Source organism: Fundulus heteroclitus, chromosome 1 (assembly GCF_011125445.2).
Source record: "Fundulus heteroclitus isolate FHET01 chromosome 1, MU-UCD_Fhet_4.1, whole genome shotgun sequence".
In the NCBI taxonomy this organism is placed as follows: Eukaryota; Metazoa; Chordata; class Actinopteri; order Cyprinodontiformes; family Fundulidae; genus Fundulus; species Fundulus heteroclitus.
In genome coordinates, this window is record NC_046361.1 from 12081859 (window position 1) to 12191651 (window position 109793).

The following is a 109793-nucleotide window of genomic DNA, read 5'->3' on the forward strand; positions in this document are numbered from 1 at the left end:
AAAATATCCAAATTGGTCTACATCTAGATAATCCTCACATTCTTTCAATACCTGTATATACGCTGAACTAAACACAGTTCAAATTTATAAAAACACTGTACGAAACAAATGTCATTCACAGTTAAACGTCAGCTCGTGTAAAGGTTTAACTTGTTCTTAAATGAGATGACCTGAAACAATTTCTACAGGTGCGTTTTACCCAGGTACAGAAATACCTATTTTAAAAAAGTTTGTTTACTCTTCTAGTCTCTTAGATGGAGATCTTTCATCATTTCAAATTAAAATCAAGCCAATATGCAGGAAGATATTTTTAAACGGCTTTCAAATCTGATGTTGCTTGATATATTTTAAGATCCCCAGCTCCACACGATCCCCGATGAAACGAAAAAAAGAGATCATTTTACCTTTTGATGTAATATTATCCTAACAGACTCCCTCTCCTACTTGTATCGCTCTGGGTTTTATCCCGCTGTACATCCAGCACCACTTCATCCGTTTCCACCATCTTCCTTTCACTCCTTCCCTCGGCCCTTCCACCCCATTCATCTCTCGCCCTGCTTTGCCCTGTCCTCTCGCCCTGTTCTTATCTTTACAAACCCGTCCTTTACAGTAGGTGCGTGTATCCCATTGCTCAAACAAAGCCCTTTGTTGGCTGCTAGTCAGTGTTTGAAAGAGGGCAGGGAGAAGAGAAAAAGAAAGAGGGCAAGATTTTTATGAGAAGAGAGAGTGGTACATGTAGGGCTGCCTTGAGTAAGATAACTGGACTGGGAAAAACAAGAAAGATGCCCTACTATCTCTTGGAAGATACATATCACTGTTGTTCTTAAAGAAATAGTCCCAAAAACCTCAGAACAACATGGAACAAACAAACGTCTTGATGTGTAAACAACTCTAAACATATGGTGCCCTTCGAAAGTATTCCTAGCGCTGGAACTTTACACCTTTGATCACATTTAAAGCACAAACTTATTTTCTATTTTTTTGGGATTCCATGTGAGAGACAAACACAAGTAGAGCACAACTGTGAAACAGAAGGAACCAGACACATAAGTTGTCGGTACATGAATTTAACATTCTGCGCCACATGCAAAATGCTAAGTTTGTAGAAAAACAAACCATACACATGGTGTGTAGGACTGGTCAACCACCACCATGGTTAAACATGGTGGTGGTTGTGTCATGCCGTGCTATTCTTCAGCCGGGACAGGGAAGCTGGTCAGCGTTGATGCAGCCCCGGTGGCGTGGGTGGGCAATGAGTCGCCGTGCCCACCCTGGACAGGACTCTGTGTTTTTTACCTCAGAGTGGTCAACTTTCTGTTATTACTATCTCGATTTGTCTATCATGCGATTCAACCAATTAAATCAATGACATCCATGGCAGCCAATTACAGCTAGGGAGGGGCAGGTCACTGAGTCATACATTTTAGCTGGATGGCTGTGGTCACTGTGGCTGGTGCGGCGTGGATGCCAGATAGATGTAGTTCCGCCACACGGCTCCAAATATACATCTGGGATTGCTCCTTTGGAGATGTATTTCAGAAAGAGGGGCCTTATCAAAAATCCTTACATATGATTGGATAAACCACTTGTCTGTCATCTTTACTGACGTGCTGCAAGCTCTTGCCAAACCCAGTCTGGAGAAGGGCGAACACATCGTTTCCACCAACAAAAGCCTTCAAAGCCGTTCTCTGGCGTTCTTAATATGAATATTAATTCTATATATAATATAGAATTAATATTCGGTAGATTGGACAACACTGCTTCGAGCTGCCATTGTTGTCTGAATCAAAACAGTCACTTCTCTGATACATCACATCGTATAAAATGGACGATCCTGATTGGCTCGTCTATTTTCTGTGGTACTGAAATCCCTCCCAATGACAGCGATTCCAGATGGATGTGTTGACGCCGTGTGGAGCTCAGCGGAACTACATGCATCTGGTGAGAGTCAGGTTTGTGGACATTCAGACTTATTTCCAAACAAATACCAGAAGTAACAACGAGCAGGAAGCAGTGCCATTAATTTCTGTTGAAACGTAAGCACTTATGTGAACACTGGAGCACTTGCTTATTTCAAATGCGGTTTTTCACTAAAGTAACAGTAAACCTCTTTGAACAAATGAAAAACATGAAAAATTGTAAATGCAAAGGTAACAAAGAAATAAAATTTACCTCATGTTCAGCCTGTTAGATCTGCCTTCATCCAAAAATGATTTACTCTGAACAGAAACGTTAAAGTCTATTAAGGTAAAATAATTAGCAAAAGTTCTGCAGACTTTGAGGCTCTTTGGTCTTAATTGGCTCCTCCTAATGAATTTTCTTCAGGAAAACAAAAGTTGTCGTGACCACATTGTTCAGTGTCCTCTGTCAGACATTTATGATGTGTTTAGGGACCGTCGTCAAACAAACAGGACCAAAAATAATTCTTATTCTAAGAGCTCTTTATAGAATGAGTCCTAGTTCTGTATTACACTCCCCATGCTGCATTTCATTCATTGTACTGTATTTGTTTCCTCCTTTTTTAATCCCACTTAAAATCTATTGTCTTTCTTCATTTTCCTCCTTGATAGGTAAAACAGAGTTATCTTGTGTGGAAGTATATATGCACCATTGTTGATAAAAAATTTGTTTAATGTATTTTTACAGGTTTTTACTTTATCCACGTTACCTATTGCAACTGTTTTTAAAACAGTAATATTGAGAAGTTATTTTAGAAATAAATATTTGTTACAACTGTTTTCAAATCATTAATATACTGTATGTTGGAAATATAGAGAAACACACTGACAAATCCTGTATTATTGTTCATTTTCCACATGGGGGACAGGACACAGCATTTGTGCTCAGGGCCCCTAAATGGCTAGCACCCCCCTGATCTTAGTGAGCCATTTGTGTAGGTTCCCTGCCGGATGCATTAATGCCAGCTGAGTCTGACCTCCGTTTTCTTGTGTATATAAGGACTGTTCAGAGTTAGCGTTCAACTCTGCTCCAGTTCAGGTCATCTTTGAGCCTTTTTGGAACCACGTAAACATCACCATCATAGAAAAAAGTCCTGGTACGCTGACGGGATAACATTCTGAAGTGCTAGTACTGCGTACTGGTCCATACCGGCCCACTTAAAGCACTGCACGTAAAGGCAATGTGCATGCACGTTCCTCGTCGTCAGTTTCCGCTTAGTGGCTGCGCATGCGTACTTCTAGTGTTTATATGTATCCGTTAGCTTAGTGGCTAGGTTAGCAGTTAGCTTTGGTGTTAGCGGTTCATTGTAGCTCCGCTGCTCTCACCTTATACTAAACATGGCTGAGAGTCACAAGAAGCAAACCATGTTTATGAGAAGAAGAGGAAGAAATAAGAGCAGAGTGGATTTCAGAAATTTTTTTCACGCTATCCCCTTGAAGAGTGGAAGAGCATGGCAAGATGACCTTGTGCATGCTCAATTATGTAAAAAGGGACTTGGGGAACTTCCGGAAAAATTGTCGACCCTAGCTTTAATAAAAAAATCCTTTCTCTCACGGTATAGATCAATAGCATTTCTCTATTGCATACGGTCATGAAACATTTTAAGTAGATAAGTAGAACTCAACCCCATTTGGCTTAACCAATACAGTTTTATAGTGACACTTGATTAACCAGAGACTATTCATTGATGATGTCAGGTTCGACAGATGCTACACATTTCAAAATAAATTAACTAATGAAATGAGTGCAAGGATGTGGCATTTTATTAAAATGTGGCATTTTATTAAAATGTGGAAGTTTTTAGCCACATTCATTCTTATTCTTATTGTTATTCATTCTTTCTAAAAAAAAAAAAAACTGCCAAATGTTGTGAAAAATCCAGGTTTTTCCAATCTGCCCATAAGCTATTTTTTCCAACTCAATGTGCTCAAAATAAGCCTAACTGGGTTAATCTGGCAACACTGACCACACTATTGCTTTTTTTTTTTTTTTTTTTTTTCCTAAATTTGGGGATTTTATTGAGATAATTTCTTTTCTCAGCACTGTAGGACTGGTCACAGAGCCACTGTTAAGTCTGGAGCATAAAGAAGCTCTTTCAAAAAAATGGAATGATCAGAACTATTGTGGAAATAGTTGAACATATGTGTTCGCAGATGCTCTCCTTCCCATCTGACGGAGCTTGAGTTGTTTTACGAAGACAAAATGGGCAAACGTTTCCATTTCTATATGTACAACACCAGTAGACATACCACTAAAAACTTACAGCTATAACTGCAACGGAAAGTGGATCTGAATGCATATAAAAACCGCACTTTTCAGATTATTTCTAAAACATTGAGAAAAAAACATGTCATTCTAATTCAAAATGACATACTAGCTTGTGTTGGTCAATCACATAAAACTCTAATAAGTTAAAGTTTGTGATTGTAATGTGACAAGACATGACAACGGTAAAGGGTTGTGACTACTTTTGCAAGGCATGGCGCTGTGTCATTATTGTCATTGTACAAAATCTAGAACAAATATCGACTTAAAAACTTCTCAGCAAAAATAACCTATTTATTATTTTAAAATGGGTGAACTTCCCCAAGACTCTCAGTGTGGAAAAAGAACATTAATACTTAAACATTCTGCTGTCTTACCTATTTTAATGAGACGTGTAAACACTAATAATAAAACTGGTCATGCTTGGTTCCAACACTGTCAATCTGTGCATATTATCACCACATAAAGGGCACATAATGACTCCTGATTGGTATAACAAATTACCTGGGGACAAATGAAATGAAAATCAAGATCAAGAAGTTCAGAAGACAGCAAGGGTGGACAAAAAAAGACAGAAGTCTTCAAAAAACTTGTGGAAGGATGTAAGAATATGCATTCAAAGAGTGCAATTGAGCAAATTACACAGAGAGTGACACACAAAATGAAAAAGACACAGAGGAAAATGAGGGCGAACCAATGCATGTACTTCTGCAGAAAGAAAGGGGGAGTGAGAAGGATTGATGTGAGCAGGCAGTGAGGCAGAGCCGCTCAGAGGAGGGAGGCAGAGCGTTTGTGAGAACCAGAGAGAGAGAGAGAGAGATGGGCGGGTGGTGAGAAAACACGCTCTGCACGTGATTTAATCTGTTCACATGGCCTCTCATTATGCTGGTATGATAGTTAATGTGAAAAAGCAGCATGCTACAAAAACAATCATCTTTTTTTATTTAGAATGAGTTTGAAATACGGGTGCCAGGTAATAGAAAAAAAAAGAAAAACACAACAGAGATGAGGGACTGCATTATTGTGAATCCTCTTAACTAAAACAATGCACCCAGTAACATATTGGTGCATGTACAGTTCGGTGTAGTTTATCGGCAGATAGCTGATGCTGTCTTCTGCTGTGCAAGAGCCTGTGTTATATAATGATGGAAAGGCACCAACATCTCTGTCATCCCTTCTTATAGGCAAATGAATCAAACCTATGTGTCCTATAGACAATTTGCACACACTGACACTGGTGCTTGTAGAACCAGTGCAGCCTCATTTCTGCAAGATTCCTGCAGAACTCCAACCTGATTGGGTCTCTGTACAGCTTGTCTGCAAACACATATGAATGAGGAAGGGAGAAGGGATATTCCAGTATTACGGCATTTGTGCAAAAGCATGTTAAATGTGTTTGTTTTCTTTCAGGTGTAATCCCTTGGAGAAACATCCCTGGGTTTCTGAATGTGTCAATTGAAGTCACTCATGACATTTTACATCCAAGTTTATTTGCAATTCTACATCAAAGGTTCTTCTGAAATAATTCATCACAAATACAGACTTTTGCAAATTTTTGTCACTATTTATATTTAAGGTACACATGGAGTGGGGAGTAATTTGTTTAAAACCGCTGCATTAAGTATAGTTTACACTTTAAATTGTATATGATATTATGCCTGAGGAAAACTATTATCATTCAATGTAATGAAACCATTATAAATTTGTGCACCCAGAGCACACAGGTGATCTACCTTACCAATTCCCACATCACACAAGACTAGCAGTTGACGTCCCAAGTACTGGTTAGCATTATCTAAAGTGTAGTCTAAGTAGTTCGATGAATATTTGCATCAGAAAGAATCGATTAGGATCTGTTGAAAAAAAGAGGCTAAGATCCCCTGAGCCCCCTACTCTCAATTCCCAGGTCTTACAAAATAATATTAATATTTTAAAATAGATGTTAGAGCTTATGTTTGAGCTCACATTTGCACATTTCAGTTTAGTTTAGGGTGGTGTTTGCTCACCAGAAAACCACATACTTTACTACGTTTGAGGCCAGTTGAAAATGATGTTGTAGCTGACGGGTGTATAGGGTGCAATATAAACCTTTAGCTGTAGGTGGGAGCAAGAGACTGAAAGACTAAGCGTTGCATGACATATGGTTTATGTTCCACAGCCTCTAATGCTTTGGCCTGAAACTGTTTTTTTTATGGCCCATTTATAGCCTAATTCAGATGTGACTATGCAATTTGCACCAGGGATAAGTGAAATATTGGCATGCAGTTTTCTAAGATCATTACACATTCTAGTTGTACTGACAGCAACAATAACATGTAACACATCAAGATGTCCCACAAATGTGCACATCAAAAATGGATTGCTAAAGATTCTGTGATCAGCCTGGAGGCTTGGTTTTAAAATGGTACACATGGTTCACAATACCATAGTGCAGCAGATTACAAACAGGTATGGTATGGTATATGGTTATCCATCATCTCTTTGGTCTGACTTTATATCATTCTAAGTCAATGAAGATTTTCATTTCTATATGGTACCCAACTCTGCACATCAAAGCTATGCCTACATAACCAAAAAAAAGCCCTTGAATACACACACACACACACACACACACACACACACATTCATACTAAACCTCTCATCCATGCGGAAACACGTGAGGGTATAGAGGCGCTTCGAGCATGCAGCTGCATCCCATCTCCAACATAAGAAATGGAGCCCTGTCACTTTAATTAATGACATGGTTAAACAATCAAGCTTTTTAAATGACCCATAAAAATAAGCATTTATAATGCCACCCTTTAGAGATAACTGCCAGCGCAACGCACTACTACGCCAATCAGACGCCGAGCCAAGGAGGGAGGAAATACTATTATAGCAGCACATGACAGCGCGGAATCAAATCATTTCAATCTGTAACCAACCAGCACCCGTGCAGGCTCTCTGCTAACCAACATGGTGTTGTAAGCCAGCATCACATGCGGAATTAACCCCATTCTGTGGAGGGGAAAAAAGGCGTGCTGAAATAAACAATTGTGACTCAGAAGTGCCGCTAGTAGCGTTTCAGCACAGCGGACAGCGCTCTGGTACTTCATTTCAGTCCTCTCCCGGTAATAACGCAGCATTCTCTCTTTTTCTAAATCTTGTCCCCTGCACGAGGGGCGATCGTCTACGTAACATCCCGTTAATCCCATGGCTGTAAAATATGAATCAAATTACGCGAGTTCGCTTGTTTTCCATCGAACATCAACGTGTTGGAGAAAATGTTACACACTGAGCCACCCTGCTCTCCAACCACACTAAGCAACGCCAACCCCGCTGTCTCTACCCCTTGCCATCCCCATGCCAGGGCCTCCCACTCCCATTCCTCCCCCGGCAGCTGCCCCCGTTGACGGCTTCATATGCTGCCCTTGCCCGCTCCTGTTCCGGGTCCACCGGGCATAACCGACCCATCATCCCGGCGGCTCCTGGCTCCCCGCGCCCTCCATGCTCGCTTCGTTCCCCATTCGGTCCGAGCTCAGGAGATGGGAGGAGGAAGAAGAAGGCAGGCTGGGGCAAACAGGCAGCGTTCGGGTTTTCTTTTCTTTTATTTTTTTATGACGCTATAATCTCTAAATTAAGGAATGGGGGGAAAATGTCAATAGGAAAAAAGGGGGAAGAGAAACAGCGACTAAACTCAGCGCTGCTCCTCCATCACCGCCATCGTCGTCCGCATCCTCATTCTCGTCAGCTTCAGCACCGGGCTCCCACTGACGAAGACACGGGAGCGTGCGGCACGGCCACGGCGGCACGAAGGCGAGAAACGGCGAGATCACATCTGAGTAAATCCTACTAGAATAATAATTTTAAAAAAGATAGATTCGTTCGGCGAAATCCGAGAAGTAGTTCACTGGAGATTAATTAAGATAATTGGTGATCATCAAGTATACTCCAAATCCTTGAACTATTTAATTAGAAACTGTTGCGAACTGTACGTCCCTAACAAGTACAAGTTCGGCAAAACACCAAAAAATGCAACTATTAACATGCCACCGCAGGCCCTTGTCAAAATAAACTCTGGGAATTGGGATACTACTATCGAGGACGCGATTTCTTTTATTTTTTTTATTTTTTGCTGCGCGTTCTTGTGAGTCTTTTCCCAGAGAAGGACACGAGGAGTGACGTGAACGCGCAGAGGCGTCAACTGCACCGGAGCGTCACGTGGTCGGAGAGAGTACATGGTGTTACACACCTGCCCGGTGGTTTTTATTTATCCTGATATCAGCCTTTATCCGAGTCAGGCAGCATTGGGAGGGTTTACTACTGCTGCTGGTGGCCGGAAGTGTTGTAGAAATGGGTTTAAGCAGCACAAAATCCTTCACTGAACATAAATGAGTATTTTAATCATAAAAGAGGAAAACTATTTATTATTTCCGAAATAATGCAGGTCTGCAGTAAACACCACTTTAGATCTATTGAAGCTCTGCTGTTTCTTAATGCATTTTTTTATCCATTTATGTATTTATTTATTATTCCAGGGAGATTTTAAAGCCACTTTTATGTCTTAAACCTTTAAACATTCTCCCCTGCATGTTCTTTAAACAAAAAAAAGTCACATATGACTGTTTCTTGCTTGTCTGCCTCTTAGAATGGATTAGTGACCACAAGAAAAAACGAAAGAAGCAGCCTGGAAGCCAAGATGAAAACCAAACCAATAATTTGTTTGGTGATTTTGGGTTTTATCCGTCAGACGTAGAGCAACGCACTGGGCTTGAATCCGTCAGCTAACTTCCTCTCTTTCCACTGTTTTTTCTTTTGGGTTTTCTTTTGGGGGGGTGGGGGGTTGTTTTAGTTCCAAACACTTTGATTAGCTTTCAGGTACTGAAAAACATGCCTTCAGGATGTATTTGACCAGACACTTCCCAACATCAGTGTCAGACAGAACTGCAGCTCATGCAAAACGTAATAGAGACACACACACTGCAAATACCACTTACATTGCTGTAAGATACACAATTGAGAGCTTTGAGGAGAACAAAAAAAAAACAAGATGTGATTAAAAGGTGTATTTTAATCAATTCAGCTACGAAACTATCACCTAAGATTAACAGCCAGGCAGCATCTCACAGCCAGAGTCGATGTATAGAAGAATCTGCTCTTTGTTGCCTCTGCCAAGTGTCTTCCTCTGTGGGGAGAATTGATACCGCTGAACAAACCCAGCCAGCTACAGCTTTTATACGGTAGCAGCTTTTCTTCATTGTAAAAAATAGAATAAGTTTAAAAGAAACCATCATCTTAGCTCCAAAGCTAATTTTGCCACGTAAAAATTAATGGTATCGCAATAGCTGTGAATATGTTGTGTCAAGTTGTATTCTCAAACTGTATGACAGGTTTTGCAGCAAGGAAAATGAGCAAAGCGCACAATCACTCAAAAAAGGTTAAGACAGAAACATTAGCATCAAGTTAGTCAACATAAGGTATAGGGTATGTGATTTAGATTTATTAGACTCAGTGTGTGCATATATGAATACCCTGGTCCTCAATTTGTTTGTAATTGTGTCAAAAATCAGGACAAACCACCTCCCATCCCTAAAGAGAGTACAGCACCAGCCCCAAATGTTGCAAAGTACTAACTCCAAGATAAAAACATTTTCAGTTTTAGAGCAGAATTGGCACATTTTCAATTAATAAAATGACCAAATATTGATCATTATTTAATGCTTTCTGTTCCAAGTACAGCTGAATTATTCAGAATGCTTATATTAATTCACTTTGGAGCCTAATATAATCCAGACTTCTTTTTTAGATTTTTTTTTTTTGTTTTTTGCCTTGCATGAAACCAGGATTTGTTTTATTGACGGACAAGCAGAAAGTCAGTATTTACCCAGACTGAAAAATATCTCCATTTTTATTTAGGACAAGGGTAGATAGAGAGTTAAACTTTGTGAATGAATAGTACTTGTACAAGTGCTTTCACACTACAGTCAGTCATTCACCCATACACACACAGATGATGGTGAACTATGAGTAACCTATGGTAACTCTTGAGAATCTGCAGAGAACTGCAGCTCAGGTGGGAGAATATGTCAATTACAAATAGTGCAGTAAACTCCACAAATCTGCAGCATAAAGAAAGCGTTGTGCAATGGGATAGTTTCTTTGAGCAGTGACAGGGGAAGCAGGAGTTTTTAGAAAGACAATCGGAACAAAACAGAAAACAGCTGTCTATACTTATAAACGTTCTCTTAAGTTTATATATTTATATTTGAAGTATGTCTGCTGTGAGCAGATCAAGAACAAAGTCAAAATTTCTTCTCTGTGCACACAACATTGGCAAATATAGCAGATTGTATATTTATACATGGCAAACCTAGAAGAAAACCTGCTGGAATCAGCAACGTCTTAAGACTTGAGGCGGAGGTTTACCTTCCAGTTCGCACAACAATCCTAAACACTCAACCAATTGAGAATATGTGGTCAGACTCGAAAACGGATGTTTACAGATAAACTTTTTTTTTTTTTTGTAAAAGCTTTTGAGAACCCATTTAGCATATTCTTTCCACAATAGACACTGCATTGTGTTGGTTCCTCCATAATTTCCCAATGAAAATATTCTGGATTCTTGGTATAACTTTACAATACGTGAAAAGGTTGTAGGGGTGTCAATACTGTCAGAACATTTCTTATTCCTCCAGCAGCGGACTCTGTGGGCAGCAGTCCAAGCGGCCTTTTTTTTAATTTGCCATCATGGAGTGTCAAATGAATTACTGAAACCAACAAACCGTCTCTAAGCCAATGTAGGGTTTCCTGCTCCAGCAGAGTCCTGGCTACTCAGGGAAATTTGCAACTTCAGAACTGATCGCTTTGACAGACTGGCTCGTTGACGTGACTGTGGAAGCAAATGCTTAGAGAAGATTAAAAGGAGCAATGTGCCAGCCACTCCACTTCCCTCCAAGCAACGGCCCGGGGCAGGGAACCCTATTGGTCAGCTGTGAATTGATGATTGAATGAGTGATGGGCAGAGCGGACCTAAATCAGCGCTTTCACTGACCGGCTCCAGAGGAGAGGCCCTCGTGTCATTTGTCTCCTCCCAGCATTTCTTCCACACTTTGCTTACAGCGAGGTAAGGACGCACCAACACAGCTTCCTTCCAACTTTTTCTGAGGTAAAGAGACCATTTCTGCCAAAGTATAAGATTTGTTTTTTTCAGGTACTTTTTTTGAAGTATTTAACAACCAACCAGTTTTTAAACAAACCCTAATTCTCTTAAATACTTTGCTTCTATGGTGCCAGACCTTTTTTATGTATTTAAATTCCTTAATCAAAAGGGCTTCCTGGCTTCTTAAGCTTTTATGAAATTCTATATTGTCTTAAATACTTTTTATGTTTGAAGAAGGCAAAGGCAAACAAGGAACGCTGGACATCTTGCTTGCTACAAAGGCTTTCAAAAGTCTGCCAGCAAGAGACTGTGGGAGTCCCAGTAATACGCATGCAGGTGAACAGGGGTAGGTAGTAAAGCTAACGGGCTGCTGCCAGAGGATCACAGGTGAAGCAGAACACGATGGTTAGAGTGGGGGATCAGACGGCCTGGCCCAAACCACTACAGAACCCAGTATACTGGCTCAAACCATGTTATGTCAAATCAATCCCAGGTATGGGATTGGTCCATTTTTGAGTTACATTAGAAAAAATGACCAAAATTGGATCCAATTTAGCCCTACAGACTTTGGTGTCTATGTTCAAGTTGGCCACAACACTTTTCATCCCTTGAGGTAAGGAGCCTTCGTCCTTAAGCCTGAATTATTCATGAGCCGCAACATTCCCTAAAAAATACGTTCAGGAGAAGAACTGAAAATGAAAGGAGAAACGGCTTAAAAGTCAAAGAAAAACTCTGAATACCTCGGAAGCCTGGAGAAATATTGATCAGTGCCGCTTTGAAGGATTACAGATAATTCTCCTCACTTTGATGAGAATATGAAGAAGAATGGAGATGATTGAAAGCTATACACACACACTGCTATGTAAGGCAAATAACACACACACACACACGGGTGGGCTGATATTAAGTGTATCTTTATTTAGCACACAAAGACACTGGAAGACACGAGACTGTAAATAACAAACACTGCAGGAAACATGATCCGAGAAAGAAAAAGTATTTATACTCAGGAAAGGAAAATGACTGATTTAAAGTTGATGGGGTTTTTCATGGCAACAACTAACCATGTATGGAGTTGATGCAGCTAGTGCTCCTCTTTTTTCCAAATTACAGCTGTTGAATATTTTTGAAATTAATATTTATCAAACGTGTACCTTTTGTTTTTATGATAAACAAGGTCAGTCTCCTGATACTTTCAAGAATTATTTTGTTAAGAACTGCCAAGTGCATTCTATAATACTAGACAAGCTTGTCTTTTCATTTACCGTTAAGTATTAAAACTCAAGTGCAATTTTCTTTTCGGCATCGTGGTGCAAAATTTATGGAATGAATATGGAAAATATTTGGAATCTTCAGAAATAAATGGTAGAAAGTCTTTGAAAAAAATACTGTTATCCAAAAAGACAGTGATGTATGATTTTACAAATATTGACTCCCTGAAATCTGAAAGCTAAAATGTAAAAATAATGTTACTGTACATGTCTATTCTGTTTTCTCTCTTGAATGAAAGGACTTTCATAATGTGAGCTGCCTGATGTTTGTTGGTTAGGGGTGTGGCCTTTGGTATAAGCCCTAAAGGGGTTTCTGTCACACTCCATCACATTTTTTATTTTTTATTCTATTGATGTATTCTGAGTTTCTATTTGATCTGTGAAAATAAATACATAACATAACATAACATAACATAACATAACATAACATAACATAACCTGAACAGGAAATTTTAATTATTTTATTGTTGTCGCTTTTTAAAAAAAAAAAAAAAGATCATCACTTTAGTCGTTTGGAGCAATACGGAGATGATAAGAATATTATTGATGATATTTGCTGAAGGTGAGGTTTTTTTTATTTGGTAAATGCGGTGAAAACGTACACAGCTCCTAACTCCTGTTGTGCAGGTTGTGCTTAGTGTCACAACAGAACATTCAGTGGTGTTTACCTTACGGAAAACCCACACTGGGTTTAAAATCAAGCTGTTGGGATCAGGTCTGTTTGTTCTTCAGAGGGCACAAAGTTTTATTGGGTTCTGTGAAACAACAGTGAAAGCTTTTTTTGGGGGGGGGGGATCTTCTTGCAATCACACCTTCCTGCATCTCTGTTCTCTAGAGAGGAGAGATGTTACAAATAAATGGACTTGTAAACAGGAACATTGTTGGAGGAAAGAGAGGAGGCTATGTGTTGCCTCTTCCCTTTCTCTAATTTATTCACCTTTTTGTGGTTTTGTGAACCATAGAAGCCGTCACAGAGAGAATTTTCCTCATCCAATGAAATTAATTTTTTTCCTTTATTTTTGGTAACATTATAGATTATAGACGTGAACCCTACAGAATTTGCTCATTTGCATGTTAAGGACTGAGTGTAATAAGCCATTTCATCAGTTCTGTAACTTCATGCTTCTCCCTATAACTCACAAAAGAGCTGCACTCCCCTTTTCATCCTCTGAATGCAGAGTTAATTACTGTAATGTGCGTGACGGGAAAAGATTTCGCTCCTCGTCAGCAATTCTGCTCGGGCACCGACCCATCACGTCCCGCGGCAGAGCTGAAAGAGGGAACCAAATAATAGGAGAGCTAAAATTGGAAAATAAAAGTCTTTTTATGAACATGGTTATTAAATTTGCTTTGAAATTGAACCAGAATCAAGGTTTAACATCTTTTAGAGTCGGAAAGCAATTATAAACCGGTCACAGTGACATAAATGGGGCTCGTGCCACACTAATATGTTGTTGAAACACCTTTTTGGTTCAGCTCCACAATTCAGGTCCTCCAGACAATCTGATTAACTGTAAAGACATTTCGGCTCTTCCCTGACATTTGATCATTTGCACCCTAAAGCTAAACCCACAGTTTGCAGAGAGATTACTAAGGATCAAAGGGATCTTACTGAACAAAGGTATCAGATAGGATCAGATATCGGTCAGTAGAACAAACAAATCTGCGGCTAAGAGCCTGACAGCAACCATGAAGGAACTGCAGGTAGTTCTGGTTGGTACTGGTTGTGTTCTACATATGACAACCTCCTGTGTCCTCCATGTCTGGACCGAGGACAAGAGTTAAAAGACAGAACTCCCAGACCTGGGTAAACACCTTGTGGAAGAAAGCTCAGAGCTGTGGTTGAGAGAGGTCCTCCTCCCTATATGATAGTTTTAGAAAGCTTGACAAGGGAAGTGGACACATATTGTCACGTCAGTTTGTAACATGCTGACAGACTCCTATCATAGAAGGCTGAAATTAAATGGCAAATGACCCTAGAGACAACCTGGGGTTCAACAATGTATTAAGCTGGAGGGCGTGCATAATCCTAAGGGTTGTGGCAGATCTTTATAATTTTTTATATATATTGCTTCAAACACAGTTGTTGTTATTTTCAGTATGATTTAAAAGGAAATATACTTCATTAATGTGGGGAAAAAATGAAAAGACAAAATCAAGGTCTGATTTATACAGTATATTAAAAAGACGGGCAGGCTGCCAAGGGTGTGTACAGAAACTTGAGACCGCTATATATTTTTGCTTTTCTGTCTGCTTTTCTTTTTTTATTGCAGAAGTGAAGAAAATAAACTCAGTTACCCACCACAAGAACATCACTTACCAGCTGCTTTTTTAAAGCTTTCATTGTTAGTGAGCCAATGGGGGGGGATACTGTGCATAACGCTATGTTTAAAGAAAAGGAAAACATAATTTCTTCTACATATAAATGAAGCAGTGTGCAAGTATATTCTAATGAATTTTCGGGGTAAAATGACTGCCTAACAGCTCTTAAGTTACTACTTGATCTTGGATTCATTATAAGAAGCCTCAAAAAGACTGTTTTTCTATGAAGCAACATATGGCAGAGCTGATAAGTGATGAATCAAATAACAAGAGAGTTCTCCCTCTGCTGCACTCACGCACGCACGCATGCACACACGCACGCGCACACACACACACGCACACACACACACAAATACATCCTCATCTTGCTATATGTAGTGAGGACCATATGTTGCATTCCATTGATTTTCTGTCATTTTCACCCCTTTTTATACCCTAAACCTAACCATAGCCAGTGCATACCTAACCCTAACCTAAACTCAATTCACACCCTAGTCTTAAATCTTACTGTTAGCAACAAAAAAAATAAAATAAAAACAGTGAAACAGTGAAGACCAGCAAAATTTCCTCACTTTGGTTCAAACGGTCCTTATTTGATGGTGAAATTGGAAATTGCTCCTCCCCTCTGATGCCTAAATGGGAGCACACACACACGCACACACACACACACACACACACACACACACACACACACACACACACACACACACACACACACACACACAGCTGGGGAAGACTGAGAATTTAATCAATATTCACATAATTGAACCTTTTCATCCTTTAGAGCAGGGGTTTCTCAACCTTTTGCAAGCTGGGCCCCCCCAAAGCTGGTTTGTTGCAGTTGGGGCCCCAGTGCCCCCGCCCAGATCCCCCATCCCCCCGCCCCGCCCCGCTCTACCTTGCATAGATAGATAGATAGATAGATAGATAGATAGATAGATAGATAGATAGATAGCCCTAGGCTATTATTTTTAGGCCCACATTATTATTATTACCATCATCAGTAGCGGTAGGTAGGCCTATTATCATTTCTAGGCTATTGTTATAATTGGCAGTAGCACCAGACTTCTAATGTGAGCTTGCAGGCATTATTATTATTATTACTATTATTATTATTATTATTATTATTATTATTATTATTATTATTATTATTATTATTATGAGTAGTATATGCCTATCATTATTACAAGGCTATTGCTATATAATTATGAGGTTACATGCTTTATTGTTGTTGTTATTATTATTATCATTATTATTATCATCAGTTGGCCTATTATCATTACTAGTCTAACTCTTGGACTGAACGTATTTTTTGCCAGATGCATTCAAATAGTCACCAGAGTAAAGAAATGTATATTATATGTGAATTATGTGCGCCGTTTGGAAGTAATTTTGATAAAACTTGCTGTATAAGCGAAAGAGCACGAACGTTCTGCATTCGGGTTGTTCCGGAATGCGACGTCACAAACAGAACTAGTACTGTGCATCAGCCTGCAAATACTACGTCTTTTGCTACCGATTTGTTCAATTTTATTAATAACTCTTACTCTATGTACAAAAAAAAAAAAAAAAAATGTCTGATACATCTTCAAACTCCCCCTCAAGCATCGGCGACTCAGATAAGGAATATATATACGAAGAAACGGAGTTTGAACAAGGTGAACCTGAGGAGACTATATCCAACGCTGGCCAACACATAGAGCCCCATGCTCCATTGTAAGTACCCCCTCAAAATCCTCGCTCGTGAAGTGTGAATTGCATAAAACACTTTTGTCACTGCCGGCAATCCAGTCCTTTTGCGTTTCTTTTACGAATGTATCCCATTTCTTTCGGACCTTTTAATAATTCGGCCAAGTATGTAGCGCTACTTTCTGGCCTGCACTAGACTGCGGTGAAGTTGGCTTGACATGGACATTCAAGCTCCGCGGCGTCAGCGGAGCACTCTTGAGAAACAAAAATCAAATCAGATTTATTGACGGTCCCACCGCGTATGGGAGACGGGAGCAGCTGAGACACGCTAGCCGAAATCGGAGTCCTTCAACCGGATCAACCGTGAGCTAGATCCCGCTGACTCCGCGGAGGTTGAATGTCCAATGTCAGCTAACTTCACCGCGGTCTGCACTACAGCTGCTAACTACGGCGATTTTTTTTTATATACATACATGTACAATGTATGCAAACCCTCTGGCATGAGTCTGTGAAAAGGATTAATAGGACAAAAACACCGAAATAATCCTTAGTGAACAATGTTTGTGTAAACCTACCGGGCGGCTCGTCCTCTTTGCTGAAGCGCTGTGTGTCTGCTGTGTGTCCGCTTTCTGATGTTAAACAAACATGTCTGAACGTCCATCCATCCATTTTCTGACCCGCTTAATCCCTGATGGGGTCGCGGGGGTTGCTGGTGTCTATGTCCCGATATAAAATAATTCTTAGCCGTCCAGTGGGTTCATGGTTCCATGCTCTCTCATGTGTATTGCCTGCCGTGTTTATAAGGCAGCTAAGCTACTAGCTATGTCGCCGTACAAGCCTTGGCCAGCATTTCACAGACTCGCTCCGTCCCTTCAGGCTTTTGCTGTATAAATCTGGCAATATGATACCATCAACCATCAACTTACTCTTAAAACGATCTTGTGATACGTTATCTAAAGAAGAAAAATATGCCGAGAACTCGTCAGCTTCCTTCCAGTCCGGCGCGCATGCGCGAAAAACCCGGATGAAAACCGCTTATCACCTGCATTTGCGCTCACTATCGACAAAACAATCAAATTTGTTCAAAACTTTTTTTTTTTTTAAATCAGTCCAAACACATTTTAATTCTTATTCAGGAGTTATGTATATACAAAACTTGAACTTTTTATGAAAGTAGTTTAGTGATAAAAAAAAGTGCAATTTTTTTTTTTTCCAGTTTTTTTCCACTCCCATCCTGTAGCCTACTCGCGCCCCCCCCGGGAGAGTGTCGGCGCCCCCCCGGGGGGGCGCGCCCCACCTGTTGAGAACCACTGCTTTAGAGAAACTGGTGTAGTGGAAAACCCACATTTAGAGCAGTTTATAAGCCCAAGGAAAATCCTTGTTCATAACCAGATATAATTCTGGGATGCTGAAACTGAAGAACTAAAAAAATTTACCCATTGTCAATCCATTCAGTCTGTATTATGATTTAATTTACACTACACCTACTTTTCTTCCTGGTCTTAATCAGAAGGCAGGACAACCTTTGTTCTTAGTTACAAAAGAAGCTCCTGATGTTAAAGTGTGGCTCAGCTGCAACTTATCATCCACCTACATCATAAATACCTGCTGAATACCTGGTTGCTGCATCCACGCACCTGCCACCACCTGCTGTCTGTCATGTCAAACCATCTCAAATCACCTTCTACAGGAGAGTCAACCAGGCTGTTTATTCTGAGGTCCAGCTGGAGGCCATTAAACAATATCTCAATATTTTACCGCCACCATTTTTAAGCCTTCTGACAAGATGGAGGATAGATTGCAAGCTGTGAACTTCATTATCCGTATTTCATGCTCATACTGAAACATCTTTGCATCTTCAAACAGTAATCCATAATGTCCTACTGTGTTAAATGGAAGTGTGTTTAGATTAGAGCAAGTTTTGAAAAGAAATGTAATTTTTTATTGATAAGGTAAATTTTTATTTGTGCTTTCAAATCGTCATAAAACTGAATCTATCTTAGAAGCTGGATCATTAATTTCAAATTCTCATTATAAAAACTGAAACTGTTCCCTGCAGAAAGGAATATTTACCTTTGTCTTTTTGTTTGGCCACATCGCCCAGGTCTACGGCTGCATGCATGGATTTGTCTATAAAAACCTCGGGGTGGTTTGTTCAACACTGATGGTGCGTTAAGGCTGCAGGGAAGTTAAAAGTTAACCAAACTTTGGTTAAAAAACTGTGATCCAGTGTGTGAAACTAGAAGGCACTTCATCGTTCACAACAATTCACCATTTTGAAATGAACAACAACCTGATCAGACTTTACCAAACCCTTTCCAGTGGATAAAAGAAACAAGGTAAAACAGTAAAATGATTGTGGATAATACCATGAACTCTCAGAGGGTTGTTGATGACTCTGGTTCACAGTAGAGGACAACTTGGTTCAACAATGCTAACATTAGCCTTTTATAGTTGCTAAGTACTTAGAACATGTTAGCATAGATATATTCAACATTTACACAAAATTCAATTGTTTACCTGGACAATCTGATATTGCGTTTTGTCAGATCGTTTTTATACAGAATTTGACTTTAAAAAATGTATATTATTCATCCATCCACTTCTGGGTGGAGTTTGTATGTTCTGCCCGTTCTGGCTTCCTAATATAGTCCAAAAACATGCCTGTCAGGTTAAAAGGCTTCCCTTAGATGTGTGTATGGTCATGCAGCTGCTTGTCTCTGTGTTGGATCGGTGACCTATCCACGGTGCATCCTGCCTCTTGCATATTGAATATTGGAGATAGGCACTGGCCTTTACACGTTTCTGCAAGGATAAAGCAGACACAGAAAATTGATAGATTGACAGATAAAAATCCTTAACCAAAATACAGAACTTGTTAAGGGATCCGGGTAATGAGTTGTTCTCAAGAGCTGCCGATATTTGACCCTGAGCTGGCATAGCAAAGTTACCTAAAGAGTCTTAAACTTAATCCATCATCTCTTAAAGTGAAACAAAAGCACTTACTTTGTGGTAATAAACTCACTAAAACCATCTTTGAGCACATTTACAGTCGAATTCAGTCTATTATGAAATATTATGCAGGCTTGTTGTAGATTTGGCTGCCTAGAAACCCAAACTTGGGAATGGTATTGATGAAAACCTTAGCAACTCTCAGACACTTTAAAAATACAAGATGTTTTCCCTTTATATTTATCATTAGTAGAGACCTAAATTCTGGAGATTTGAAGAAAAGGCTTTTTTTTCTTCTGGATGTTCATGAAAAACAAGAATAAAGAACAAAAGGAAATAGTCTGCATGGTTAAAACATAAACCATAAGCTATTATGACCTGTATGTATCAATTGTGTGTTAATTAGGTTTGTTCTCCACAGACCCACTTCCCAAGATCAACACCTGGAAACTTCAAACTCTTCCGACTTCTATCACCTTTTTTCAACTCTATTTCAACAGGATTATACTTTAAATATTCAATTTGTAAATAAACATTTCAAATATGAGAGGGATTTTACTGCAATAGCAAGTATTCTTGTTGAGATAAAGTATGTATGTTGTTGGACTGTTACACATCTGGTCAGCATAATCTTTAAGAGCTTTGTTCCACATGCTTATTAGAAAATGGTCTGATACTGACCTTTGGCAGTAATCGTGTAACTATATAACTCATGAAAAACAAAACTAAAAACCAAGTCTATGAACCACCACACTGGGTCATGTTTGGGAATCAGGCATGTTGAGACTGAAATAAATACATATATATATATATATATATATATATATATATATATATATATATATATATATATATATATATATATATATATGTCTGAACCTGGCTTTGCTCAGTTTTTTTTTTCTTTTTTACAAATAAATTGTAGCAAGTCTCAGATGCTGCTAGAAATACATTAAAAGATTGAGCCTTTCTCAGCAGAATCCAAGAAATGATACTGGAGAAATCTCAAAAGAAAGGAGCTCTGATAAATTATAAAAAGTATGGCCTATCTTTGAAATTCTGCCAATCTTCTAATGTTATTCTAAAAAAAAAAAAAACAGTAGATTGTAGATTATTTGACCAGATAACTTGCAGGTTTTAACATAAAACCTGAAATCAGTAACAAACAAGAATTGATCTGATGTGCACCTCTGTCTTTTGTATAAACTACATCCTGGCGAAATACGGAATAACAAGTCAGTTGTGGCTCTCTCAGTTCCAGCCTGAAAACCGTCCCCACCAGTTTTACATGGTGAATGGCTCCATCTAGTGTTTAAAATGCACTAAACCTGCAAAAAAAAAAAAAAAAAAAAAAAAAAAAGACGTTTTAGTGTGTTTTTCATATCATATTTGGTAACAGTTGTGTGATGCACAAACGTAACACATTTAAAGGAGCAGTGGTGCGCCCTTCAACAAATACTTTGCGTTTCAAAATGATGCATTAGGTTTATTATTTGTTTTGGGGGTCAGAATTCATAGTAGGATGTACTTTTTCACCCTATGTGAAAAAAGAAAACTTGACCATCTATCCATCGTCAGATCCATGAGGGAAACCCAGACATCCTTCTCCAGAGTAACTACTTCTGGGGGATCCAGAGGAAAGTCCAGGCCAGAGGGGAAATGTACCAATTACAGGTTCTTGGTCTGTTTTCATGTCTTCTCCCAGTGGAACATTTTTTAAGAAACCTCCAAAGGAGCCACCCAGGAGGCCTTCTGTTCATATGACCAAACCACCTCAATAGAGTCTTTTGGATGTCAGTGAGACTTTCTTCAAAGTCTCACTGAAAGACGGAGCTCCTCACCATATCGCCCAAGGCTGAGCCCAGCCACCCAAAGAAAAAAAAAACTTTCAACCACTTGCATGTTATTTTGTTTTTATATTGTTCTTTTAGATTTTTAGTGAAAGGTGAGGGTTGCGATGTAGATAGAGTAGTTAACTGAGCCCTTTGTTTTCTGACTTAGACGCTGCACTGATCTGGTTGGAGCAAAGAAATCTCTTTCTTATTGTAGACAATGGCCTCAGACTTTAAATGTCTTTCACTAAAAAGAAGACAGTTTTGTTCCAAACTGTTAATTTGTGAGATATACAAAATAATTGAATATATATTTGTAAACTACAATTTTAAACAGAAAGCTGTGGAATACATGAATGGTTTCTTCAGATTTCAAGTGAGTCTACTGCACAGTCCTCTTGTGTTTTACTTCAGTTGCACACAAAATAGGTCTTGCTGCCCTGTGTTGATGTGCATTCATTGTGTAGATTTTGTTTTGTGTTTTTAGGCAACATAAATGGTGGAGTTCAATTCAATTACTTATGAGACAGATATTTTGAAACTGATTTAACACCAGCCAAAACCGACTACATGGCTGGTGTGCAAAGCTTGTTCCAATTTCCTGAGCATCCGGTGGCATCCATCTATCATGTCACTCCTCTGATATCACCCAAACACAGATATACACGCACTCACACATGCAGTTGCACAAACACGCCAAATGAATCTTCTGAAAACCATTTTATTTTATGCTCTTCGGTGGTTGATGATTGAGCAGACAGAAGCCTCTGTCTTCAGAGATGCATAAAACAGAACCCAAATCCTGTCAACATCAAAGGGTAGAGGGCATGAGAAACAAAAAGATGTCGAGGATTAATGGAATGTAAAGGAAGGGGGAAAAAAACGACAAAGGCTGTGAGCAAACCTTAGCCCCGCAGATGTTTCCCGCAACACTTGGTAGACAAAGGCAGCTGAGCAACTGGACAGGCCGCATCAAACAACATGCAGCCCAACCACAGGAAAATCAGTAAAACAAACTCCGTTTCAGAGCAAGTTGTTGAAGATTAGAATTAACTTCATAGTCCTCCTGACTTGAACTCTATTCAGTATCTCTGGTGGGATTGAAAACATCAGTAAAAACACAAAAAGCCACGAGGATTCATAGACTGGAGGCTTTTGCCCACGAGGAGAGGGCTAAGACTCATCAGAAACACTGCGAGAAGCTGGTGTCTCACCGTGGATCAGGTTTGAAGTCACAACAGGGCACTCTACTGAGCACTAAATATGCTTGTCTTGATGGGGTTAAATAATTTTCATTCTACAGCAGCAGTCATTAAAAGCAGCATTCTGTATTTAATTATTTGAAAACCATTTCTAATCATCATACTGAGCTATTTTCATTGTTCTTGATGTGCTAATAGCATTTACATTTTGCTTACAACCCTCATTTGCAGAGGGAGGTGAATAATTTTGACATGACCGTGATCAGTGTTAAGATTTACCTGTTGCCCAGTACACTGGCAATCCCAGTTCCTGGAAGGGATAAAAATAAAAATAAAGGAAATACGGATCACAAAGTTTCAGGTAAAAGAGCTCTAAGGTCACATCTATGAAAAGTTTTTCAATATTTTTAAATGAGTTTCAGAAAGTGAAACTCATTTATTACATAGATTCATTACACATACAGTGAATATTTACAGTTTTCATTTGTTATAATTTTGATAATGGAAACCCAAAATTCTGTCTCAGAAAAGTAGAATATTGTGAAAAAGTTAAATATTGAAAACTCATGGTGTCCCACCCGAATCAGCTTGAAACACCTGCAAAGGTTTCCTGAAGCTCCATACGGTCCCCCAGTGTAGGGTCTGTTTAGGCTACACAATCATGGGGAAGACTGAACAGATGTCCAATAGATTATTCACTCCCTCCCAAGGAGGGAAAGCCACAAATGTTCACAGCTTAAAATGCTGGTTGTTCACAGAGTGCTGTATTCTAGCATATTCATAGTAGGTTTAGTGGAAGGACGGTGTCGTAGGAAAAGGAGCATCAGCAGCATCCATTCAAGAATGTAGGGGAGCTTTACAAGGAGGCTGGAGGCAGCACATCAACAGTCACTACACAAATACAAGACGAAACCTATACACGGGCTAAAAATGCTGTATTCGTCGTGTCAAGCCCCTCCTGAATAAGACAAAATGTCAAAAGTGTCTTACCTGAACTAATGAGAAAAAGAACTGGACTGTTGCTCAGTAGTCCAAAGTCCTCTTTTCAGATGAGAACAGTATTTGCATTTCATTTGGAAATCAAGTTCCAAGAGTCTGGGGCAAGCCTGCAAAGGCACAGAATCCACACTGCTTGAAGTCTAGTGTGATGCCATGCATCCATGCCATGCCGCATTGATGCAGTAATTTATGACCCAACCAAGTATTGAGTGCATAGAAATGAAAATGCTTTTCAGATGCCTGACATTTCCTTTTAACATATGTTCTTGTAATATCTAATATAATTTTTTTTCTGGGACACCAAATATTGGATTTTCATCACGTGTAAATCATGAGCATCAAAATCACAAGACATATTTCACTCTGTGTAATGAGTTTCACTTTTTAAAATGGGAAACAAAAATGTTGAGCTTGTTCACGATATTCAGATTTTCTATGATTTTTTGTATGTTAAAATACGGAACACGAGAAACGTAAACTCCTTAGGAAATATTTACTACCAGAAGATTACAGAAAACTGATTATTTAAAGACCCATTGTCTAAGATTTTCACACTAGCGCACCATCTAGTGGTGTGTTAAGTGAATTATGAACAACCTCGTCGTTAAGCACATAATAACTACTACAGAAACCGTGGCGTATCATAAATGGCCCAAGGACAGAATAGTTGCTTCTCTACACTGCCCTGTTTCTAACAGACAGCCAAAACAAACTTCACTGTTATATTGAATTAACTTACATGTCCAGCAGAAAGCCAGAAACCACTGCATCTGTTTTAAATCTCTTCTCCCTTATGAATTATCTCCACCTGGTTATAATAGCTGCGCCGATATAGACTCTCATTTCACCCGGTTATTACCTCTTTTTCTTGTCTTGGTTACTTTCTCTTCCATTACTCTGGGCAAAGAGTATGAATGGTCCTTAAATTCAACAGAAAATAGAATGATCTACTGTCGCCTTTGTTTGTTTTCTACTCCTCCACCGACAGCTCGTCTTCTTACAGAAAACAAATAGGGAAAACACATAGGCTGACATGTTTGGCCCCTTTTGGCTACTGAAATCAGAATTAGTGATGCAACGTTGCGCCTCCCAGTGGGTGTATGTATTTATAAACTACTAAATCTAAATTATGAGAACACTTTCATTTTTGATGAGAGTTTTTTAGACTTTTCCGGAATATGTATTTATAAAAGCAAAACTTGATTTTTGCTAATTAAAACCCAAATTAATTACACACTGTCCGTTTAAAAATGTCACAGCTGAATCAAAGACAAAAAAAATTTAAATAAAGTCTATAAACAAGACAGTCGTGTACATTATCTGCCGTACCAACCAAGTCCAAATAAATTTCCAAACAGGATTTAACTTTAGAATCTAATAATATTATTTAAAATGGAAGCCATGCAGCAAAAACAGGTTGACCATGATAGTAATATGGCTGTATAAAACAAACAAGCAAACATAACTATGCTAAAAAAAAAGTACACATTATGTTCAAAACCACTATGGCTGAATGTAAAGATATTTTTATAATATATCAGTTAAGATCCACAGTTTAGTTAATTTAAATTTAATAATTTTGATACGATATTACACTTTATATAGAAATTTCAAGGTTGTGGGTATTGGTCTTTCAAATGTAATAAAACTCTCCTTTTACGATTGAAGTGTAAAAATCAAGGGTTGTTTCTGAGGAGTAAGTTTACAGTTTTGTTGAATGAATACAAGGCAAAACTGAATGCTAAACTAAATTGCTATGTCTACATTTGGCCAATAGAGGGCAGAGTTTGAACAAGAAACAGCCAGTAGATTTCAAACGCTCACTTGTTTATCAAAGCAATGCATCAGAACTGTCTATTTATTTTTCAACGAGATTAAAGAGTGTCAACAATAGTCTTCAACATCCACCAGACCAAAATGTTAGGTATTATTTTGCTTTTTTGCACTCGCCTTCTAGATATTTTATAAAATGCGTCTGGGACGGGGGAATTATTTTAAACTAGAACCTAATATGACACAATTTTCCACCCCATTGCAAACCAGAAAGGAAGCTTACATTAAAACAAAGTAATTTGGACGTGGGGAGCCTCTGAAAAGTGGCATTTAATTTAACCCATTATACCACTCAGCAATTATTGCAACCTGCACATAATGGTGTTGTAAAATAGTAATGAGCATTTTGTATTATCAGATAGTTATTCAAAATATGGAAGAAAAATAAATAAAGCAGACATTGTGAATAAACATGTATTCAGCATCTTAAACAGACTTCAACCAATGCATTATTTACTCCTACTTCGGTAAATTTGTAATTGGCTAGTTTTTAACTTCTAGTTAAATTATTTTGAAGTAACACTTCTACTTGAGTGCAGTTTCGTTTTTGTTGTGTGGGTTTTTTTTTTTTTTTGGGGGGGGGGGGTAGTCTGCCCACCTCTGTTTGTTTTAGCTTCCCTTAAATAATCTCCGTGTTTCGCTTCGTCACCGTCATGCAGCGCGAGGAGGAACCCACAACAGTTGGGATGCTCGTGCACTTCCGGGACTTTCGTAATATTGTGAGCAGGGCGCGTGCACGCCGGCAGGAGCGACCCTCCTCTTTTTCAGGCAGAAAACCGGTGAATCAGTCAAAGCGGCCAAGCCCTCCCTGCATCTCATTACCGCTCCAAGCTTCTTGCATTCTTCTATAAACTTGAAGGGACTGGCGGCAGGAACGCGGACGGAAGGTGAGAGACTCAGAGCAGCGGGTTTTTATTCCCTTTAAAACTAAATTCCTCTGTTGGCGTGAGGGTGCGGATGGTTATGAAGTGCTGCCCCCTCCGCCACACGCCACACACAATGGAAGCATGCTGCACTTGCGCACCTCCGCTTCCTTCCTGCTGTCTGCATTGCTGCGCTGCAGCCTGCTTCCGTCTCAATGAGACGAGCGGAGCGGCGCAGCTTTTCTTTTTGTGACACCAGCTGACAGCGGCGGCACATCAGTGGGCTTCAAGTGGCCTCGCGGGATGGTCGGCGGGAGTTATCCTGATGGGTTAAACTGAAACTAAGTGCATGATAAATCACTGTGACGTCGGAAATTGTATGCGTGCATGCGTGATGTTTGTGCTGATTTTGAACTTGCAGTGTCTTTGCGTGGCCTCGGTGAACTCTGAATGAGTGGATCTGGTTTCAGTGAGGTCCAGAGGTTGAAGATCAGGAGGGGCTCACAGGTGCAGCAGCTCTGTGTCACACTACTACCTCTGTATTTGAAGCAACCCGTTGAACCAGCGGCTATAGCTGCTGATGTGAAGACATCATGGTCCAGACACAATATTTTTGCTCTTGCGAAACTGGAAATTATAAATGAATTAAGTATCCAGGTATTGAATAAGATTTTGTGCCAACAAAGTTGTTGCAGAGAGAGAGAGAGAGAGCACTATTTTTGAACTTCATGCATTCAGAAATAAAATTAATATGTTTTCAGGCAATGTTTTCCAGCACTGCCACTGGTTAAACCAGACACAAACCATCAGAAGTAATATCAGCAGCATCTATATGTGAGCAGCCATACCGGACACCAAACATGGGGTTCCTTGGTGAGCTCTGACTTTCTTAGTCTTGAGGGTTTTTTTTTCTTCAGGGGATTTATTTACCTGCTAATTGTTCTGACTGGGAACTCAGGAAAGACAGCAATTTGCCATATAAATTGCAGTTGGACAGCTATAAGCAACATGCACGATTGAAGGTTGGCTACTCAAATCCACAGCCGACATATTTACCAGCCAACACTAGCTCTTTTTCGTCCTGGTTTTACTCTATACAATTCAGAGTAAAACCATCTATACAATAGATGGTCATTTGCATTATAGGCAGACTTGGATTTAGGGGGTGTTTATTCTATATTTTCACTTAAAGCTATAGCTGGTAATCCTGTTCAGAAACACTTTTTGTTATACTGGGTGGAATAGTCCTTTCATCCTGACAGTAGTGAATATATTATGTATTCAGAAAAAGGAGGTTAAAAAATTTGTTTTCTGTGAGAGCTGCAGGCCTGTAAAAACTGACCAATCACTGCCCTTCAGTGTGAAGGGCAGTGATTGGTCAGAGTTTTGTTCCTGCTCTCACTCTCCTCTGTCCCTCACGTTCTGGGGGTATCGCCTTATCTATCGGTTGTCCTAGGCTACATGCCAATCATTCTGAGGCGCCCTAACACCAGTGTGCGTGTACGTTCCTGGTTAGCTTCCGCTTGCTGGCCGCGCATGCGCATTTCTAGTGTTTATGTATCTGGTTAGCTTAGCGGCTAGCTTAGCAGCTAGGTTAGCGGTTAGCTGTTCATTGTAGCTCCGCTGCTCTCAGCTCATGCTTTAAACATGGCTGAAAGTCGCAAGTAGCAAACCGCGTACAGGTTTATTAGAAGAAGAGGAAGGCCTCAGTAGAAAGAAATAAGACCAGAGCGGATTTGGGAGATTTTAATCTTTGCGTTAATATCGTGATACTGTGATATTTTTACTAATCTTGGTCGTTCCGAGAGCGTCTCACACTGGTCCATGCTTTATCACGGCGCTAACATGTTAGCAGATCAGAATTAACTAAGCAAAAGTGTTGGCGTGGTCAGACGCCACAGCCGAGTGGTGAGGAGCTCTGTTGCCTCACAGCAGGAGGGTCCTGGGCTCAGGTGTTTCTCTCTGGAGTTCGTATGTTTCTCACTTTTCCTCCTGCTGTTGAAACATAAAAAAGAACATGAGTTTAAGTTGCCCTTAGGGATGAATGTGAAAGCAGCTGGCCATTTGTCTCCCTTTGTTGTCGAGCGAATGCTCAGATTTAGCGTTCCAGGTGAGGTTGTCACCTGTAATTTTGCAACCATTCCAGCCAAAAAGATCCAGTTTGAACAAATCTGTGGTGTAGAAGGAGCTGCAGCTGCGTTAGCTCAGCTTTTATTAGTTTTTCTTTTGTCTGTTCTGTGTCTTTTTCTATTTTTTTATTGTGGGTTCATCTTGTAGTTTATTGCCGTAAAGTCCAAATGTGGTTGCAGTGCAGCTGTGTCGGTGGAGCATTACACCGGCACTTTCATCGATTGTCAATTTAAGATCATTAACATTGCTGGCTTTTTAAGAAAGATTCAAATACAATACTTCTTGAACTATTAAATAAAAAAAATTTCCCCATGGGCATTTTTTTTAACCATGTTCTGTCTTATTTGCAAAATACGTATCAGAGAAGTTTGGAAAATTCTAGTTTTGGATAGCCACTGAATATTAACTTATGATAAAAATTTCTAAAATATATGCCGGTAATTTTGCTTGTCATGCTGCAAAAGAAAATTTCGTCTTCAGGCAAGAGTGCTCCTTTCCTGTTACATTACAACCACAAACTTTAATGTTGTTAATCAGGATTTTTGATGTGATAGAGCAAAACAGAGCAGTGCTTCATTATGAAGTGGAAAGAAAATTGTAAATGTTTATTTGTTTTTATTTTTTTCACATATAAACATATGTACTGTGTTGTTTATTTGGCAAAGCTCTTTTCACTGTGACCCCTCAAAAAATCAAATTCAGTGATCTGCCTGCAGAATTGACGTTATTAATAAACTAAGTCCAGCTGTTCCGGTTTCCTTTAAGATCTTACCTGGTGTTGCCTTTATTTTTTCTTTCTAAGGACTTTGACATACAGTATGAAAGAAAAACGTCTTGCTGATTCTTAGATAGAGGTACTAATCATAGTCTGGAAAAAAAAAACACATATGTACGTACCGCAGAGAGAAAAAATAGATTTGTCCATGTTAGATTTTTTTTCTTAACTGCTAATTAGTCAATTGAAAAACTGTGTTTTACTAATATTTAATTCAAGAACCCTTGTCAGCTGCTCACTGGGGGCTGAGTATTGAAGGTCAAAATCTAGGATTCCAGGCTGTTAAATAATGCACCTTTGTTGTCAGAACTAGACGTCTGTTTTCCTTTTCTTGGATATTTGTACACCTGAACAAGTTATTTGCTTCTAAGGGTCAGATTTTGTATCATGTTAAACTGTCTTTTGCTGAAGAATTAATTTAATATCGCTTAATTCTTCTTTTCTGTCTTCATTACTGACTTTTGAGTTGCATTGTTCCTTTAATTCGACATTTACTCAAGAATCTTTTTCATTACTTCCACCCTGATTCAGCCTTACTGTCTGAATAATCAGTTCTGTTTGTCTTTGTTTTGGTTTTTCCTGTTCGTTCTGCAAGTCTTGAATAGAACAGCAACAATGGGTTACATAAAGCTTTGACAATGGCTGTCTATAAAACTCTACATCTTGTACACTCAGATTAAATGCAAGCTTGATTTGCTAATTCAGATGCTGATATTCGGGCTGTTTACTGATGTTAGACTGATTTTATTTCATTTGTTATTGTTGTTAGAGTTCATGAAAATGGTAGTTAGTTGAATGTTTTTGGTGCCAGGCATGTCAGCCCGCTGTCTCAGTCTTTATGTTTTATAAAGATTCATAAAGTTGTCATTACACATTTATCATACTATTTATCATGCTGGCTATCATACATAGTTGTCTGTAAACTGTGGCTGATCAGGGGACAGTTTTGTTGCTGTTTGGGTCACTAAATCAGTGCATGACTCTGCACCGTCCAATAATCTAATGCTTGGCAGTCGTCTGATTGTTGCTCTCAAATGAGCTCTGGGGTGGAAGCATGAAGAGACCTCTACATGTACAAACGCTGGCGGCCTCTTAAATGAGATGAGCTGTGCGAAAGCTGAGACACATGGTAGATTGTAAAACATAAATATATATTTAATCCTCGTTTGAGAAATTTGTAATCACTCAATTGAGAACAAAAATCATGTTCTTGTGCACAAAAACCTTTGAGTATCTGCCCTATTTTTATTAAAATGTAAAACCTTTACTCAGGCACAGGCATCGTCAAAGACAAAGCAGACATTCATTTTACTGAAGACCCCACAGTTAATTTAAAAATCTAGACTGGGGCTAGTTTCACTGAAGTGAATTTTGAAGAAAAGAAGTGGAATTACATCTGCTTCGGCAGTCACTGGATCCTAACTCAGCTGCAGTGTCACTTTGACCTACACTCCTTTTTGAAGGGAGTTGATGGATGCTGTACAGAGCACTCTGACCATTCTCCCCTTTCAGATGCAACTGACACTTCACAAATTCAGGATATAATAACAATATCCTTGTGGCCAGTAAAAATAGATAGCTAATCTTAAAAGAGAGCTAATCTCCACGTTTGCACTAACTTAAATGTCTAGCTAACATACAGACGTCTTTAAAAAAAATAGAAAAAGAAAGATCTGTGCTTTTCTGAGGACCTTTTTAGTTGGACTTTCTAAATATTTAACTTTAAGTTTTTGGCTTCTCAATACAATTGTTAGAAGGTTTCACTGAACAATGATGGATAAATGCAAATTCAGTTCAATTGAGTTTTCTATTTTATTTATATTGCACCAATTCACAAGAAATACTGTTGTTGACTTTGCAGCAATCCCTCATATCGAGCATGGATGCAGAGACGGTGGAGAGGGAAAATCCCCTTTAACAGAAAGACCCTATCATATTCATATGGCAAAGGCCTGTTTGGAGTGTGGTAGTTGTTGACTAATATATCCCCAGTGTTATGAAATTGAATTTTTAATGCTAATTTAATATTTATCCAGTTGGACAGAGTCTCACAGATGCAGATGCTTGTACTGGATGCAAAATACCTTTCCAAAACTGCTAAAGGTTACAGAGTGTATGAAGCACAGATGAAAACAATAGGAAGGAGGAAAATGGGCACAAATTCCATCTAATAATGTCATCTAATCATTTACCCATATTAACACCATTTTCTAATAAGATGGACTCTCAAATTACTATCACCACCTGATGATATTAGACTGGCAGTGTTTCAGACCTCAGTTGGAACTAGCATTCATGGATTTGCTAAGCTATTTGTAAGGCTCATAGACCTCTCCAATCTTTGCAGCGATATCAAAATAAACTACAGGAAGAGAAGAAACGATGAACTTATTCTTATGTTAATCTTACTTTCTACGTCTTTAAAATCACAAGCATAAAGTAACCGTGGTTTTAATCGTGGTGCTCTCATCTTTTAAACTGGTTGTTTGTCTCCATGATTCCACTCCTAGTTCCAGTTTTTCAGGACTAGAGCCGGAGTTGGAAACGGTGGGAATGGACCAAAAGGTTTGGGTGGTAAAACGTTTGAGTCCTATTCTGAGAAGAGTAGACAAGGAAACACTAACAGTATAAATATTAATATATTTTATGGGAGTGTATACCTTTGATTCAATCATATAGTTATTTTATTTTATTACAATTGCTTATCTTCAGTTTGCCACTATGTGCTTCAATTTGATTGTCAATTTGTTGTTGATACTATTAAATGTTACACCTGGGGGACAAATAAAGGATCATTCTAAACTAAAATAAATCTAGGTGTCATCCTAGATCTGGTCCAGATAAAGTATTGAGCAACAGCCCTGTACGAGTTCTGCCTTTCTGGTAATTTTGTGTAATATTTTCAGCAGCTGGGTAGGTTGCTACGGGTTCCTACTTTTTTATGCTCAGACTGTCAGCTTCGGCCTGGCTCCGAAAAATTATTCTTTTACAACTAAACAGAGAAGTAGAGGGGGGTGCAATGGTTTGTTTATTAGCCAACTGAGCATCAGCTGATGAACATTTTTCTGCAAAGATTCGTACCACAGACCAGAGCACTGCTTGGTTCAGAACTTTGCACCAGGGGAAGCGCATCTTGATGGGGGAGCTCAGAGCCACAGAACACCTTCATCAGGCTGTCTGTGTCAGTGAAGCTAATATTTAAACACAGGGCTTTCAACTCTCACGCAATGACCGTGTGACACACGCATTTCCCTGACTGCACACACACACACGCCACACATGGCACTCCTCACGCAAAAAAATTACAAAGCCAATGTTGTGAATGGAGTTTATACAGATTCTCCTGACATTGGCAGTCTCGGTATGTTGAAACAATCATGGGAGAACAGTTGTGTGTTTGTTTTTTTCTGTTTTATCTCACTAATTGAACAACAAAGTGTTGACAGTCCTCTTTTACTTTTTAACAAAAGTGAAACATCTGTACTTCTATGTCTGGTTAGTTCAAGACGGAGTTGACTGGATCCGCACTTCCTCCGTGCCCCACCCCCAGGTGCGCGCTTAGAAAAACAGTCTCATGCTGAACTTTTCATAGCAGTTCAGGGGTCTGTTTAATCAGCTAGCGTTAGCTTGTTCGGGAGGTTTACGACTTCATTCATTCAGATACCGTTTTTTCAATTTGTGTATAATGGCTCTTACTGTGTATGCTGGTGCCTTCCCAAACGTGTGAAATAGCTTAGTAGCGCTTTCCAGACTTATAGCTGTCAAGGACTTTGTCTCTTATCTTTACTTGATTTTTTTAGAGACATATACATGGGTGTGCCTAGCAATTTTTCATTTAGCTTGTTATCTACCATATAACCTTTATTGTACAGTATTTGAACATTTTAATGTCATATATTAACAAGCTTTGTCCACAATTCAATAAAATTTTATTTATATAGCATCAATTCCCAAAACATGTAATCTCAAGGCACTTTTTAAAGTCAATTGAATCAAATCATACAGACAGATTGGTTAAAAAGTTTTCTATCTATGCAAGCACTGCAGATTGCATGGAGTCTTTGACTTGCAGCATTCACTCTTCCTGGATGAGCATTTAGGGACAGTAGACAGTCGCTTGCATTGTGTCTTTTTTGGGTTGCAAAAAATGTATTCCTTAGTTAAAGTCTCTTTAATCACTCAACTAAAAGGTCAGGGATTGAGATTAATTGACTGATTTATCAAATAATACAAACAGTGAATGGTTATTTAAAAAAATTGACTAATTTTATTCATGGGTGGTCTTCTGAAAGAAAAAAAGACTGTCCCTAGATCATCTTTCAGAATCAGAATCATATTAAAATGTAGGAAACCAGACTTTTCCATGCAACTTACATCCTGTATTGAATATATTGACTTTATCAATTATTTAAAAATCCATAAATGTTACACTGAGATATATCACTATCTACACTACTTAGTGTGATTACAACTGGCAGAAGTAAAAGTAATTGTTGGTTGCATAAAATTCGAACAATTAACTTATATAGCCACAAAGTGTGAAGCCAAAACAAGGCATTGTTTTCCTCTAAACATTTCAAAAAAATGTTTAGAGGAATATGCAGCATACAAACAACGTGTTTAACTTAATCGAGTGCATTCAGCTTTAAAAAAGGTTATGATGGCTTTGTCCTTTCTGTTGGCTCATCAGTAGTAGAGATCGACCGATACAGAGTTTTTTTAAGGCTGATGCCGGTAACGATTATTTTGACATCAGTCATGCCAATACCTTTTATTTGCATCCATTCGCCAATCCCTTTTACCTTCTGGTAATAATTCATGCATAATTGTGTTTTGGTGTGTGCTGTTAATTCTGGGAGACACCATGTGTATTTTGTTGTATGGTACTTCCAATGACACTAAACCTTACCTTATTTCATGACACCAATAGGAAGACTTTTGGTTTACAATACAATTTTAATACATTTTCTATCTGAGGAAAAACAGTGAAAAAAGTTTCATTTAAAAAGATGGATATCGTGATTGGTTTTCTGCAGAGTAGAGCTACCTTTGATTCATTTCCCAGAGATCAGATAAAACAAACTGGAAATTAGTTTGTGATAAATGCAAGTGTCAATTAAAACATATTCCGTATTTCAAAAATCGTTCAAGCTCAAGATTGCTGGTGGGCTGCAGCTGTGCGGAAAAATGGTGAAAAAACAACCTGCTTTACAGGAAAACTGCTAATTTCATGAGTGGCACCTGCTCAAAAAACAAAGGTGAACACTGAAGCAGCGCGACTGGCTCTGCTGTGGGGCTGGGGCTGTGTAGGGAGAGCTGCAGCAAAGCCAAGAGCAAGGGGGAGGACCCTGTCTGGTCTGCTTGTTTAAATTTTCAGGCTGTCCATGGTTGTCTCAACACTCCCTACTGCAGCTTTAAAAGAGTTACTTGAATATCTGAATCACCTCACCAACATCTTACCAGTACATCCCTCCTGCACTTGTTGTCCCCCTCTAGGACAATGTCAAAGCAGACTGGTTGCTCTCTTGCTAAAACTGTTGTTTATGAAGGTGATTAGAAACAGATGACCTCAAACCAGATAGCTGAGACAGAGGAGACCTTTCCCGCAGGATCCTTAGTGAACCCAACAACCTGAGTGAACCCGTTTAACCCTTCCTGATTGGCTGGACAGCTGCCAGCAACATCCAATGGGCATTCGTCTTAGATGTTGGAACGTGATCCTTCCTCTGCTGTATCCCAGGCCTTCCCCTCTGGGGTACAAATATTTATTGAATAATGGGTAACAACAGCTGTTTAGCTAAAAGGGTCTATTTTTTACTGAATTTTGAGAACTTTGATTTGTTTTAGAACCTGCAATGAGGTCATTTGTGCATGCAGGTATTTTTATTTTCTGTCAGCTCAGGTGGGGCGATTTACACGTCACAGTCAGCTGGGATTGGCTCGGGGATTTATATGTTTAAAAATATCCAAGTGAGCCATTTCAGGTCAACTCTCTTTCCCGATCAAGGTTGCTTATTTTTGCTTGTGTGTGAGACCTCTGGGTCAATGATTTGAAATACAGGCTGATCCTTGTACACATGGTGAGTATTTATAGGCTCAATGTTAAAATTAGAATAATGGTCTGTGTGTCTGAGCATTTAACATTTAGTGGGTAATCCAAATACCTGATTGTGTATAAATGAAAATTCTTCCCACTGTAGCTAAAGGTTATGCTATTCACGTCCCATGGCTAAAGTAATGCAACAATATCAATAAAAAATTTAAAGAAAAGGTCAAGAAACCTGGATTTAAAGTTGATTAAAAAAACTATTTTAGCACTGTTGGTGTCATGGTTTTGAAGATGTTTTTGTTGTTCTCCCTGTGAAGGCTGAATGATCCTTTGCAATTTTACATGTTCTAAATAAAGCAATAACTAAAACAGTAATTAAACATTTGACAAATCAATTTCTGTGAAAAATAGTTTGGTAGATTAAGCCTGAAAGTAAATTGCTTCAAGCTAAAAGAGGATCGAACAGATGGAAGTCTGGACAGAGCCGATGAGCTGCACACATTCATCAACAGGAACAAGCTCGGCATCCCCCTCTGCTGCCCACAGCCAAACCACAGCATCCCCCCCCCCCCCTTAAACTCAGGGCTTTCCTGTCACCTCTCAGATGTTTTATTTTCCACCTCAACCATAGACCCTTCTGCTTCTGCTTGTTTGTTCTCAACCAAATCAGAAGACGGTGATGCCCCCTTTGCCTCCCCCATCCACTTTCCTGTATCTAGCAGTTAAGTGCAGAGGCAGCTGGAGAGAGACTATACCAGAACAAGGCTGCAGGTCCAGATGGTGCCTACCCCAGAGTGCTGAAGGTCTGACCAAGCAGAAGGTTCCAGTGTTGTGGAAGATATCCTGCCTTGTTTTGGTACCAAAGAAAACTCACCCATCCGTCCTCAATGGCTTTAGACCTGTTGCCCTGACATCCCACATCATGAAGGCCCTAGAGAGGCACCTGTTGGCCCACCTGAGAACGCACACAAGCGAATACCAGGATCCCCTGCAGTTTGCTTATCGCCGTGGAGCGTTGAGTTGAAGATGCCATCATACACCTGATGCAACAAACCCAATGTCATTTAGTCAAGGCAGACCACTATGAGAATCGTGTTCTTAGATTTGATTTCTCCAGTGCATTTAGCACAATTCAGCCTGATTTCCTTTGTCAGAAACTCAGGAGGAGGCCTCAGCAATCGCCTGGATCAGAGACTACCTGACAAACAGACCACAGTTTGAGACTGAAGGGTTGTGTGTCTAATCAGGTAAGCAGCAGTACAGGAGCACCAAATGGGACTGTTCTCTCACCATTCCTTTTCACTTGTTACGCCTCAGACTTCCAGCACAAGACAGACTCCTGTCATTTGCAGAAATACGCATGATTCTGTAGTCGTTGGATGGATCAGAGATAGACAGGAAGCTGAGTACAGGGTACAGCTGGTGGACTGCTTTGTGGCATGGTGTGGAAGCAATCATCTCATTCTGAATGTGGATAAAACAAAGGAGATGGTTGTAGAGTTCAAGAGAAACTGGAATCGGTTCAACACTATTACCATCCTGGGAGAAGTGGAGACGACTGTGAAGCTGTCTACAAGTAGGGACAACAGACTGTACTTCCTGAAGAAGCTATGGACCTTAAGGGTTTGCATCAATATACTGCAGATCTTAAGTCTGTTTGTGGAGCATATGATCTCCTCTTCCATCATCTGTTGGGTTAGCAGCATCAGAGCAACTGACCTGTAGACGCTCAGTAAGCTTATAAAGAAGAACCTCTGGAGATGGCTGTGCAAAGAAGGATTCTTCCTAAAATGAAGAAGATTATGGATAATTCTCTTCATCAGACTGTCATGCAACAACACAGCCTCTTCAGTTCGAGGCTTCTTCAGATCCGCTGTAAGACAGACCGGTACAGGAGATCCTTCCTGCCTGCAGCCATCATTATCTACAACAACTCTTTGAAGAATCCCCTATAACATGAGTTACACCCGCTTTTAATTTCCTTTTAGGATTAATAAAGTATCTTTAAATTCAATTATATAAAATGCCATGATTGTGTTAATAATAATATTTCTAAAACCTTTGTTGTTCAAATAACAAATGCATACCGACCAATGTAAAGAGAGATTTTCCATATTTCGAATGCAGTCCCTCTTTGACCTGTTTGTTTATCCTGTCGGCTTTGGATGAAAGCAACCTGGCTTGATTGGTTAACCCTCTCTCTCCTCACTTGCACCACCAGGCTTCAGTCTTGTGTAATTGTGTTACACAAGAGGGGATGTGATGCAGACATAAGTCTGTAAGCCAGTTCTACTTAAAAGAAAGATGTTATACAATATCCATTTGCAGAGCCGTAAAGTGAAGTGTCAGTGGTTTTACTGCTCTTGCAAATTAGCTACTTTCGCTCAAAGAGACGGCCAGTGAATGGTCAGTGGAGTTTTTAGCTCGGCACCATCATAGTGTTCAGATCAAAGATTATTCTAATGAAAAGCTTTTTGTTGGGTCTTTTTCCTTTTTCCCCACAGTGCCATACAAACACATTCAGACCCTTTAAACTTGTTTTACCATGTGTTATGTTATAGCGACACTCTTCAGTGATCAGTAAAATGGTTTTATGTAACAGACCAACACTATAAGCTGTTAAATTGAAAGCTAAAAGGAAAATTATACTTGGTTTTAATTTTTTTTTTACAAATAAAAACCTTGTATTCACAGCATGTTCAATTTTACATGCATTTGCACAGCTGATAGTTTAACACACAGAATAAATATTTGATAGACTTGTAGAAAGGTCTAATTAGATGGTCTAACCAGGATGAATAGCAGTGTTTTCCATCAGATATTGTGTTTTTCATGTAGGCAAAAAAAGTTTTATGTTGTTTTCATCTGACCAGAACACTTTCCTTTGTCTCCTTAGAGGCTTGTTGCAAACTGCATCTTTTCTTTGTTCTTGCATTGTTTTAAGTTATATATTAGTATTAGTTGAGTGCACAGCTAATAGCGGTCATATCGACAGATTCTCCCCGTTGAGTCGTGGACCTCTGCAGCTCCTCCAGAGTTACCTTGGACCTTCTTCTCTGATGAATGCTCTATTTTCTCCACAACATTATGCATGATGTGTTGGCTCTGTTTCTTGGTCTTCGTGGTGATGTTTAATCACCACACGTTCCCCAACAAACCTATGAGGCCTTCACAGAACAGCTGGATTTATACTGAGATTAAATTACACACAGGGGGAGTCTATATACTGTACTAGTAATTTGATTTATGAAGGCAAACCATTGCCCTGGATTTTATTTATCCGAGTAAAGGGGCTGAATACACATGCTCGTCATACACTTGACACTGTCACATAAAACCTATTAACGTTTGTGGCTGTAATGAGACATGTTAAAAATTTCAACGGTTGTAAATACTGTTGTGAAGCACGGTACACCGCTGGTAAAATGGACCCAACAATAAGACTGAAGAATGTAGTTTTCTTCAGCACAAGTAAAGAGACTTAAGTCTGTGGTGATTTATGACTTATGTGTTAAATGAGCCTTTTGACAGAAAAGTAACTTCTCAGTAAAACAGTCTCACACATTTATTCCTCATTTAAATGTTCATTGAAGTTATGTCTCTGTAGTCATTTTTTTTTACCATAGTTCAGTTCCTTGGGCATAAAAAAGTTCAGGGTACAGAAGAGAATTATCTCCATAAAAGCAGTGTGTGCTTTTCTCTCTCTTAAAAATGTGAAGGTTCAATTACTCAGACCTCTACGTTTTTACAGGACTGTTTGTGAATTAAAATCTAAATAAAGTTTCTATTTTGTACAAGTAGCAACACTCTGTCAGCAGATGTAAAGTAGATTTTGATCATAAACTGTAATTTTTAAGCAGTTTTTTATGTTTTGTGAGAAGTGCCGTTGACCGTGTGAAATATCTTTGAAATTGCCGTTATATAGTTGTTTTTTCTGAGTGAACTCAGCAGTGGCATTATTAGCCAGATATTATGTAAGGCAGCTTATGTAAGCAGCTGTTCTTTTACTGACCTCTACTTTTATCATTTGTTTTTGTCATATTTTTCTTATTCACTGAGGATTGCTGAGATGTAATTACAGATTCTTTCTAGGTGCAGATTTACTCTGTATAAAACAGTTTTGTGTCTATCTGTTGGCAGCAAATGAATTCAAAATAAGCTGGTATTGTACAAGATGGTCTATCAATCCCACCTAACGTTTTACCTAACATTTGAAATGAATCGAGAAGTAAAAAGTGCATCATATCGAGCTGCACTAAAAGTGAAAATATTCATAGCAAAATGTCGCTGTACTTTAAAGAGCTAATTTTATGAACTTAGCCAATCATTTTCTTCAGTTTTAACCAAAACCTCTATAAAACACCTAAAATGTATTAACTTATCTATCCACATCATTTAACATGTTCAGTTAGGTTTAATGAAGCTATTTTCTTTTTTACTGTCAGTAGTTGAATCTTAGTCACCTGTGCTCTAAAAGCTACAATACTGATTACATTCTGTTCAGAGAATATCTCAGGGTTTAACCTTGTTAGAAATTACATAATAAAGAAGTCAAATCACTCTGGATCGTTACACTACTTAATAGGACCCCATTTTCTAACGCTTTGGTTATAATATATTGAGACTATCTGGACTGGATGATGAATTTTAACCTGCAGTGAAACTAAACATGAGCTGACAACCTTTTTGGTAAATGACAGCAGTAGCACCAAAGATTTTCAGCAGTGTGATGATTTATTGTTTGCAGAACCACCATCCATGAGTGGAAGCACAAATCAAGAATCTTTGCTGTCATTATGTGTTTCCATAATGACATTTTGGTGAGACACCCAGCTCAGAATGCACAAAGATTACCCAGACACAACAAGACATAATGTTTTTGTGTTGATTGTTTTTTTAAATGACATGAAGCTAAATTTTGTGATAAAAAATAATCATTACCTGTTGTAAGTGGGCAACCTAAGAATAGCTGATGTGCCTAAAACATCCACAAAATGTCTTGAAACACACAGGAAAACAAATCAATGAAATTCCCAACAGCATTTTATCAAGTGAGGCAGGGACATTATTTCAAAGGCAGCCTTATGGGGGAGCACATTCTGTAGCATTTAAATATGGATTATTGCTCAAATGAATCAACATGACACGGAGAATTCAATTACATCATAGTAGCCCAAGTATTTAATTTGTAATGCCAAAGTGTAATGTCCGACTTAGAAGGTCTGGGCGAGCAGCAAATTAAGTGCTAAAGCATGACTCGACTAATTAGGATCATCCCAAAAGAACTGTTAGACATTGATAATTATGTTCAGAGAAAAGGGCCAATTTGAAGGCCAATCAGCTTCAAGCCTGCGGGAATAATGAGTAAATAATTGAATATGAGTCAAAAAGTCAAGAAAATTGTAGTCAGACTGAGCCTCTGTATCTCTAGTTCTTTTGACCTACAATGACCCCGTCCGTGTCTTATGACAACTGCTGAACGTTCTGTGGCATGTAGATAAATCTTTGTATTTCCTCTTACTGCTAAAAATCAACAAACATTTACAGAGGTCAAATGAGGTTTTGATAAGTATTAATATGTGGATGTTTTATTACTTTTTTGTGGTGCCTGATTTATGACAAAGGGTTTGTTGCTTTTATTTAACTAAAGAAATTTAGGTTATTCTCCCCCCACCCCCAGTGGTATTAGGAGAATGTATCTGGGACATTAGGGAGGCAGGGTGATTACCCTCCCCCTGCCTCCATCATGTGCTTTTCTCTGTAGATTTCCCCATCCTCCCACCAAATTGGATTTTATTTAACTTTTCTTTCCCTCCAATTTTCCTCTTAATTTTAAACAACTTTTCAATTAAAGTGCCAAAGTTATCCGGAACGACATAAATTTATGTTGCACAAATACTTGCATCCTTGTTGTTTCGATTGTGCAAGGTAACGTGTTGGAAGCTGAACATATTTGCATTCTTTCATCAAGGTTCTCTTTTAAATATTTTGTATGCAATAGTTTTCACTCAACCACAGACAAAGAGCCCTTTGACCCAGTCAGTATCCTCTTTGATGCAACACTTTGGTGATTTGTCCAACAACCTTGTTGGCACTGCTTGACGTGAGCCAGTTTCCAATCTCTAGGTTTCCCAAGATTTTCAAAAGTCCCAGTTTCAAAACTGCTAAAATGTTGCTGTGACCAAGGGGTCTAATAACAATTTCTGAGCTCTTTCCTGGACTTCCCAGTTCCAAGATAGCAGCCATCAACAAGGTTGTCCTGATATCTTCGCCGATATCAATATGCAATTTAAAGTCAATAAAAAATGTTAAAAAAAAATCTACACACACAACCTTTCTGAAGAGAAATAATAAACCAAAACTGTTAACTAACTAAGTAATGGCACTCATACGATGTTCCTATTATCTATCCCTTTATAATGCTGCACCTGTACAGCTTCCACGCATGTTTATTTTGTATCAGTTCCTCTGTAGCTCACCACAGACATGCTGTATAAAAGACATGACAGCGAGAGCAACAACACTTCCCCTCACTGCCATGTTTTCATTGTTTATTCAGTATCACGTCGGTTTTGTGTAGCTGAAAGAATGAACCTGCTGCAGCAATTAGATGCAATGTCCTCATCTTCTGATTTATATTGTTACATGTTCAGTTGCTTTTGAATTAGCTTGACAGGTGAGACTAAATACTCTAAATCTGAAAGCACTAAATGACCGTATAATTTTCACATAAGCCTGTCAAATCAATGAGAAGCACACAGAAAGGTGTCCTAGAGATTCTTTAGGGTCACGCCTATGCCTGTCTGAGGCTGAAGTGAAGTCTTCTCTGTCTGTCCCTCAGCATGACCAGTGTAAGGATGCTCATCAAGGTCATCTTCTGTCAAGTGCTTTGCTGGGCCCCTAGGATTACATTACTCTTGCTGGTAGTTATGCACTTGCTTAAAGCAATTTTCCTATTTTTAACTTATATTTAACTCCCCTCTTATTTTACTGCCCACCATTAATCTGATTACAAACGGTTTACTTTTTCCTCTATAATAATGTTTATATGAGTAAACATGTATTGCTTCACCCGCGAAATAATGGTCGACAGGAGCTGAAGTGCTTTGTTTATGTGTCAAAGCTTCTACTTCTTTCCACATTAACTGTGTTGAGCTGAGGGATACACACACCGCTATCAGCTCTCACCTTGAGAAGCAACGATGCAAAGTACCATTTTACTACTAACTTCAGCCTTGCTTGATTTTATTTGTTTCCACCTGTACCCGTACACGTAAATAAATATATTTACCTGGACCTCTGCTGTGACACAAAGCTGGACTCTTGGTTAATTTTAAAGGGCCAGCATCCCCTGCTGTTTTTGCTGTTAGAGGGAATTATTGTAACTTTGTGATGGTGCTGGACTGGTCAGATGTTTTGGACTTCTCCAGAGGCTGGAGAAAGTGATAAAGTGACTCAAGGCTCCACCAGCAGTAAATAGCTCACAGTGGGGCTCCCCTCTCTCACTTCTTCAATAGGGTCAGTTCTGGAGCAAAGCTCAGTATCGACGTCTCCCACCCCCAGCCAAACTGGCTCCCCACCTTCCTTTGACCCACAGCCTCTGTGGTGCACTTGTAATATTTTATCTTCTACCTTGGTCATGGATCCTTCTGCTTCTTTCCTTGTATTTAACATAATCAGGAGATGCTCATGCCCCTTTTAGTTGCCCCTTCTACCCGTCGGACTCTAGCAGTCAAGAGAAGAGTTATCTTCAGAGACTGAATCAGAACAAGGCTGCAGGTCCAGATGTTATCAGCTCTGGAGTCCTGAAGGGCTGTGCAGAGCAGCTCTGTGGGATTCTACCGCACCTCTTTAACCTTAGCCTGACACAGGGGCAGGTTCAAGTGTTGTGTAAGACATTGTTCTTTGTTCTGGTACCAAAAACACTTATCAGTCCTAAATGATTCTAGACCTGTTGTTCTGACATCTAAGATTGTGAAGGTCCAGGAGATCCCCTGAGTGAGCAAACAAGCACCTTTAAGCACTGCCTGCGGTTTGCTTACTGCCATGGAGTTTAGGTTGAAGATGCCATCATACACCTGCTTCAACAAACCCGCTGTCATTTAGACAAGACATGATCCTCACAGTGTCTGTCTTCAAGACAGACACTGTACATTTAGCAGAATTCAGCCTGATTTGCTTTGTCAGAAACCCCAGAAGACTCCGATGGAGGCCTCAACAATCACCTGGATCAGAGACTACCTGACAAACAGACCACAGTTTGTGAGACTGAAGGGTTGTGTGTCTAATCAGGTAGTCAGCAGCCCAGGAGCACCGCAGGGCACCGTACTCTCATTGTTCATTTTAACCCTGTATACCTCAGACTTCCAGTACAAGAGAGAGTCCTGTCGTCTACAGAAATACTCAGATGACTCCGCAGTCGTGGGGTGTATCAGAGATGGACAAGAAGCTGAGTACAGGGAGCTGATGAATAGGTTGGAATCAATTCTCTCATGAACATGAACAGAACAAAGGAGATTAATACAAAGTCAAGAATATATAGAAATATGTCAAACCCTATTTCCATCATGGGAGAAGGGGGGCTGGTGGAGAAGCCTTAATACCTAGATGTTCATCTGGGCAACAGACTAGACTGGAGACGCAACAGTGAAGATGTATACAAGAAAGGACAGAGTCCACTCTACTTCTTGAGGCAACATTGGTCTTTCTACACAACAGGATTTGCAAAAAGATGCTGCGTATTCTCTATCCGTCTATTGTGTAGAGTGCAATATCTCCTGCCATCTCCTATTGGGGTAGAAGCACCAGAGCTATTGATTTTGAAAAGCTGAACAAGCAAATATTTTATTATCACTTTATTAAAAGGCACAAGTGGGTCCATATAAAAAATAGAAAGATGAGTAAATAAAAAGCATAAATAGGATTAAAAGAAGACTGGCTGTGTACTGGGACTGCTGTGAAACATCTGGAGGTGGCTCTACAAAGAAGTAAGCTTTATCAAATAAAAAAAGACAAAATAAAGTAAAGGCATGTTTACAAAAACATGTAATTTTTTGGATGCCATCCCCTGTCTATTTATGAACATCTCCTGTATTTGGTTAATTTGGTATGCTTTGATATAATGGGTTTGTATCCCAGCAATAACTAAGCAGATGGTGTTGCAGAAAGAGGAACTTTGCTTAGAAAACACAAAACCTGAACTGTGTACATACGTAGCAATTACCAAAAAAATGCTTGAAAGACAGGAACTGAACATTTGCTGTGCAGCTTATCCTCTTTAGCACGAGGCTTACACAGTTTGATGCACATCTGGCTCTCTGGTGCAGCCAGATCAACCTGGAGTTTAACACGCTCAGGACTGTGGAGATGATTGTGGACTTCAGGAGGAGTCAGGGAATGGGCAAGAAACATCACTGCAGCTGCATAACCAAGAAACTCACCTTTGGGACATGTATTTGCTCATAGCTTTCTCATAGCATTAAGTACACTATAACAAGTATAAGCCAAATAAATAACTAGAAAAAAACTACAATTTTATTCTAAAATAAAATACACTGAGGCTAAACAACTGGAGACAGTCACAATTGATAAAACTGACAACGATTCCTCAAAATCATCTAAACACAGGAAAGGAACTGTAACTATGTCAATTAACAAGTTCTTAACCCATAAATGGAAAATAAAAAAAGCTTCTGTGCTGTTTTGGCTAAATTTGTTCTGGTTGTTTTATGCATTTTCCACATTAAAATTGTTAAACAGGTCATCTTGGTTGAGAAGAAGGAGTCAACCCATATTTCAGGATAACACCGCAATGCTATGAACAGCAACCCAACCGTATACTATATGGCAGTGTTATGTAATGGATATTTTACTGCCTGTCATGAACAGAATAGTTTTGCTGTCTTTCCTTTGGCACATAAAGTTACATAAAGCTTCGTGGCAGTGAGTCAAATGGTTTCTGGATGTGAATAACAAGCTGTACTATATGTCTGCCAAGGCTGTATGTGACATACTTTTGAAAATGTGAAATTTAGAGTCAGGTTTCTATAAATGAAAATAAAATTAAACAGGATGTTGTTGTTGTTTTTCTAGTGCCTTCTATGTTGTCTCATTTCATAAAACAACATCTAATTTTGTTATTTCTGTTTATGAAAAAAGTTCAAGCATGTCTTGCAAAATTGGCATTTGTCTTTTTTTTTTTGCTTCAAATCTATCACTATTTACAGCCGTAGCCTCATGAACACAAATTGCTGAAAATAAAGCTTAGCAATCATCTACTTCATCACACCAGCTACACAATGTTGTGCTTTGCACTACTAAACCAAACAAAAAGTCATATTTAAAACACAAATGCACCAGTGCACCCTTGTCATGTTTTGCAACCATTTTGCCCACCCCTCTGCTTTGTCTCTGTGCGAGGTTCATGAAGCTGATTTAATAGCATTTAATAAAAGCAGACACAAACATGGCCATTGCACATATTTTTGCATCAGGTCGCATTTGTCCTCTTTTCCATCCAAAATGCACCAAGATGCAGTTGGTTTAGTAAAGTAAATTCAAACATAGTTTGCTAATTTTGTAATTATATCAGAATAACTGATAAAAGTTTATTAAATCTTGTTATTTCCACTTAATTTTTGAAAAAAAAGGGTCTGGTTTCTCTGAGTGTGTGCCTATCACTTCCTCTACCGCACCTACCGCAGCGCCCTGGCCCCCACCACGTTCCCACATATAAACACAGACAATGTGCTTCCCATCAGTCCCTTGTCTACATTTCCTTGCTCTTGGTTCTGAGCCTAGAAACTACTTGCTTGGATAGTTTTAGGGGTCCTTCAAAACCAGTTGAACAAAGACATCAGTTTGGTTTAGAGTTGTGTAATCTGCTGTATAAAGTCATGCAAAGTGGTCATGATTTTTGTTTTCTAGACTCCAGTGGATAATTTCAATAAAGCATACACTTGAAGTTACAGTAATCGTCAACACAAAGTGCAGGCAAAGTGTAGAGAATGTCTTCGTTCAGAAATTCAATTTCTACATACATGTTCTTTTCAGTGCTTTTTAAGTGGCTGCAGCTGCTCAGTGGATCTGTTTAAGAAGCATGGTTTATTTGGGTATGTCTTAGTTCTAAGACTCCTTAGAGTACACCTTGGTAAAACCTCTTATATGTGTTCCCCTTATTGCATTGTTAGCCGTAGTTCAGAAGAAAAAAATCCAATGAGTGAGGTTAGTGTGATTTTCTTTCTGAGGCGTAGCTTTCAAAGCCTCCTTTTACTCTTGAGAGCTCTCTGCCGCGCTCTTTATGTCTCTTCCTGGCTGATTTTTTTCTTTTTCTATCTGCTCTCCAGCAGTGCCTTCAATCTGTGGGTCATCTTGACCTTTTTTCCCCTCCAGAAGCAATCTTTCAAATGTTTCTCCAAGGCTGTATATATCTCTCTCTCTCCGTATTCCTGAAATGTGTTGGGCAGCTGGAGAATAAATTAAAGAACCAATTGTATTCTGGTATACATCCTTATTGTTTTCTTTTAAGTTTTGAAACAGTGTTTTAGACTCAGTGAATGCTGTCCCCGTGTTTTTAGCTTGTGCAAATTTTCTACCTTACATAAACCGTCTCAGTCATGAAAAGCATCAGACATATGGATCATTAGTTTCTGTCAGTACTTTTCCAGGGAAAATCTGAGGATAAACAGACGCAGATACGGCAGCTGGCTTTTTAGCCTTCAGCTGAAATGGCAGGCTTCATGTCAAGGCTCACATATGCATGGTCACATGAGTTCAGCTGGTCCTGGATGCGCTCCAGATGAAACGCCTGGCCATATGTCTGATGCCTGTTGCCACTATAACCTTTAAACTCTGGTGCAACTTCCTTCAAAACTTTGTTTCTTTTTCATTACACTTTAACTTTTTGACCATTTATTCTGTTCTAATCTGTTCTTTTACTGGATCGAAGTATAACACCGGGTTGGATCTCTTTATTATTTGGAGGCGTGTTAACCTTTGAAGCCATTTAAAGTAAAAAAAATAGGATGTGGTCTTATACATCACAATCAACACATACCACAGATAAAAATTCATTAAATTCATGGAAAAAAAAATTTTGGGCTTTGGAGGCCTGTAAGAATTAAGAAACATGGCTCGAATAGGGCCCTTTACTTTATTACAACTATTTTTTTATTTAGTTTTTTACAATTTAGTGAATTATTAAACAGAGTAGCAACTCCTTCTCCTCCTCTCATATGCTGTATATTCTGAAAAAGAAAATTGTAGTTTAAAGGTGGTGACTCCATTAATATATGTATCTCACTACTTTCATCTAGCTATGTCTCTGTTAGAAACATAAAAACAAGATTATGCTGAATGATGAAGTCATTGACTAAAAATGATTTTCCTGTCAAAGATCTTATCTTTAGAGAAGCCAGTTTAAATAACGTTGTGGCTGATAGCTCTATTTCTGGTTGAGCTCGACATAGTACAGCTTTTAAGATGGATTGTTTACTGCTGGTTATCTTTTTAGCTTTGTTCTTTCTGGCACGTATTAGCACACAAACCTTACCAGTATTTCCGTCAGTATCTCTGTCAGAGGACTCAAGCTTTTGCTGGGAATGAATACTTTCGATAGGTTAACCACTGGGGCCCAAAGTATATCACAGAGAAGTGATTTGAAGGTCGTGAGCTCAACCCATGTCAGCTTTCTTGACTTGTGGAGGAGACAGATTTGGGTGATTCCATTAGTGCGAGGGGCTGGACCAGAATGGGGGATGTATGGAAACGATGCAAGATGTATACGAGGAGTTAGTTCTGTTCCCATTTTTAAGAGGTTTTCCATGTTACTAGTGCTTTTCTTGTTGTATCAGTTATTATGACTGTTCGTGGCTTGGTGACTGGCACATTATAACGCACTGCTGGATGGTTTATTGTCATTAGAATCAGCGCCTCGTTTCTTGTTTGTGCTGGTTAGTTGTCGCTCCGACCCGTCGCTATTTAAAACCATCAGTGGAGTTATTTCATTGTTTGGAATCTCTAGCAGGGTCGTTTCATTTCCAAAAACAGCATATACCTCCGCACCGACTTCAAGTCGATTTTTTTTAATTTCAATGACAGCTGGAGAAGCTTGTCAAAACCCTCTGTGGTGAAGGGAGGCATGTTGTGCTGGCGAGCTGACGCCGGTTAGTCCTTCTCTCAGATCTGATTAAAATAACACGGAGAAAATCCTTAAAAAGTAGTCCAGTGAAGAAAGAAATCCTTAAAGGTTTGTTTTGTCCAATTCTTCTGTAGTTTTGGCTAGGGGATAAGAAGTTTACGAGTAAAAAATGCAAGCAAGTAGGGATCAGTGAAGAAAAGCGTGGCAGGGAGCAGGGGTGACAGCAGTAAGTCTTCAGGGTTGTGGAGGGAGATGGTGCCTGTCTGCAGCCGCCAATGAGCCATAGGTAACCTGGCCAGCCAGATTGATAATGTGTAGCACTCTAGTTCTGCACTTATCAATCTGAGGCTGGTCCATTTGAATCTGTTTGGGGAAAGGAGGGACCTTCAGCAGGACTCTCTGAGCTGATTGGACAAAGCGACACCTAGTGCCCGCCTAACAAAGGTTGGTTTTAGCCAATCATGGTATCAAATAAAAATATAAGCAGCAGGCGTTATGAGAAACCACAAGAAGATAAGCTAGTCAAGGCACTTCTTGCTGTTCTACTCTCAAAGTAGGATTCTTACAAAACAGATGTGATAGCAGCAGCTATGTGTGCATGTTTGTCTTGGTTCAGGCTGTGAGCTCAACCACTTTTGTTTTCGTCGCACCGGTATGTCCCGCCTTAAATCTCAATACTGAAACATGATTGGCACTAACCATTTTTTGGTTCGGACACAAACGCTTGAAGCCATATTTGACTTGGACTGGGCTAAAGGACTTGTGAACATCTGCAAGTCACCAGTAAATCACAGGGCAAGGAAAACATTAGTTCTGATTAATTTCTGCTCAAATTCACCCCCCGCGTATTATAAAAGCTTTATTTGTTATTTAAGCTTTTTTGTGATAAAAGTGATTACGGCCTTTGATGAATCTGTTCATACTTGTGCTCTGTGTTTCAGGCACGTGAATGGTGTGGTCATGCAGAGACGGCAGCCAGCGTGGGGTTAGGATGTCTGACAATGAAGAGGAACAGCTGAACGAGAGGAAGAGCGAAAGAGAGATCTGCTACATCAGTGATGACAGTGAAGATTATGGAAGTGAGGAGGAGGGAGTGCATGGTGAGTCAACGCGATGGAGTAAATTCATCTCGTCTGGTGTGTCCATTGTTGGTAAGTCTTGAAAAGAGGTCTAAATAAATTATCTTCATGATCACTACTTGGTGTAAATGGTTGCATTTGCAACAAAGGTTGCTGCAATAGTTTTAAATTTCATCTAGGATGAGGTTACCAAAACAAATTGACACGTAAAACTTGGCCTGTTTTTAACATTCACAGATATCCAGTGATAAAAATACAGTGGAAAATATTAGGGTTGGGTAATATTTACACAGTAGTGGGGGAGAAATAAAACTGACAGTCAGAAGCTTCGCTGTGTTTGGTCAGAGGAACAGATCCCAGCAGACGCACCAGCTATCAGAGTGTCCTTCCTCAGCAGACTGACGGTTTGTCCTCATCCGCAAGCAAACTAAACTCTCTTTCCAGTTGGTGTTACATAACCAAATGAGTCATCGCCTCTATTATGTATAGTCTATGTGTTTGCTCATGTATGTGTTGTGTCTCCAGCACTGTCTTAGAAAATAGGTGACAAGATTTTAATTTAGTGTTGGTAATGTGAATATTGTCAGTCATTAGACAACTTTTGACCTCATCAGAAAAAGAAGAACTGCTATTTTTAAGGATTTATACTGGTTAGGATTAGCAGATAGGCTGGAAAGTACATTATGAACATCTTCAGTTTATACAGTAAACATACTCTGATTCACATCCCTTTTGCTTGGACTGTTTTTTGAACTTAAGTTCCAGGAGAACACACTGTGAAGGCCATAAATGAGTCAATAGTTAAAAACAGAGTGAGAGACATTAACACCTGTCCTTGCGTTTCATTTCCCCTCTCAGGGTGGTGTGTTTTTCTGTGTTATACGTCAGTTGTTAGTTGTTTAAGTAAGCTACAGGTGTTAGGATCAAACAAAAACAGCACAATATGAACAGTGTTTGACTTAATACATGTTAATTCATGGTTATTTTGATTTTGATGGGGCAGAAGAAACACGAAGAACACAAGTGAGTGTATCGGCAGTAATTTAGTCAAAAATGCTTTTTCAGTTCCTTTGGATGGATCTGAAGTCTTTTTTGGGCATAGATTTTTTTTATAGATCCTAATTTAGTTTGTCAAACACCGACTACTAGTATAGTAGTAGTCCTGCAATTATCATATTTACTGCATAACACATTTTGCTCAATAAAATAGACACTGGGTGAGCTGATATTTAGTTAATTTGTCCTGTTCAATAACTTGATTTTTATATGCAGCTCCTTTGTGTTTAGGTTTTAGTTTTTTTTTGGTTGAGGTTGAGAAGTCATCTTATCTTGTTTTAGTCCAGAGGGTTTCCAGTTGTCCAGCGTTTATATACAGCTGACTGACAGCTAGCAGCAAAAAGTGGGGAGGGCTTCCCTGTCCCTGTCCAGTCCTGGTATTAACATGGCTGAGTGGTCAGATCACAACTTTCACGCTTCACTTGCGTATGGACTCACAGTCGCGTCACTGTCAGCGGAGGAGCAACAAACAGGACATCAACGGCTCTGCTGATGTTTCTATAACAACAGAGAAGCGTTCAGTCGCTTGAACTGTCATTATTAAAACATCAACATGGCAGGGATTCACTTGAGCCATGTTTTTGTGTTGGTATTTTGTGCCGACAACTCTTGGCCGACGTTGACTACATATATTATCAGATGTTAAATGGCAGACATAAATGAGAATAGATAAACGTTTTTTGTTTAATTACTCTAAAAACTGAAGATTTGAGCCTCTAAAACAGCACAGTAATTAAAAATCAGGCAGCTCACTGTCAGCTGTCGGCTGCTCCACACTCTTATTATTCTATGCACATAGCTTTGAATATAGAGATAGATTATATCATCTACACATTATGTGTGCTTGGCATGAGTTATTTTTGCCTGCACTGACACTTTGATCATCTGATCAACATAAACTACATACTACAGAGAAGAGTCCCTCACGCATACATGTTCCTGATATCCGCGGATTTATGAAGTCCTAAAATGGTAAAAGAAGTTTTTATTTTATTTTTTACTAATACGTTTTAACTGCGTTTGTCTCAACAAAGTGAGTGCATGAAACCAAAGTCAAATTCCTTGTTTGTGCAACACAATCTTGGCCAATAAAGCTGATGCTGTCTTTAGAGTTTTCTTATTGCCGTTAAACCATTTTTTTTAGATTAGATGACAGCAGTGGCAGTTTTTCCAAGGCCGTGCAGACGTACAGGGACTAGGAGCCATGCAGATAACTCTTTGGCTTATGGTAGCACGTGTTGCACTCAGCCTGCTAAATCAATGTAGATTTTAATCTGTTCTCAGTGTGTCCTAAACGCATTCACACCTTTACTTAGCGCTGCCCAGAAGTTATCAGGTCGCTAAGGGTTGATGTTACTGGCAGGTGTGATCACAACCCAGAGAACACCCCACACCGTCTTTAGGTTTTCGAAAGTTTCAAAATGGATTAATGATATGGCTGAAAACATTTGTGGTTTAGTTAGAGTGAATTTTTTAACCATGGGCCTGCATGCTTACTGTGGTGTACAACACAACCTGGAGCCATGTGAGTTTGAGAGGGAAAAAAGAAAAAGCACATTAACAAAACCCTAAAAATAAATACCCATCTATGCTTTAAATGCCCCTCTTTCATTATTGGCTCTTAATGGTTTTGTTAATGTTGCGGCGGTGTTTATCAATAGTAGCGCTACGATCTTGTGCCTCCCAGCCATCCTTAACGACAGAATCGATTTGTCCAAGTCTGCGCAGCATCACTGATTTGGGAGGTTAGAGAAATATAACCGTGGAGACCTTTGGGCCTTTGATCATGATGAGTCATTATTAGATAACCCTTTTAAATTTACAGATTGCTTGCATGTTTTCACCCAGGCTGAACAAACCTGTGAACATCTCAAGTACGCCTAACTCACCCCCTGTTTCTCACTGTCCTATCTCTCTCTCTCTCTCTCTCTCTCTCTCTCTGTCTCTCTCACACTCACACACACACACACACACAGACAGACCAGCATGCACGCTCACACGCAGAGGCCGTACATGTTGTCCTAATTGCAGCAGCACTCTGTAAGATGTCAAGTTGCCTTGGTTGGGGCTGTGATATTACACTGACCCTGAAACTGTGTTAGTTTATGAGAAAGAGAGGCGTGATGATGAGGAGGAAAATAATGAAGCATTAATCAAGTCCTGGAACTTTGCGGCTTGCCGTTTGCGCTTAAAAAGCATTTCTGCCGCAACGGTTGCGCAACACTTTGTGTAACTGTCCTGATCCAAGGGCAGAAATGTCCGAGGGCTAAAGCATACATTCTTTTTATTTTTAGGCAAGGTTTAAGACAGATAATTTGTTTCCACTGACAAAATTATAATCTGTAATCGTTTTTTTTTTGTTTTGTTTTTTGCAAATTATAAGTAAATAGCTGTTATGGGAAATCAAATTAACAATATAAAAACAAAGTTATCATGATTATGATTATTTGATGCACAATACCACGCCAAAGTATATGTACCCCATTAACTTTCTTGTGTTTCGTATTTCATTTGGATTTGAGGTGACAGACCAACAGCAACAATATCTCAAGCTTCAAGCTTTTCTCACAGACCACTCTTCTATCCATCGCCTGAAATAAAGTTTACACCTGTTGCACGTTTATATTTACTTTCTCAGTTTCCTAATGTAACTGTGCAACGACGTGTTTGGTAGAAACCAGGAAAAGGGCTGTGGCATCAGCTTTCAGACGAAACTTAAAGGACATGCAAACAACATTTCTGTTCAAAGATATGGCGATAAGCATGTGCAAATTCTCAGTCATCAGCAAACAGGCCTGAATCGGAGGCAAATGGACTTTCGCTCCATTTTTCTGAAAACGTTTCTGTCCAGGGGTCTTTGTCAGTTCTGGTGGCTCACACCTTAGCAACCTCTAGTTGGAGCGCTGCTGTTTTTAAGCACATGGAGGCCCATCCTCCTTGGAGCAGTCTAAGTCAGATGCACCCGTTCCAAGTCATTGGAACCTGTCACTCTGCTTGGTCGTTAGAGGCTATTGCTTGGTGTGAGATGAGTACTTGGTCACCTTACAATGTGCCTAGGAGGATGGGCATCCATGTACTTTAAAGTGGCAGCGCTCCAACTACAGTTTGCTCGAGTGTGAGCCGCCAGAATGCGGTACCGCGCGCGAGCTATTTTTAGAAACACAACGTCACGATGACGTCACATCACGTGGTACGCATTGGGGCAAACTCCGGAAAGCCGCCGTTGTTTCGCTGTAAGAGACGTGCGTTAGCCTAGGTTTTACTCGGTAAACGACTGCTTTTTCCAAATCTAAGACCATGGTTTTTAAACATTGTTGCTATGGAACGTGCAACAGCGACTCGAGGTACGCTGATCGGCCGTATATGAAGGATGTTTTCTTCAAGACTGCCAAGGAGAAATGTGTGACACCGGTGCGGTCAGCCTACACAACAGTTCAACCCGGAAAAAGTTACCAAATTCAAGTACATATGTAGCAAGCATTTTGTCGGAGGAAAGGGCACAACCGAAGAACATCCTGACCCAATTCCAGCGACATCAAGTCAAGGTAAGAGTATTTTGGTGGCCGACATGTTAATAAAGTAGCGCCTGCTACCATGACAGCATATAGGCTATCATGGTAGCAGGCGCTAACATGATAGCCTGCTACCAGGATAGCTTACTCAAAAACATTTCAAATGAGACAAACATTAAACATATACCCATTCCTGGACGGTGATTGCAAACAACAACAAAAAAAAAAAAACGGCCGACGCTGCCATGATCGCCAAGCAGGAAAAAAAAAAACAAAGCTTACCGTTCATCAACTCGGCCAGTTTCCCAGTCTTTTTAAGCCCTCGAACCTCGAGCTATCGTTTGAGCTGAAGGTTGGTGTGTTCTTCAACAGTGCGACCAGTAATCCGTGTGCCTGGGACATCGTCTAGGGAAAGTTTAACGGCTGTAAAGTCGGTCATATCTGTTATCCGTGCGTTCTCTCCTGTATGCGTTCTCTCCTGTATGCCCTACCTAAGCGGCAAAAGGGGCGTTGCTCTTGAGACGGTGACGTCACGTGCGCGGTACCGCATTGATGTTGACTCCAACCTAGAAGTGTTCCCCAGCCAGATCTAACCTCTGACTACAAAGACGTTATAATGGTGGTGATGGTGAAGCTCACAGCGTTACCAGAGGCATGTTTGCCTTTTATATACCAACATTAAGTTAAAAAAAAAAAAAAAGCAAGGACAAAAAGTGTTCAAATGAGTTGTAAATCATGTCAGTGACCACGGACAAATAAACATTAGAGCTCACCTTTAAATACCCAAATTATACCAAACTTAAAGGAGTCATAACCTGGTATTTTACATATACAATCCTTCTGAAAATGTCTTTAAATTCATTTTCAGTCCTTTTTTAGGAGAATTTCTTTTTTAAATAAAGCTCATTCTGACCCTTTTTCATACCCCTTCTTTAGTTCTCGTGAAGGTACGCGTGAGAATTTGCGTGTGCGCGTGTTCATGTGCCATGCTTTGTTTACCACCGTTTCCCAGTGTTAGCGCTGGGACACACACTGAGACACAGAGACACAGCAGCTGGCCGTAATAAAAGCTCCACGCTTGCAGTGAGAGCAAGGCGAACAGAGAAAAGAGAACCCCCGTAAAAAGTTAGACAAGCAACAACACTTAGCAAGTGCACTGCAGATGAGTCCCTGTTGGAATCGCCCTTTTCACCAAACGCAGGCTTGGCGCCATCTTCGCCTGGTGTTGTCCCAGGGTAACGAAAATGTGAAGCGTATACAGAAAGTAGCTGGGAGAGTCATTTGACCAGAGGTGGGCGTGGCTTACGTTAGCGTCCTTCCACAGTGACGTAAATTTAGCAGGAGCACCAAAATCTCACTTGGTAGAGATCGCACTCTTGTGGGTTTTTATGGTTTGTACAAAGAGCCGACACAAAACAAGCAAACAAAAACTCCTGATTTTCTGGAAGGTTTTAACTTAGACCCAACACCAACACACAAGTTTTAACATGAACAAATCTGTATACCAGGTGATGACTCCTATTTAAAAAAAATACATTAGTAACTTAAAATAGCTACTGCAGACTGCATTGGAAGTTTGTATGCTGCCACCCATTTATCCATGGCAAGAATTTACAGATAAATTGTAAATCTGAGTCCTGTTAATTGGTCATAGCTGACAAAAAATCAACTAATGCAACCAGAAGTTGTAGCACACATATACCCAGAACCCATAAAACGCTGCAGAACTAGCATCAAGCATTACCCTTTAACCATTAAGCATACTCTGTAATTATGAACAGAAATTGAGCCACCTTCATACAGACGACCACGCGGTTGTTCCCCTCTGATCCCTGTGGTCAGCTCATCATTAGGACGGTCGGCTGCATGTCCATGTTTAATGTTTTTCTGGACTCCTTTTAGGTTTTGGGAAAGGAATAAACACCTTCTAAACGTTTATTTAGATGACAGCTTCCATTTCTGCAGCATTTCACAACAAGAGTTTTAAGTACTGCCTCAAGTCAGTAATCGGTAAAGATGTTGTCATTTAGCTGTAGCTACTGGGATCAATAATCACTGCTCCAGACACCAGAAAACATTGGAGACTGGACGTTTTAAAGACGGCTTGTAGACCTGTTTGACTACAAATACTGTGTAGGGCCAAGTCATAAGATAAACACAAAAAATTAACAAAATTCTCAAGATAAAGAAATGAAAATGATGCTTGTAGTAAAAAGCTGCCAGCACACACAGCTGTAATCATAAGCCTGCCTCATATGTATGAGTCCCAGCTGTGTCTGCCCCAAACAGCTCTCTGCAAACTTAATTTTCGTTTTATTAGCTGTAATATATGCCTCATTTTGATTGACCTTAGCTTGCATTTATGTATAAAACGTATCGTCAACGTTTGACTTTTTGCATTATGATCTCAGATTTTCTCTGCTAGGCTGTAATACGGCGGTGGGGCTCTTTTGCCAACCGCAGGGAGGCTGGGGGGTAGAGCTGGCACTCGTCATGTCGTGCTGCAATGAGGGTATACTGCAACTGAAAACCTACGAAGACATGGACGTCCACCTATAGTGACAGGCCAGGAATGGAGAACAGTAATAAGTAAAGCAACTGAGAGCCCTATGGTAACCCTGGAGGAGCTGTAAAGATTCACAACTCAGGTGTGAAAATCCTGTTGACTAAATCTGGCCTTTATTGAGCTCTGGCAACAGGACAATCCTTGTTGAAAGAAAGTGAAAACAAGTCCTGTTTGCTACAAGCCAAGTAGGGGACTTTGCAAACATGCGGAAGGAGATGCTCTTGTCAGATGATACCAGCATTGCAAATCGATATGTGAACCTGAAAACTAACTCCGCTCATCACCCTGACAAGGCATCTTCCTTGTGGAACATTGTGGTGGCAGCAGCAATATGCTGAAGTCAAAGATCTAAATCCCATTAAGAATTTGTGGCTAGACTTGAAAACTGATGTTAGCAACCACCTCCCCCACCTCCCAAAAAAACACACACACACATACACTCCACCCCCAACCAGAATAGTTAAAAAAAAGATGATCGTATCACTGTTTGGACAAAAAGGCGACTATAACTTATACATTTAAAGTAATGTTTGCGGATTCTTTGAATCTTGTTGACTGCAAAGAACCAAGTCTCATTGGTTACTGAGGGTATCCTCAGTGTGTCAAAAGAGCAACATCTACATGTTTATCTTCCTCACTTTGCAAGTCTATTTTATTCTTGTGACGTCATCCAGCCCCCCCCCCCCCCCCCCCCCCCAGCCTCCTACGTCTGTCCCATTGTTGCCATACCAACTGTCACCAGGATGCCAACCCCCCTCCAGGCAGTCTCCTCCCCATTTCCATCCTTGATCCCCTTTTTTTTCTTTCACATATCCAACTTTTCTTCTTACAACTCTTCATCATAAATATGCCTTCATGCACTCAATAATTGCCTCGTCTCTTTTTGTTATTATAAACTTACTGGGATTTCTTACTCTGCTACTGTCTCTCAGTTCTAGCTTCATTTACACACCTCCATCTGTTTACAAAAACAGACTACATATGAGAAAGTGTAAAAAGTTCACAGAGTGAAATACTGCTCAGATTAAATGCATGCTTTCACAATGATGCTAAAAAATCTTTTTTACAGAAATGTTTCATCGTTCTGTGGGTTTCTCTTGTCTGTGGCATTTCTCTGACACTAACTGAACGATCTGCTATTTATAATTTTAATTCAGATTTAATTAAAACCGAAAAAACATCAGTTTTCAAATTGCATGATTAGTTTTCTCCCAGAGAGGCTTGGGTTGTCATGGTTATCACTTGCACAGAAATCAAACTGCTGTACTGCAATATACCAACATGTAGAGTTCTGCGCCATTCACTCCCCACAATTCATACGTTACGGTCTTGAACAATATACTTTCAAGGATTTCCATGAATAGTTTTTTTTTGTTTGTTTCAACTGCCTGTTTTTTTTAAACTTATTTTCAGTCCGGTTCTTGTTTGACTGGTACAACAGCACCTAAAATGATTCATCCCCACTGCAAATTAAGTTTACTGGTAAATTATACAAATGAGTCACTGTTTTAATTAAGCAAATCAAACAAGAACTTAGATCGACATAATTAATATTACAAGTGGTTTCTCCAAATTAAGCACACAGTTCCACTTTTATCGACTACTGAAGCCTTAAAATTATTCAACCCCACTTAGTAGAGCACCCTTCTGCTGTCATGACCTGCTACAAAGCATGATTTATAACCGGACACCATTGCTGAGGAATATTAGCCCACTCCTCATGGGCATAGGCCTATCAACTTTTTTAAATCCAGCCAAAGCTTTTCAGTGGAAGCTAGGGGAATGTAAGGACCACTCCAGTATCTTCTAAAACTTCTTGTGAAACTAAACCCTGGTGAACTTGGAGGTATGATGGGGATTGATGCTCCCAGTGTTTCCTGATAGTTGATCTCTGCATCGTGTTCTCCTCAAGCTGCTAATTTCTGGTTTCATAGGAAGCAAAGCAGCTCCAGAGCATCCCTAAGCTGACATTCTGCTTCACTGTAGGCCTGATCTTCTTTTCAGCGTATGCATCATTTTTCCTCCACCGGACATACCACAGATCCACAGGCCTGAAAAGTTCCAGTTTTGATTAATTGCACCACAAACAAGTATCCCAAAAATCTGTTGGGCAAATTTATAAAGTTCCAAGGGAAGTTTTCTGCTTTTGGGTCTGTAATGATTGTACATCTGGCCTGAAGCTCATCAGTGTTTAGTAGATACGTAATGTAGAACCTGAAGCCTCAGTGGCTGCTGCCAACAAGTCTTTCTGCAGGTCTTACCTGCTTCCTTAGGAAAGTGATGGCCGCCATTTATAGCTTCCTCTTCCTGCTACGTTCAGCCACTGTTACTTTAACTTTAATCTTGCAATCTACCCTTCCAACTGCATCTCCAGGAACATTCAGCACCTTTACTATGTTTTTGTATAATTTGTCTTGCTTATCCAAGGCAATGATTAGTTCTCTGAGCTTTTTGGACAATTCTTTGTCAAACAGTACGGTCAGTGGTTCAGGTGTTTTAGGTGTTCTGTCTCCTGCATATCTGATGCAACTCATGAAGCCCGTTATTGGTTGCACCAGGTTTGCCTGAGACCACATCTCTTAGTCATATTTTTCAGATTGTAGTCTAGATTGAAAGTAGGCTTATTTTATTTTGATATATTCCTTGTAATATTAGTTTCTTTAACTATTTAAACCATTTTTATGAAATCTGTTTATTGCACACAGTCGAGCAATTTAGAGTTTTGCCAATGTTTACCAACAATTTCACTTTGAAATGCAAAAAGGTTGCACAAGTTACACAGTCAAGCCAAGTTTGTTTGTATAGCACATTTCAACAGCAGGGCAGTTCAGAGCGCTTTACATCATGAAAACAGAAAAACATCATAAAAACATTGAAACGGTCACTGGTTTTGAGACCAGTAATCAATGCACATCATATTTGTTGGTCAGTGTTCCTGGTATTATCTGTCAACTCTGACCAGGTGGGGTTTCAGTCTTTATTCAAAGGAACTCAGTGTTTCAGCTGATTTGCAGTTTTCTGGAAGTTTGTTACAGATTTGTGGAGCATAGGAACTAAATGCTGCTTCTCCATGTTTAGTTCTTGTTCTGGGTATGTAGACCAGAACCAGAAGGTCTAAGTGGTCTGAAGGGTTGATAGAGCAACAGCAGGTCTTTACTGTATTTTGGTGCTAAGCCGTTCAGTGATTTATAAACTAACAGAAGTACTTTAAAGTCTATTCTCTGTATAGGGACTTTAGAACAGGGGTGATGTGCTCTATCTTCCTGGTTTTAGTGAGAACATGAGCAGCAGCGTTCTGGATCAGCTGCAGTTGTCTGATTGATTTTTTTGTCCCGACCTGTGAAGACACCGTGGCAGTAATCAATGCGACTAAAGATAAACGCATGGATGAGTTTCTCTACATCTCATTGGGACATCAGTCCTTTAATCCTGGAAATGTTCTTCAGGTGATAGAAGGCTGACTTTGTAACTGTCTTTATGTGTCCTTGAAGCAAAATCAACAACAGCAAGTCAGGAAGAACTTTTGGTCTTGGAAATCTGGTAACGATAAAACCATTGCTGAAATATTACACATCAACTCCTAAAATGTTGTTTGTTTAACACATTGTTACTTTCATCCTATAATGGCAATAAAGCCATTCTATTCTTTTTTTATTACCAAAAAAAGCATAAGTAGTGCATAAAAGTAAAAGTTTACCATGCAAACTCTAAGCCTGTAACAACAGGGTAGCACTAAAAGTGTGCTGATAGAAGTGAGGCCATTGAAGTGACATTGAGAAATAGACTTGGGGAGATGGGACTTCTAAAATAAAATTACCCCGCAACCTGCAACTTGATGCTGCTGTAATACTGGGTCAGGTGGATGTGTCTGCAAATGAACACACTGCGGGGTGTGCACAGCCTGTTGTTGTCTCTGTACGGCTCAGATTGTCGTGAGGTTTTTGTGTCTGTGCACATGCACGCGTTGACTCCAGAGAGCAGGGCAGTAATAGTCTGTTAATTAGCCTGTTGCTCCCCTGCCTGTGTGTGTGGGCGTCGCTAAGCAGAGCACATTCGTGCTCGCTCAAGCTGAAGAAAAACAACTAAACATGTTTCCTCCCACGAATGCTAGCGACACCCGGTTGTTTAATCAGCGGCGAAATGCATCACCGTGTCAGTTTTAGTTTAAAAGTGGGCAAGCTGCTTCGACAGGAAGTTTTCCTGGTAAAATGTCTTGGGGTCAACAGGTAAAATTAGACTAACTTCATAATGTTTCTTTAATTGCTTTATGCATCTCCTCCCCGTGGTTTCAGCACTCCAATCAAAGGCTTCAAAAGTAGGAACCTAATAAGATGAAATAAGCATGCCCTGCACCAAACAGTGAGCAGAGGTTATTTGTGAAACAAGGAGTAGCGTTAAGGAGCATCCAACAGAAACCTCTTTCACAGAACAGTTCTGTCATTTAGCCACAGACACACGCCTCTTAAAACTGCCTCCAGTCGCTCCCAAGTCTTTATGGTGGTTTAAGCAGATGTGAGCTTTCACAAAATTAAGCTGGTATTGTGGAACCGCGTGAGACGGAGAGTAGAGTTCAGCTGGATCAAAACTGGTTGTTACACTTTAAAACGTGGCGCTTTTATTTTGAGGTATAGCTGCCCACACCAGAGGCGTCTTAGCCTCGTGAGACCATCCTGATCTCGCGAGCTTTCAAGGTTTCACTCGCAGATCAGTCTGGCTACTCTCCGTTAAAGAAAATTTGGAGCCGCTCACCAAACGAACGTCCAATCAGCGTTGGCTTTGAGGCGGGTTGAGGTGTGACGCAACGAGAACCGCAACAGTTCAGTCTAAAGAACATGGCGGCTTCAGCCGATGAAACTAGCGTTAGCGCGGCTATCGAGCAAGTTTTATCAGAATTACAGAGTATTTCTTTGCTGAGCTAACGAGCCTTTACCTGCAGCAGCAACAGCAGCTTGGCTTGTGGTTGTGTTGTGGCTGATTGGTTCATTTGGCCCGTCTATCACCAACATAGGCCAATCAGCTGACCAGTATTTTCGCCCCTTCCCAAAATTACTTCAACGGAAGGTTTCCAGATGGATATGCGGAGCAAATCTATCTGGCGGAGTCAGGTAAGAGGCGTCTACCCTCTGACATATACTCCTTTACCTGCCCTCCTTCTTCATTTTGTTCTGTTTTCAAGCGTGACCACTAACCATGTAGACCACAACGGAATGATTTTAATTGGGAAAAGGAAATCATTAAAAACCATGACATGTCCCCTTTAAACTAATGCTTTGATAAAAATAGATTTTGATTCTGTTTCCGCATTTAGTCGTCTTCGGTTGGAGTGTATCAGCATATCGCATCTTCTTTGTAGAAGTTTTCCAAACCTACTACGACACAAAAAGGGGTGCATGAAAAGTAATTCATGCACCTCTTCGTCAATATCATCACATGAGAAGTACTGATCTATAATTTCATATGCCAGTTTGTAGATATCTTCGTTTTTATGATTTTGCAGCAGTTTGGTCACGTGTTTTGCTTTGCATATATCGAACATGAGACAGGATTGTATGTGCCCCATACATTTAGGCTAAATTCACACTACAGGTCTTAATGCTCAATTCCGATTTTTTTGTGAAATCAGATTTTTTTTGCGTGGTCGTTCACCTTTCCAAATATATGCGACTTGTATGTGACCTCCTGTGTGAACTGAATGCGTTCAACCTAAGTGTCCCGCATGCGCACTCGAGGACGCGATGACGTCACACGTAGAAGGCGTCCTCTGTGTTTGCAGAAGTAAACATGGATTATAATGTTGCCGCACATTTTGCGGTCATTAATTTATTTTCTAACCGGAGCTTTCCCTCCATTGACTACTCTTCTCATTGTAGTCCGCTATGGGTGTCGTCTTTCTTCCCGCTTCTGCATAGCAGGACGCAGAATAGTGACGTTTGTCGATTATCGGTGACGTACAGGTTGGATAAATGCGACCCGGCCGTACAGACACAGGTCGCATTTGAAAAGATCAGATACGTATCGGATTCAGGACCACATATCCAAGAGGCCTGGGTCGCATTTGAAAAAATCCGATCTGTGTTGTTCAGACTGTCATAAAAAGATCAGATCCAGGTCGCATATGGGCAAAAAAATCGGAATTGGGTCACTTTAGGCTGCAGTGTGAACGTAGCCTTAGACTAGCGTAACATGCGCTTTTGATACAACATACATGGTAAGATAGGAAACTTGATAGGATTCAACATTTTTCTGAATAGATTCAGTTCCACAATAAGCTTTAGGGTTGCTGATACAGAAGTGAGTTGTAAATTTCGAATTTTTCAGTTTTTCAGTTTCTTAAGTAGCTTTGTATGTGTAAACGCACATGTCTGCAACATTGTCTGTGAAAGATTATTAGGTGAGAAATTGTGCAAATATTGTAGCAAATTTTCCAGAGCCTTTTCTGCCACTGTGAGGGCTGATTGATTGGTTGGTCCCACTCTTGACTTTCCCTGATACATAGTATTGGGTTGTTCCCTTCTACTGTAAATCTCTTCCAATGCGCGTTGGATTTGATATAACCACAGCAAGAAGACCGAGCAGCCAAACAGAGGTTCACCTGAAATGAGAAATGGGCAATAGTCAGTGCAGATTTCAGGAGGGGGAAAAAAATTGTACTGTATTGAGCTGGTGATCCCAATTTTCATTAAGGCGCCACACATGTGAAAAAGTTATTATGCTGATGTCATACTTTGCAAAGTTATTTCTTTTTTAGATGTTATAAATACATCATTTTTGGACTCTTCCTTTTAAACTGAGATTAAATGTCCAATTAATAGTCTTAAATTTGTACCAGAGCAATACTAAGCCGCTACTGTTACGTCAGGCTGCTCATGTTTGTGAATAATTGTAAAATGAATTCCCTGAAAGTAGCGTTTATGGTTAGGATCAATTTCTTGAAAGTCTGCTGGGACTAGAACGTGAATCATAACATTTCATAACATGATTAGTGTGTGTGTGTGTGTGTGTGTGTGTGTGTGTGTCGATGGGTGTGAGTGACCTGATTAGGGGCTGCACGGAACGAAGTGTAGGAGGTGATACAGTAACACCAGCTGGTCCACATACTGACACACCAGACTGCCAGATAACCTGGTGTGTGTGTGGGGCTCTCGGAGCTGAATCCTGGGTGTGCAGGGATCAGGTAACAGGCTGACATCATGTCAGGCACATAATGAGTTTCAGTAACTCACCAGCACAACCACCTGCCACTCTTTTGCTCGGTCACGTGTTTTGCTGGGGTCTTCAAGCTGTTCTCATGTTTAATCACATCTTTATTACTCAGCCTGGTGCCCCTCAGATGTTTTTTTTTTTTTTTATCTTGCCGATGATGGTCTGTTTCAGCCATTGTTTTTCTAATCTCAATATATAGCTGTCAAATAACAGCTTTCCTTTGAAATGCTATATTTTTCTCATCTTATACAAACATTTGCAGACTGTAAATGTTTGGAACGTTTGTAAAGCTAAAAAATAGACTAACGATATAATTTATATTTTTTATTTTAACCTTTATTCTAAAACAAGTGGAAGTGCCACATAGGTTGACAATAACAGTGAAGGTCAGTAGTTAGGTTTCTCAATCCAGGTCCCTCAGGCTTGCATGTCGCCGCTCCAACATGGATTACGATGGACTGGATTACCTCCTTAGGGTCACTAAGTTCACACTGTCAATCCAGGTGTTAAAGCAGGACATCAAAAAAAATGAAGGGCAATGGGTTCTTAGGACCAGGGTTGAGAACCACAGTAGTTTCTAAACCAGAAAAAATACTCTTACTGGGTTATCTTTGATGGGTTTTTAACAGAATAAAGATGTATTTGATTTCTGTTGAATGGGGAAATTCTGTAATTCCCAGTTACGACTGAAAATAATAAGAGATGTTATTATTGATATCTTATGTCAGCACACACTCAACAGTGGTTTTTAAAGAATCTTTTAAGTATTTGCCAGATATTTCTTTGTTAGGCTGTGCGGTTCTGGAAAAGGTTCTGATCGTATTTATTTTGGTTGAGATTGAAGTGGTAATTTTTTTTGAAACCAACTATTTACTAAAAGTGAAAAACAACTTGAAGAACAGTGAATTGCATTGAACGTGAAGTTTTCAGCCGTACACTTTACCTCGAAATATGCCGGCCTGCAAAAGTATTCACTTCAAATTGGCATTTTTCATGTTTTGTTGCTTCACCACCTGGAATGAAAATTGATTGTTTCAGAGTTTGCACCATTTTGTTTATTAAACAAGACTGCAAATTTGAAGATGTATTTGTGTGTTTCACAACAGAAAGTGACAGAAAACTTCAGCATAACTTTTTATCCCCCCGACAGTCAGTGCTTCGTAGAGCCACCTTTTGCAGCATTTCCAGCTGCCAGTGTCTTTGGATCAGTCTCTATGAGCTCACCACATCTTGCCTCTGGGGGTTTTGCCCATTCCTCAAGACAAAGCTGCTTCAGCTCCTTCCTGTTAGATGGTTTTCACTTGTGCAAAGCGATCTTATGCGCCATATGTATGAATGCATATGGCGCATGCCAATGTTTTTTTTTCTTCCTTATCCTCATTTCCCTTCAGCCACTTAGAGTATTGTGTGCAGACCAATCACATAAAACAAGATAATAAAAAAATATATATTACAGGATGCAATGTAACAAGATAGGTCAAATTTTGTTACAATTGTGTGTGTGTGGGAGGGGGGGTACTTATGCTTGCCACAGTAATACAATATTCATTTAAATAGAATTAAAGTTAGAAAGAAAGGAGAATTTAGTCTACTTCAACAATCTCTGAAAATCTTAATACTAAATTGAATCTGATTAAATTTTTTGAAAAGCTAAATAACTAATAAGAAAATGAGCAGGTGTCATGACTAAAACATAAATAAGTTTAATAAAAAAGCTTTTGAACTAAAGTTTGCTTGCATTGTATTGCAATTGCTGAAAGATCCTATGAAATTCTTGACATTTTGGCACAACATTTACCAGAAATGACTATCTTTTTGTGCATTATTTGCTAATAGATCATTCAAAGTTTACCTTCAGGTACTTAAGTAGATTTGTTGTGCTGTCAAGTGGTTCAGAAACTAAGTAGCAAATTAACAACCCTGCCTTGTTTTGTTTGCTAAATGCTGCCACTGCTGGGGTTGCTGAGGCCACAGGGGCAGCTTATTTACCCACTTAAATATAACGCACCATCACTGTGTTGGTCCTTCATGCCTGACTTATTCCAGGTATAAATGAATGCCCTCTACCGCAGGATGTTTCAATCCGACCACTCGTCAGTTCATACAGGCCCCGGGGGACACTTTTAGCTGCTCCTCTACTCCTCTTTCTGTCGGCTTTACTTGTGCTGCCTTTTCAAAACAAAATGACACAACAGCCATGGGGTTTAGTCTTCAAGAGAAACTAAAGCCTTCAAATTAAGTTGTTTTATGTCATTCTTTTGACCTAAAATGAAACATTAATCATAAAGCTGATCACTTAAACACTTAAACTATTGTTCGGTGCTTTTACAACAGCACATTCTTCCTTTAATTCCTGCTTCAAACTAGGTGCTTTGTTTTTTTTTCAATAGGAATCCATGACTCATTAAAAGGACATTTCCGGAGATTATTCATGGCCAAACAAGACGATCTCATAGTCATTACCTGCATCATTTAAAAACGTTTTCCTACCATAAATAGCAGCGTCCTCTGCTAGTAAAAGGTTCCTCACATTGGTCAAAATCATACAACAGAGGCTGACAGAGGCTATATGCAACAGAGGAAAAGTATGATTATTAGCCGCGCAACTCACACAGGAATAGTCAATCACACTTATTACAGCGGATTAACTGGGAAGAACAGTAAATGGTCCAATTTATTCAGCTCAGTCCTGAGGCGACAGTAAGCCTGTAATTTTATTTTATTTTAATAGTCTCATGGACACTCCTTCATGCCAATTTTCCTTAAAATAGTTTGAAACCCTGACTGATGTAGTGAAAACTCGTTCATATGTTTTTGACAGTTGTCTTTTCTACTCATTGCCATCACAGCTCAGAACATCCGTTTTGCACTGATCAGCAGCTGCTATGGGGCCCCAAACAGATCGTGAACTGTGGTGTGCAAAAGCAGACAATGCCAGGAATGGGTAAAAAAAAATTACGCTTTAGTGTAGAACACTGCAATATCAGTCATGCATTTCCTCCTAATGATCTATTTTATTCACAAGTTATGCATTTGAGAAAGAGATGTAGTTAAAGTAGCATGGTGTGCTTTGATGTTCTTTTCTTAGAACCAATCAGAGGGGTTTTGTCGTTGTAGCTTTTGCTCTGTGCTGTTTAAAGAGTAAATAATAAGAGCGTCTTCTTTCAACGCCCACTCTTATCATTGAAACTCACACGTCAAACAGGCAGCTTTTAGTTGCAGCACCCTCTTGTTTTGGTGAATGTGGCACAGATAGGTCAAGTGCTGCACTGGCTGACATAACTATCAGCATGTCGCTGAATAATTGATCAGTGATCGTGACAATTCAAGAGAAAAGGAGAAGAAGAAAGAAATGTAGATCTTTTCTTGTTCTTTTAGCTCTGTTAGGTCCAAAGAAACCCCCTTTTAGGTATTTAAAAAAAAACTGACATTGATTTGAGTTTGCTAATTTGCCCTTTAACGTTTGACTACGACACAAGCCGCTGTTACTTTATTGTAACAAGATGTGGCAAAAGAGGCATGCACCCATTTAACCTGTCGTTGGTCTTCTGCACCTGACCAGGAAAAGTTCGACACATCACCTGCTGATGTGTCCTAAGATTAATGACGTAACCTTTAGCGAGCTAGCAGGGTAATAACTGCTTTGTGCTTTTTGTAGCACTTTGTACATGTAAGAATATCCCAAATCGCTTCACAATAAAACACAAGAAACCCATAAAATGACAGAAAATGTCAAAATGAATGTGTTACATGAAACAGAGTTGGAATGGTTCTGAAGCCCCTCTATTAGGGGTTTCTATTTTCTATTTTTGAACTCAGATACCATTAGCAATAGATAATCAAGTATTTATAGGTTTAAAGATATGAGCTATTTTTAAGGATACGTCATGTTGTCATGTAAAAAAACTAAATAATGAAGCAGTTCAGCTTTGTTACAGTCTGAGATTAAAGCTGAATTTTTGTTCAGCAAATACGGAATGGTGGCTGATTTCAAAATTATTATTTTTTGTTTGCCTAAAAAGATTTAAAAATGCCTGAAATTGTTGATGGAACATTGATATCAACATATCTCTATATCTATCTATCTATCTATGTATCTATCTATCTATCTATCTATGTATCTATCTATCTATCTATCTATCTATCTATCTATCTATCTATCTATCTATCTATCTATCTATGTATCTATCTATCTATCTATCTATCTATCTATCTATCTATCTATCTATCTATCTATCTATCTATCTATCTATCTATCTATCTATCTATCTATCTATCTATCTATCTATCTATCTATCTATCTATCTATCTATCTATCTATCTATATATATATATTAGCTGTTTTATTTGTGGAGTAAAAGAAGCTACACCTTCACTAATATTTAAAAAAAAATAATAATAATATGGCATGTCCGCTGCCTAAAGTGACTCTCCTGATCTTCAGCTGAGTTTCGCACCACCTTCACCCCATCTCCTCCCCCACTTTCACAGACTCTACCTGGCTTCCTTATCTCATCTGGCCTCCACCACCAGTGTCCAGACCCTGGGGGAAGACTTTACTGATCCCTAATCTTAATATGAACATCCAAGCTCATAGACATTTGCAGCTTTCACGTCTTCTGTCGGGATCAGAGCGCCAAAGAACTTTCTGATTTATGTCAAGAAATCTTTTTAATTGCCTTGTCTGTCTGTGTGAGTCTTTCCAGGTTGAATTTTAGGAAGAAAATATTAACAGCGGCTGGTAGCGGAGTTTGTGCTGCTGACTTAAAGTCAGTATAATTTATTGTCAGGCCATTGTAAACTTCATTCTGACTTCTCAACATTTCATATTGCTGACAGCTTTTAGGCAGAAGGTTTTTGTCCACATGCACTTGCTGAGGTTCAAAGAATATAGCACCAACTAGTGGCAAGGGAAATACACAATTATTTTCACTTTATAACTGTTTCAATATGATCAGAGATTGTAATTGTTGCCATGTGAATGTTTTAACAGAAACGGGGGAGTCCCGTTTTCAATGGATGGTTGTCATGTAAACGGGGCCTAAAAGTGAACTTTTCAGCCACCAAGGAAAACTTTATGTCTGGAGCAAACCCAACACATTCTATCACCCCAACAACACTATTCCCATAATAAAACGTGGTGGTGGCAGCATGATGCTGTGGGGATGTTCTTTAGCAGCAGGGACTGTAAACTGGTATGGGTCGCACAACAGGTGGATGGTGCTAAATACAGGCTTATTCGAGAGGAAAACCTTTCAGTCTGAATGTAATTGGAAACTGGTATGGAGGTTCACCTTCCAGCATATATATATATATATATATATATATATATATATATATATATATATATATATATATATATATATATACATATATATACATATATATATACATATATATACATACTAGCAGTCAAAAGTTTGGACTCACTTTCTCTGCTGAGAACTCTGTCAAGACTGTTGGAGAACCATTTCACATCACTCGTCCAAGAAGTCCAAGAGTGACCAAAGCAGTACTCAAAACAGGATGGTGGTGGGGCTATTCTTTGAAAAACCTAAAATATACAAAAGTCATTATATATGTTTCGTTAATGCAATGGTACTAATACTTCAAACAACTGACTTTTTTTCCTGGTTGTGAAGCAACTCAGCAAAGTCTGAAAAATGGCAAAAAGGGTTGAATGCTTTTGCAAGGCACTGTGGTTCCTAAATTAATTATGTTGGATGGGCTTGTTGACAGTAATATAATAAATTTTCATTATTGCCCTGCAGTATATCCTGTATTATTTTATAGGATATACCCATAAGGGATTTTATATGAGCAGCTGCAAACCTATTTTTTTCTCTATTATGTGCTTAAAAACCAAACCCAATAGTGTCACAAATGATTTTAAAATTAACCTTTGTTTGGGCACAATATTTATAATGTGTATCAATGTTTTAAACTTGTGTGATGTAATTCTCTGGCTCTGGCTGACCCAACTTCTCTCTGAAAGCAGAGCTCTGCAGCTCAAATGCCATCTTCCTACAGTTCTCTGTTGTCTCACTCTATTGGTCACTTGAGGTTATGTAAACAGTGAAATGTGAGCTCTCCTTCCTCATAGGGGGCGTGGTGATATAGCAAAACTGTGGTAGTGTGGCAAAGGTGACTGTGTGGCTGATTTTTCTGTTACCAGGCAGACTTTGCAGTCTTTGCTGCTCCCCCTCCTCACCATTTCCCACTCTGCTGACCCTCCCCCACAGGCAGCCATGTGGGTTAGCGAGGGAGGTCATGTGACGCTTTCACGTCCCACCCTCCCTGTTTGTGCGTGGATGATAATCCAACTACACTTACACGGGTTTAAAGGGGTTTGGAGGCTCACACAAATGAACTCTCTCTAATTTTAGTACGCCAATATTGTTTGTGATTCCATGTTTTCCATGCTTTTATTCATTTCTTCCACCTTTTCCTGCTGTGGGCTTTATCGTTTATCCCCTTTTTTAATCGGTATGTGCAGAGTCAAGCAAGAGCCAAGCTGTTCAATTAGTTGCTTTTTTTTATTTCTTTATTCATAATCCTTTTAGTAAGTCACTTTTAAATTCCCATCCCACAAAGGACGGCAATGTAATAGAATTTGTGAGATACTTTTACAAAGTATCTCACCCCACCCCAAGATTATCAGTGGTCCCCATCAGGCTTTCGCTTTAAAAGCTCCTGCCAGTTTGAATATTTTATTTCCTTCAGCATAGTTACCTAGCAGTATCTTTTGAACAGTTTTTTTTTATAGCTGTCAGCCTTTTCCCAAGTTGGTCGACCCCTTCTTTTCTGTAGTGGGTTTTCACATTTAGATGACGCTTAAGTTTGCAGCAAAAGTGGTGTTCATGATGTGTTTATTGGTGTTTATGATGTGCTATATTGTCTTCTGAAGCCAAAAGCTACATTTCCAATAGCAGGGCTGAACACAAAATAGTCGGCAGCAACAATCTGCCCCGTTCATGTGAAGATGGAACAGCATACAAATATCTGAATGTTTTCTTTTTTTCTGTTTTATTGATTACTTCTAGTCATATCCTATTTGCTTGTCTCTCCCATCTACGTGCAATTAAAGGATAATGGTTTTTGTGGCCACTTTACCCCCTTACAACCAAGATATGCAGAATATCTTATGTCTGAACGCACTACGAGGCCCGCTTGAATCAGATGAGCCACAGCAGGAGAAGTCCACACGAGGTGCCTCTCCTGTCAGCTAAGAACAGGAAACCGAGCCTCCCATATGGCTATAACCCGATGGATAATAACACATTTGAAAAGATCAATGAGTCTCAACTTCAGCTGCAACATTCAGATGGTGGCGTCAGAGTTTGGCGTAAACAACATCAAACCACGGCTCCTTCCTGCCTCGGTGGTGGTGGTGGTTTAATTTATCGACACACTTTGGGCATCTTAGTACCAACTGAGAATAGTTTAAACACCAGTGCCTGTCTGAGTATTGTTGCTGACCATGTCCATCGCTTTATGTCCACAGTGTATGTGAAGACTTCTGGCCTGGCCAGCCAGACTGACGCTCTGTGCTCTATACACCGTAGGCCCGTTTACACCTACACTTTTTTAACCGAGCCGAGACCAGTCCGAGCTCGGTAACCGAGATAACTCTTGTGTGTAAACGGTCAGCAGACTGAACTGGACCGTGCTAGACATGACCGGACTGTGCTAACTGTGGACCAGTTCCTCACCAGGTCTCGGACTGTTTTTTTTTTTTATCCCGGTTACCTGATAACGAAGAGCGCATGAGCAGACCGCGTCATGCCCTTACAGTCAGCTGACTGTCTGCGGGTTTTCCGTTGTGTCTGGCTGCACGTCCCGATTCACACTCCCTTCAGACACATTTCAGACATTCATAATAATACTAGTTTCCTTACCATGCCACACGGTTTCCAGAGATGATTCTGCTTAGCAGTGTAATGAACCTCAGTGTCTGTTGTTGTTTCCTGCATCTGTAAATCCTTATTAGACGTTTGTTTGTCTTATCCACGTCCCAAAAGCCGACTCTATGTCTAACCATAACATCCTGAATGTTACGGGCGCCGCTATTTTGACTTGCTCAGTCCCACCTTCAATTCCAGAGAGCGGTAGTACCACAGATCGCCACTAGGAGGTGAGGAGCAACCAAGGAACCGAGATAACTGAGATAACTCTTGTGTGTAAACGGCCGTTTTTATCCCGGTTAACTGATCCAAGCTCGGACTGGTCTCGGCATGGCTCGGTTTTTAGGTGTAGTGTAAACGGGCCTTGTGTATCACTCTGGTAAGGAGCTTTTCAGAGGCGGGACTAACAGGGTCAGCGTCAACATCTTAGAACCAATCAGATAACTACGGCTGTGATGCAAAAAACTCCAAGCGACGCGGTCAGTTTTTGTAATTAGTAGCCTGCGAAACATGTCATGCCCTCAACCAAACTCCAGTGAATGATATTTGCTGCTTTTGTCCAAAAAAATTGTTGTACTCACATGTACTTTCTTAATTTTCCAAGACACTAAGCAACAAAAATCTTAGCATGTATCTTGACTGTAATGGTTACAGAAAGGCGTTGCTGCATTATGGGTAATTCTGGCGCTGAGAGTGACGCGTCGTAAAGTCCCGCCTCCCACGCTGTGATTGGTCCGTTCTGTTTTAGACCGGCGTGTCAGTCAGTCTGAGTAGCAGGATAATGTACCATATGGCAAAGCTCAGATCATTTTGAACTGCTTTCTGCAGCGTGGCAATGAGTTCACTCTCCTGCAATGGCCTCCAGAGACACCAGATCTCAACTCGACTCGGCACCTTTTGGATGTGGTGAATAGGGAGTTTGAATCATAGATGTGCAGCCAACAAGTCTGCTGCGGTGGTGGGACGCTATGACGCGTCAATACGGACCCAAATCTCTGAGGAATGTTTCTAACACCTCCTTGGACCTGTGAGCATTAAGGCAGTTTAGGATGCCTAATAAAGTGGCCAGTCAGTTTATGTATGTTGACTGCAGACGTTTTCTCTTCCTTCATACTTCATCACACATCTTAAAAAAGATTTCGTATAGTTTTGGATCTCAGCATTCAAACCGTCCCACATCTTGGAGGTGTCCTCCGATCAGTACGCTGATAGTAAACCTCCATGGTTGCTGTTTTGCATTCATCTTCTCCTCCTGTTGCGTCCTTGTCAATCCTCTCGCCCCCCCTTTCCTCCATCCTCCTCTTCATCTGTCCATCTTGTCCTGGTTGAACTCATTACCTCTGTTACCTAAGGCAGCCTCTCTGGGGTGGGCGTGGCTTGCTGACGTCACCTCAGCTTCTGTGTCAGTTGGCAAAAAAAAAAAAAAGGAGGGGGGAGGGGAGGAAGAGGAGGCAGACAGGAAAGGCAAGCGCCACTGGAGGTGTGGGGGGAGCTCCTACGGCCGACCAGCTGAGGCGCTTTTTCAGCGACTCATTGTTTTGTAATTGTCCCATTGGCGCTCTGTCCTCGCCGGAGAGCCGGTTAAACTGCGAGGCGAGGCTGGATGTTGGGACGCTCCGGCACACTTGTTCTTCAGTGGGAACCGGTGAGGGGAACGTGTTAGGTGTTGAAAGATGGAGCACACACCAACTGGAGTATGTTTTTAAAGTGGAACCATTTAGGAGGAGGCATGACTCTCTCAGGACAGTAGGAGGGGGAGAAAAAAAAGTTTCAGCCACATGATATGGGTGAGTAGCTGGAGTTTCTTTTGAGTGACTGGGTGTATGGCAGCTCCTCTGGCTGGCTGACAGTTGTTTCCTCACAGTTGTTCTCCCTGACATCTTTAGGTTCATGTGGCTGGCATGTGTATTTCTGTCAGACACAAGTCAGAGAGGGGGGGGGATCTGTCATACTGACCTACATGTGGTAAAGTGCAATTCTGGGAGCGCGGCGCTCACTGGTTTCATAAGGCATATTATGAAATAGAGGCAGAGGTTCTCCTCGTTCTCCAAATAAAATTCTAGTTCACAAAACATAATTGAAAACTCGAATGACTGATGCAGAATTTTCATCGTTTTCATCACAAACTGCTGTAAAAGCGAGTGATTCACTCTTCCTGACATTCTTCAGTACTTTTTGGACATAAATAGCTGTCATTGATGGAGTTTTAAACCAAGGATTAGGCATTTTCTGAAAGGTTTCTAACTGCATTCCCTTCCCTGTGTGAATAACTGTAACATAATGGATTAAATAAACCTGCAAATCGGATAAAGTTGCTTCTAGTCGTATTGTAAACATGTCGTGACCTGAACTTGTGCTCTAAAAAAGAAATAGATTTATTTTGGATTCAGGGGGATTTATCTTACCCCTTAGGTTTCTTTTATTTTTGGCTTTTGTATAAACTCAAACTCTCCTAAGACATAGCTTGTCATCTATAACGCTATGCATTTGTTATACATCAACTATTTAAGATTAAATTTACTTTTGAAAAAACGAGCTTCCATGTGCACATGCCTCTGCTGACATCACGCCAGGTAAAGGTGTCAGGTCTGAGTTCATTTCAGTACATCTGTTTACGTTTGTCCTGTTTTTTTATTACTTTATTTTCATTGTTTCTTTCAGTTTGTTTTACCTGCAGGGGCTTTTGCCTGTAACCCTGACGGCTGCTACAAAATGTTGAGCTGTGGTGAAGAACACCAGAATGATTTTAGGGAAAAATAGCAACAATACGAGTCATATGGGTAGTTTGTGAAGACGACCAGAGCAGATTAGAACAAACCTAGTCTTTCAGCATCCATGTTGAACATTGGCAAAACGCCGCTCCTCTATAAAAAGTTTATCATCAAGTTTAGATTTTAGTACCATTAATGATGTCATCAACCTGTATAAACATAAAGCAGAATATGCATCATTTTTCTCTTTGGGGCAGTTTTTTATAACTAGAAATGTTCTTTGTCCTGAACTGGAAATCCATACTTTATTTGCTTTTATTATTTTAGTGTAAATTCTTAGTGATTGAAAAAAAGACATACTGGATAGTATTTTGTTAGACAGTAATTAGCATTTTGAGTGTCTTAAGATATTGAATTTTCCAACTTTTCCTCTTGTTTGTTATCTATTTCTACTGACTTTTTTTGTGTTTTTTCTCTTTCGTTTTCTTTTTCTGTAGCTTAACCTTTAAATAAGTGACGTTTCATTGATGAAAGTTGTCTGTTTAGCTTTGACTTTCCAGTACACGTAAGGGTTTGGTGCACATACCGTATTGTGAGTTCTGTGAGGCATTTTCTTATTTTATTTTATTGGTATTCTGACAAACCTTGACCCAGATTCATGCAGTCATATTAGTCATATTCTTCTTACACAACACAACAGATTGGAGGTTGACTCTCTCTTATGTAGGTGTGCACTACAATGTCACTCCTTTCAAAGAGAGAAACCTACTAAAAAAAAGCAATCGTTATGCGCATACCCTAAACATACTAGTGCTTTGTGCTTTGTCTCATTTTAAGGCTCAGAAGCCTCACTAAGGTCTACGTGAACAGCATGTCTGTGGGTGGCTGCTTCCGTACATGCTCTGTGCTCCATGGGGGCGTGTATTTGACTTTTTTTTCCCCCCTTTCCTTTGGGACAGGCGAAAGGGCAAAGAAAAAAGTGTCCGTCAGACCCTCCCGTAGACATACCCCCTGAACGGGGCCCCGGCTCCAGCATGCAGGGTTATGTAAGCTCTCATCTGCCATCCCTCCTGCCTTCCTCTGCCTCACATTGGCGTTGCTATTGAGCAGAGAGGAAGACGCAGACCGGTCAGCTGCGGCAGTCAGTCACTCACTGAAGCTGCTTAAAGATTTAAGCCCAGCTGCACACACACACACACACACACATCAGGCTGGGAGGACGGTGGTAAACCTCCTCCTTTTTATTATTTTTTTTATCTTCAGTCCCATTTCCCCCTCGGAAACAGAAGGTGATTCCAGTGTGACAGAAAGGCAGAGGAGCTCTTCGGCAGTCATGCTGCTCCTGGACGAGTCCGAGTCATTTTCAGGTAGGCGCACGATCCCAGACTGCTGTCCGTAGTGTTTACCTGGAGGAAAAGCTGTGGAAAGTTAGGGTGCAGGATGAAGCAAAGCGAGTTTACGGGGTTTGAAGTTGGATCAGGAGAAGAGTGACAACAATAACATAATAATAATAATTAAAAAAAAACGAATGCAGAGAAAGCGTAACGTGCTCTCCGCGTTTATTTTATTCACAAGATAGTGATCGGTGCTGCTGTGGTGCAGGGCTACTTAAATGCGACATCCTGTTTGCAGAGAGAGAGATGGAGAAAAACCAGCATGAAGGCAACAAGGTGCAATGAAATGAAAGAAAAAGAGACATAAAATAGTCAAAAGGACCCAGAACCGGGACATTTTTGAAAGTTCAGAAGTAAGGAGACGGTCTAGCCTTGCTGGACTGATGCTTGTTTTGTTACTTAACATCGTTGTGTAACAGCAGATTCATAACTACTTAAACAAGCCTGTTCTGTCTTCTCATGCGGCCAATAAAGCTCTTCACTTTCAAATTGCCTTCAGAGCCTTCTGTGTCTGTCAGACGGTCTTGTTGGTTTTTATTTCGGTTCTTCACTTTTCGTGTTTTTTATTTATTTTTTATTTGCCGGTCTCTTCAACTCGGGTGCGCAGCCCGTTGCTCCTGTTGTCGTCCCGGTGCCGCCTTCTCATTGGCTGCTCGTATCATTACCTAAAGCCGGGCCTGTGCCTGATTGGTGGAGCCGGGCGGACTCGAGCCATGCTGGAAGTGCGAGCATGTGGACGCAGGAAAACATATGGTTGAGCAGAGCAGCAGGTTAGAGGGGTGATCGTGTGTGGCGACGAGTAAGGACCGCAAAGGAGGGATATTCAGAGAGATTTCAGTTCTGTCCAGTGTGAAAATGTGCTTGGATTCACTTAGCAAGGACAGGAAGCTTAAGACCTGTTTCTTTCCTTTTGTCTTCATCGACTTTTTACTGTAAAAAAAGACACCACCACAGTCAACCTAATGGAAATCATTACTAGTAGCTGTTTTGCAGTGTATAAATACCTAGACTTTTAGAACCGTCTTCAACACTAACCAGGTCTGTTGTTTTTTTTAAGAGCTCGGCTAATTGGTCAATTTAAGTCGAGCCCTTAAACCAACTTATTGGTTACCAGAAAACTTTTGAAATTCCCTTTTCACCTGTTTAATGTTTTCTAAATTTGTAAGATGTTAGCCATGTTTACATGCACAAAATTTCACAATCGGATTGAAATGAATCCTGTTTAAAAACCAAATAATCATCGGCTTGTACCGTTTATCCGGGCACACGATCAATTAAACCGATCATGAAGTGTGTTTATATGGACCTGGCTTTATCCAGAATAGAACCACTCTGACATGTGCAGTAATTTAATTTCCCTAAAAAAAAAAATACCACTGAAAAAGTATTTCCATGTTTGTGTGAAAAATGGCCAACAAAGCAGTGGTGTATGAGTTTATTTGTCTTCTGAGCGCCGGGGCTGGACTTGCATCAGGTTCTAATTATGGGTAAAACGTTACTGAATAAATAATAATTTTGAGCTATATTAATGTTTCAAATGGAAACATTAACAGAGCTAGTACTGTTAGGTACTTGCCAATAAGCTTATTCCGATTTCTCTACTTTAATTTATTTTCTAGCCTCTCTCCCCTAAGCATACAGTAACCCTGGGCTCACATTGACTGCGGTCTTTGTGTAGCTTAGAGAATGTAGATCCTTAACATAACTGAGATATCCATAAGGCTGTCAGCATCTTCAAACCTAGTGTGTACAGTGACAGAGGTTGAAAGCTCAAAAGGATAAAACAGAACATTTCTCTACGCAGCTCATTCTTCCTGTTATCTGCTGAGAGCTTCGCTTTCTCCAGCTCTCTGGCAGCCTGGATCAGCCACAGACATTTCTTTACATGTAGGAGAAATCATAAAAGCTTTTCTCCCTTTGTCCTTAAACTTTTCTTTTTCCCTTCTTTCCCCAAATCTAATGTTAGGACGTGGAGACAGAAAAGTCAATACCATAACACATGGCTTTACCACACCTCTCAGAAAGAAACACTATTACTGTCAGTATTTTTGTGAATGGAACACCAGGAACATAGTTTAAAGTAACAGTGTAAGTTTCCTCTACAGATGTATTGGCAGTAATTTAGTTTCATCTTTGTTTAGTTGGATTTTATTCTGCATGTTCTTGCAAAAACTGGATTAAGTTAAACAGAGGAGCATATGACTTACATATAGAGAAATCATAAATGTTCATATATTTTTAGTTTTTGGGATCTCATTTGAGTCTTTAGCTGGCTGGAACATTTGATGATTTATTATCCCTGAAATGAGTCATGACAAGCAGTGATAAGGGCTAAAGAACGCTCAGTTCTCCTTCTATAATCCATTGTGCTGACTGTGTGCGTGTTTCTTCATCCCGGTGTGAGCACAGTCTGTCTATTAGTGTTGAACTGGTTATTGTGAGGGAAGAATAATTGGAGTAGGGACTCTGTGGTACAATAAGAGAAACGGGTGCTTTGACAGACTTCAGATAGCTTGTTCTGCTTAAGTTAGAGCCATAAACAGGACAAGCAGAGAGTCCAATGTACTTTTTTCTTTTAAAACTTGTATCTAAAATTCCTCACTTTTGTAACCTCCACATTTTGAAGTAATTACAAATGCAGTACATTGCTGTTCACCCTGCTTTCCCGTTTGCTGTTCACGTTGCCTTTATTTATCTCTTTCTCCTTTATTCAGTTTCATTTTCACCTTTTGGACCTTTTCCTGAATAGTATAGCTAATTCTGAAAAGTAGCAGGGTTTTTTTCTCTGTCGACACCATCTAATTCTCCAGCTCTTTCGTCAAAGCTAAACAGCGAACAAACAGTAAAGCTCTCAGGTGTGCACCCTGCGCAAAGTTGCAACCCAAAAGCCAATTTCCTCAGACAATGCTCGATTGCACCCAGTTGGTAGATTGCTTAATGCTAGGAGATTAAAAGTCAATTAATTTGCAATATCGGCAACTGTTTGTTGTTTGATTTTTATATTTAATTAGCTGTTATTTTATGTGGAAATGATATAACTGTACTGCTAAATTTCTGTTTTGATAATGAGATCAGGTTTTGAGCATTGATGTTCCTGCCTTCATCCCAAACCTGCTATCAGATCTTTAATTTTTAAAATCACGGATGGATGGATGTGTTTGTGTTTATTTAAGACGGTATCTAAACTGTTGGCTTTTATAAAGACAAATCATTTAAGTCGCGCAGGTAAGTCATCGGTTATGGGAGCCCTAAAGTGCTGAGTCATCCTTTGCTTGTGACTCAGCAAACCGGTTTCATTCTGACTGGACAGTTTGTCTTGCTCAAAATTTTCCAGGCGCTGACCACCGGCAGGGAAAATCAGGAAAAAGGGCATCTTACGAAGATCTTAAGGTTTCTCCTGACATTAACTTCAATTGGTGGAACAGTTAGAGATGACCTATATCCGATTATGTAATAACGAACTCAGACAGAAACTTTAAATGCTTGGATTTAATTATATTCTGACAGAAGTCTCTGCAAATATTTAAGCGATCTTTTTGTTAGTAGGTGGGATTTCTCAGAAGTATTTTGCAGGGGCTGAAGGTACACTCTGTCTGCCAGAGAACATTATGCAACAGGCTATAGTTGGACCAAAAAACGGCGACAGCCAGTTGTAGCTTCCAGCGTGCGTCCTCTCCGCCTCTTTCCTCCTCGTCCGATCGCTCTCCCCCTCCTCCTGCGCGGCAGCTTTGACACACTGGCCTACAAACTGCTCTGTTCTACCTCGCCTCACCCCTCTGCTGCTGTTGCTGCTTGTTGCATTGTCCCCCCTACCTTCTTTCTCTCTTTATTCTTTGCCGTGCTTTTCTGGTATGACCTCATGGTTTCTGTGACGCACGCAGACCCGTTGCCAGCGGCAGCGTTTCATAACTCACCTGCCTCGCTCTAATAAAGCAACCCTAATAACTAATTCAGGACAGTCTGTTATATAAGAGGTGTGTGTGTGTGTGTGTGTGTGTGTTTGTGTGAGTGTGTGTGTCAGGGTGTGTTGACTTTGGTCAATCTGTGTCTTATTTGCTTGGCCAAATTGTGTCCTCTCAAGTCATAACCAGTTGAGTCTCGTGTTGAATTTTCAGTACATGCAAATGCTACTTTATTGTAACTTTTAGATAAAGGTGAAACCAGATATTTACTTACACTGTACAAAACACTTTACTTTATTCTTGCTGTCAAGCGTTAATTAAAAATCAACTTTTTTTTGTTTTAAGTCAGGTGTAACAAAATTATTCCCATTAGCTAAATGACAGAAGAATGAAATTTAGTTTTGTTTTTAATCAAATTTGTACTTCCTTAAAATTTTGGAAGTCTCTGTACACATTAGAGGTATTTCTGAAAAATTGCTTTTTACACTATTTGCATTGGGTCCAATTGTTGAGATATTGTTCTACAAGCTTCTATAGTTTGCTGAAATTTTGGACAAATCTTTTTAACAGACAAGCTGTAACTAAGACAGGTTTATCGCATCCACTTTTTTGGTTCTGCCTACAAAATGTATCTGGGACTGAGAGCCTTACGTTGGCCACTTCAGAACATAGACTTTGTTGTCCTTAATCCACTTTGTAACTAATCTGGCCATATGCTGCATTTAAAAGACCCAGTTGTGCCCAACCTGCACCGTCCTGGCTGATGTCTTACCATGTCGCTAGGATATTTCTACATAATGTTCTTCACAATAATCTCTATTTTGTAATGTGCAACAGTCCCTCCTGCAGCAAAACACCCTCACAACATGATTCAGCCAGCCCCTGACTTCACCGTTGGGATAGTCTTCTCAAGCTAGCGAGCTTCCCCCGTATTTCTCTAAACGCACCAGGGTTCATTATGACCATGTGTGACAGGAAATGGCTTCAATAAGGTAGGTGTTTGTGCATACTGTAATCTGGCCTTCTTTTGGAGTAATGGCTTCTTCCTTGCTGAGTAACCTTGGATAAAGGCGCTCTCTTTTACCAGCTTCTGCCAGCACATGGTCTTTTGGTTTTGTTCTGGGGTTCATGCGCTCATTTCAGACCAAAACACTTTCATCTCTTGGGCATAAACTCGTCTCCTTCCTACACCGCCTCTTCCTAAATGATATGATGGCTGGACGTTCCCACGCTATTTATTCTTCTGTGTTAAGGTTTGAACAGACGTAGGTGGCGCTTTCACACATCTGGAAACTGCAGCAAAAAAATGTAAATGAGACCGGTGGAGGGTCAGAATATCCTTGCTAACATCTTGCCTGGTTTCTGTTGGAGGTTTCCATGATGTCTTACAAGAAGCTTGTTTGAGGCGTTGCCTTAAAATAAATCCAGTGGTGTGTCTCCACTTAGCTCAAATGTTGTTAATTAACCCACCAGAAACTTGGAAAGCCAAAGTACCACCTAAGATTTTCCATTGGAAATTTTTGAAAATCTCAAAATAATAATTTCCGGCATTTGGCAAATAGAAATAATGTCTGCAATTTCAACCAACCTTAAATAATAGAAATTTACTCAGATTTAATATGTTCTAGAAAACACATTATTTTTATATAGTTTATGTATTTATCTGGTTCCAGCTTTAGGTAGAAATGTCAGACACCCGTTGAAGATCTCAGTGTAGAATCATTCGGAGGTATAACAGAGACAGCTTAACTTCCTGCCTATCTCTTTCTCTATCAAGCCAATTGATATACTGACCTTTTTATCTGTTGTTTTGGGTTTGCTTTCCCATCTGTCTCCTCATCATCCATACAGTCTGCTGCGCCTCCTGCATTGCTCTGTTACTCTGAAATCTTTCAGAACAGTTGCTAAAGTATGAGAAGCTTTCCAAACAGACAGATCGAGGTGCACAAATCCCGACACTGACGGAGGGTGCAGACAAACACTTCAAACCCTGTGTGTGTGTGTGTGTGTGTGTGTGTGTGTGTTTGTTCCTGAAACATCACGCCGTTCGTCTCGTCAGTGCGTTCTGGATGTTTGTGACGTGGTGCATCGTTGTGCGTGTACGTGCTCAGGACGTGAGGTCTGTGTGAACATGCTGGTTGTGTAACAGCCAGAGGCAGCAGTTACATAAGCATCCCTTCTCGTCCGAGCGCCGGCCCGTCTTCTGAGGAAGCTGCTCTCTTCTTGAGAAGAGAGAGACCTTATTCTGGCCAGGGTTTCAATTAGAAAGCTAATTAGATTCTTAATGAATCAGGTTGTTGTGTTGGGCAGCGTGTTGGGACACCTCAGGTTTTGTAAACTGTAACCTTATACTCCTGTTCCAACCTACTGACCTGATTTAACCCATTCGGTTTTGACATCAGCGCAGTTTGACCTGTGAGCTGCTGGTTGGTGTCAAATCAGATAAAGCTTCCTGTTGTTTGGGGGGTTTCCATCACAGCTTACTTTAAAGTGGCTGTAAATATATTTTTTCTTTACTTTGAATCGTGTTTTCTGTTAGACTTCTCACTAGCTTTTGTTTTTATCCAGATAATATTTGCCATCGAGGGAGATGATGGACTCAACATTAGTTATTAGGAATTCTTAACCTGATGGAAGAATCTGGATTTTTCTCCCTGATCGAAACATAAAAAAGCTGAGTTCACATCTGGGTAACATGGAGTTTTGATCACTTGGACAAGTCCAGAACAAACTGCTGGGGTGGTTCATAGATTTTAAAAGTCACTTGGAAAATGAGGCCAGAGTTAAATAATTTTCAACTCCTGGATTCATGTCCACATTAGGACGTTTCCTTAAACCACGATAATTTCTTCCATTAGTTAACATTTTTATTAACCTCTGGTTTGCTGAAATACTGTGGTATAATGCACATTAATATATAGAAATTCTAACACCTTATTTTAGTTGGTAATCTCAAAACTGCTACATGCACATTTTTGAATAGCTAAAGTCTTCAGCCAGAAAGTTGATGGTTTACATTACATTAATGTAATTTTCCTACTAACTGAGACTAACTGGTTTGGTCCTTAAAACAGTTGTGAACAGTTCCTAGGTAATGGAGATGTGCTTATCTTTACCCGCTTTAATTTTAATGTTACGTCGTCCTTCCAACACTTTCATTGTCCCACAAGCTGCCCTCTCTGCATTTCATAATCCTGATGTTACACAATTCCCGCTCATGTTTTCTTAACCCTAACCCATCATGGCATTATGGTAGTAGAGGGGCACAGAATGTATACGTTTTTCTTATATACATATCTTTCTAATGTGTTAACCCAGATTTTTGTATATATAAAAAAAGGATCAGACAGACCTCTTTAAAATGTTGTTCCATTGACGTCTTTATCCTTCTCATTCCCGTGTATTACCCAGAATCCTCCATTGGTGTTGAATAACCAGTTTGTTCTCAGCGTGTGTGTCTGAAATGTGTGACGTGAAGGATTCTCCACAGTTGTAGCGGGAGATATCTGCCGTCATCTCTAATCTCCTTACGTAGAGAGCAGCCGGAGGGCATCAGGGCATGACACAGACAAGATGCCCGTTTCACCCCCTCGTTTTTCTTCCTTATTTAATGAGATTTTATGTGAGCGAGTGAAAAAAAGAGCTAGCAGAGGCAGGGAAGTGCAGATGTCACAAACACGATTTGCGTGTGAATGGAGACAGATAATGAGATGTCTGAAACCGAGAAAACACTGGGACCTTGGGTAAATGCGTTGCAGTCTTTGTCTCGCCATTGTTGAGTCTGCAGAAAGTTAAATTGGGTCAAGTGCGCACGGCCGCGGTCTAGACATCAGTCCTGAGCTGCCTGATTTATAGTTGTTTAAAAGTAAATGCAAGAATCTCCTAAACCTTGATTAAGAGTTTGGTTTTCTGTCTTATAAAGAAACCCACTTGGGAGAATGGAGATGATTTTCTGTTCTGCCTGTAATGAGCTTGTCTGCATTTAGTGTTTCAGCTCCAATGTTATAAGGTCACTTTATGGATCTTTCATTTGAAATTAACTAGTACATAACCTTTGCCCTTCTGTTTACAGAAATTTAATCTGAGTCCACCATAAAGGGCACAATGTGTGTATTTGCGTTATATTCTGGAATACACCCTTAATTAATCTTAAGACCTTGATTAAGGTGAAGCATTAAGGTATTCATTTACAAGAACAAGGCGGAAAAAAGATTTCAACAATATTTTTGGAAAAGCTCTGAAGCCTATTCTTTAGATTATTGCACTAAAGAAGTAAAGGTTTCAAAAATCACAGTGTTTTGTTTCAGTTTTATTAGTCTATTGGCTGCCATTTTAACTATCCAAACATTATCTTATAAGATAATGTATTTATAGGCACAAATGCTTATTTCATGACTATAGATGAGAGGTAAAACATTCACTTTACTTTTAGGTTCAGCTCTCTCACAATACACCAGAGCAACAGAAGCGTTACTGCAGACAAGGCTCAAATCTGTCCATCCATCTCCTGCTTTGTCCTCAATCACTTATTAAAAACAACCCATATGTAGCCTACACCTCTGCTTGAAACAGAGAATGACCCGTGACCCACAGGGACCAGTTTTTACACACGACAAATTCTAATTTGCTCCCAATGCCCAAAGAAGCATCGAAATCTCTCACTACCTATGTTTTTTCTTTTCACAAATGAAATCAAGATTTCATAAACCTCCCACTGTGTTATTAGGATTATCTGATCAGTATTGAAATATCCATTTCAGGTCTAAGTAGCCTATTTTAGATAGTAAACTAGAAATGTTTAAATGAGATCCAAAATGCTAAACTGTTAAACTAGCCCTTTGATTCACAAGCCTAGAGTGATCTGTGTGTAGTATGTAGTGCTGCACACTAACACATGGGATAGGGTCACAGTCCATTATGCGTAGTGATGCGCTGTGGTTAAAGAGGTATGACTGGACGGGACACTGCTACAATGAAGCTAGCATGTTCAAAAGAGCTAATTGTCTTAAAAAAACATTACAGTTTCTGAAGGTACAGTCAAAGGTCCAGCTATGTTTACTGAAAGAAGTAAACCAACAACTATTACACCATGAAGCACATGCTTAGCTTAGCATCGTTAGCCGCTAACGGCGCAGTCCTCACAAGTCACTTGAACCTTGCTTAACATTATTTCAAAGTGTCTTTGTTCTAGTGACTGCCCAAAAATGCCGACGCAGAAACCATTTGAAAGTGTTGGACAAGAAGTCATTTGTAGTCGAGTCTTTCAGCACAACATGTCAGCTTAATAACTACTTCCTTTCTTATCTCAAATTAAGAGTCTCAGTATCAAGCTTAAAGCACTTTCCTTCAAATATGGGTTAGAATTATACCTTACACTCATTTTTGTCAGCTTAAGACAGGTTCACTTGGAAAAATTATTCAGTTTTAAAACGGTAAGATCTTGTGATTTGAAATCTCATTAAACCTCCAGTAAATAGACAAGTGAACAACAAACTAGAAAAGAAAATGTTAAAACTAAACTGTTGTCACATGAGATCAGTTAATGTATGTTATGTTTTTGATGCCGTTTATATGGATCACGTGGATTTTTAACCGTGAACTTTTTTTCCTTCTTTTCAACAAGACGAACTTAAGAAATTGTGTTCGTCAGCGCAGTTATATAAACTCTCAGCACATACCATAGATGGAGTTACATAACTCTGTGGTTGCAGAATATGTTTACCAGCTGCAGCTCCACTCAGAGACACCGTAGCATACACATGAAAAACGGCGGGCTTGTTGCATTGTGTTTCTCCGTTTATTGCTCCAGCCTGCGCTGCTCTGTTTGCTCGAGGGGCACCAAGTTTTCTGCCCACACTTGACTGAACAAATTAATGGTTCGTAAAACCTGCTGTGGGTGTCGAGTTAATCGGTGACACCTCAGACTCCTGATGAGACGGCCCTTCATCAGGAGCCTTACATGCTCTTAGCTGCGATCATGAGACAAAGGTCAAGCTTTCTTGCTCAGCTTGAACTCATTTTGTCCTTAGATTGAGATCTAAGCTGTTTTTTTAATGTTTTTGTTTTGTTTCATCCACTAGTTTTTATAGCTTGTTGCACGTTGATCGTTTGATTCAGTCACCTAGCAACTGCTGGCCCTTACGCTTGAATTTTCTCAGCGTAACTCGTGCTAATTAGGTGGGCACGTCTCACAGGTTGACATTACTTTAAGATTTGAGTCAGTGTGTCGTTGCCTCTTGTTCTTCAACCACTGCTGCTCTCCCGTTTTTTTTTTTTTCTAGCTTTGGTTTGATTCTCTGCGTTGTCAGTTTGAGCGCGCAGAGATCATAACAACAGGGCACAATCTCTGTAGCACGTCACAGATGTTGGAAGCCTCGCCAAAATGCTTCAGTTCGTTAAATTCTTTAGTCAGGCGATGGAAGAACTGGCCGCAGCCCTAATAAGCTTAAAACAGCCCGTCAGAAAGTTCAGTACTGAAGCTCATCTAAAACGTATAATCTGTATCAACAGGGTTGTGATTGTTATGCCACTTAGAAATGATTTCAAGCTTTCTTTCTTCTAAGACTAACTACACACTCATCCTCCCCCCACCTGTTGCTGCACACTGCTGGTCAGCGAGCTTGGACTTAATAGTTAACAAACATCAGCTTTTTGTCCTTTGTTACTCTAGGAAAAGAGAGAGATAAAAAGGTGTCCTATCCTGGATAATAGACACTTAAAAACTCTTAAATTTAGCGAGTCTTTATTCGGTGTTTGCATGAAATATAAATCAAACAGTGAAAAACTGTGGATGTCTATGTTTGATTTTCATCTAAATACGGTCAAACCCTTTATCTATTTTAACCATGATAATCAACGTTTTAGATTACTTTGCAGCGGTAGGAATATTTCATATAACACATTTCTGTATAGGGTTATCTCACTGTTAGCAACTCAGACCTGCTGCGTTTATAACTGACACGTTCTTCGTGTGATTGAATCAGCTGATCTTTGTGTTAGGCGTCTTCTAATGTAATAACATTGAATTGAGTTGTGCAAGCCAACGTTCGGTGGGTTTAAATGCAAAAGTGCGTTCCGAAAGTTTCACCCAAAATATTGACTGAACAGCAGGATGCTCTGCTTTAATGGTGGCTGGTGATGCTTTGATAATTGGCCTGTGTGGGCTGCAGCTGAAACAGATGGATGCAGCAAAAAGAAAATGTTCGCAGTAGGAGCTGATTAACTGAAGGTTAAGAAATGACAAGCGGGGTCTGCTGAAACTGTTTTTTTTTTTTTTTTTTTTTTGCACAATGTAGTGCTGGTTTGTAAGCTTATATAACCAAGTGTATTCACCTACAAGGTGGTTTGTGATTGCGTCACTGCTTGTCTGGTACTGATTTTTTGTGGACTTGCAGGTTCCTTGGTTCTCAGTAAGGAGAGCATCGATTTAACCTTTTAGTTGTATAAGTTATTTAGTGTGTGTAGGTGTGTGTGTGTGTGTGTGTGGGGGGTTGTATAACCTTTTTAGGTCATACTGGGCTGAGATTTTCCTATAAGTGTGTACTTGTAATGCCATATATTCGAATCATTGCACTTTATGCCATTCCCCCTATTGTTTTTATTAATATTTCAGACATCAGTCCCAAAAAGCTGACTGAAGGACGACACATAAAAGTAGCCCTGACACAGAAATATGTACCGACAGAGTAATACTTGATACATATTTCATAAAGGCTGTTTTTGCAGTAAATTTCACCAGGTTTTGATAAATGCAGTTCCTGTAAAGTTATATTAAACTTTGTAACAAAACGACAGTTTTTTTCCCCCATTTAGCATTCTAACTTGACCGTTTTAAAAGAGATAAATGCCTGTGTTGGTCATAAAATCTTTGGAGTCTGCTTGCAGCTGCTGCCAACCTGTTAATTGCCTACACAAGAGCATCCCACTCTTCTATTATTGGTAACTTCCAACAGGAATCTGGTGAGCGAATAATGCCTCTCCTGCACTCATTTGTTCCGATTTTTATCTCAACTTTCTTTTAGTTTGGTTGGTTGGTTCACAATATATGATTTGAACGCTTAACTGAAACTAATATAAACTTTTAACGCTAAAAACGCTGAATTGTTGTCGCACACGGCATGCTGTTTGGGCCAATTAGACGCGGTACGCTCAAACTGGACTCGGTATCCGATGAAGCAGGCGTGTAAGGGGTGCGTCTAAGAGCTTTTACGAACACATTTCCTAACCCATTTCATAAAATGCCCTCTTTCTCATGATGAATGAATCTTTGACTCGTCGTCCCTTTGACCTAAGAGCAGGAAGAGGTCCTGCTTCCCAGAATTTGCATCTGTGTTTCGCTTGCTTGTGTGTGCAGCTGCAGTATTTTTCACGTGCGTGTGTGTGTGTTGTCCTCCTTTCTTTTGCTTTAAATGATGACCTCGCTTTGATCTCTCTCTCTCTCTCTTTCCCTTTTTCCTTTGGTTTTCCTGCCTCTTCACTGTCGCCGGCCGGTTCGTGTGTCTGATGTCGAGGCTCTGCGCATTTCAGGAACTGTTATATAACTGTTGTGTAAGGTCATGCTGGGCAAAGGGAAAATGGGGTATATGGTGTTTTCAAGTGAATTTGCAAATCACATCTGTTTCTTTCTGCAGTCCTTCATGGGATCTGAGCGGAAGGTTAATTAGACTTGCTTTATGAAGCCTCCTCCATTTCTAATTACAATCTAATTCGATTGTCTGGGGAAAAGGTAAACCATCTGATGCACTAATGTTGCTGGCAACCGAACGATAGCAGTGGTTTCATAAAGAACAGGAATTCATATGGATAAGTGTTTGGCCCCCTCATACATTTATTTTGTTTTAGATCAGGGGTGCCCAAGTCCAGTCCCCGAGAACTATTATCCTGAAAGTTTTAGATGTATCCCTTCTCCAACACAGCTCTTAAATGAACGGCTTATTCCCAGGCCTCAGCAGAGCTGAATAACATGTTAATAACATGTTTGCTTTTTGGACAATAAAACCAAACTGGCTTTTAGACATTTTGACATCTTGAATTACCTTGAAGTTGGATCAGAACTGCTGTTCATTAATGTGCTTTTGGTTTTTGTTTTCTTTTGAGACTTCAGGACTAGATTCCTAACCCTCAGACCATATTTAGGCCGTGTCTTTTCCAGGAGCAGTGAAAATGGTGGTGCCACACCAAAAAAAAACAAATTGCCCAGGTGTATTTTAGATGTTGACTTCTCTTCTGTGGTTTACAGTTGTAAATTAATCAGCTTTCGTGCCTCAGCTAAAATAACAGTGATCTTTTCCAACCCTGGAGATATACTGTAATTATTTAGAAATGTCAGCCTTGTTAAAACGTTATGAGAGAGCTGGAGGAGTCACAAAATGAAGGGCAATCGAACAGCCACTGTGGTGGTTGTGATATTTAAAACTCTATTCATAGTAATATCCACCTGTATATGATATACGGTACATATCCAGCTGTAAATTTAGTTCACAATACTAGTTATCTATATATTATACTCATAGGACAAATCTATCAGTAAAATTCTGTTTTATAATAGTATACATCTCTATATTTATTCAGTAATAATCCATGTCCTGTACTTATGGAACCATTGTTTATCCTGCACTTGCTGCTATTGCACTTCTGGTTAGACCTAAACTGCATGTCTTTGCCTTGTACCTGTACCTGTGTAATGACAATAAAGTTGAATCTAATCTAATCTAATCTAATATTTCAACTGAGACCAAAGCGTTGGACTGAAGTCTTAGTAGGTGCCAGAAACGGCCGCAAATGGGACACAAGTTCATACGTACCGGCGTGCATTTACAGGATCGGTGCCGTTTTTATCCATTTCTTCTCAACAACTTTTTCTCTGTGATGTTAAATCCATTTCTCTAAAAAAGGCATTAAGCGTTAACATGCCAATCACACCGACACATGGCAGAGCTGGAGTCATCAGCAGCCCGATTGAGAAGTTTGTTGTCATGTAGACGGACTGTAGGGGCGTTTTATGTAAGTTGTTTTTCCACTTCACACTGAGATCATCATCATCATCATCACCATCATCATCATCATCATCATCATCCCCGGCGTCCGTGCCCCGTTATGGAAACAATGTTGGTGTGAGTGCGTACAAGCATATGTACGGTCTCATGCCAGGCGTCTCGCTGTGCTCATGTCTTCTGTGCCGGTTTTTGGTGCGTGTGCGTTTAAATGGATAACGTGTGTGTCAGCGGAGGGTCCTTGTCCTGTCAGGCGGGCAGAATTTTGTCTGGACCCAACTACAAATGTGACATGTGTACGTTTTAATATCCTGGTGGGGAGTCCGAAACCTGACAGCGGGTCGCGTTAGGAGAAATTGCTGTAAAATGATTTTTTTTGGAGAGAAAAGTTTGGTTTTATGGTTAGTTGGTTTATTTTGGGGGTTAAGGGTAATGGGCTCAGGAATCTTCTCCATCTCCAGAATGTTCCCCACGGAAATATAAAGACGAGCGTGTGTGTCGGATATTAATGCATTGATTAATGTTCTTCTATGAGGGCTTGTCCTTTGAAATATGTCTGTCTGTGCGTCAGTGTTTGTGCCCTGTCTTGTGTTTCATAAGCCGTCCATTTTTATGATGCAGTTCTTACATAAGCTCCAGATCTGGTTCAGTTTGCTTCTGATGGAGCCACTGAGAGAAAGAGGACAGGGAGGGCAGAAAGAAAAAAGGTGAAAGTTAAGAATAAGCAGATTGAAGGGAAGGAATCAAGAAAGCGTGAAGAGCGACACAACAAGACTGAACTGTTCTGAGGGATGTTTGGGTTTAGAAAAGACTTTCTGTGGGGTTTTTTTTTCCAGCTCGCTACAATTTTGGGAGACGATCATTAAGACATAAAACACAGATATTACTTGTGCTGAGTAGCAAATGCAGATTGAGAAGTCAGACATAAAAATAAATCTTTTTAGGTTGTGAAAGGATTTCAGAAATGTATTAAAATGCATTTCCTTGACCTGAAGTTAGTTTCCAAGCTCTAGTTTTTGTAAAGTGTTGAGCAATTCTTTTCAAACTGTGTTTAACTGCTATATTATAAAAGAGCAGTATTCAACATGTGGTTCCAACTTTGCTGTACTCCATCCAGCCTCCCTGCTTTCAGTATCACTCCTCACAGCCTGAAGGAACTACAGGCGTATTTTAGAATATACAGTTTCCTTTAGCTTTCTTACTCCACTGCCTCCAGGTCTAGTGTCTAGTGTAGACACCAGGTCTAGTGTATCAGTTGCTAATATAAGTGGCTTTCCTCAGTGTTTTAAGTTGTTAATCTGTAACAGTGAAACGGCAGTTCATGCCATTTCCCCTGAGTCATCAAGTATTATAAAACATTGTTATGCAAGCCGTTCTGCTGTTGTGACTTGGTAGACACCATGTTTTTTTTTTGTTCCAAACAACGTCCTGACCTATTTGTTTGAAATTGTGAAAGCAGCACAAGGGTTTGACCAGCTATCAGGGAATGTTAAATTGAGATTATAGTGTGTGTGCCATTTTTCATAATTGATTTTTAAAGACAGCCTCGATATTTGTTCAAATTTCCTGGATGGATGAAAAATGCCTCCCAAGTTTTCTTTTCTTTCGTCAGAGAGATGCTGATAAGGATTGGTTCTGTCATAAATTTTCATTTTGCACTAGATCTTTCCTTTATTAGTTTAGCCATGCTGCCTTGGGCTCAGTCTGGGTTAAAATAGTCCATACAGCACGGAAACAGAATCATTATTTTAAAATTTGAACAATTCAGTTTGTAACCACAAAGTAGCCTACCTAAACGGAGCATTACATACTATATACATCCTTCTATATTTGCGTGGCTTTTTTCAGATATTTTGATGGATGAAGACAAAAGGAACCGATACATGTTCATTCATTTTCTTTTACTGATCAGCATGTGTGTGTCTCTTGTCCTCCCACAGACCAGTCCCACAGCGCTCCCTTCAGCTCTGAGAATGAGGCTCAGGGTGGCGAACCGGCCGTATGGCAGTGCAACCCTCCCCCGTCTACCTCACCCTCGGCGGAGACGCCAGCCCACCCACCCACCGCTCAGCCCGTGTCCAGACCCCACTCCAGGCCAGCAAGCCAAAGCCCCGCCCCTCCCTCCGCCCTGGCAGCAACCAAGAAGAGGAGCTCCAAGCCGGCTCACATGAGACGAAACATCAGGTACTGAAGCCGGTGCCTTCAGCTTTGCTTCAAACAGGGTCTGAGTCAGAGCGCTTAGAACGACGCCCACCTATTTATTCTGTGGGGATCCCCAAGAAACGACAGAATCTGCACCTACTGACCCACCTATTAAATTGAGTGCAACTGACTACCTTTTGTCTATTTTTACTAGACATTATTAAAACCTTGGGGTAGACTTACTGTATAATAAGTCTTATTTTTTTTTTTTTCCTTTTTTCACACAAATGCAGCCCGGTTACTCATAAAATCTGTTACTGATTACGCATATGCTGAGTCTACAGCCTCAGTCCTCCTTGCTGCCAGTAACCATCGTAAAGCTCAACTCCCAAAAATGCTTTTCCAGTGCATCACTGCTCATTGAGATTAATATCGAACATATGATAATTATGCCGGATCTGGTTTTAATTTCTAGCTTCTAGGTCCCTTGCTGATTAGGCTACATAAATATAAAGGCCGCTGCAGACTCTGGTTAAAAAAATTTTACTAAAAGAATTAACACACAGATAAGATAGACACTCAAAATTATTTAAGAACCTGGAGCCTATAAACACTTTTGGTTCAAGATTTCTTAAGGTAAGCTCGATTCAGACAAATGATAACAGAAACAAAACAATACTTTGGCGACTGTCTTGAGTAATTAGCTTTTATTGTATTTTTGTTTAAAACACACTAATCAGTGATTTGTGGCCAATTTCAGATCCCAATTTTTTTGCCAACAAAAAAAAAAATAACATCCTAAAATATTTTTGTCCAGCCCTTTCGCCATGAACGGTCAAAATTAATCCCATTAGAAGAAGAAACCGGCTTTACTGCTGCCACATCTAATGTGGCTACGTGCTTAATCTCCCTATAAACCACATGATTTTAAAGTGTGAGTCCATTTCAACACAATTTCAGTGCAGTGAATTTTGGGGTCAGAAATTACATAAGTTATTATGTAATTTAATAAATTCTCCATATCTATGTGTAGTTCAATAAGCTCAGACAGAAATCTGATTGATTTTGATCAAAAATCCATGTACAGTATTTCAAGTAATCTGGATACCTCAAATAATGTTTATTACTTTTATAATACCATTTTAGGCATTTAGAGAAATGATGAGATGGAGTAAGGGTTGTTTTATTTATTTATAAATATCTAGTTTTTTACTTTTTATCCGAGGTAATACATATTGCCTAAAAATGGGAAACACTCCCCTTCAGCCAAAGTTATACATTTTACACAGGTTTTTCTGTGTGTGATTGTCTGTGTGTGTACAATTCTGACTGAACTTAAGACGTGTCTCTCTCTATATTTCAGGAAATTGTTGAGGGAACATCAGTTAGATGCAGTGACCAAAGCTGCCCAGCAGGGGGAGCTTGAGAGGCGACAACGTCTGGAGGAGCAAAGAAAGCAGGATTTTCCTCTACCTCTGCTGCCTGAATACACAACTGGTGAGAAGATATGCACAAAGATTAATAATCTTCAGGAGCTGAATCTGTCATCTCTACTTGAACAACCCAACATAAACTTGCTTTATTTGGTGCAGCAGATAAAGAAAACAAGCTTTTGTTCACACACCGTCATTACTTAAGCTTTTCTCTTTCATTGTTTATTCTGTAGCTCCACGTGTGCTTCCGTTTTTTTTCTTCTACCTTCTAGTTATTTTTGAAATACTGACGTACCTGTTGCGTGATTCCTGTCCCCACCTTCAGGCGATGTTGCTCAGCATGTGCCCTCGTTGTCAGCATCAGTGTCATTCCAGTCCACCCGACAGGAAGTGATCTGTTTGGAGCCCAGCAGCACGAATATCAGCGAAGATAAATGCAAGACTAGCATAACCACATCTGCAGTTACAGCACAAACACACAAAACAGGTACAACACAACCATCAAATGCCTGCATTGTTTAAAAACTGATTAAAATTGTGTGTAAATTAGGTATTTGAAGAATTGGATGGTTTAAAAAATTACTTTAAATGGATAAACTAAGAGGATTTCTGACAAAAGGTAGCCAAATCCAGCTATATGTCAATTTATTAACACCCAATGATCAGTGGTGTAAGAAAGAAATTCTGTGCTATGGTTTTTGTTACAGATTGGGCTTTAAAACACTAAAGTACGACCTCTGTCAGTTGTAACATGTAAACAATCTGTTCTTCATCAGGTCTTAAATCTGACCTCAAGTATACAGAACCAAACACTGCAGAGTTTGAAAACATAACGAAAACTGTTAAAAAAAAGTTGGTTTAAACCTTAAATCCCAGAATTGAAATAGTGTGTGCTTTCTTTGTGACTAAATACCTGAGTAGGTCATTTCAGGGCGAGGTTTGTTTTTCAGTATTCAGATGAAAGTTTCAAAGATGCCCCATTGGTTTACAATGAAGAAAGAAAGAGTAACGAACAGCAGCGAAGTGTGTGAATTTCTGGATGCAAAATAACTTAACTTATTTTAGCAATTTGATATTTTCACATTTTGACTCTTAGCAACAGACTAACGACTTTAGCAACAGAGTGACGACTCAGTTGACTAATTTTGTTGAAATTAAGCAAAGAAAGTCTGAATCAAGCTTTGAGACCTGCAGTGTGAACTTGGCTTATGTGCCAGACGGACAGGGATAAAACTAAATGTGGAACAGTACCACATGCTAGCTGTGCTAAACCTTGTTTACACTGTAAAAAATGTTTTTATGTGCCAGACCCATGTTTGTTTTCAAACTCAATTTATTTAAATGTAGAATGTTTTTTTTTCCCCCCCAGTAATAACATTTATTTATAGTTAATAAAACATCTTGCAAACTAAGAATGAAAAATAAAATGTGGGAAAGAAAAAACAATAATGTTAGTACATTTTAGCATAATGGTAATTTCTTGCTCTTTTTCCCCCCAATGTGGAAAAGAAATTGTGTTTTTAGAAAATCACACTGGAATAAAACTCGGTCTTTATCCAAATCCTTTCAGTTGCCTTCCCATTCTCACATAAAAGCTGATATCTATAAACTATTTGTTTCTTAATGGCCATATGACAAGTAACCATTTATCAAATTACACAACCTGTTTGAAATCGCCTCGGACCTCAGAGGTTTGGAGAAGCAGCACATCAAAGGACTGTATTGTCGAGAATTTCCGGGGGGGGGAATCTGTTTTTATTCGAAAGCCGCAGCAGAGATGTGGGCTGGTATTTCTTTTGAATGTTTTATCACAGGAATTATTAAATACCAAGGATTATTTTCAAAACCCACACATGGATATGAGTGTCACATAAAATGATCATATCTTTTTGTTTTCTTCGTGTTTTCTTGTCCAGATGATAAAGATAATCTAAAGGAAGCTGCTTTTAAACAGAAATGGGCGACGTCCTGCAAAGGAAGCTAATGTCCCAAAATTCTCTCCTAAGTTAATTTACCGTAAAACTTACTTAGAACCATTTAAAGTCAGTTAATGAGCGGCGCTGCACAAAGTTAAACAACTGCAGTCAGACTTATCCTCGCTTCCTGTTAAATTTGTCTGTGCGAAAATGTTTTTAAAGTTTAAGGGGTTACACTGTGCATACAAAATAAGGTACAATCCTCCTCCTTCACTGTCCAGGTGCTTAAACACACTCACCCAGCTAGCCAATCAAACAGACACACACACACTGGGATAATCACGTATTTTAGAGTCACTATGAAGGCAACCTGCAGACACACACCTGCAGTGCAAATGGAAGGAGTGAGCTGGGGACGGATGAACAGGTAAACAGACACATGATGAGAAGCAGAGGCAGGAAAAGGCGTAGAAGGGAGAAAACCAGACGCGTGGAGGGATGAGATGAGATGAGATGAGATGAGATGAGATGAGATGAGATGAGATGAGATGAGATGAGATGAGATGAGATGAGATGAGAGGGGTAATAAACCCGGCTGATCCTGGGGAAGAAGCCGAACGCACACACCCACACCACAGTGGCACAGTGACATTTCCAGTTGGGGTTGCGTAACCAGTCGCCCCCTCCGCTCTAATCCTACTTGTATAACCAGCCATTCACTGCACTTATATAAGCTCACGCTCCATTTTTTTAACACACACTCCTCCTCTTCACGGCGTGCTCGCTCAGACTGCCAGCTTGTATAACTTTTATGCCCCTTTTAGTTCTTTATCGGACAGCTTTGGCCCGACAAACATAGACAGACTTGGTTTCAGATATCGACGCACTAGTCTTACCCCCAGTTAGTGCAGATGAGAGTGTCAACGCCAATAAAAGGGCGACGGTAGCTTGTTTTAGCAGAAAAACTCTAGCAGAGGTTGTCTGTACGTTTTTTTTTTTTAATCACATTAAAACATATCCCAATGCTTGTGCTTCAAACATTCACTTTTTGGTGGACCTGTGTTGACTCCACAATTTATTACGTTGACGCATCGTTTTGTTTGCAGGGTGATCTAATTTTAATATTTCCTGCAATGTATATTGAATACACAGCACTGGGGAGAAAAGCTGAGTAGACATGGTTACCTTTGTCAAGATTTTTAAAAAGTTGTTAATTTAAAAATGTTCTCCCATAGGGTGCCTTCAGTTCCAAGCCTTTTTTAATGGGATGCCAGAGAAATTGACTCCAGTTTTCTCCGGCTGCACAGAGCACGCAGTACCTTTACTCTGCCCCTCCACCACTTATTGCTGTGCACTGCTGGTCACTTAGCCGAAAGGATGCTAATAAAACTTTGCCTGTTTGCAAATATTAAATGCTCTTCGTTTTGTATTATCGCTTCAACCCTCATTAAGCTATTTCACATCGTCCATTCGTTTTAACAGTGCTGGAAGACTTGAAGCCATAATAATGCCCCCACATCGCTTTCCTAGCCATCTAACATTGTAGCACACAAAATCTGACCATGGCAGAAGACATTCACTAGTGCTACAGAGTCAAGACGCCCCCTGCTGTCTGATTAATCTAATGATTCTGATCAGCGATCAGCTTTGAGACCTTCTTGGTTTTCTCTCTCTTTTTTTTTTCTGGTGTTCAGACTTAATCGACTTGAGGACAGACGAGGATGACAATGTTGCTCAAGCGTCTAAAGACGAAGAGGAGACTGAGCCTAGCAGCGCCCACGCCAACGATGCCCAGAACCAAGCAGACGCCCAGGGCCGCGTGCTCGTCAACCTCAACCATCCAGCTGCAGAGGAGGACATTTTCCTGTCACCACAGCTGGCTCGAGCAGTCAAGCCCCACCAGGTATCAGGATACATTCAAAGCAAGGAAAAGAAAGGCTTTAGATGTGTTGTTGGGGTTAAAACATCCCTGTCTTGTAATCTTTTAACCCGGCTTTGGATTTTCAAATCCGTTCTCTTGGATCTGTCGTTTCATCCTTTGTGTCTTTCTCGATCTGTCGTCAGATCGGTGGAATCCGTTTTCTGTACGACAACTTGGTGGAGTCCCTGGAGCTCTTCGGCAACAGCAGCGGATTCGGCTGTATCCTCGCTCACAGCATGGGTCTAGGCAAGACCCTTCAAGTCATCTCCTTCATCGACGTCCTGTTCAGGCACACTCAAGCTCACACTGTGCTTGCTATCGTACCGGTAAGCTTTTTTGACTTATACACGCGGTCCAGCCTCATTTATACTGCACTAAACTACACCAAATGCCTATCTAAAGGGCACTTCACAGGACAAACAGATCAAATTCATGTCCAGCTATATTCATGTCCAAACTGATCCAAAGTCAAATCAGATCAAATTTGTCCAATCCAACCAATCCGATTTATGCTCAGAGCCGAGTACATGCAGTTCAGTAGAGTCCTAATTATAAAGGGCTTATTGTCATCCGTTTTAGAGACTAAACTTTATTAACTTTACAATTAATTATACCAACTGGAAGCATATGCTGTACAATCAGCATATGTTTTTTTTTGTCTTTTTTCTTTTTGCAAACGCCAACCTTCTTGTAAGGGACGAGATGCGGTGAGCACTGCAACTGAAGAGTCAGATTCCTTGATAGTGCACAAAATCATGGCCAAATAAAGCAGATTCTGGTTCTAAATGCTGTCCTTCAATGTGCTTCTCGCATTATTTTTCTAGTATTTTGGCCCATTGTCTCCCTGACAGGACAGGTTTAACTGAGTCACTTTTTTTACTGCCATCCTAACTGAGGCCAAACAGTTTAAGTTTAATGTTTTAACAGACTTTGGCTCCAAAAAGTCTGATCGTTGTCTCTGTTATCTGACTGTACTTGTCTCTTTTGGAGTAATGGCCTTTTGCTCCCTGGGTAGCCTTTTAGCCTGTGTCAGTACAGAACTCATTTAACTGTGATTCACTAGGTTCAGCCAAGATGTTCATACGATCATTTGCTTTAGTTTTTGGATTTATTTGTAGAGTTTACACCAAAACATGTCTGTCTGTGGGACACATTCCCAACCAGTCTGATTTACAGTCAGACTGGTTATTTTACGTGTCAATGCAAAGATCTGGTTTGATCCGCGTAACGCAAAAAATAATAAAAAAATGATCCTGAGCAGGAGACACTGTGGTACCCCTCAAATGACTGAGCAAGATTTATCTTAACTATGAGCCACAGGGATCTGTCATAAACATGCATGCTTATTGCCTTCCAGGTAAATACGTTGCAGAACTGGCTGTCAGAGTTCAACACGTGGGTCCCTCCTCCAGAGGCGTTGCCTCCAGACACTGATCCTGCACTGGTGGCACCCCGTGCATTTAAAGTTCACATCCTCAACGACGAGCACAAGTAAGTGACCTGAACCATACTGTCACTTAACCAAAAGCCTCTGTAGAACTGGCAGCACATACTATTGCTTAGGGCTGGACGATAAATCAATGACCATATATGTCGATCGATAGACGTGTATCGATGATAGGGGAAAAAAAGGGTCAATAAAATGTTCAATACAATAACAGTTTTCCTTCCATTTACATTCTAGCCATGTAGGTTAATATTACAGTCATTACATCCTCCTAACCAATCACAATCAGACCCAGGAAAGCTCCGCCCCCTTCAAAGAGTTCAGCGAGCACGCGTTCTTTTTTTGTTTTTTAAAAACTTGCAGTTTTGGTAAAAAGTTGGTGTGTTCTGTATCTAAAAATAGGTTGCTAAGCAAAAGCATAAAATGGTCAGGGCTGCACTTAAGTATGTTTTGAATTTCTTGATAATTATCGATATGATTTCTAATTTATCGTCATGCTTTTTTTCCTATATCGTCCAGCCCTACCATCACTCCACCATTTGCTTTTTTCTAGAGGTGTAGAGATCACTTCACACATTTTTATTTCAAAAAGCATAGCCCGCTTAGACCTACCTTTCCTTTTCTCCCGATGCCCAGAAACACAGCGTCTAGGGCCAAGGTGGTGGAAGACTGGTCCCGGGACGGCGGTGTGCTGCTGATGGGCTATGAGATGTACCGTCTCCTGTCTTTGAAGAAGAGCTTCGTCGCTGGGCGGAAGAAGAGGAGCAAGAAAGCTGGAGGACATGACATGATAAACCTGGATGAAGAAGACAGGCAGCAGGAGCTTCTTAAAGGTTAGGAAAGACATGCAGTAGGAGAGGGAAAAGAAATAAGATGGAGAGAAATTAAAGAATAAAGTAGAATAAAAATAAAGACGCAGAAAATTGGTGTAAAAGTTCATTAAAGTCGCGTCTTTTGTGAAGGTGTTGAGAAAGCCCTTTCCCGGCCCGGTCCAGATGTTGTGATCTGCGATGAAGGACATCGCATCAAGAACTGCCACGCCAGCACATCCCAGGCCCTGAAGAACATACAAACCCGGCGGCGCGTAGTCTTGACCGGCTACCCGCTCCAGAACAATCTGGTCGAGTACTGGTGCATGGTCGACTTTGTGCGCCCCGACTTTCTGGGTACGCGGGGAGATGCGTTCATGATGCCGCGCGTCCCGTTTCCCTCAGACGGTCGCTCACGTTTTCGTTTTCTCGCTTCTTTGACACGTTTCAGGTACCAGACAGGAGTTCAGCAACATGTTTGAGCGCCCCATCCTGAACGGACAGTGTGTGGACAGCACGCCTCAGGACATCCAGCTGATGAGGTACAGGAGCCACGTCCTCCACAGCCTGCTGGAGGGCTTCGTGCAGAGGTGAGGGGGGGGCGCCGCCGCTCAGGCAACCAAACTCGGTCTCGCTTAAACGACTCCTTCCCGATTCTGACGAATTTATCTATAATCCAGGCGAGGCCACGATGTCTTGAGGGACCAACTGCCCTCTAAGGACGAGCATGTGATCCTGGTGCGTCTGTCTCCCCTGCAGAGGGCGCTCTACACCGAGTTCATGAACCGCTTCAGAGAGGCGGGGAACACCGGCTGGCTCAGCCTCAACCCCCTGAAAGCGTTTTGCGTCTGCTGCAAGGTGGGTTGCAAGAGCGCGTGTCCAAAACGTTGCTCATCTTCTTTTATTATTTGGAATGCCTTATTTTTACATATTAATGCATTCTGCTGTTTTTTTTTTTGTTTTACAGATTTGGAATCACCCAGACGTGCTATACGAGGCTTTGCAGAAAGAAAATCTGGCAAGCGAGCAGGACTTGGACCTGGACGACATCACGTCCGCTTCCCAGGCCCGGTGTTCCACCTCGGCACCGGGTCCAAAGTCCAAGGGTCTGGACAACCCAGACCCGATCGGCGGGTTGAGTCTGAACCAGCTGCAGGAAAAGGCCAATCAGGTCATCACGTACGAATGGGTACGTGCTGGTTTCAGCTTTTCTACGGTGAGGTCTCGCCGCTCTGTTTGCGTCACAGCGGAGCTAACACGCGTTTCTGTTACCAGGCCAAAGAACTCATGTGCGACTACAAGCCTGGCGTCCTGGAAAACTCCGCAAAGATGGTGCTGCTGTTCCACCTGATAGAGGAAAGCGTCACGAAGGGAGACAAAATCCTTGTGTTCAGGTAAAAGTTCAAGCAAAGCCGTTTTCTATAGAAGAGGATTTACAAGTTTTCTTTGCTGTATTATTTTCTTAGCTTACCGTGGCTCCTCTGCATGTGATCTTACGTCTTCTTCTGCTCCTCTTCCAGTCAGAGTTTGTCCACGCTCACTGTGATTGAGGATTTCTTAGCCAAGAGACCAGTGCCCCCTTCTCCATACTCAGCCAGCAGACCCAACCAGAACTGGGTCCGTAATCTCAACTACTACAGTAAGTCATTAGTCACGATGGATTCAACACGTCTCGTCTTAGCTTTGGTGATTTAGTGATTACTGACTGTCCAAAACACACCGAACCAAGAACTGATTGATAGTCACGACTCCATATTTAGTCCTGATTTCGCTTTAGAAAATGCGCTCTGTTTGAGTTTTACGTCAACATCATGCTGAACTGAACTTGTAACCCTGATTTACTGAGAAATCTGTATGATCAATTGAAGGAGAGTTAATTTTTCTGACAGCAGGGATGCAGCAGTTGCTTCCTTTCTCATTGACAGCCAATGAGTGCTGCCACCTGCTGGAGCTTTTATGTAACAGCCAGACTTTGTATCACCTGTTTGCTCAAACATCAAAATTCACTGAAGTTGTTCCTGGTCTGTTTTTTTGCAGAATTATCCTGCAACCATCATCTGTGTTTTGTTTTTTTTGTTTTTTAACCAAGCAACCGTTAAACTCAGCTTGTGCAAGTTTATTCTTTTTTATTTGTATTTTATACTCAAGTCTAACTTTGGGTTTGCTGTTGGATCTTTTTAAGGACTGGATGGAAGCACGACAGCTTCGGAGAGAGAGAGACTAATTAACCAGTTCAATGACCCGACCAATACCTCAGCATGGGTTTTCCTCCTTTCAACCAGGTAACACACACCCACACACACCATAACATTATTGATATCATGGGGTCAAGGGGAGAAATAATGTAAGATTCTCTGTCTGGACCTCAGGGCTGGTTGTCTGGGTGTGAACCTGATCGGGGCGAACCGTGTGGTCGTGTTCGATGCCTCCTGGAACCCCTGCCACGACGCCCAGGCTGTGTGCCGCGTGTACCGCTACGGCCAGCGGAAACCGTGTCACATCTACCGACTGGTGTGCGACTTCACTCTGGAGAAGAAGATTTACGACCGTCAGATCTCCAAGCAGGGCATGTCGGGTGAGTTAGGTGCATTGGACTGGATACGGACTGACTGAAACAATATCACGCTCACAAACATCCACACAAGTGCCTTGCTCAGAGGCACATTGACGTGTGGTAGGAGGAAGCTGGGGTTAAATCCACAGCTTTTCCGGTCTAGCAGCCGTCTCTCAGCCATCTTAGCGGCAGTGTGCAGCAGTAAGCAGTAATATTCTCCAGCTGGTTCTCTGACGGCTCATTGAAAGGAAACAATCCGTTCTTGTTATGGATAAGCAGCTTATGCCACCTATTATAATAAATGTTTATTATAAATTGTTTTATGAAATGTTTATTTCAGGATCAGGAGAGATCGGCAAACACAAATAAGGACTCAAACACTGTTTCTGTTAGAATATAAGGCCCACATTTATTATTCCCCACAGAACACAGCAACACAAAACAGCAAGCACTTTGCACACGCAAAGTAGCAAGCACTTAAAGCCTGGCAAGCTTTCAAACAGGCGTGTTGTTCCATCTCTTACTATGGTATAGGACTGGGAAGTCGGTCAGTCCGGTTAGAGCACAATCCACGCGGCCGGGCGTCCATACAACCCAGGGCTGACTTCAACGACTGAGGGCGGTCCCCTCCTTTTTTATACCAATAAACAAAATATCAGATGGGAGCGAGAGTGGCCACTTCTCCCTCCCATCTGAGCTGTTCGTCCCGTTTCCACAACAAAAAACTTTCCCAGCATCTCAGCAGTGTGTGAAGCAAAATAATATTGCAAACTCAGATAATAGCACAAATATAAGCAAAATAAGGAATACAGAATCAGTCTTTCCCACAACACATTGTCATAGGTTCCCACCACAAGTTAAAACAAGTTATAGCAAAATAACACATGTAGTTCTTAGTTTTATGTGAGCAACATAACAGACACGAGCATATATGTTGCTCTTAGTTTAAAATTAACCAGTTTTTCCCAAAATACATTGTCAAAGAACAACAATAATTCTTTAATATATCATAAATCTACATACATTTAGCATATTTTTGCAACACGCATTAAAGAAAGGCTGGGGGGGGGGGGATCGTTAAAGTCTCAATCAATGTTGACAAATTGACAAAGATTCTTTTGGTGCTATTCTTTGTTACAGTTTACTAAATACTATAATTTCTTTATGACTGCAATGTTGCTCTCCCCTCCTCTTCCACCAGACCGTGTGGTGGACGACCTGAACCCTGTGCTGAATTTCACCAGGAGGGAAGTTGAGTCCCTCCTTCATTTCGTGGAGGAGGAACCGGATCCGTCCCAGGTCAGGCTGCTCCCCGGAGAAATCGGGGAGAGCGTCCTGCAGAGAGCTCTGCACCTGTACTCCCACCTCATCACCAAGGTAGGAGACTAGAGTAGGGTACGCGTTTGTCCTCCTGCACCCTTGCAAAGCAATCTTAAGTAGAGCGTGTATGAAAAGGATGTGTTGCGTTTGTTGCAGCTTCATTGCAGGTTTTATTTTGAGGGAGTTCGACTAATCAGTGAATGTCCTCTCTATTTTTAAAATGGGCTTGAATACATGAAGCTTTTACTCAAGCGTTTACATACAGTCACTTGCAAAAGTATCCATACCCAACTGACCCTTTTGAAAAGAAAGTTCACAATAAAACCACAAATTCAGTGTGTTTTGTTGAGATTTTATGCGATCAGACCAAACTACGTGCTTCAATGTAAAGTGGAAGGAAAACCAATAATAGTAGAAAAGTGTGGGGGTGAATTTCTATTCAGCTTTATTTCCTCTGTTATCCTTAAATAACATTCAGTACAACCAATTGCCTTCAAAACTCAGCTCATCAATAAATAGAAGGAGAGCCCAGAGAAGACCCAGAACTTGCAGCAGGGACTGTATATCTCGCCGGGCCAGGGAACCCCCTCCAGAATGAGCTGGAGAATGTTGCTGGGCTGAGGGATGTCTGGGTTTTCCTCCCTGACCTGTTGTCCCTGTGACCCGATCTCAGACAAATGCACAGGTCACAGGGACAACAGGTCGGACGGATGTAAATCCAGCTATTGTGGGAAGTTCTCAGAGGTTTGTTAAAGATTATTATTGAACAAACTGCATCATGAAGCCCTAGTAACACAGCAGACAGATCAGCTATTCAGTAAATAGGTTTAAAGTAGAGTTAGCTTATTATCTAAAGCTTTGGACGTCTCGCTTACACTCCTCAATCTGTTTCCTAAAAACGGGAAGAGAATACACCTTACCAAAACATAGACACCCACCTACACCTATAGGCCAGACAAGGAGAGCATGGTCAGAGAAGCAGGGAGGAGGGCCACGTTAACTCTGGAGGAGCTCAGAAGATCACAGCTCAGATGGGCGAAACTTTGAAAAAGATAACTATTTGTTGCCCCCTCCCCCGAACTGGACTTTATGAAAGAGGGGCAGTCTGAAAGCAACTGCTGAAAGAAAGCCAGTGCAAGGTTTTGTTTGGAGACAACGTACTTGTGTGAGATGATACGCAGGTCAGACGAGACTAAAACACACCATCCACCTGGCGAGACACGGTGGTGGCAGCATCATGCTGTGAGGCCGTTTTTCTAAACCAGGGAACAAGGAGGCTAGTCTGAGATGAGGTGTTGCTGGACTTGGCCAAAATCAGGTAAAACCTGCAGGAAACACTCTAAGAGGCTGCAAATGACTTAAAGCTGGAGCAAGGCTTCACCTTCACCAATAGAATTCCTGTTAATTTAATATAAAAAACAAAAACAAAGGTCTGAGGGTGTGAATACTTTTGCGAGGCGCTGTATTTAAGAAACTGTAACAAATTTAATTAAGCGTGGAGCCCTAATCAACCATCGCCTTCCTCCTGTTTAGCAACCCTTCCCCCATGAGTCCCTCCTAATAGACCGCAGGGAGTTTAAGCTGAGCAGCGTTGAGAAGAAGGCCGCTAAGAAGGGCTACGAAGAGGAGAAGAGGGCCTCGGTGCCGTACACACGGCCGTCCTACGCTCACTACTACCCCGCCAGCGACCAGAGCCTCACCAACATCCCTGCCTTCAGCCAGAGAAACTGGTCAGTGAGTCGCCGTTCGACACTTTCCCACAAATGCTGTAAGGTTTTTTTTACAGCATGTCTTGGCTAAACCATTCTAAAAATGCGCGTTAGTCATTGCGACACAATCTCTGTTCAGGCGCCCTCCGACCCGCACCGAGGACAAACCGGTGGCCAGTGTCCGGCCGGTGCAGTCGGCGTCAGGTCCCATGATGCCCCGCCACGTGGCTGCAGGTTCGGCCCCAGACCGGGGCTCCTCTTCGTCCAGCCTCGGCGCCTTCCCCGTCAACTGCCTGCAAAAAGCCGGGGTGTTCGTACAGAAGATCGTCACCACTACCGGTAGGCGAGCTGCGCTGGCGCTCACGTTCTCCATCCTGTTTGCCGTCGGCGAATGAAGGTTCTGAAATGCCCCGTTCTTCCACATCTCCTTCAGACATAGTGATTCCAGGTACCAACAACTCGACCGATGTGCAGGCGAGGATCACCGCTGGAGAGAGTATTCATGTTATCCGGGGCACCAAAGGTACGTGGTTTACGAAAGAAATGATTCACTCATGGCTTTTGTAGCGTTGAGACTTGATAAACGTCCCCAACTTTACTGAAACCTTCGTTACAAAGGCGTTACTGTTGATTCGTTAAGAAAAGTTTCATGAAGTGTCATTAAGCTGTTGTAAATCCTCTGCTGGCGTTGTACTGAAAACTTTGCTTGCTTCCGCTTGTATTTAGGGACATATATCCGGACGTCTGATGGCCGAATCTTTGCCATTAGAGCAGCTAATAAAGCGAAGACGGGGGACGAGAGCGCAGCAGCTTCTCTCAAAGGTAAAACCCTTTCATTTCCAGCTGGATCCCATTTAAAGCATGACGTAAAAGTATTCATTCCCTTTAGCCTTCCCACATTTTGTCATGTCACAGCCACAAACTTCCATGCATTTATTGGGATCAGACGTGGTATACTAACTCAGAGTAGTGAATCGTTGTTAAGTTTAGGAATAATGATGAATGGCTTTTAATACCTTTTATAAATTCAAATCTGAAACCTGTCCCGTGTATTTGAATTTGCTGTTGATGCAGTTCCAGCTGCAGGGCTTTCGTGGGTTAGCCTCGTGAGACCATCCTGATCTCGCGAGATTTCAAGGTTTCACTCGCAGATCAGTCTGGCTACTCTCCGTTAAAGAAAATTTGGAGCAGTTCACCAAACGAACGTCCAATCAGCGTTGGCTTTGAGGCGGGTTGAGGTGTGACGCAACGAGAAGCGCGACAGTTTAGTCTAAAGAACATGGCGGTTTCAGCCGATGAAACTAGCGTTAGCGCGGCTATCGAGCAAGTTTTATCGGAATTACAGAGTATTTCTTTGCTGAGCTAACGAGCCTTTACCTGCAGCAGCAAGAGTAGCTTGGCTTGTGGTTGTGTTTTCGTCGTCGCTCGTAACAGAGTGACGACGAATCTGATTGGTTCATTTGGCCCGTCTATCACCAACATAGGCCAATCAGCTAACCAGTATTTTCGCCCCTTCCCAAAATTACTTCAACGGAAGGTTTCCAGATGGATATGTCTATCTATGTCTATGTCAAATCTATCTGGCAGAGTCAGGTAATTCGTGGGTATGGCTCTGCCAGCTTTACACATCCAGATCCTGATATGACAAATAACTCAAGCTCACTGAGTTTGCCCCATTTTGCCCCTGATCTGGCTGCCGCGTTCCTTCATGAAGCTGTTTGTTCTGTAAGAACCCTCTGAGGCCTTCGCAGAACCGCTGTACTCGGACTGAGATTAAATTCTATATAATTACTAATGAGGTGATTAATTGCTCAGGGTTTTATTTAATGACCCCCCTAATACGAAGGCATTTGACACTTTTTAGATTGCTGTTTGTTAAAAAAAAATAAAATGTTATGTTGACAATATTTTCTATATAGTGGTATAAACGGTTCTTCTGAAGCCAACACTGAATGTGTTTCCTCTTTCAGACTTGAATGCACCGCCTCAGGAGGTCGCCTCCAGTGGCAGTAATGGCTGCACCTCCCCTGACAGGAAGCCGGCGGCTCCCTCCAAGACCGCGCCCCGCCCTCTGTCCCCCGACAGCCCAGAGATCATCAGCGAGTTGCAGCGCTACACGGCCGGCTCCGGGGCTGCTGCCGCCACTGCCGCTGTTCACCAGGAGAGAGCAGCAGAGAGCAGCGCAAACACCCTGCCTTCTAACAAGCTGCCGCACCAAAACTGTGGCAGCAGTGGGACCACTTACTCTAAGGAAGCTCTGAGTCACCGCGATGCCTCCGTCACTAATGTGATCCAGCCAAACCTGGACACCAGTGTTCCTCAAGACTTGAGAATAGGCAGCAAGCGTAAAGCCTTCAGCCCGTCCCTGGAGGAGCGAGTCGGTAAGCAGCCCTACGCAGGAAAACACTCCTCAGCCCCTCCACCTTCACCAGGCTTCCCCTTCGCTGGGGGCTACGGCCTTCCTCCTGTGGGCCTCAGCTCCGCCATGCTGGCCGGTTCAGTGGGGCATCCCATCTTCATGGGGTCAAACTCGCACTACTTCCAGGCCCCCAGCAACCAGCTGGGAGACCCCACTTACATGTATCGAGATGTGTTTGGCTTGAGCGGAGCCAGCGCTGTCCCCTCTTCTTCATCCATGTCTTCATCAACCACCATCTCCACTCCTGCCTCGTCATCTCCTTCTGCATCAATCAAAGCGGCCAGTTCTCTTCCAGGAGCCCTCCCACCCTACATGCTGAGCCCCAGCATGGCTGGGATGCTCCCCCCAGGCTTCCCTCTCTCATACAGCCCCTCTCTGGCCGGCCTCTACCCTGGCTCCATGCTGCCGGGCCCGGCTGCCACTCCCGGACCAGCCGAAGCCGGTTTCCTGTCTCAGTACCCCCAGACTGCGGCCTCGGGCTCCTCTTCCTCCTCCTCTCCCTCCTCGTTTTCCCCCTCAGCGCGCTCAGAGGGCCACCGGCCCCCTGTCCTGGGGAACGGTAGGGAGGTGAGCGCCAGCAGCAGCTCTGACGATGATGAGTTCATCGGCATGAGGGGACAGCGAGACTCGTCCTGTTAGCCAGAACGCCGTTTTTCTCTGCGGTGTATGGACTGAGACTGAAAGAAAGCTGAGGTCTTAAACCTTCATTTTGGTCACCTGTGTTGCCTTGGAGAAACAACCAGAAGGGTGACTGAACACAGACTGGACACTGAGTGACAGATATCCGTGCTGAATATCAGAATGTGAAGCATTTAAAAAAAGATTCAGACGGGAGGGATAGGGGAGGCATTTGAATTTTATGGACTCGGAGCTTCCAGATTTGTTTGTCCAATCCTGGCATTAAAAAGCTCATCACTGGACTGGAAGCTGCTGAGTGTGAGCCGGTAGTGACTACGAGCGGCCATTACTTCGACTGTGGGCTTTAGAGTCTCTACAGCAGACATGCAGCTTTGCTATATGTGAAGACTCATGCTTACGGCCAATAAAAAGGACAACCAGAGGCAGGAGTTTCTCTTTAGGTGATAGCTCAGGATTTTTTTTTAAAGAAGGTTCTGTTGGTGTCTTTAAAGTAAATACAGATCAGCTGGAGCCAAAGCCTGAAGCTAACTGCTAGTCTAAACAAACGCCCGCCTTAAAACAACGGCACTCTAAAAAAAAAAAAAAGACGCACTGTCATATCATGCGAAGGCTGTTTTATTAGCGTTCAACCCATCGTCGTGTTTGCATTTGCCGGTTATTTACACAGAAGCTGATTATATATTATATATGGACAGCAAATAGAGGTTGGAAGGTGTGCGCCACCAGTGATTTTCCTGTGTGAAACGTGGGCTGAGAATGGAGCATGTAAAGTGTTTCCAGTCAGAGTAACTTCTTGATCTTAAAGTTAAGGTCTGTAAGAAGTAAAAAATATCACAGTTCAGGTGATCACTGTTTTATACATTTTTACGCTGCCTTACCATCCTATTAGGCAGTTGCTCTGACCAGACAGGCATACTCTGTCCTCTGTGCACGCGCCGCCTCCTACCTCTACTTCCTGTGAAATAATAATCAGCCTTTTCTTTAAGCCACCGCCAAGCTTGCTTGCTAGAAGGTGACGTTTTTGAGATTGTTTTTTTTTTTTTCAAGATGGCTGAAGCCCGTTTTGGTTCTGGCTTCTCTTGGGCTAGCCGTTAGCTTCATCCTCTAGCACAAGCTAATCTGGATTCCTGGTGAAGATTCTCAGTCATCCAGGTCATGGTCATTCCAAAAAAAAGTAAAAAACAAAGCAACTGGACTTGTTTTCCGTAGTTGAAGACGAAACGAAATGTCTTCAACTACGTAAAACAAGTCCAGTTGCTTTGTTTTTTTACTTTTTTTGGAACTAATCTGGATTCCTGCTAAATGAAGACATTAAGAGAGGTTGATATTGCAGTAGGGTGTTAAACGCTTCTAACCTTTTATCAGAACCTCACTTCCAAAATCCTGACCTATTCCTACTGAAGAAAAACAGCTTCAGTAGCTTGTAGTAAATTCGTCCCATAAGTGAAACGGTATTGTCACCTGTTGGATACTGCTACTGAATATTTCCTTGGACATCTAAAGAAAATGGTTAAAAAAAAATTTAAAAAAAACTCTAACCAAACTCTGGAAAAAAAAAGGATTGTTAATAATTCACTGCCAGGACAGGATGTCTTGTACCTTTATTTCTTTTTTTGAAGGGTGAAATAATGTGTCATCTTGAGGCTTAAGAAACATTTTAGTGAAACTATAAAACTCCAATGAAAGAATGTACGATTAATCAAATGCCTTCATATCAGGCCTTTTTTTTTTTTTTTGTTGGAAAAGAT

At 40.6% G+C, this 109793-nt stretch overlaps 1 protein-coding gene across 3 annotated transcripts; it reads left to right on the top strand.

Annotated features, from left to right (window-relative positions):
• The first annotated feature begins 26192 nt into the window (after positions 1-26192).
• Positions 26193-109111, top strand: LOC105929122 (helicase ARIP4). 3 transcript variants are annotated; one of them, XM_021318646.2, is made up of 23 exons: positions 26193-26349; positions 49359-49568; positions 91677-91920; positions 93242-93375; positions 93637-93798; positions 96922-97130; positions 97292-97474; positions 98506-98639; positions 99232-99428; positions 99558-99761; positions 99856-99994; positions 100085-100262; positions 100372-100593; positions 100680-100798; positions 100925-101043; positions 101587-101686; positions 101774-101979; positions 103160-103335; positions 104812-105008; positions 105127-105326; positions 105421-105510; positions 105714-105809; positions 106958-109111. In XM_021318646.2, the coding sequence occupies exons 2-23, from the start codon at positions 49367-49369 to the stop codon at positions 108043-108045; spliced, it is 4599 nt and encodes a 1532-aa protein (XP_021174321.2). In that variant the 5' UTR covers positions 26193-26349; positions 49359-49366; the 3' UTR covers positions 108046-109111. The 3 variants fall into 3 exon arrangements, with proteins under 3 accessions (XP_021174321.2, XP_012722215.2, XP_012722217.2); XM_012866761.3 differs by having other exon boundaries at positions 49359-49517; XM_012866763.3 differs by lacking the exons at positions 26193-26349; positions 49359-49568 and adding an exon at positions 75428-75815.
• The last annotated feature ends 682 nt before the right edge of the window (positions 109112-109793 follow it).

Bases quoted from the DNA above. Each gene is read 5' to 3' on its own strand.
- LOC105929122 (XM_021318646.2), top strand. From the start codon at position 49,367: ATGGTGTGGTCATGCAGAGACGGCAGCCAGCGTGGGGTTAGGATGTCT. The intron at 97,475-98,505 runs GTAAGCTTTTTT...ATTGCCTTCCAG, and splicing joins CTGTGCTTGCTATCGTACCG to GTAAATACGTTGCAGAACTG. The intron at 99,762-99,855 runs GTACGCGGGGAG...GACACGTTTCAG, and splicing joins TGTGCGCCCCGACTTTCTGG to GTACCAGACAGGAGTTCAGC.